At 30.6% G+C, this 141,856-nt stretch overlaps 13 protein-coding genes across 23 annotated transcripts; 6 read left to right on the top strand and 7 right to left on the bottom strand.

The window, feature by feature from the left end:
* Positions 1 to 896: 896 nt before the first annotated feature.
* Positions 897 to 3,614, top strand: LOC106759853 (chromatin modification-related protein EAF7). 6 transcript variants are annotated; one of them, XM_022780761.1, is made up of 3 exons: positions 897 to 1,068; positions 1,390 to 2,037; positions 2,122 to 3,614. In XM_022780761.1, the coding sequence occupies exons 2-3, from the start codon at positions 1,990 to 1,992 to the stop codon at positions 2,872 to 2,874; spliced, it is 801 nt and encodes a 266-aa protein (XP_022636482.1). In that variant the 5' UTR covers positions 897 to 1,068; positions 1,390 to 1,989; the 3' UTR covers positions 2,875 to 3,614. The 6 variants fall into 6 exon arrangements, with proteins under 6 accessions (XP_022636482.1, XP_014498698.1, XP_014498695.1 ...); XM_014643212.2 differs by having other exon boundaries at positions 898 to 1,068; positions 1,390 to 1,538; positions 1,956 to 3,612; XM_014643209.2 differs by having other exon boundaries at positions 898 to 1,068; positions 1,390 to 1,538; positions 1,693 to 3,612.
* Positions 3,615 to 4,298: 684 nt separating this feature from the next.
* Positions 4,299 to 7,314, bottom strand: LOC106761245 (ergosterol biosynthetic protein 28). Its single transcript, XM_014644776.2, has 3 exons — positions 7,092 to 7,314; positions 5,068 to 5,274; positions 4,299 to 4,646 (listed from the first exon to the last, which is right to left on the bottom strand). Exons 1-3 carry the CDS (start codon positions 7,204 to 7,206, stop codon positions 4,579 to 4,581), a joined length of 390 nt encoding a protein of 129 aa, XP_014500262.1. The 5' UTR covers positions 7,207 to 7,314; the 3' UTR covers positions 4,299 to 4,578.
* Positions 7,315 to 11,144: 3,830 nt separating this feature from the next.
* Positions 11,145 to 13,424, bottom strand: LOC106762766. Its single transcript, XM_014646824.2, has 2 exons — positions 12,465 to 13,424; positions 11,145 to 12,127 (listed from the first exon to the last, which is right to left on the bottom strand). The coding sequence occupies exons 1-2, from the start codon at positions 13,085 to 13,087 to the stop codon at positions 11,392 to 11,394; spliced, it is 1,359 nt and encodes a 452-aa protein (XP_014502310.1). The 5' UTR covers positions 13,088 to 13,424; the 3' UTR covers positions 11,145 to 11,391.
* Positions 13,425 to 20,022: 6,598 nt separating this feature from the next.
* Positions 20,023 to 20,313, top strand: LOC106760376 (50S ribosomal protein 6, chloroplastic). Its single transcript, XM_014643812.1, has one exon. The coding sequence runs from the start codon at positions 20,023 to 20,025 to the stop codon at positions 20,311 to 20,313; it is 291 nt and encodes a 96-aa protein (XP_014499298.1).
* Positions 20,314 to 25,511: 5,198 nt separating this feature from the next.
* Positions 25,512 to 31,276, bottom strand: LOC106762117 (inositol-tetrakisphosphate 1-kinase 3). 3 transcript variants are annotated; one of them, XM_014645838.2, is made up of 11 exons: positions 30,724 to 31,276; positions 30,127 to 30,208; positions 29,921 to 29,953; positions 27,966 to 28,086; positions 27,747 to 27,839; positions 27,394 to 27,513; positions 27,114 to 27,290; positions 26,570 to 26,625; positions 26,401 to 26,485; positions 25,914 to 26,043; positions 25,512 to 25,828 (listed from the first exon to the last, which is right to left on the bottom strand). In XM_014645838.2, the coding sequence occupies exons 1-10, from the start codon at positions 30,918 to 30,920 to the stop codon at positions 25,955 to 25,957; spliced, it is 1,053 nt and encodes a 350-aa protein (XP_014501324.1). In that variant the 5' UTR covers positions 30,921 to 31,276; the 3' UTR covers positions 25,512 to 25,828; positions 25,914 to 25,954. The 3 variants fall into 3 exon arrangements, with proteins under 3 accessions (XP_014501324.1, XP_014501323.1, XP_014501325.1); XM_014645837.2 differs by having other exon boundaries at positions 25,512 to 26,043; positions 30,724 to 31,274; XM_014645839.2 differs by lacking the exon at positions 30,724 to 31,276 and adding an exon at positions 29,600 to 29,715 and having other exon boundaries at positions 25,512 to 26,043.
* A 13,313-nt stretch (positions 31,277 to 44,589) lies between these two features.
* LOC106762486 (KH domain-containing protein HEN4) lies at positions 44,590 to 49,233 on the top strand. 3 transcript variants are annotated; one of them, XM_014646429.2, is made up of 8 exons: positions 44,590 to 44,743; positions 44,927 to 45,633; positions 45,962 to 46,390; positions 46,477 to 46,731; positions 47,030 to 47,335; positions 47,968 to 48,047; positions 48,164 to 48,272; positions 48,851 to 49,233. In XM_014646429.2, exons 2-8 carry the CDS (start codon positions 44,932 to 44,934, stop codon positions 48,992 to 48,994), a joined length of 2,025 nt encoding a protein of 674 aa, XP_014501915.1. In that variant the 5' UTR covers positions 44,590 to 44,743; positions 44,927 to 44,931; the 3' UTR covers positions 48,995 to 49,233. The 3 variants fall into 3 exon arrangements, with proteins under 3 accessions (XP_014501915.1, XP_014501916.1, XP_022636481.1); XM_014646430.2 differs by having other exon boundaries at positions 44,594 to 44,726; XM_022780760.1 differs by having other exon boundaries at positions 44,598 to 44,743; positions 44,899 to 45,633.
* A 4,676-nt stretch (positions 49,234 to 53,909) lies between these two features.
* LOC106762708 (amino acid permease 6) lies at positions 53,910 to 58,055 on the bottom strand. The gene is made up of 7 exons (XM_014646745.2): positions 57,794 to 58,055; positions 57,276 to 57,509; positions 56,952 to 57,045; positions 56,641 to 56,855; positions 56,372 to 56,520; positions 54,621 to 54,848; positions 53,910 to 54,487 (listed from the first exon to the last, which is right to left on the bottom strand). Exons 1-7 carry the CDS (start codon positions 57,897 to 57,899, stop codon positions 54,062 to 54,064), a joined length of 1,452 nt encoding a protein of 483 aa, XP_014502231.1. The 5' UTR covers positions 57,900 to 58,055; the 3' UTR covers positions 53,910 to 54,061.
* Positions 58,056 to 61,282: 3,227 nt separating this feature from the next.
* On the top strand, positions 61,283 to 71,174 carry LOC106760375 (cysteine proteinase RD21A). The gene is made up of 6 exons (XM_022780234.1): positions 61,283 to 61,367; positions 62,449 to 62,684; positions 62,794 to 62,934; positions 63,183 to 63,447; positions 70,915 to 70,994; positions 71,079 to 71,174. The coding sequence occupies exons 1-6, from the start codon at positions 61,283 to 61,285 to the stop codon at positions 71,172 to 71,174; spliced, it is 903 nt and encodes a 300-aa protein (XP_022635955.1).
* LOC106759841 (protein FAM135A) lies at positions 70,333 to 80,314 on the top strand. Of its 2 annotated transcripts, none has more exons than XM_014643191.2 (16): positions 70,333 to 70,806; positions 70,915 to 71,293; positions 71,410 to 71,495; positions 72,763 to 72,920; positions 73,323 to 73,387; positions 73,516 to 73,710; positions 73,869 to 73,923; positions 75,774 to 75,965; positions 76,067 to 76,200; positions 76,700 to 76,886; positions 77,012 to 77,071; positions 77,144 to 77,389; positions 78,743 to 79,001; positions 79,076 to 79,281; positions 79,472 to 79,519; positions 79,725 to 80,314. In XM_014643191.2, the coding sequence occupies exons 2-16, from the start codon at positions 71,190 to 71,192 to the stop codon at positions 80,013 to 80,015; spliced, it is 2,286 nt and encodes a 761-aa protein (XP_014498677.1). In that variant the 5' UTR covers positions 70,333 to 70,806; positions 70,915 to 71,189; the 3' UTR covers positions 80,016 to 80,314. The 2 variants fall into 2 exon arrangements, with proteins under 2 accessions (XP_014498677.1, XP_014498676.1); XM_014643190.2 differs by having other exon boundaries at positions 79,469 to 79,519.
* Positions 80,315 to 83,486: 3,172 nt separating this feature from the next.
* On the top strand, positions 83,487 to 87,466 carry LOC106759860 (xylulose kinase). The gene is made up of 11 exons (XM_014643222.2): positions 83,487 to 83,657; positions 83,753 to 84,407; positions 84,555 to 84,643; positions 84,953 to 85,017; positions 85,386 to 85,441; positions 85,636 to 85,756; positions 85,858 to 85,932; positions 86,292 to 86,345; positions 86,437 to 86,528; positions 86,611 to 86,785; positions 87,094 to 87,466. Exons 1-11 carry the CDS (start codon positions 83,599 to 83,601, stop codon positions 87,324 to 87,326), a joined length of 1,674 nt encoding a protein of 557 aa, XP_014498708.1. The 5' UTR covers positions 83,487 to 83,598; the 3' UTR covers positions 87,327 to 87,466.
* A 1,187-nt stretch (positions 87,467 to 88,653) lies between these two features.
* On the bottom strand, positions 88,654 to 90,468 carry LOC106762312 (tubulin alpha chain). Its single transcript, XM_014646147.2, has 3 exons — positions 90,262 to 90,468; positions 89,565 to 90,170; positions 88,654 to 89,480 (listed from the first exon to the last, which is right to left on the bottom strand). Exons 1-3 carry the CDS (start codon positions 90,352 to 90,354, stop codon positions 88,824 to 88,826), a joined length of 1,356 nt encoding a protein of 451 aa, XP_014501633.1. The 5' UTR covers positions 90,355 to 90,468; the 3' UTR covers positions 88,654 to 88,823.
* A 22,052-nt stretch (positions 90,469 to 112,520) lies between these two features.
* On the bottom strand, positions 112,521 to 116,489 carry LOC106762330 (receptor protein-tyrosine kinase CEPR1). The gene is made up of 2 exons (XM_014646192.2): positions 113,727 to 116,489; positions 112,521 to 113,222 (listed from the first exon to the last, which is right to left on the bottom strand). Exons 1-2 carry the CDS (start codon positions 116,239 to 116,241, stop codon positions 112,828 to 112,830), a joined length of 2,910 nt encoding a protein of 969 aa, XP_014501678.1. The 5' UTR covers positions 116,242 to 116,489; the 3' UTR covers positions 112,521 to 112,827.
* A 14,626-nt stretch (positions 116,490 to 131,115) lies between these two features.
* On the bottom strand, positions 131,116 to 134,579 carry LOC106762207 (receptor-like protein kinase HAIKU2). The gene is made up of 2 exons (XM_014645979.2): positions 131,863 to 134,579; positions 131,116 to 131,771 (listed from the first exon to the last, which is right to left on the bottom strand). The coding sequence occupies exons 1-2, from the start codon at positions 134,423 to 134,425 to the stop codon at positions 131,389 to 131,391; spliced, it is 2,946 nt and encodes a 981-aa protein (XP_014501465.1). The 5' UTR covers positions 134,426 to 134,579; the 3' UTR covers positions 131,116 to 131,388.
* Between the last annotated feature and the right edge of the window lie 7,277 nt (positions 134,580 to 141,856).

Raw genomic sequence — 141,856 nt, 5'->3', positions numbered from 1 at the left:
ATATATATATATATATATATATATATATATATATATATATATATATATATATATATATATATATATATATATATATATATATATAACTAAAAAAATTAAGAATAGTTATATAAAAATCAAGAAAATTATATTTACCTCTCCTCATATTCCGTCAAAGAATCCCACATGTCTTTTTTAAAAATAAACATTTATGTTTATTATGCTTTTAGTGAATAAAACTACAATTATATCTCCTGGAAATTAAAAAACAAAAACTCACTGTTTTTTAATAAAATGACATTATTTTTAATAAAATGACAGTAATAACATATATTTAAATATAAAAATAAGTTAACAAAGTAATATTACATTTCATGATTAAAATAATATTTTCTGAAAAATATAGTTTTCAATATTTTATAAGACCATCTATAATCGAACCCACAACACTACAACACTGGCTTTACTATAAAAAGAGTCAAAGGGAGAAACTAACTTCAATTAAAATGCAAGAAAAAGACTATTAATAGAGTACACCCTGACATTAAAAATGAAAAATCATTTTACCAACTTCCAATACCTAGGAAAAATTATTTTAACCACTTTTTTTTAAAGCTTTTTAACAATAAATAAATAATAATTTTTATTAGTCCGTTTCAAATATTATTTGAAAAATAAATTCAAACAAATTAATAAAATGATAACCTCGTGTTATTTAAAGTGGTTAAAAAAGATTACTAAAGAAAAAAATTCTGTAATAATTTTTTTTTTCACAACACATATAATAATTTATGATTAGATTGTTTCATATATTTTTTTAAAATAAATTTAAATATACTACAGTGATACGTATCATCATCCTATAATAAATACTCTTCTTCTTACCTTGGACAAAAGGATGTCACTGTGTATAGTATGCCCTTTTCCGCCACACAGGAAAACATGCACGTGCGTCACGCATGGCTAGTCTAGCCCGTGACCACCATATGTTATTCACGAGGGTTCGTCGTCTTCTTTCTCTCTCTCATTGTGAACTTTCATCAAACACAGTGAGAGAGATTGCAGAGATATGGATATGCTCTCACACTGGTATCACATACCCTTCATCCTCTTTCCTCCATTTACTTATTACTACCAGCTTTAATTACTTGCAAGTTGCACTCAACTTCAAACATCATCTCTTGTGGCATTCACTTTTTCCTCTAGGCATGTGTATTAACTCTCTCTTGCATCATTCTGTTTCTTTTTCTTTAATGAATATTATACATTACTACTTGACCACAAAGTTTGGAATTCAACTGTGTATACTGACCTATCTCACTTTTTTAATACTGCTTTATCAGCTTAAATGTTGGTTGAATTAGAAAACTTTCATGTGTAGTGAACTTTTTCATTTTTTGTATATATCAGAGTCCACTACATGGAGTAAGGATAAAGAATGGAAGTATGAAATTTTGGATGTGATTTCTATTTTCAAAACTCTGCAAGTAAACAAAGCTATTCAGACAGACAGCTATTAGAGTGCAAGGGACAAAATAGAGGGAGGAATTGAAAGAGAGGTTCAACATTATAAAAAAGAGATGATGGGAGAACATCTCCTGATTATATATATAGTTTGGATTTTAGAATACTTGTTTTGGAATTTCAAAATTTAGTAGAATTTGATTGTTGGTGAGTAGTGGAGTACTGATTTGACTTAAGTTGATTATGCAGAAAAAAAAAATGGTGAAAGAAGACTATCACTGATTCACTGTCATGTTGAGATAGAAACTTACTAATCAATTTGCCTTCAGTTGCTTTACAAGGCCTCAATATGAGAATATTATTTCTTTATGATGCAGAATGCTCAAACGTTTTTCTACAGTTAGGGCTTCTCTGTTTACTCTGTTGAAGACATTGGCTTATGCTTGCTTGGCTTTTTTATTTTATTTTTTTCTGATATGTTATTTTAGTCACACGAATGCTGCCTTGTACAGATTCTGCAAATACCTGATGTTTCATAAGTAAATCATGTTGAAGCAAGTATCCAATAGAAATCAGAGGACAAAAGGCTTCAAGGTAAAACAAAGTTTTAAAACATTTACTTTGATTGTTGTTGGCATATGGTTGCTTCACCAACTCAAACAGCACTCACATGAAAAGATGCCGTACGAGGAAACCTCTGCAAAAACATTTGAGACTCTGAAGGTTGGTTCCGAAACTAAAAGGCTTGGAAGAAAAGGGTTGCAACCACGGTCAAATGATAAACTGTTCGAATTGGAGGATACTGAAGAAAACGAACTTGAAAGGGATGATAGCATTGTTGGACATGATGGAGAAAGAACTGAAGAGGAAGAATCGGAGGAAGTAGAAGACCTTGTTGATGAACAAGACAAAGAGAAGGAAGAGCAAAATGAAGATGAAGATGGTGAAGAAATGGGAAAACAGATGGAAGATATGAGCTTATTAGAGGATGAAGGTCATGACGAAGGTGAAAATGATACACAATCAAAAAGTGAGAAATATAACAAAGAGAGTGGAGCATCTAGGGTTGTCATGAGAATGACAAAAAGTTTAGGTTCTGAATTTGAATTTGGAGGTTTGAGAAAAGTAAAAGAGGAACAGGTGGGGAATTCAAAAGGGATTGACACAGAAAAGCAGAAGAAGAAAATCATGGACTCAAGCAAAGTCATTGGCCACAGCACTGATTCATTTCCAAATGTCATAGCCTCAAAAGGAATAAATGATGTGCTTGATTTTGGTGCTGGATCAAAGATTCGTTACTTAAGGAATGATTTTGATAGTGCAACCTATAGAATGCCACGATTTAACATGGGTGCTCTTAGAAACTTTTTTTCCTTTGAAATGGGACAGCTGCATAAGAGGGAAAATAAAAGTCACTTAGAATTTGAATGAGGAGAAATTGGAGAAAAGCATTGTATCAAGTTATCAATAACAGCTGTAGAAATGAACTCAATAACGAGCTGAATAAGCAGATCCTTTCTGAGACACAACAAACCAAACACGTATCTGCTTTAAAATAATGTCTTGTACGCTGTTTTTCTTTTTAATTTATTCATACTTTCTGCTATTGTGAGTCTTGAGTCATATTATGCCTTGTGCCCAGTCAGTATTATAGTTCAAATATTCCACATAAAGTTAAAGTTTACATGTTCCACACACAGAAAAAACTAGTTGTAGTAACGAATTGCTTCATATGGATTTGATCTGATCATGTTTTTGGTCCTCCATTTTTTGAGCTAGTTTGGTTTGCTTGCAAAAGGAGTTGCCGACATTTTTGTAAGTCAGGCTGGACCCAATGTTTTTATCTGTAGTATCAGATGGTCCATTTCCTTCAAGATTGAATGCCCTCGTGATACATAACAACAAAAATGGCTAAGGGTACAAAAGCTGTGGGCTCACAATCCCTTCCCCTCTGTATTGGATTTATCTATGGATGTGGCAGAGCTTGTTAGTTTTGTCCTAGACAAATTCAGATATAATGAGTGAAAGTTCCTTTTCGAAAATAACACTGTACATAGCTGTGGCATTATTTCATCACAAGAGAGGAAATGATAGTACTACATGTTGATACTTCAGTTTTAACATCATTCTTCAGTGATATTCAATATTAATAGAACTGGGATTATTGAAATATTAAAGCGACAAATTTCAAAACAATACATTGCTAATATTTATTTTACAGTTTTTGAAGAGGCGTGTGATTAATAATAATAATAAGAAGAAGAAACGGAGATTAGGTAAGTGTTATTTACCTACGTATAGCAGTAGGAAGTTTTTTATATTATCATCTAGTTATTATATATAGTAAAATTATCCCTAGTGTAAAAATTATAAATCTAATAAAATAAATATATTCTAATAATCAAAAAATATTTTTATTTTTGCATCTTCCATCTTTTTCCTTCTTTGAACCATGTCTATTCGTAGCATCTTGTGACATTGTTTTAAAGAATTTGACACAATTTCGCCCAATAATTCTGATACTAACTTACTACTTACGGTAGTTCCTAAAGACAATTCTACCCAACTTTATTTCATGTGACACACGTTGTAGGGCTTGAGACAGCCTAGACAGAACGAAATAAATCTCAGCAATTTGGTAAAATCATTTCAGATACGACAATTCATAATTATTGTTTTTAAATTATATATAATGGTCTCAGATTCTTTGCGTATGAGTTTTGAACAATGAGTCAAGGCAAATTACCTTGTACTAATATCCAGATATGAAGTTTCGATCGCAAATTTGTCATGCTTCTAATTACAGACGCAATCCCTTCTGCAAAAGGTCATTAAACACGGAAAAGTAGAATTCATCTTCAAAATTCTAGACACCAGGGTTCTCATTTCTTAGTGCAAAACGGAGCAAAGGCGATAATTATTTGCATTTTATGAATAGGTTAACAAGGTAAGCACCGCACTCATGACTTCGTAAACCGCAATGGGTGGCCGAACTAGTTCGTATTAACATGAAATGTCGATAAATAAAATCTAAAAAACGGAAGAGATATCTAAAGCTGCGTGTCTCTTGTATTTTACACCGTCGAATACCACCAATCGTACTATTGCACTTTTGCCCCCATCTGTTTTTGCTTGCTAAGAGTGTTTCAAGTTGACTTTCGAGTGAGAATTCCATTGCAACAGCATCCATACTATCGATGTTCCTGTTAATAAACTAAAGATGTTATAATGTATTTCATCCGTAAATAATTGCCAACATTGGAGGAATAATAAGTCAAACCAAGGTCGTTTCAGAATAATAATGAACCGAAAGGTTAGAGGACATATAATGGGGTACGAGATTCTTTTCCTTACTTTTAAATATTTTGACTAGGGGAGAGAAAGAGAGTAGCAAATAATGCACACAACGAAAAGACAACTGAATTAGTCAAGCATATTAAGTATAAAGATGTAAAAAGAAAGCCTAAAAATTCTCGACACAGATAATTAAACACGGGACGCGTGATTATATAAAAATAATTTGCAGATGAAAAAACAATAAATAAATACAATTTTGATTAATATTAAAGACAAATAATGTAGCCCGTGTCAATTTTATATGGCACGAGAAAAAAAGTTGCATACCTGCAAATATGCCAACAGTAGTTAGATTTTTAATCTCCATTGTGCGATAAATTAGGTATTCTGTCAAGAAATGTCCCAATGCATAGATGAATGACAAGAAAGTAGCCAGGTAGAGAGGCTTATTTTCAAGGTTGAATGCGCAAATGTAGCAAAGGGTGCAGGTCAACAATGTCCAAGTTCCAAATGTGCGCCCATGAACTTCAGTCACTACAATAATGAATAAACTCGTCTATAAGTTTGAAATTCACATTATAATTATGTTTAAAACTATAATATATATACATACATATATATATATATATATATATATATATAAAGCTATAATGAATGTTGTCGAATTAATAAGTTGCAATTCATCACATGTGCAACAAAGCTTTATCATATAATTTCAAAAAGGTGAAAACAAAGCCTGTTCATACAGTCGAGGGCATTACTTACAGTAAAGACTCAACCAAACTTAAAAATGCGGGCCTAGTTTATTTTGATTAATTGGGAAATCATGTGATAAACATGCTCCATGGGAGAGGGTTAAGGCAGATAAAAGGATTCACAGCATTTTTTATGAGCTCATTTGTGCTAGGTATGTATCCAACTTGAAGCAATATATACTTAGTGGATGTTTGGTTTCATGTGGGATCAAGTCCAATGTGGATCTATAAACAAAAACTACTTTGAGTAGTTTACATTTTTTACATTTATAATGTGAATTTAAGATCCCAAACGCCATAACAAACACACTTACTTCTACATCACGAGTATCCTAAATGTGGTAAAAAAACGTGAATCCTAAATGGTAATCCAAACACACTCTTTAAATTCGAAATATTCAATTATTTTGTTTGAGCAAATTGGGAACAACTTATTATTCAGGAAAGGATATGTATAGCCTTGGGAAAATCATGTGAACAAATTTCAAAACCACATTGTCAAGATTCGTGATGTTCAAAAGCTGACTCTGGCTGGTTAAAACCAGGGCTCAAAGGTTGTGCAAGAAAACGAGATGCGACAAGAAGATAACAGCATTTCATGTATCAAAGAATTTTAAACATCTACGGACTACCTCAGAATTTTAAAACAATAAAAAATCTTGTTGAATTGCTTCTTCATCCACTCCAAAATTCTAAAACCATCCTTTACATTGATAGACAAGGGCCAATTTTTAATAATACACCATACTTTTGTAATATAATCCATTTTTAATGATGTATCATACTTTTGGTACAACCCAGTTAATTATTAGATGAAAATATATTGTCACAAAATTGTAAGAACTAAATGTGACCAGCTAAATAAAGCTAAATATCAAAATTATAATTCAGAACAGAATGTTTCATCTTCCTCTCTTTTCATAAAGAACCTCTCGCTCAATTTACGCACTTATGTGTGCCTTGCACAATCCCCAACTAGTTGTCAGCTACCTTCTTGGAAAACTAACCCAATTTTTAAAAAGTAGAAATCAAATGCATAATGCGCAGTAAAACAACAGCTAAACCAGGCAATTTCTTCAAGTAAACTAGTAATATAAAAACCAATAACGCCTCCTACATTGCGTGATGCATACACATAGTTACCATGGAAAAAAGGAATTCCAGAAATGAAAATGCAACCGATGTAGAGCCTATTCTGGAAACATTCTGATAGCTTGTGAAACGCAAAAGGGGGAACAACGACATTTCCTTGTGTAAGCTAGGAAAGATGAATAACAATATCCGGAGCATTGGGATCTAGAAGATCTCATTGCAATACATTGGATCTAACGCTTCGATTGTCCCTCTCAGAAAACTCATTAAATGTAATGACACAAGCACCGTTGCAGACGCTGAAACGGCGAGTACGCAAATGAAGTAGCAGAACTCACTACACACTCAACCGACAGTATCTACCATTGAAACGAGTGAAGATCTACTTATTACTACAACTGATTGATGCGAGTGAATGAATCAATGACCTAAATCTGTGTAACGAAATGCGAAAGCAACTTTGTGTGTTGGAGTAAGATGAGGAAAGAGAAGAGAGTTAGTTACTTGTGGTGTTGGAGAAGACGGCGAGTCGAAGAGCCCAAATGTCGAAGAAACCGAACCACACCGAGGCCAATCGAAGCGTGCCCACCGCTATCAGCCACCATCCCAACGCCTTCATTCTCTTCACTGCGCCTCTACAGTCTCCTCTGTCACTTCAACTTCACTTCCCTAAAACGATGCCGTCTCAAACAACCCAAACCCAAAAACTTGCAACCTAAGCGTGGTTGTGAATACGCAAACCACAGTTTTAATTACTGTTCAATTCTGCCTTTGAAAAGATTAAGATTTTAAAATTTTTATAGAAAAAATAAAGAATTAAATATGTTTTTAGTCTCTTGGACGATTTTGGTTTTAGTCTCTCTTTTAAATTAAGATACAATTTAGTTTTTTAACATTAAAAAAATCTGATTTTAATCTTTTTTTTTATCAAATTTTTTTAACTTTAATATTAAACAGCAAATAAAGTTAAAAAAATTTAGTAAAAAGAACTAAAACCAAAATTTACTAAAGTTAAAGAATTAAATTGTATCTTAAGTTAAAAGAGAAACTAAAACCAAAATCACTCCAAAATATAGAAACTAAAAACATATTTAATCCAAAAATAAATAACATTAAAACTTGCATACAGTTTGTGCAATTTATTCCATAGTAAGACCTGATTATTAATTTTTTTTTCCAATAGAAGTAATTATTCAAAAAGAATCTAATGTGACATACACTGTGGTAATCATAAATTTTTTTTCTTCTCAAGAAGTACTTGATCAAAATTTAAAAATGCATTATCCAAATAAATAAAAGGAAAATTCAATTATTTAAATAGTATTTTAAAATAATTGTAATTTGTGTAAAATATATATTATTGTTATGAATATGAATCGCTAGTTGTTCCAATTAATCACGATTGATATATCTTTTTGTTTTGTTTGGCAATAATAACAATTTGTAGAAGAACTTATCCATAAAAGTATTATTTTCTTGTTTTTTTCCTGTGTAAAATTATTATATGCTTTCACAAACCCGGATTTTATCGGAACATTCTGAGTTTATGAGCTGGACACACTTACAACAACCATGACCACGACTTGAAGAAAGGTCATCCTTATCCATAATGATATTTTTAAAAATTGTTTTCATAATGTCATATTTCAGAGAAAATAATAATAATAGTGATAATAAAAATAAATGCATTTTCTAAATCCCACTCATGACTCATTCATCTAAGTCAAATAACAGGGGGAAAAAATCCAAATTTGAAATAGAGAAAAAAAGGTTTCGTTAATGCTAAATTTAATTAATGATAACTCTTCGCGTAATGATAGTATTAATATAATAAGCTTTTTTTGTAAAATGTTTCTCTTAATAATCTTATTTAGGATAACAGGCTTCGTAATTACATGTTAAATCAATCATATATTAGAATATATATGAACAAGTACAAAAAATGTTTTTTTCCTTGGAGAAAAAAAACATATTATACTTCATGTTCTTTCACTTGCTTCCATTGGGGTTGTTGGAATGTTATAAGGACAATGCAGGTGGGTTCATGTAGAATATTGGATTCCTTATTTCCTTTTGAATTTGTCTTATGTCCTTAATTATCACGATAGAATATCCTTCTTTAAGAAAATTATTTTTATAATTCAATTTTAACGCAAATTTAAAGTTGAGTTCTCATTATTTTAATATATATATATAAATAAATTTTTTTTCTTAGGTATTTTAACGGCAAGTTAAAAATTAACTTTTAAAGAACACCCGAAATTTCAACCATGATAAATGAAATTCGGTTATATATAGGAAGTGGAGTAGTTTAACCACTTGTCACATTGAATGGTAGAAAGTTAAATTAGCACAGCAGAAGGCTAATTATGTGGATTAATATGATAATTAATTGACAGGAAATAAAGTGTCACTAACTGCGGAATTTTGGCAACTAATAAAGGTAGGCGATGTAGCCAAGAAACAAGTAACATGGCAGATTTAGTGCGGCGTGAAGAAAATATATTCATAATTCAAAATGGACCACCTGAGACAAAGAATAGCATAAGCAATTTTGTTTTTGATTAATTTGATCTTATAAATTAATTTTATAAGATTAAATAAAATTAAAAGTAATATTTATAAAAGTCACATATCCCATAATTACTCTGGATCAAACACTATTAACCATGGAGTTTTTGTGAGTTAGGCTACCGAAAAACAAATACATTTGTTTATATAAATAGTCAAATTAATTTGTTTAAGCTATCATTCAACTGTATAGTCCTCTCTAGATCCCTCTCATTCCGGTATATGTTCGATTCGTCCATGTACCCCTTCTACTACAAGTCTGTCAGAAGCCGTTCCTTATCCGTGTTCCCTGCATCATGCCTCCTCTTGCATCGACGATCACTCCCCGACCTCATGAGTGTCCGGGTGTCACAGTGTATTAAAATGAAAGAAAAATTATTAAATTTGTTAGGATGAATGAGGGTGTGTTGTGTGAAGTTGTTTAAGCATTACTCGAAATTCCTCTTGAGTTTCCAATAAAAGGGTGTTACATGACAGAGCAATTGTGGGGACCAAAATAACTGAAACCACACCCTACACCTGCCTTAGCTTCCAAGTCTTGTTCACACACTCTTCAACTTCATTATTCAGAGACTGTCATCACCAGTACACACCCACCACAACCTACCCTTTCTTTTATTAATAACATTTCTTCTTCTCTTTTTACCTTTCGTTATAACTTACATATCTATCTACTCTAAATTCATGCTGCTCCATTGGACCACCAAACTCTATACTTTCACCATTATTTATTATGAAATTGCGTAATGCTTACGTGCTTTGTTGGCAGCTCAAGAAAGAAGATTAGTGTTAATAATCTGAATACAAGAGGCAGAAACAGGAAGTCATATGATTATGTGCCTACTAATCTTATTTATTATTATAATTATAATTACCTCCCTTAAAGCACGCCCGCATCTGAATTTCAGCCTGCACGCTCTGCGCCCCTGCGTTACAGCTATCATCCACATTACTTAATTTCGCCTTCTAACAAATTTTAAATTCCATCTAATAACACCTTTCATTCAAATTCATTCCCACTTTCATTCTCTCCCAACACCTCTCTTCACTTATTATTATTATTATTATTAGGATAAACTGCTTTATCTTATCAATCTTATTCACTGTTTTTGTCTTTTTTATGTAGAGAAAAATATCTACGTGTTTCTCGGATTATTTTTATTTACTTTTTCTTTTTTTTATTATTCTTCTTATTATATCATATTAATCTAAAGTAGTCTAAACTTATAATTTATAAGAGAATTAGTGCTAAAACAATAATAAAGCAAGATTGAAATAAAAAATAATATATAAAATTACAATCAGTATTTCGTTAAAAATATTTCGGTTGTCTTGTCTCTCCTACAATGAATATCTGAAAGTTTTCATTAAAAATATACTCGTTTTTTAATGTATTAGATAGGGTGCAATATAAACCTATAATAAATATAAAAAAGACGTAATTTTAATCAACTTTAAAGTTATCGAAATCCCAATTTTACCCAAAAATTGCCGTAATTACAAACTTGTACGAACCGTAATAGACAAAGACATTGCTGAAAATAAATGACATTTTCTCAAGTTTTATAATAAGAAATATGGCTAAACATAAAAAAAATACCTAAAATGACACACAAAACATCAGAATTTGAATAGAAGAACTATCAAAATAACAATCAGTTACATTTTACGAATTACAAAATTATTAATTGACTTGGGCATTTACTCTTTTCATCCACTCCATCTATTTATTTAATCTCTCTGAAAAAATACAAAAAATAATGTTTATAAATAATATTTAACCTTGCAGATGAAAAATAAACAGAATTATGAAAACAAATCTAAAGAAGCTGGCAAAGAAGTAAAGTATGAACGAACTTATGTGATGAGTTGTCAGGTATCTATTTTAGTTATGTATTTTCAGAGACTGGAATTTACAGCTTAAAATAGAAGAAAATAATACAACATAAACACGATTGCGAAGCAGGTGAGAGTTCTGCTAAAAAATAAGATTAAGAAAAAAAAGCTTTTTCTTGATTTCCCATAATTGTTTAAAAAAAAAGACAGAAAATCAATGAAAAGCCACACGTGAATACACCGAGCCCACTCTAATACTTCCTTTCTCTCATCCCTCTGTACAGCCTGTAAATTGTTTGTTAGTAGTAAAATGCCTCACTCAAAATGAACAACCCCACTAAAAAATTTAAAAAAGGAAAGGGGCAAAACACCAAACGACAAAAAAAAAACGCCGGAATCACCCAACCAATTCCACCTGCTGGCACAACTCCTTCCTAAGCCGTTGAGAGAAAAGCCTGCAGGCATCAACGCTCAGATCCACAGCGGCGGCTAGCGCTACGAACGCCGCCGCATCCTCCGCGCAGTTCACGTGCGGCACGCTAACCTCCACCTTAGGCTTGCTGCATCTCCCCTCGCCCTCCACGCTCGCTGACATCACAAAACCTCTATACATACAGTATGGCCAGAGGCCGTATCCATAGTCCCCGCTGCTCCTCGGGCTGCACGCCGGGGATGTTGCACTCCCCGGCGTGGCCCGGCCGTTCGATCCGCCGTTGTTTCCTCCGCTGCGAGAACCCATATCAATGACAAACTTTCCTCCTTTGTAGGTGCTCAGCGTGGACTCCGCAAGCACTATGCCCGCGGCGCTCATGCCGCCGTTGGTGTCTGGTATGAGCTCGAAGCGGTAGCCGAGGCCGTCGGAGCCGCCGCGCTCACGCCACGCCTCGAGTCTCCCCCAGGGCTTCCAAGTACCATCGCTCGGGCGAAGAATGAGCCACGAACCGGGATTGGAGCAGCTGACCCGGTCCGAACCGGGCGAAGCTACGAAAGGCGTGACCATGGAAGCTGCCGCAACCGGTGAACCCGAAAGGTCGTGAACCGTAATGGACCATCCCTTGCGCTCCTTACCCGGACGCTCACTTCCGAACGAACTCAACCAGCTTCTAGAACCTCCCGGCTCTGACTGTAACGACCTGAACGAAAGAGAATAATAACCCCATCGTTAACACACTGCACATACAGCATGCCACACACTCACATTACTAAAACCGTTGCACTCATAGATATTCAATTCCTTAAAATTGAATCTTAAACTAAACCAATCCTAAACCAACTATCCAACCAAAGTTTGTGTATTTCAGATGCAGTCACATTGAAATTCCTAGAGGTAACAGTATTTTCAATTGAACTTGGCTTTTCAATTTTCCTTGCCAGCATACAGTGGATTACCTAACATTAGCAACTGACATAATTTAAACGCTACAAAATTCTAGGCTCTAAAGTAATGGCGTGGAAGTAAAGAAAACTAACCTGGAACGGTGATTTCGGTCGCCGGTGTTTCTGAAACTGAACTTGCAGGTGAAAACCGGTTGTGAGATGTTCCCCTGGATCTGAAAAACTTGGGGACTGCATTCAGGTTCGCCATCGAACTGGAAGACGAATCTGGGGTCGGGTTCGGCTTTTACATTCAAATGGAACTGCGCAGAAGAACCTTTGGCGTCTTTCCCTATCCTAATCCAGCCATTGTGGAACACGGTGGTCTTCGCTACGGTTCCCGAGAGATCCAAAGGCACGGACACTCTGCCGAGGAGTCTACCGGAGTTGACGCCACAGGTGGTACCTCTACGGCCGGTATAGATCGAGATTTTGAGACAGAGCTTGCCGGCGAAGATGGATTTTCCGGCAAGCTTGTCGAGATCAGACTTGCTGAGATGGAAGGTTGCAGCAATGGGGTGGACGTGGGAGTCAGGAAGGTTGTTCTCCGGAGGGATGAAGGGAACAACAGCGGACTGTAGAGGGAAACTTTTAAGCTTGATTTTGCAGAAACAGGGGGAAGAAGAAGGGTGAACGACAGAGCGAGCCGGTTTGGAAGCAACGGGGATTTTGAGGGCGAGGTTGCCGACGGTGAGCCTGACAAAAGGGCAAGGATCCATGGGGAGAAATTAGGGTTGGTGAGAATAAAAAAAGGTAATGCTAATGTGAAGGTGGTGGTGGTGGAAGAAAGATGAGATGAGTGAGAGTGTTATTCATGAGGAATGGAGGAATGGAGAAATAACAGAAAAGGGAGAAGAGTTGTTTTGTGTGTAGTGTAGTGTAGTGTGGTGAAATGAGTTAGTTGTTGAAGGGAGGTGACATAAAGGGCTTGAGAAAAAGAAGGAGGGTGGGATACAGCTGGGTACAGGGTGTCGTGACTCTAGTGGCTGGGGAACCCATGTTGACGGTATCTATTGCTCTTCTCTCTCTCTCTCTCTTCTCCGCTGCATTTTGCTGGGCTCCACCCTCTCTGATATCAGCATACCTCTTCTTACCAGTCACTGCCCATTGGATTTATCCATTATTTTATACTATTTTTTTATCTATTTTTTAATTCCTCAATTGCCCTTCACTTTCTTATTTCCTCTTGTTGCCTACTGCCTAGGGGTAAACCAGCTTGAGGCGCACCTGCCACACCACACGTGGACTTCCTCTACATTATGCCTCCCACACTGCACGTTACTGTGTTAAAGAATCCTATATATTTTTGCAAAATTTACTTTTTCTTTTATATTAAAAATACCTTATGTTTTTTTTAGAATTTTCAATTAGGTTTTAAGAATTAGGATTTCAATTTAATAATGAAGTCCAATTAAAAGAAATTTAAAAAAAAAAAAAATCTGATTCAACCCTTAGGAATATAGAAGGTGAAGTGACTGTCATGGTCTCATAGTGATGTGTCGAAAGCATTGCGTAGATTGACTTGTAAAATATTATATATAAAACATGAGACATGGTATATGCATCTTAAACATGGTCTACATGGCAAATAAAAAGCACTAGATTAAGATAAAGATGTTGCGCACAAGATGTGCAAAACATTTATTAGACGTGCAAAATATAGTTGATAAAGTTGTTAGTACAAAAGTAAAATTAGGTGTTTTTTTTTTAATTTAGACTTTAAAAAAATAGAGAGAATCACTAAATGAATTTGAAGGAAATAAAAGATAAACTCTTTTTAAGAAATTTAAAAATGAAAATAGATAGTTGAAAGTAAACTTTATGAAAGATTGGGAATAATTTTATGGATGTAAAAGATAAAAAAATATATATTAATAGATTAAGTGACACCTTTGTCTTTGTGGTTAAAATTGATAGAATATGGTATGTGATTGGCTAAAATTAATTTAAAATAAAATTTGGATGATTTTTTATAAAAAAAAATAAGTGTAATTAATTTAAAATAAAACATGATTGGTTAAAATAATTTTAAATAAATATTAAATTATAAAAACATTAGTACTATTATTAATTAATTATTTTTGTCATTATAACTTATATTAGTATTTTATATTAATGTTGTATTATTTTCTTCCTTAATATTATTTTTAAATATTTACATTTCGACATCATCATCATTATTATTATTATTATTATTAAATTATTTTCATTATTTATATTTTTGTTAGTATGGTTATTAGTTATATAAATAAAAGATGTTAAATTCTCCGACACAAAAATTCGGTAATCATATTCTTTGTTTCCTCCAATCACTTCACCTTGCTAGAGATAAAATATCATATCTTTAGTAAATACCTTCTTTCGTTTATCTACAGATTTCATAAAAGAAATATGTCATTTTCATTTATCCTCTTACAAATAGTAAATATCATGAAAGCAAAATAATCTTAAGAATAAATTTAAAAGACGAGTAAAAAGAGTAAGAGAATAAAATGTTAAGTTGTTTGAATTAAGATAAAGGGTAGAGTGAAAAAATCTATAAGTTTTTTTTAAATTTATGATTTACATATTAATAACAATAATCCATAAACCCTTAATATAAGTTGTTAAATATAGTGAAACATTTATACAATAATGTTTATGATTATTATTATTGATTATGGAGTAATTTTTGACCAATCATACATTGACACGTAATCAATGTTCAAATGTTGTCAAAAAAATGTTGTCTAAATATCATTATCCATTTTGAATATACATATAAGATTTTTTATTTATAATAAAAAAAATATAGAGTAAGTCCAAAATATAAGTATAAAATAATAACAAATTAACTAAAAATAAAATATAAATACAAAGTAGATAATGAATTTAACACAAGTGGTACTTAAATAGAAAAACATAACCTAAAGAATTAGTTATTGGAAATCATTAACAAATCAACCTCAATTGGTCTCTGATCTCACCTTTAAATGATGGTACTCATAGACGGAACCATGACCCATGTATATAACCTCTGACATCTACTTTTTCTAAGTTTCAATAATTATAATTTGACTAATTTAAGAAATTAAATTATTCTTAGTCTTCACTAATTTAAACCTTTTATGATATATGTGTCCTTAATCACACATTTAATTAATTAGATCACTCTATAATTCATCAATAATGATTTGTTATATACATATATATATATATATATATATATATATATAATCCAAAATTACTAATATAAAGTATTTGATTGATATAATAAAATAAAATATTATAACATTGATAAAATAAAACTGATTGTATCAATATATATGTGTGTATGTGTGTGTGACACACGTCATGTTTAATTTAAATATATTATGTTTATGTGTAACTTTTTTTCTTAAATCGCATTACTTATAAGAAGAAATTTGAATGTGAAGAAATTTATTCATTTTTCATATTTTTAATGAATTATCATTTCCTTTCTATTTGTGATTTTGTGACTTCAAATTCATATTTTAAAGGTTATTCATATTAAAGATGATAGTGTAGATAATAAGATGATTAGTTTGAAAATCTTTCATGAATAATATATTGGTGCAAATAAGGTCAAATAGAAAATGAACACTATGAAAGGGATTAGAGGACACAATTTCTCACAATTACATAATTGAGGACAAAATTGCTAAGAGAAGTCCTAATGAGAATAGAAATATGTCTTCCAAACTCCATGTTTTAATCTCATTCATTTACTCATTAAAAGTAGCTATAGTAAAATTAAGGAGGTTATTGTATAAAAAATAAGTCATTTTAGAGATTTGTAACAATATTTTATTTTTAAGAAGTGACTATATGAAAAAAATATATCTTCTTATTCGTTGTGAATTTGGTGGTAGCTCTCACTCCTTAAGTGGAGATATCCAAATATAATTTTTATAAGAATGCAAAAGAAAGTAACTTATATTCAAGAGGCAAATGATTCTCAATTTGAAATAATTACAAATATTAAGAAAAGTTACATCTGACTTGTGACATATATACCAAGAGATTTTATTTAAAAGTTTATAACTTTCTTCAATATATATGCCAATGACATGATAGAAGATATCATATTAAGACTTGTATTATCAAAGACAATGTGTATATGAAATCTTCATGAATGAATAGAACTTTATCTTACAAAGAATTTGATGTTGTATTTCTTTTTCCCCCTTTTAAAGGATGTACGTTAATTGACATGAATTTGACTCCTAGTTTAGTTTGTTGCATTTAAACACTTAGAATTTTCCTAAAGTTTCTAATCTTTTGTCATATCCTAAAAAAAATCCCAAAATAAATAAGCTTGCTTATATACTTTTGTAATTAAAATACAACTTCAAAATTAGTTAGTAATATGAATGACAAATAAGCTCCTTTCATAGGAGTTGTCTAACCTGTCACGATTTTACCAAGAAATCATTTCATTAACTAAATATGTGTAATAACTAGTTTTTTTTTTTTTTTTTTAAATTGAGATGAGGATAAAATCGATCATCTACATATTTTCTTGGTCTCCACCTATTCATATGTTTATCTTCATTCTCACATTTGTTCTGTTTCAAATTACTAAAATACTAATAGTTTATTAGGTAAGATATATTCAATGTTTTCCATAATTTTCGGTCTTGATTCATTTGAAAAACATTTATTTTTTCTTTGGATAATGATATTTAGACAACATTTTTTTCACAACATTTGAATATTGATTACGTGTCAGTCTGTGATGGGTCAAAAATTACTCCACAATAATGTTTATAATTATTATTATTGATTGTAGAGTAATTTTTGACCCATCACAGATTGACATGTAATCAATGTTCAAATGTTGTCAAAAAAAAAATGTTGTCTAAATATCATTATCCTTTTTCTTGTACCACACAATTTTTCATTCTCTCTTAGCTGTTGTTTGACTTCTTTAATATTTACAAAGATAACTTGTATTTTTAAGAAGTCACAACCTTGATGATACATTTTTCTTTCATTTGTGTGATTCGTACAAACGAATCTCATAAAACACAAACATCAATTTAATCAATTAATTTTTTTATATACACATTTGATTATTTGATTTTTTGTTTCAAGTATTTTTATGATAAATATTTTATTAATTATTTATTTCTTCACATAAAAATATTTACTATTTCAATTTGAAGTAATCAATCACATAACTATTTAAAATGTGTATCATTTCAACAAAAAAATCCTTAATAATATAATGTTTACTTTGTTGTGATTTTTATTTCTCTGTAAAAGAAGCTATTTGATTAATAATTAAAACAATAAAGTTCAATATAAGCATAACCATTATCCAATGAAGATGAATATGAGACATAAATGTTATTATTGTTAGGTATCACGATATGGATACATGTTTACTTCATAGATAAAAGATGAAATGCCCAGATCAATTTTTATGCATGTCTCATTAGTAGTTGGAAATGTTTGAATGGTAGTTACATATTTTTACTGAAACAATGAAAGTCTTTTTGAATAAGTGGTAGAAGAAATAAGATAAACTTTATGAACTAGTCGTACAAAGAATAAGGTCAACTTTATAAACTAGTGTAGATATTAAGAATGGTAAAAAAATCTGTAGATTTGAGTACCCGCGGCGGGTAGTTACTATCCGTAGATATTTATTATCCGCGGATAACGGATATTGGGTATTTTAATACCCGTTTCTAAATAGGTCGAATACGGGTAATATATTATCTGATCCTCGGGTATTCGTTATCTCAAAAAATAATAAAAATTAATAATTTTATATATTTTTTAATTAAATTTAATTAAAAATAAAATAAAATTATATTTTATTAGGTCAAATTTAATAAAAATTAAATTCTAATTTATATTTAATTTATATTATATTATATATATTTTTTTTGTAATTTTATTTAAATTTTATTTTAAAATGTATAAAATATTTTTTTTTTGCGAGTATCCGATAAGTAGCGAATAAAATTTTATCTGGCGAATCAGGTTGTGGATAGACACTATCCGTATCCGATCCAACCTATTGTCATCCCTAATAAACACCTTGAAGATTGACAATGATTCATTCTCATGTATAAAATGAAAATCCAAATGAAATAAACATATTCACTTAAGTAAAAATAATAATTAAAACAACAATAATAATAAAGAGAATATTAAATTTATACTTCTTTTAATATTAATGTGTATATATAAACTTTTAATTATGACCATTTTTTAAGGACTAATGAAGGTAGATTTAGATTTTGTAAACTCGATGAATGATAAATTAGATGAGAAGTAGGATATGACATTAAATAAGTGAAATTTTAGATTCACCTTTGGGTCTTGCAAGGGACAATAAAATTTAAAATAGTAAAACTTTATTAGCCTACACCGCCGGAATGCTTGTCTCCACTAGGCAAAGGAAAGGTTTATTTACAAGTATACGTATTGTGTATTGCCACAAGAAATTGCTCACACCTAAGTCCGAATTTGGATTTCAGCAGTAACAAAGGAGCGTCTTCGTGTTTTTGTTGCTATCTTCCCTATTAAATGAATTTTGTTTGCGTCCTTTTAAACATTCTTGATAACAGCTAAGCTACTGAATTAACGGACAACGGATATTAATCTTTGTTTAATTTAAAAAAAATATCATAAAATAGATAATCACGATAACTGTATCAGGATACAAACAAAATTTCAGATAAAATAAAATAAGGAATGAAAATATGAGTTTATATACTCATAGAATATTTTTAAAAACATTTTGAAGTAATACTAAAAACAAATTCATGTGAATTTATCGTAAAGTAGACAATATTTTATTAATGTGGAGATTTATGTCTGTCAAACCTTTCAGACTTTGAATCAAAAGAAAGCAAAATTAATCAAATAAATATATTTTATTTGTAATTTATTAATTTTTGAAAAAGTTTTACTTTGCGAGAAATGTTATTATTTTTATTTTATTTTATTATTTTCATCTTCTATAAGTTTTTTTTTTGGGAAAAGTTTGTCCAAACAAGTTTATACTTAAAATTTTGAAAGCGTTTTCTAAATGGATAAATTATGAGATAATACATAACCAATGGGCGAATAGGAAGAAAGAAGTAGAGAAAGTAAAATGAGATTTTTATTTCAGCAGCTTTTGGCATTATTTAATAATGCTAGCTAATAAGAAATGATTAAATTAATTGTTCATCTATAATTTCAGAGAGACCGCATTAATATTAGTTAACATTTTTAAAATCATTTTTCTCTTTTATATCAGTGGACAAAAGAAAACAAATTTAATTCATCATTCAATTTTAGAGATTAGATGGTTCGTGTTTATATACTGTTATCGAATTATGGATTAACTTCAGCAAAGGTGTCTGCAAAAAGGGAAGCCCAAAAGGTATAGAAAGAAAAGACTGGGCCCAGCACAGTGCGTTAAGAGGGAGGATGTTTCTTTCTGCACCCTATGAATTTTCTTTTTACACCCTTGGGTGGAGGAAGAAACTGTCGAAGAGGGAAAAAGCAAATATAACCTTTGGGCCTTGTACCTCCGAACCCAAAGTCCGAAGGGTAAATTGGGAAGTTTTGGAAAATATCTGAGAGGGATAAACCGGTAAGAGATGAGTGTTTGAGAAACAAGAGAAGAGAAAAGAGAGAAGAGAGAAGGATGTCGTCGTTGTCGAGCATGTTCGGGTGTGGAGTGGTGATGGCGCCACCACAAGCACTGGGAATTGGAAAGAGAAGTGACGGAGGATTGACGATAGTGTGTTCGTCTCGGCCGAAGAAGAAAGCGACGGCGCATCACATGAAGACTCGGCCACGGAAGACGCAGCCATGGGATATAAACCGCAAGCCAACTGTGTACGATCCTATGCCTCCTCTTCCTCCGGATTGGACTCTCGTTATTCCCGCCGACGCTTCTTCTGCTCCCGCTGCTCCTCCGCCTCCCTCTGCCTAGCCACTCACTCGGTACTGCGTCGTCGTTTTCATGTTTCTTTCTTTCTCTGTTTTCTTCAAGCCTCATACTCGCTACTCTTTAAACATTTTATCTTATATTTCGTGTTTAAATCTCAAATGAAACTTTTCATCTGTGCATTTGTTTTGGATGAATTCACTTTCTTAGGTACGGTGAGCACGCGTTATAGAGAATTCGATTAATTTGCGAACTAATGGTTAGGTTTTCTGAATGCGTTTAGTATACGTCAATTTTTAGACTAAAACTAGACTTAGGAACAATTTGCAACTTCCTTTACCTTTATATTTATGAATTCTTGTAGACAGATGTTCTTTCTGCACTACTTTTCTTCTTACAGTTTTCTTTTTCACATTTTTTTTCTCCCTTATTTCTTTTCTCCACTTAGCTATGCTGTCGCATGTATAGACATACTAGAGAAATTAAAGAAAGAGGAATAAGTGGGTCAATATCGAACACCTTCAACTCAAAACTAATTTATTAAGTTAGATTGAGACTCAAGGCAGTAGGAGAAATACTTGAATGTACAGTCTAACCAAGGGTCTGTGAAAATATTTGTAATAGAAAGTAGTTACTGCAGAAACAGAACAGAACAAAGTTGTTAATTACCACACACTTGTGTTAACCAGAATACTCCCCTTAATCCAAGTTCTCAAAAGGAAACAATTCGTATTTCATTTCTCAGTTTTACAAATTCAGACACTCAGACAGCATACTTCAGCTGCTTTTATATTGACTTAAGAAGTCGTATTCTTTGCAAGTGGGTATGTGCTGCTTTCCCATTCTTTCTCTTAACCACAGTATTTTCCATTCCTTCTGCTAACAGAGTGCTAATGTATGCAATTCTGATCTTAACTCTTTTGCTAACGTCAAATTCCCTCAGCCCCTCTCTATACTCCGTCTTATAGTTTTAACAACGAGTATTAAAATACCGAAATAGGAAGATCAATCACCACCAACAATACTGGATCCTAATCAGAATCATCATCTCGAGCCACATTTGTCTTTTGCTCACTGTTCTTGGTCTATTTCCCTTTTGCATGCTGACACTCAGAAGCAAAATGACCCGGCACAGTTGTAACAGTGTACTCATTTTTTCTTATTAAAACCGTCTTTCCCTGACTTTTACCATTTCCACCTCCTCTACTTGAGAACTCGGAGCTATCTTCTCTCTCTTTCCTTTATTCGAGTGCCAATTTCCCTTTGCTCTTGCTTGTACCGTTCTTTCCATCTTTCTTATGACCCATCTGTTTTCTCAGAAGTTTTAACTTGCACGTGTTTGGTCTATCTCTCGTGTGGGCTTTCTAAACACGAGTCTTTGCTCATCATGTGTCTCAAGTGATTGAATGTTTAGTGCTTGGGGAAAATATTATTTACAAGATATATTGTAAATTAAAGATTCTAACATTATTTTAAATTTAAACTGCTTTTACATTGTTGCTATATTGTATAGTAATCTATTTGTCTTAAGTGTTGTATGGTATATATTACCAAATTTAGTGGATTTTTATTTTCTTATACTACTGTTGATAACAATTTATTTAAATACGTTTTTATGGAAGTTGTAAAAATAATTATTTCCCGCTTTTAAATGATTGTATTAAATGTCTCACCTCATACAAAAGTTTGAAAGTCTGTTGATTTGTTTGCGTAATTTTGTAGGATCTTTAATGAACTATTTTATGATTTATCTGTCAAAGCTAATAAGAAGGGGAATAAATTACTGCGATAAGTTTAATAGTAGGATTAAGTTAAACACGGATACATAACATAACCATGACTAAGCTGAAGTTACTTTAATTTTATTTTAATCCAAAGGTTAATAATTTCATATGTTTAACCAAAAATACACTAAGACAAAAATTAAGAAAGGATACAGGTGTTGGAACGGCAATAAAGGGGGATTGCGAAGGGTTACGGTCTTATATCTTCAAATAAAAATTTGATATTTAATGTAAGTTAAAAAGAATCTTGCCACAGCCGTAGTTATTTCTTGTTTGATTTCTCTAAAAGAATTTTAGTAGAGTTTAGAAAGCTAAGTGCTCTGTTAATATCCTTTAAACAATTTTTTTTATTCCTAAATATCTTTTAAAGTATACCCGATATTTTAGAGAAGATTATTTTTTTTTTGTCAGTCCAAATTAAATGTATTGTTTACGAGAGAGTATTTTTCTCATGGTAAAAGGGGAAATTTTCACTTGGCTTATTTTACAAAGTCACACAAATACATTCTAAATCAAGTATATCATTAAAAAAAACAAGACATCAAAAGCTGAAACATAAATTAAGAATTAAATATATTTTAATATAAATATGCATGCATACTTATATAATAATATAATTATTATCATGAAAGTCGGGCTTTAGTATGTGTAATAATATATTAGGGGAAATTTTATTTTGAATCTGAAATTTGGTCCAATTAAACTTTGATTCCATGCACCACCTCAGTTTTCCATTAGGCTTTCTACCAATGGCCCAGCTTTCTTCTCCAGCATGAGTGCCACAAAATATGATTTTTAAAATACTTTTTTCTTCCCACCCCCATATTTTCGTTCCGCACTCCTATACTTTTGAAAATTGTTAACTTACTCCTCCTTATAATAAAAATAAGGTTTAATACCTATTTTGGTCCCTCTTTTGGGAGGGTTTGTTCAAAGTGGTCCTCCATTTTTTAAAAAGTTCACTTAAGTCTTAGCTTTTGCAAAAACTGTGCAAATAGGTCCTTTTTGGTAACGGCGTTGACTTTGTTAACGGCAGAGCTGCCAGGTGGCTAATATTTGATGATGTGACATTGTTATGTGTTTTAAAAAAATAAAAAATTGTGACATGTAAATTAAAATAGTTAGGGTTAAATTAAAAAATGACTTTGGGGTAATTTGGGATGGATTAAGTAAATTGATTTTACTCAGAAGTTACGATTGGGATTGCTGGACGATTTAGGGTTCATCGCGCACATTGAATCCAGTACTGTTGATCAGCGCTCTAGGGATTTTGCGGTCTTCCACCCTCTGAAATGGTTTTCTCTAGAGCACAATAGAATCACATTCTTCCCCCAACTCCAACTTCATCCTTCAATTAGCAAAAACCCCAAAGCCAGCTTTATTACAATCCAGATTCATTACAATCTAGCTGGGAGAGTCATGAAAAAAATAGAGAACTCACTTTCCACGTCCTAGGGAAGAACCTTGACCTGGATTCACCTCCATTATCGACCAGAACCCATTTTTTCTCCATCGCTCACTCTCAAAAGTAACTTAACGTTCTTGCACCGCAAGAACATTGGAAAGGGCCAACAGGGAGAACAGAAGGGGATCGAGAAGGAGAGGGAGAAGTCAGACACGGGAAGAGGAAACCAGGTGAAGTGCCAGACGAACAAAAGCTCTGAGAGAAAAAGAACCATTCCCCTATCATCAACGCATCTAGTAGGAAACCAACCCAATCAAAACAGAAAATAAAGGAATAGGAGGATCGATATAGGGAGGTGGTTTTTGAGCCGTGGTTGAGAGAGTGAAAACGAAAGTCACGCGGTTGGGAGTTGCCGGCAGCGTTTTCCGCTAGCAAGTGCAAACACGTCACGGAGGAGCGAAGGTGATTCCTCCTCGCACATAAAGATAAGACGGGAAAGGGAGATTTTGGCAGTGGCCGGTGACAAACCTGGTGGGGCTGGACGAGATCCCAACAGTATTAGTTGAAGGAGGCTGCCATTGAAACTTAAAGGATGCCTCCCGGCGTCGAAGCAGAAGAAGAAACCCTGGTGATGCATACAACTTTCATGCTTGAAAAGGAAAAAGGAAAAAGCATAAGAACCCAAAATCAGTTTGACTAATTACCTCAATTTCAATTTTAATTTTAACCCTAATTTTATTACATTTCCACGTCACAATTAATAATTATTTAAGACATAATAGCCAGCTGGCAGCTCTGCCGTTAGCTGAATTAACGCCGTTAGTAAAAAGAACTAACTTGCACAATTTTTGCAAAAAAATAGGACTTTAGTGAACTTTTTAAAAAAGGAGGACCACTTTGATCAAACTCGCCAAAAAGGGACCAAAATAAGTATTAAACTTAAGGCTTAATACTGCTTTTGGTCCCTAGTTTGGGAGGGTTTGTTTAATATGGTCCTATCTTTTTTTTTTTTCATAACAATTGATCCCACTTTTTGAAAAAACTGTACAATCGAGTCCTTTTTGTTCATAGTGGTCCCATATTCAAGTTTAAATTGTTTATTATAGTTCTTATTGTATACGATGATGACATGATTTTTAACATAACATTATATCAGGACTGTTAAAATAACATTTGGATAGGTGAATGCATGAAAGAACTTATTGACGTTGTAACCAGAACAGTTAGAAAATTGACGTTGTAACAAAAAAGGAGTCAATTGAACATTTTTTTTAAAAAGTGGGATCAATTGATATTAAAAAAAAAAGGTTGGACCATATTAAACAAAACCTCCCAAACTAGGGACCAAAAGCGGTATTAAGCCTAAACTTAAAAATAATTTAGGGTTTTCAAACCGTAGCATTTATTGCTGGAAGTTCATCTTGCACACAGGTGGTGTTAGTTCCATGATTACTATTTCGTAAGCAGGTTCGTGTGTGGTTGTGGCCGGCTGCAGTTTCGTCGCTTTCATACGTCTGCAAGATGCATTTGTACGTGTCGGATTTCCGGTAATCTTAGGGATCCGTAATGATGTGCCGGACTGTACAATCCGAATAAAAATCGCATTAGAGAACATGGTTTCCGACGAACACACCCACCCCACCCCAGACAACAGCCACTAATGCCAAATACAGTAACTGTACTTACCTCTCACTCGTGAATTTTTGTAATGTGTGATAAGTCAAACTACTAAAGAAGAAAATCATTTTATGAGATTAATTCACGAGAAGCCCCCCACCTCCCATATCTGTTTACAGTTCATTGAAAATGACATTAGTGAAAGAGATGCCCATTTTCTGAAAATTCCACCGAAAATTCTTTTTATTTCGAATATTTATGTATATGGAAGTAAAAATGAAAAAAATTAGAATAAAAGAGTAGAGTTGTCTGGATTGGGAAAAGAAGTGGAAAAGTGTGAAAAAAATATTTGATATAAATTCAAGTTATTACACATTTATTTATTATTACATCTAAAATTAAGTTCATTTTGATTATCCCAATGTGTTAAGTAGACATGAAAAAGAAGGGGCTCCTTTGTTGGATTGTAATAAAAATGAAGAACAAGATGCATTAATTTTGAAGTACAATTTGGTCTAGATTCCCTACTGTAAAGTAATTTTAGGCCTTCTATATATACAGCAAAGAACGGTCAGTACATTTGAAATCCGTCAACTTATCCAAACATGGTCATATCAACATCCACTGAGGTCCCGTCAAATTCATCATCCCTTCGCTCATCAAGCCACAACATTCCTTACTTTACCAGAAGTTGTTCTGTACAGCTCCATCTTCCCATTGTTATTTTCCCCTCAACTTCCATGGCACAGAAAAACTGCAAAAATTATTAATATTCTAACATACTTTCCTACAGCCATAAGCCTGAGCTTCAAACTGACTCGATAGACGAACGAGCTTACGTTGTGAGAGTACATAAATCAAAGGGCTAAAAGGATTTATTTTAGCCTGATCTTTTCTTGTACTTCCCTTGCCCCAGGCTCAACAGGAAATCAGTAAATATGTGTTCATACTCAGGCATTTTCCCATATCCTGCAACACCAAGTATTTAAACGCTGAATAATTTCAAAGGAAACGCACGTATTCTCACGTAGTTTAAGACTCGCTATTTCGTAAGAAAGCAGTGCACATACACGATAAGGAATAATGATTCAAAATGAACATAAAAAGAAATATCAGAATAAATTATTGTACATGACCTCTTTTGGCATTTTTCTTTTCAACACTTTTTCTATTACTAGGCGAAATCTCATTTGGGTATAATATCTGTTAATGGGTTATGATTTCATGGACATTACAAGGAACATTGAAAAAAAATCAGAAAATCGTGTTGATGTCATCTCTCAGATAAAGTAAACAGTAAGATCGAACGTATATATATGCTCTTACCAGGGAAGTAATTTATGTCGATGACGTAAAAGTGATCTCTTGTTCCATATTCACGGATAATATCCAGGTTGAATAGACGAAGACCCTAGAAAAAGAACAATGACAAAAAAACATTATTATAGTCCTTGTATAGGCAAGAAACCTTAAAAAAAAAGAATGGGCAAATTACCAATCGCCATCGAAGTTCCTTAGCTAATTTCTCTAGTAATGGCCTTGGAGGAAGCTCTGCAAGGACAGAAAATGACAAAATCAGAAGACTGGTATACAGTTTAGTCGTTAAGACTTTCAATATGCACGAGCGTATATATCTTTTTAGCTCTGGATGACTACACCCGTAAAACAAACACTTCCTTCATCCACGCACATGTAAATGTGCTGAGATTTCTAATTGACTTTGGATCGCCACCCTACCCATATTATAGGCCGGACAAAAGTTTTATTATAGTCAAACAGATTATGAAATAGAATTTTGTTTGAAATAGATAGCCATAAAATTATAGAGAGAATTATCGCACCAAACAAAAAATGTTTTTAAAGAACGGACATTATCAGTAGATGAGAACCAACCAGGAAGTGGTTTCTCTTACGTTTGTGTATGAATAAGACAAGGCCTGGTTTTTTCCCTTACAGAGAGGAGGGAGAATTGTGAAGACCTGTTTGTTTTTAAAAAGTAAAGCTCTATAGAAAGTTTTTATACAAGACATGATAATTACCAGCGACGGTAGGATCCAGATCTGCATCATCTGCAGAAGCTGCAGCACACGAAACCCTTGGAAAATTATATATCCCAGCATCTTTGGAGAGTTCCCACTTGCTAACATCAGGTAATGAAAACCGCCTTACTACCTTTATAGCATCACCAACTATATAAACCTTGAAGAGAACACCCCCTACACAAACAATGAAGTAGCATTTCTCGTTCACTTTCTCATAATGATTTGTAATTGAACATTTAAGGGTAAAAAATAGATACAATATATAAAAATTCCTTACCATGATTGACAAATTCCTGAAGAACAAGAGGAGGTTCAAGTTTTTGAAGGGAAAACTTCTCATAAGCAAGGGATAATTCATGTGACTTTGCACTTCCATCGGCAACTAGTGGCTTTGCAACTAAAATGATTTTGAAGTTGCAAACATAAGGAAAGTTCAAATTAAGGAATACAAAATTAAGTACTAGGATCAGACACAAAAATAGATGGGATTACCATGCCTATTTTCATAAGTTCTAATGACTTTGCCTCAAAAACACAACCCTCGTAACAATAAATGTCCATGCGTCCATGCTCTGAGAAATCGCATAACTGCAGCATCTAAAAGTAGTTGAAAAACCAACATATACATACCAAGGGGTAAAGTCAAGCCAGCTTGGTTGACCAACTCTGGAATAGCGCACGCCTCTCTCTTGATAACTAATTGCCGAGGAACACCCACGATGCCTGCATGATGATATTGGAAAACTCAATACCTACTAATAACTCAACATGGCTGAACATAGAGCATCACTGAATAGTAATTCCATATAGCCACAATTCATAATCAAGGTGGAGACAAAAAAAAAATACCATATGAATCACAAAGGTTCATATCTGCTACAGCCTGAAGCATATACTGACGGTTGCGTAAATGTTGTATGGCATCTGGAGGGTCCAAAACTGTAACCTCAGGATGTGACTGCCTATAATCCTGAAATATATCCAAAAGTATAAAAACTAAGAAAAACATCTACGTAAAATAGAAAACATCCGGAGGACACCAGTTCTATACATTTTGTAAAAATAAATACGTAGAATAGGCTGTGAATTAAAAAGCCAAACAGCAGTTCAACATTACTTTTCTCCTTAAGAATATGTGTTCATTCAAAAAGAAACAGTAGTTCAGTTCACAGTTTCTCGTCACAATAAACAAGGAACGCTAATGTTCCCCTCAGAATACACTACAACAAATTCAATTCAGAGAACATATAGGGAATCTTCATTCAAGTCTCGTTAATAGAAATGTGTAAGCTTAACGATAATCACGAAATAGCAAATTCAACAAATTAGGCAGAAGACTACATGATAATCTGCCTCAATTTCTGCAAGAATCCTTTACTCAGGCTATATAAAAAGAACTTGCATTCACATCTTTCCTTAAAGACACTACCAGACTATTATTTTGTTCTCTTTCATTTCTGGAGATCACTTTATTTCTGTGACGTTGAGCATCTACACTTCACACATGTCCAAAGCATAAAGAAATACCTCCTCTCAGAACGAAAAATGTTTATACTTTTAAAGCATGAACAATAACTTCATCATATAATTTTATTATAAAAATTTGAAAATTATACATTAAATACAGAAGACATCGTAAGAAGTATGAATATTGTAGGAATGCAACAGCTCATACAATAAATTTGTGTTCAAGGAAATAAAAACAGAGACTGGGTTTATTTGACATCTTACCCACTCTACATCATATAAAAGATTACAGGAGGAAAGTACCAGTAAGTCAGTTTCCCAAATACTCAGAAAGCTATGGGTGGAATTTTCAACATTGATGTTATTGTATCAAAATAGAAACATAACATCCAGAAAGTCAGGCTTCAGTAAAATGATATGATATCTAAATGCGACTAATCAGTAGATTTGAAAAGAAAATGCAAAACTCTTTCATTTATCAGTCGGTTATATAGGACTTTCCAATATTTTAGATATTATCTGAAAGTTCCATCTTAAAATATGAAGAGTTATTACAGTATAAAGTATAAGATTGTAGTTTTTTTCAATCAGATTCAAGACTTGCTATAAATTCGTACAATTACTTGTAGACTCGCGGACAATATTTTGGAGTTTACGGCAGACATTGTCAGACACAGGCTTATGCACAGTACAACCAACAAGCATTATCATATGCCGGGCTGCAATTACTGTTAATGAGACAGACATCACAATTTTAGTCCCCTGATCAGAAATCTTAGAGCCGTTAACCTTCAAATTTAGGTCATCATGACTCTTAAACCCCGTTTAGAAGCATAGAAAATACTAACACAGCAACGCTGAGAATTGCAATATAAGAAATTAAGAACGGAACTAATAATTTACTTTCTCTCTTTTAGCCAACTAGAAGTCCATCTTAGAGCATCCACAAAAAATGGAACCTAGTTAAACGGATTCAAAAAGGAAAAATCTGTTGAAATTTATTTGCTATGTAAAACCTGACAAAAACAGCTAGATGTCCATGAAAGTAGCGACACCCTCACTTGCAGGAACCTTGAGGCCTCGACCTCAACTACTGGTTCATGATTCATAAAGAGAGATGGGAAGAATCACTCTGCAAATTATGCCAGACAGCAAGTCAAAAAAGCTAGTCGTTGACCAGCCTTTCATCGTTTTCTTTTTACATCCCAGTTAGCATCAAATGTATAAAGAAACAACACAAGAAGCAAGCATAACTATTATGATTGGATTAATTAGCACAACAGAAAAAGAGCAAAAACACGCGCTGAAAAGGGGGTGGCTGGTGGGTGGGGACAAACCTCAAGAACCTGGCGCCACTCTTTCCCTGATAACTGCATTTTCCAAGAAACAAAATGGAAAAATCAGCCACGGTTAAACCGAACAGGTATCATTCGAGCATTGACATAAATACATTGAATCTTTTATGAGTAACCCAGTGGATAACAAGCAGTATAGAAATAATTTGAAAAGGACAACGAGGAAATTCACAGGAGGAAATCATAACCTTATGCAAGACAATATCAAAAGGACCTTGATCTGAAAGGGGCCTATTATGGTCAATAGCCACGAATAGTATTCCCTTGTTCCTGCACGAAAGTACGTACAAATTGAAATCAGTAACAAGCCGAGTACCACAACACGGTCATGTTTTGAAGGTAAAAGGACAACATTATTGAACCACAAAACAGGATTGACACAAGAAAACAAAAAAGGTACAAGTACGATCCATGTATTCAGAAATTGAGAGGAGGCTCTCAGAGAAGTTTTTCAGAAAGAACAACGATTGATGTAGTTTCCGTAAAAACAACAAAAATTGGCAAAATATCTTCCCATTTGCAACAGATTCTCCGAGGATCACATATTTTCGGTTCGCTTTCTCGCCAGCCTAACGAAAACGACGCGCGTTTGCAAGAACCTCATTAATTGAAAATTGAAAATAACCTTTCACGAAGAACTCTCTCGTTTGAATTCACATAAAGGCAGTTATCCGAGGAAGAAACGATTTATTCCAGTTAATAATTCGCTTTTTTTTAAACGCAATCAATTAAATCGCAACAAGACACGACGATGAATGAATTAACCGTTTTGGCTGTCTGTTTACCTAGCTAAACCTTCAAGCTTAGGCTGTAAAAAGCTCTTTATCTTTTTAGTAGTAAGAGCATAACCAACCACAACCAGTCTCTTGGGCGACGAAAACCCCGCATTGACCACCGGACACCATTGATTTTGGGCCAGGGTAACTTCATTCTCCACCACTTCCTCTTTCTCACCACCGTCGTCGTTCTCCCTCAACCTCATATTTTCACCGAAAACCTAACCCTATCTAAGCTTAATTTCGAAGAGAAGGAAGGAGAGAAAGAGAGAGAGAGAAGCGAAATCGGTATTTGTTGGAGTGGTTGGAAGAGGAGGGAAGCGAAAAAAAAGGGGGAAATGGTTGGTGGAGAAGAGAGATTTGGAATTCAAGAGGAAATGAATGAAACGAAGGTAACGAAAGAGTGGGAGTGAATGGAAAGAAAAGGGACCGCAGAAGGGGTATTTATAGAGAGATTGCCTTGTGTTATGCTGAGCTGTGGAAAACTGAAGATAGTACTCACGATGATGAATTCAATTTCCATCATTCCACGCGTTAGAATCACGCTGCGCTGTTTGGATTCATTGTTGCTTCGGGTTACGAGTGAGTGAGAATTTATGTTGCACTTTATCCCTAGTTTATAGTTTTTTTTTTTTTTTAATTTCTCTCTCCTTTCTTCTAATTTAATAGTTTAATTATGAGAATTTTAAATAACTCTGATTTTTTATTTTTTATTTTTAAAAACAACAGGAGAACTTCTTTCAAAGACTTCGCTTTATAATTTTATGTAATTCTTAATTTTATATATTTTCAATTTAACATTTATTCGAAATATTAAAAATGTGGTTCCGTTAAATATATAAGCATTCCCACGTTCCCATGCACCGACCACTTTAAAAATCAATCACATAAAGTAAAGCTATAGATTTTCTATTTATTTTAAAGCACTTAATATATAAATGAATAAAACAACGTGTTTAATAAGATTTTGTAGTGTTGTAAAATGTTATTGTATTGATTTTAAAATATTTCATATATGTAATAGCTAACAAAACAAACGAAAGCTTAATCAGGACCATATGTGATATGCTGTTTGTATTTTGCTGCCCAATCCGCAAAATTTAGCGTTAATAATATTTATATCGCAAAAAACCTACATCTAACAAAAGAAAATCATTAGAAATACCAAAAAGATTTTTAAAAAATATATATAAGTAACGGAATTAGAGAAATTGGTCTTACGTACTTTGACCAGATAAGCTACGCAACACAGACTTATCTGAACTAGATAGATGAGTCAGTTCATACAACTTAATTCCCGATGTTATCTCTAATTTAAAGTTGTATGTCATTCTTATATATCTTATTTAATGTATTGCATATTATTAAACAAATATTTAAAATAATTAGAAAATAAAATATACGTAAGTTTTTCTTTTATATTATTATATTGCATTCTCAAAGGCGGTGTAGCCAATTTAAATTTACGTATTATGAAAGAAAAATTCAAGTCATATCTATATTTATAAGTTTACGTATAATTTATGACTGGTATCCGTAAAATATTTATGTCGTCTACACTATTAAAATTAATTATTATATATTTTTGAGATATTATTTTGTTTAAAACTTCATCACGATTTTATATGTTTCAAATAGTAAAAAAAAAAGTATTTAATCTATGTTTGACTTTTATTTTTTAATAATATAAAACTATTAAATATAATAGAATGGTTTTAAATATAAAAATAAATTATTTTCCTAATTTGTGATCCGTTTCAATTTGGTCCTAATATATTCAATCCTTTTTTTTTCTATTTGTAACATTTTAAAATATTAACTTTTAATATTCGTAAACGGTACACGTAATCGAGTAGAGACAACAAGAGGAGCAAATTCATTTCAAACAAAAACGATATGTTAAAATAATTATGAGTTTTAAATATGGTGTGATTATATACTTAAAATATTTATTTATTGTGGATTTTAATTATATTAAAATAACATTTGTCTTCTTTATTGCATGTACAGTCAATAACCAAATACATAACATGCGTATATCTAGGTAGACCGTTATTTATATTGATGTGTTGTGTTATTAATGTCATTACTTAATAGTGACGTGCTATGTTTTTAATTATGGCATTTTAATAACAATTTTAGGTTAATATAATCAATATTAAAAAATATAACAATACATTACCAGTAGTGATAACAAAATATATAAAAAAAAATAGAAATTAGAAAAACAAGTGAAAAATAAAAGTGGATTATATAAATCAAATGATATTATATCTACTTAATCTAAAAACATGTTTTATTATGCCATTGTTTTACCATATATTATATGATGACATAAGGAAATTCAAAACTTAAATAAAGAAGGATTAGATAATTAATCGTAGAGTACAAGGGATCTGGAAGGAAGATGATCACTTTAAATTAGAAAAGCAAATCCTTTTTTTATTATTATTTTTATTAATACTTATATCTTACTTTTTCTTACCATTATTAATCACAATATTATTTCAAGTATTAAGATACTATATAACATTATGTATGTTCACTTGTTCTCTCCATATATATTCATTTTGACTAATTCATGCATACATATATTACACCATAAACATTGTAGTATTGAACTTAACATCGTTAGTTCTAAAATTTTTAATATATTTTAATCATAAAAAACACATTATTTTCATTCAAAACTATATAATAAAATGTTTAGTGATATCAAATAGTGATCAATTAATACTTAAAATGAATAAAAATTAACATAAAACAATACTAATATATTTGTTTCTTCACTGTAGAGGACTAGAATAAATAAATAATGCATACTCCTTTCAAGGAATCAATGAGCATGGATAGCACTAAGCACACTGGAATGTCAACTGTCAGAATATTTTTATAGTGCAGATGTTTTTCATATTACTATTCAATTACAAATTGCCATGAAATTAATGGATATTATTGTACAAATTTTTAACTAATGGATTATATAAAAATTGTTATACTACAAATAATAATAATAATAATAATAATAATAATAATAATAGATAAGAAAATAAACTCTCAGGTAAAAAAAAAATCAATTATAATTAGAAAAATATACACAAAACATGATTATTAGTGTATAGAAAAGAGTTTTCACAGTGATTATTTTGGAAATTGAATTTTAGTTTTATAACTTAAACATATATCTAAGAAGTAAAAAAAATAATTTTTTAGCTTTGGTTATCAACCAAAAGCATAAAAGTCCTTATTATACTCTGGTTCGTGAAACCATAAATAAATAATAATTTTTTTTTATTTTAAAGATATATGACATTGATTCTTGTACCATTAAAATTAAATAATATTTTTAATTATTAAACTTTAGTTATTTTAGAATCGAAACCAAACATTGCCTCATGTTTCAATTATGATTATAAATGAAGATTAACATATTTGTTTTTTTAATATACATTTTTTCTTCCTACATGTTTAATCTACATAAGAAACAACATATTATATACAAAAGTTATTTTTATAACAAATAAACATGTTTAATACTAATGCAATATATATCATAAAAGAAATATACATTAAACATAAAAAAAATACGTTAACATAGAGAATCGTAATAGTAGAGGAAGATTAACACTTTGTAAAAAATTTGTTAAAAATAACCTTAAACAACACTTTATGTTTAGATTATAACAAAAATCACAACTAAATCATTTTACTCAGATAAAATTAAAAAAACTAAAATTTAAAATATTTCCGTATATCTTTTGATCTCAGATATTTAAAGATCGAAGTAAAAAATGTATGGATTCAACTATAATCAAAGTCAAATTTTCTCGTTCAAATATAATAATAAAATTAAAAAAAAAAATTACGCATCTTTCAACCTTGATTATTAGAGAACAAAACATAATTTCAATTCTTATAACCGAAATCAGATTCTCTAGCTCACAAAAAATAATTAAAATAATAATGAAATTTTTAAAAAGTTTTATGTACCTTTCAACTTTGGTTAACATGAAATTAAAACAAACAAAAAATTGAATATGATTTCGGTTCCTTAAAAAAAATCTATAAATTCACAAAATTTATAAATTTTTCAGTATATCTTATTTTATTTTACTTACTTCAAAATCCAAACATATCACTGCGATTTAAAAAAAAAAAAATCAGAATTGCAATAATAATATATAATGGGAGAGTAGCCGTTTTTTCCATTCTCATACAAGATATTCCATTATTCTTTATCCAAATAAAGCAGGAGCATAAGCATATATTTATCCGTAACGGAATGTTCTGCACCAAAATTAGTTGATTTCAGAAAGTTAGTTAAATTGTGTATTCTTTGCTCTTTCAATTTATCTGTGCATGCATCAAATCACCTCAACAAAACGTGATAATAAGAATGAAGGAGAAACTTTAAAAATTATAGAATTGTCATTTTTATATTGAGAACTTAATTAATTATCTCTAATTAGTTTTTATTAGACCGTTTGCTATAAAATAAAATGGAGAAATATTGTCTGTTTTGGACCAAGTTTTTATAGGTTTATTTTTGATACTATTCTAAAAAATCTCTTACTATTAAAGGTATTTATTTGTATATAAACTCTTAATCAGTTCTTCTCTACTGGATATGGGACTTTGTTTACATTCTAACACTAATAAAATTTATATTATTTATTCCTTTTAAATTTATCTTTAAATAAAACCGATCTTCGGCAACGACTTGGAAAATATTATTACACATAAAATTTATTGTCAATTATTTTAGTCATAGTTTCTTTCATTGATTACAAAAGATTTGCAAAACTTCCACACGAATGGTACCACTAAAATAGATTTTTTTTTTTTAAATTCTTGATAGCACACAGTTTGGAACTAAGTGCATATTATAAAAATGAAACAAAAAAGATTTTTTTTCTTTTTTTATTTTATTTATGGACACACACAAAGTTATAGTGTTTTTCAATGTCCATCACGGTCGTAGAAAAATGACCCGGCATTCAAATTTTTGTTGTTTATTTAGTAGACGAATAAAAAATAACCTAAGTTGTGACATTATTATTTATTAATTTAACGAATAAAAGTGATTGGCAATTGCATAAAGCTGCCATAAAATCATAAGAGAAATGCTATTTTATGAGAAGAATCTGTTCTCAAAGCTCAAGCTCAAGGACTACGGCCATCTAAAACACGAGACTCGACGAACCATAACTTAAATATTAAAAAGGTAATTATTTTATAATATAAAGGATAAGCACTCATATTTAATAATTAATTATTTTTATATAAAAATTAGCATTATGCATCTTTTCAATGTTTGGTATATATCTTGTTTTAATTTAATGTGTCTATCCGAAAACACATAACAGAGACGAGTGTCTTGAGTTTGTAATTTTGTACAGTTGGCAGATCCTAGACAAATATTTTAAGCTACAAACTACGTATTATAATATAGAAATAAATTAAAAATAGAGAGAAAAACTGGGACAAAGATATACGCAAATATGGTACAAAGATTTGTTGAGCGAATCTGGTCTTGGGAGATGTTTGATTAATTTAAAATTGCGATTTGGTCCTCTCGTATTGGTGTCAAAAGAATAAATAAGGATTATTATGATATATTGAAAATAATTTAGATATTTTTTTAATAAAATTGTAAGAAAAATAAAACTTAAAACGTTCGAAGACTGACAAATTTATTCTGAAACATCCAATGAAATTTAATAACTAATTTATTTTGACATTAAGCCTAACTAACCTTCAATATTTGATATAGAATATTTTGATATTTTCGTGATATTTAAATTCAAATTCGTTGAAGATTAACCTCTTATACTAAAACAAAAAGTAATAGTAAAGGGAATCAAACATTAAATTTGAATATTGTATTACCAAATCACGTGGATCACAACATGTGATTGATTGATTTTAATAAATATTTGAAGTCTATATACATAGATACATATATACATATTCGTTTTATGTCGATAATATTTTACACCAATCAACTATTTTACATGAAAAATTAAAATATTATTTTGAGTTTAATATTTTGTAGTCAATAAAATTTTAACAAAATTAAAATTCAAAACTTTGAAAATTAATAAATATAATATTTTAATCCAATTATATTATTTTTTATATATATTAAACATATTTTTAACTAATATTTAACACTTTTGATACTTAAAAAATAATATAATTAAGTTAGAAAAATTATATTCATTTATTTTCAATGTTTAAACATTCAAATGTATTAAAGTTTTGCAAATACGAATTCTAATTCCATATTAAAATTCTTAAATAAATAAAAAAAAAAAAACATATCTGTAACTGGACCTTCGGACGGACCGGACAGACGATCTCCAAAATACAAGAAGTCGGACGGTAAGTTAGGTGAATCGTAAGAAATTAAGGTAAAATGGATTTAATTAAGGTAAGAAGAAATTAAGATTTGTTGGATTATGATTCGTTCTTAATTAAGATTTCTCTAATCTTGTTCTTGATATAGTAGGTTCATTTATTACGCATTTAATACTATACTTTGGTTCCCCAACAGATTTATTGACCGACTTTTGGCATTGGAGGACCTTTGGCAGATATCTTCCCGGACAGACTTGGACAAAGAGGGACGAACTAGACGATCAGTAAAGAGAAGAAATTGTGAAGAGATTAGATGACTCGACCTCACACTGGAATAATATTTAATTCTACTATTTTTAATTCTAAAATTGTAATATATTGTTTTTAATTCTTTAAATAATCGATACGTAATGTTTTCATTTCATATATATATTTATCCTTAAAATTCTAATATAATATTGGTTTGGTGATATATTTTGAGATGAGTTATATTTAGTTGGTGGGGAGTCTCCAAAACATAATTCCGTACTAGTTGTATGCATGAATAGAAAAATATGTTAAAGTAACGCCATATAGTTTTATATTTGAAAGTTATTTTAAGAAAAGTGATAATCTATGTGTATTTATTGTGCTTTATACGTTGGGATATGTGGATAAGCACGTTTAACATAATAGGACATATAATCAATAATTACTAAGAGGCTTAACAAATGAAATATTGAGAAAGTGGAAAAGTGGGCAGCTAGATGCATGAAAAGTATGAGTTGTTATTCATGTGAGTAAAGCTTAAGTATAAGTCCTTCCAAATCAAGGTAAATCAACAAGACATGAAAGAACTTTGTCCTTCTTTATGCAAACACTAATTCACTAATTAAAGAAAAAGCAAATTTCGCATTCCAAATTTTGTTCGCTTCTGTTTCCTGTGAGCCACTGAAATTAAAATAATTGTATTTGCTAATTTTTTTATGCTACCTTTCTTATAATGCTTTTCAAAAGGTATATTGGATAACCACACACGTCATGATTTATTGGAATCTGTAGGTTGAATTTATTTTACTTTAGATCAAAATTTATTTTATGTTTTTTAATAAATTTAGAGCAAACATATCCTGTAAGATTAAACTAATTAAATGAAATATTTTGGAAGCATTTTCACTTCAAAGGATGATAAGTTGTGTCGTGACTTGGTTTTTCTAAGCGAGCTTATGCTAACAAAATCAAAAGTTAGTAAATTCATTGACTTTTACTACTGAGCGTTACTCTGTGTCGTTGGATATAAATATTTAATTTCATCTAGAGGTGTTGGAAGAGTTTTTCTCTTTGAACGCCTCTATGGATTGCTAGGTGTCAAGCTCCTAGATAGCTAGCGTTGGGTGCGTCTTTGATTTTCGCTTGACGGTATTCTGCATCTTTTATGACTTGTTTTTCATGAGTATTTGAAGTTATTTGTTTTCTTAACGATGTATTTGGTTTGTAAAGTAGAACAAAAATATTAATGGAGAAATTGTAGGGCATTTTCAGGAAGATTGAATGTGTGTTTCACTAGGGTGTTTCTTGGAGTGAGTACTCTTTTATTTTGTGTGGTCATCTTCAAGTCTACTAATTATTTATACTCATTATACTAATATAGAAAATAATGATTATGTGGTGAGAGTGACAGGAGGTCCTGTCATAAGGATAACTCTAAAGTTTTTATGATCATGATAGAGACCAACCTTGGATATGTCAACTCGATAGAATAATAATATTTTTATCACTACAAATGCATGACTTTTTTTTTCCTACTACCTTACTCTATTGTGTGTTTTGTCATTGCTGTGTTGTCTTCTTCTTTTTGCAATAATTACTTTGTTGGTCTGAGTAAATGAAGATATATGTAAGAGCATATCTAATAGATGAGAAACCAATTGTCTAAATCATTAAGCGATATTAAATTATGTTAGATATATTTTTTAAATATAATCATGATATAATATCTTAAAATATATATGCATGCTTTATATTATTGTAATTTTATATGTTGGATTACTATAATAATATAAAATATACCTTCGTAATAATTGTAATGAAATGTTTTATTTTAATAATATTATGCTATTAAAATGGATCATACATCTTCTTCCATTTTACTTCTCATGAATATACCACAAACTATTACTTCTCATACATATACCACAAATTATTTAAAAGACGGTAGAGCTTTTAAAAAAAATTCTATAACTGATGCATAATGATAATTTATATTCAATATATTATAAGTATTTTTTTTTTTCACTTTAACTTTTTGCAATACAGAACTAAAATGCTTTTATTCGCTATTCATGCTATTTTTTTTTTCAATCAAATAATTTCATCACAATTTACTAGTATAAAAACAACGTATAACGTCATGCATTCAACGTCTAACCATTGAATAATCAATATTAAAAATGACAGGTAGCATTTTTGTAAATAAATACAATTATTATAAGTCATTTAGAATTGTAATTCGACGTCAATGTGTTATAAGACGTCGAATATTGAGAAGTCTGACGTCCTATTGGGTAAATTTTGCAAAAATGCTTGGTCCAAAGGTGAAAATGTATTTGTGTATAACGTCAAATGCCCTAGCGTTAGACATCAAAAGGTTATAAAACTTTGAATGCCCTAGCGTTAGATGTCAAAAGGTCAGTAAAAGTTCAATAAAACTTTAAGCGGAAGATTGAAAATTCATTCACTTTATCTTAGCGCGCGAGACCCTTTTCTCTGTTCAGTTTTTTCAAACGAAGTTTGATGACCATCATATGTAATCTTTCTTTCATTTGATACAAATGTATGTTAATTAATTACTTTAGGTATGATTTTTGTTTGTTTTGACCCATTATTTTCGTGTTCTTGTCCTTCATAGGCATAGTCTGCTTTCTCTCTCACTAGTGACAACACTTTATTTCGACGAACCCACCTTTTGAAAGTTAGTTTTCGTTTTCGTTTTAAAGAACTTATTTGTTGAACTTGTTTTTGTTGTTGTTTAGTTGAACTTTTTTGTTGTTTTTATTTCGTTGAATTTGTTTGATGTTATTGTTTGGTTGAACTTGTTTGATGTTTGTTATTATTATTTGGTTAAACTTGTTTGTTGTTTGTTGTTATTGATACTACACTACACGTTCATAATTCATGTTTTATAAAATACTAAAAATTGTAATTGGTTGTTTTTTTACTTTTCAGGTGTCGTAGAGTTGTAAAAAAAATCACAATTAATTAAAATATTGATTAACGTCGTATATTGACAAAATTTAACGTTAATTACCGTTAACTAACATAGGACATAAACAATGTCCAACATCAATTTACTTTATTGGGAATGTCGGATTGTTCTATATCCGATGTCAATTAATGTAAATTAACGTCAAATTTTTTAAATTTGACGACAATTTAACGTCTGTCAATATGGCATTAGTCTCGAATTCGACATGAAATACCAAAAAATACCGATGTTATATGATACTTTTGTACTAGTGATGGTTGATGTTTTATTATATATAAATAAAAAAGCGTATACAACTGTGTTTTTTATACTATTTTCTAATATCACGTATGATGTGTGAAAAATTATATTGGTTCATGATTTTGAAGTTAACTTGTAACCAAGCATGTGTTAAATTTGTAAAGAAAAAAGAAATTGAATTGAAGAAATCATATGTGAATCGGGTAAGAATACATTATTAGCCTCTAGTTAAACAAATAATCCCATTTAAAAAGTATGATGGAAATAATACAAGATATGCATAGTGGTTGTACAATCCAAGAATACCAATTCTAACATCTCTAATATTATTATGAAATCAATTTTTTCCCATCTGAAGATGTAGAAATACTGAATCAACCCAGATAGTTAATTCACACTTAACAAATCTAAATTAAAATAATTTGACTAATTTAAATAATTAACCTTCTTTAACGAGAGATATTTTGTTTGCAAAAAAATAAAAAATAAAAAATCTTCCAGCTCTAAAAAACTTTCAAAATATAGAATTTTCAAAACTTTAACTTATTCATTACAAAAGAAACTCTATAATATAGTATAAAGCTTCCAAACTACTAGACCTGACATGTCATTAAATATATTACTCTCAGCTTGTTTGAACCCAATGAGAAATTGGTAAAGTGATCTTAATTTTTTAAAAGCCTCATGCTTCACTAGTTTTAGGATATATAAGCCAAAAGGTTTAATGAGAAGACTGGTACAGTTTGATCTTGTATTGTATTGAAAAAGCCTTATGCTGAACTGAGTTTTATTAGATGGAAGAATTACGAAGTTTGACCTTAGAAAAGAAAAAACAAAAGTGGAAAACATGAAAGGATAATGATATTTTAACAATTATTTTTTAATAATTTTTTGACAATAAGATACGTATCACAATTTTATTGATCTGTTTAAATTTATTTTAAAAATATTTGAAACGAACCAATCATAAATTATCACGTATGTGTTATAAAAAAGGGTTTTTAAAGAGATTTTTTTTCAACCTCAAACACTGTAGCGAGTAGCATGTGAGGGAAATGGTGGTGGAAAGTTTCAACTTTTTGGAGTAAAATAGGAATGAATGATTAGATATAGTAGTGGGCATGACTGCTGCCACTGGGTCACCTTATTTTGTTCTATTCTTTTATGATTATCTCTTCACAGTAGAAAAGAAAGGATTAGGGTGAAGAATATTCATGCTCAGCTCAGAACACTATAACACAAGTCAACTGCAACTGTTGCAAGTACTCTATACTACATATATAATTGCCTTTTAATTCTGACTTTTTCGTTAATTCGGTGCAATGCACTCAGAACCACCAAGTTTCAGTGGCTGCAGCATCTTCAAAATACTACAATTTCATATTCGATCGTGTTTCCTGTGTAGTGCCCTCTCTCACATGCCATTATCCACCAACACTTCCTTACTTAATTACATAAACTTCATTGTACTATTCAGTATTTTGATTTTATTTACATGTTTGAACTTTGTAAGAGAAATTTCAATAATTTCAAAATAAATAAATATATAGTATTTAAATTATTTATATTTTTTTTTGTTTTTCAAATAATTTATTTGTATTGAGTAATTTAAAATATCTTATATTTTAAATTTTTTTAGATAAATAAATTTAATTTCCATTTTAAGACATATTTGATTATATTTTGAGTCTGAATCGAGTTAGTTTGACCTCGACTCATCTGAATTTTTTATTTATGGTTGATTTCAAAATATTCAACTTGGTCAACTATGTTTGACCGTATAGGTTGATTTGTCTCGACTTTCAACTAGGGTCGATTGATTTTAACCTTCAATCTAGGTTGATTTGGCTTGACCTTAAGTGTCAATCAATTCGGCTCGAACTTTGACACAATCCAACTCGGCTCAACCTTCATCCCAATTTGACACAGCTCGACTTTTAGCACGAACTGGACACGACCTTTAGCACATTCCGACTCGGCTCAACCTTTGACACTGATTAACCCGACTCAACCTTTGGCACCAGTCGACCTTCGGCCATGGTCGAATTGGCTCAATCTTTAACCTAAACTATCTCAGCTCGACCTTCGATCTATTATGTCTTTACTCGATTTTTGTCCCGAATTGATTCAGGTCGACCTTCAACTCGACTAACTTGTCTCGACATTTGATTAGATCAACTTGACTTCACCTTCAATTTGAAACTAAAATCTTTTAAGTAATGGTTATTTGAAACTAAAATAATTATTTTTAAAACTAAATCTAGTTATTTTTTAAATTAAAATAATTATTGTGTGTTTTATCCTTTGACATTAATTGTTATTTTTTTAATTAAAGTAATTATCTACAATAAAAAAACATATTGCATATAATGTATGTTTAAATCAATTACACTGCCACACAAGAAAGTTGTATCAATATGCATTTTTTATCTGAAATATAATTATACCATATGATGATAGTTTTGGACACACTGTTGATATAATTATGAATATAATGATGATTATCCGAGAGATCAAGTTGTATTTTATAGACAAAACGATCATTTTTAAACAACTATTAAGCTTGAAGATTAATTTATAGTAAAATCGTATCCAAAATTTATTCTGAAATATATAAATATAGATTTGAGGTGAAATACGTTCTTCAATTATTCTTTCACTTTAACCAAACATAGTAACCATGACAAAGAGAAACCCCAAGACATAGAAGACTTGGTAACAAATAACCTCAACCCCAAATAATCGAAACAATAATGAAACGAAGCAGCTGTGAAAAGGGATGATTTCTGATCCAACAGCTGCACATTATGAATCATGAATTTTGACCATCTCTATAGCAAAGCACTTTTGTAACCGCTTCAACATTTAAGTGAGATGCCAAATGCAACCAAACAATTAAAGGTAGAAGAAAGAAACAAAATCATGTTTTGTTTTGGTTTCAAAGATGTCCCCTTCTCGCTGTCATTTCTGATCAGAAGGTTGCACATAAATATCTACTTGGTCTCATTCTAGATTTGAAATCGAGTGTGTTATATTTTTATCGTTCGCACTTAATTGCATGTTTTTTTATAGATAGTATATATATTGTAACAATATATAAAAAAAATTCCATAAATCACAGTTAAGCACATGGTACAAGTTGTGAGAATTAACTCATTTTAATTTTATAAAATTAACTTATAAGAAGTGTTTGTATTTATTTATATATTTTAATTTTTTTAATTGATGTGATCTATATTAAGTATGAAACTAAATAATGATGATTTTATAACAGATAAAACGATAGATCAAAATAACAAATCTTTTTATAATAATAACACAACATATTTAACTAATAACAAATTTTATTAAAGTAAATTTGAAATGAATTTAATATATTCAGAAGAATTAAACTTTAAATCTAACCTATTACTGTAAAATCAGCTTGGAAAATAAAATATGTATATATTATTTTGTTCAAAAAGTAAGAAAGATATATAATATTTATATCATCTTCTCTTAATTTATGTCTATTTCAATTATAATTATGGATCCGAATTTAATTTTAATTTTTTTTAAATTGTAAGGAGAAGAGATTAGAAATAAGTAATAAGAATTTTAATATTAACGTGTAAACTACAAATATGAGAATAAACAAAAAAAAAAAAAGACAAATTAAAATCAATGACAGTTTCAAAATATCAGTTACTATTAAAAAGTTAGGTAATAAGATTAAATAGATTTTAATCCTATTTATTAAGATTTCATGTAATGAAAAATTATAAATATATATATATATATATATATATATATATATATATATTTTAAATAAGTATGAGCATTGGTCTAAATAAACTTACCTTCCACAAATACTCCGGATTTGATGCTTGATTTCCGATGAGACCAATAAACCCTTTGTTTATATCCTCACAAAACCAAACAAATAAAATTCAAAAACCAGTTGGGCCAAATGTAGCAACCAAAAGCGGGGGCCCAATTAGTGATTTTGGGCTCTTCGACTAGAAGAAGCCCGTTGGCACTTTTAACTTCACACGAGTTCACTGATTGCTTAGGTCACAGTGCAGAGGCAGAGGGAGAATTTTTTGGCGACACATTTCCGTCGTTTCCGTCGTTCATCATCGACGACGTCGCTCTTTTTGTTTCCGCGGGGTTTTGGAAGGCGTGGGACGTACGTAGATCGACACTGTAATTTTTCTTGTTCTTCTTCGTCTTTTATTTGCTTATGTTAACTCTATACCTCACAGACTCCTATGGTTGAATGATTTCATAGGATATGTTATTAGCACTTTGTTATTTGTAGAAACATGCTTGTATTATTGCATTAAACTGATGTAGAATAGTGTTGTCATTGTTTTGGACTTGTGCCAGTTCCAATGGCGTCTTCTAAGAGGCCAAATGTAGAGCCCAACGGGAAAGGGAAACGCCAAAAATCTTCCGGTGGTTTTTCGTCGTTGGATGTTTCTCCAGGGAGTGCGGTGTTCCGTTTGCTCTGTCCCGTTTCAAGAATTGGCAGTGTTATTGGAAAAGGTGGTGCCATCATTTCACAAATTCGCCAAGAAAGTGGTGTGAAGGTTAAGATTGAGGAAGCTATACCTGGGTGTGATGAAAGGGTTATCACCATCTCAGGTTCTGATAAAGGTTCAGAACCTGAAGAAGTTCATGCAGAGCAGGTAAGGGAGGTTAATAATGATGATGCTGGAATCGAGGGGAAAGGGGACGAGGAGGAGAGGGATGGTGGTGATGGTGATGATAATGAAGAAAAAGAAGATAAAAGTTCGGTTATCGTTCAAGATTCTCCCAGTGAAAAGGGGAATTCCGCCATTCGGAAGGCAATATCATTAGTTTTTGAGAGAATGGTCGAGGGAGTAGAGGAGATGAGTGAAGGGGATGAAGAAAGTAATAAATCTTCTACCCTTGTTTTTAGGTTACTTATTCTTACTACTCAAGTTGGATGCCTTCTGGGAAAGGGTGGTAGTGTGATTAAGAGAATGGCAGCTGAAAGTGGTGCACATATTCGGATCCTTCCTAAAGACAAACTTCCAGCGTGTGCATCAGGTTCTGATGAGATAGTTCAGGTAGATGTTTGTGTTCCATTATCCCTTTTCGGTTCAGGGTTGTTTAATTAAATCATAGTAGCATAGTTAGTTTTATTTGAGGTAGAAAATATAAGGCTGGAATTTTTGCTTTGTCAGATGTTATTTAGTTAACTCTCTGAACCATGAAATTAATTTGATTGATCCTTGCATGTATTCATTTTGAGTGGTACAAAATGAGGCTGATGTGCAGAAAAGGGGTTCTATAACTTCCATGTTGGTGCTTGTTTGTTATGATTACTCATTTTAGGACCTGTTCGTGCGAGTTACTTGTTACGACAGTATTTTTTATATGTATGGTATGATGTAGATCTCAGGAGGAGTAGATGTTGTCAGGAAAGCTCTTCAATCTGTTTCTCATCAACTATTGGAAAATCCACCACGGGATCATGAATTGTCCGCTAATTTTAACGGGTCTTCTCATTCATCTGGACAATTCGCACCTCACAGCCGTTCTTTTGGTGGTCAACCTTTTGGTGCTGCCCATGATATTTCTATTTTTCATTCTGCCCCTCCATTGATGTCCAAGTTTCATGAAGCTGCCATTCACGGTCGCACGAGACCTATGCAGGAAATGCTTACTTTTCGTTTATTGTGTCCTGTAGAAAGGGCAGGAAATGTAATTGGTAAAGGTGGAACAATCATAAAGACACTTCAGCAAGAGACAGTAAGTGAAATCAAGATTGTAGAAAGTCCTCCAGATTCAGAGGATTGTGTTATTGTTATATCTGGTCCAGCGGTATGGTTCTAGTTTCCATTTTCTCATCTTGGCTATTGTTACGGAGTTATGTTTGTTTTTCACTTAAGTTAGATTAATATTTGCAGCACCCAGATGATAGAGTATCCCCTGTGCAAGAAGCTGTATTTCGAGTGCAAACTAGAATAGCCAAGCCTATGCCCGATGCCAAAGAACATACGATGTTAGCAAGGTTTCTTGTTTCTTCCAATCAAATAGGTTGTCTCCTCGGCAAGGGTGGTTCCATCATAACTGAAATGAGGAAAAAATCAGGGGCCCATATCCGTATATTAGGAAAGGATAAGGTTCCAAAGTGTGCTTCAGAAGATGAAGAAGTAATTCAGGTGCAAATTATATCTTGTAATTATTTAAAGATTAAATCAAACTCCTCCTCCTTGCATTCATAATTTTATAACAGAATAGAATGCTTGAGATTTATTTGGGAAAACTAGAGTGGATATGGTCATACTGTGAATTCCTCTAGTTTTCAAAATGAGGAGTCAGATTAACTTGTTGATTGCATGGTAGTGTAGTTAATTTCATTAATTGGCACCATGAATGCTCGGTGGTCAGTTTTGGTTAGTTTAGACAGGTTTTACCTTCTAGTGTTATTTAATGTTTTTCCTGTATATTTTCTGACAGGTAAACGGAGAAATTGAGGCAGTGCATGATGCTCTCATGCAAATAACTACTAGATTAAAGCATCATTTCTTCCGTGATTCACATCCATCCGTCAATTATCCTTCAAATTCTCCATTTGTCGATCAACTTCCTCCATTCCCACCTTATTTAGGAAGACGGGGACTGTCACCTCCTGGGATGTATTCTGACCTTGGTCCTCCACCTTATGCGGGTTTTCCTCTTGATGACCGTCCTCCATTTTTGAATAACATACACAGACCAGGCATTCCTCCTCACATATCTGAAAGGAAGCCTTGGGGTCCCCAGGTATTGGAATCTAGTTCCTTTTTGTATCAGTTCTTGTTTAAACGCTACTGTATCTGTATGTCATTTAAATTACCATCTAACACTTGGGCTACATGTTGGTGTAGTTAAAGTAAAAAATTGAAATGGATAAGGGAGGGTGGGAGGAATGATCTTACAGGCTTGGTTGACTTCAAAATGAATTATGATTGTATGTAATTGTAATATATTTGATATATTTTTTTTCAACTGAAGGCATGTTTGCTTTTTAATTCTGAACTGTTTAGAGGTGCTTATTTTACAAAATATTTTCTTTCAGTTGTGACTTGCATAATTACTAAAGAGATACAAAGAAAATTGCAACATAGATCAATATCTGGCACGTTTTTTTTTTTTAATTCTGGGGCCTTTTGGCAGGCTGATATAAGCTTTGTTCAGATAAATACCAGTCAATAGAGGAGTAGAGGACTGGACTTTGGACTAATATCCAGTTGTCCAGGCCAAATTAGCTGGTCTGTATCTCCCAAATGGAACCTTCAGAAGGAATGACATACCACTCTTTAGCTTGGATTTCTGAGAACTGAGAAGCCATAATGTCTTAGAATCTCTCATTTATGCACTGATATGTCTACGTGTGTTGTTTTTTTAATTTCTAGGGGGTACTTGAAGGTGGCTCACGCATTGGCTTGCCAGACTTTCCAGGAGGTCCTCCTAGAAGAATTTCAGGGTTTGCAGGGTTTGTCTATTAGAATCACTGTCAATAAGCTTGTTTTCCTTATTATTTCTTCTGAAATTTCAATTTGTCTTCTATTCTCTGTATCTCTCAATACTGAGGTTATTTACCCCTTGCAGGGGTAGCCAACCAATTATCACAAGTACCACTGTTGAAGTTGTTGTTCCTCGAGCACTGGTGCCTGTGATATATGGGGAAGATGGTGAATGCCTGAAGCAAATACTTCAGGTGAACCCTTTGCATCTGATAATTACGGATGTTAATTTTGTAGATTTTATCTGATGGTTAGACCTAGTGGGATAAGTTTTTGTTGTATTTGGTTAGATGATTTTAGTGCTTTACAATTTAAATAAGCTGCTTGGCCATACATGCATCGACACCTGCACCAATAATTTATTATATACGTCTGTGTTTACTGTTGTCAAGGAGCTTTAATTTTTGGACCCTTAAGTTTGTTGTGTGTTGTCATGTGGCGGAAATCACTGAGTGATTTTGGCCCCTCTAGGTGTTTCTAGCAACTATGTCCATCTATTTTAAAATTAAGCGACCTTGGTCCTTTGGATGATTTACAATTTTAATACATTAAATTCCTTAATTATTTAAAATGAGAGAAATTGAACATTCAAGTTAAAGAAGTGCATCCTAATCTCTAACCCAATACAACATGACAGCAGTAAAAATGAACAATGAAAATATTGTTAACTCCTTAATTTTAACTAGAACATAATTTGTTGGATGGTGGGATTATGATGATATCATTATATAATTCCTTACGAATTTTGACATTTACTATGTGATCTACACAGATCTCTGATGCAAATATTACTATAACTGATCCAAAACCCGGAGCTGTGGAAACTAAAATTATAATATCTGGAACCCCTGAGCAAACTCATGCAGCCCAAAGTCTTATTCAGGCATTTGTCATGAGTGAGAGGGAGTCTGGTTGATGTCTCTATTTGGGTAATATACTAGTAGGTTTGTATCTTTAGTCCAGAAGTTGTAATTGAGCTTTTCTGCTTAGTTTTCTTCCTGTCTTAATTTTTAGTAGGCATGTGGTATAATTTGTGAAATATTATCCTATAGAAATATGACTATGCCTCCCTCTGTGTTTTTATGTTCATTTATTTGGTTTGATTTTTCCAATTATGAAGTTACAACCTATGTTTAATAGATTTCATAATGTCCATGTCCAAGCCTTCTAAATCTCACAGAAAACCTAGGTGAAGTGAATGAAGATAAGGGGTTTCAACGTCATTGGTTTAGCTTAAGCAAATTGGTCTTTACTCGTAATCTTGGACATGTAAGAATACTAATTATCCGTCGCTTCTCTGCATTTGGACACTGCCAAAAGAAAGATACAATCATTTGCTCTTCTCTACAATCACATACAATCATTTGCTCTTCTCTACAATCACTTTATCTGCTGTACAAGACACTAGCTCAACTATTACCATGATCTTAAGAGTTTAATGTCTTGTTTGGTTTGGATTAGAAGATGGGAAGTAGTGAGGTAGAAAAAATAAGTAAAAGTGAAGCTGTTTGTATTAGTTGGAAGATAGAGAAAATGAATGGAAAGAGGTAAATATTTTTGTTATCAATAATTTTTATTTTAATATATTGTTTAGTAATTAAGTATTATGTGATGATAATTAAAAACGTAAACAGTAATAAATTGATATAGTTAATTATGTAATGAAAATTTATGTTATTATTGACTTTGAATGGAAACTTTCTCGTCTTTGCATGAAATCGACTTCTAACATCGGCATTCCCTTTTTCCTTGCCTACATCTATCCTGAAATGGAAATGTAGTTGAAGCAACGAGAAAGGGAAATTGAAAAAATAATTAATGTTGAGGTTGTTTTATTTAAGAAACAAACAATTATGTTACCGTGAGCCTTCCTGTAATAGAAACCTGCCAAAAGGATCATGTTTTCTCAAAGTGTATTGTTTTTGCCATATCTCGTAATTGTTTATTTCTTTAGGGGGAGACACATTTTTCTTATCAGCTCGCCCAAAACTATCCTGCTAACAGTGGGATGAAAAAAACCCTAGTACTTCTAACAAATGGATGGCTGCCGAAAAATTACAAAAAAGAAAAAAGTTCGAATTTATTATTTGAAAAAATGAATTTAAATTATCAAATTGGGTTACGATATCCGAATATATTACTGATTTAATTCAAATAAAATAATAACATTAGCAAAGCACACTATCTTGACTTTTTAGGAAAGACAAGGTAAACCTAATAAAAATCAATCGTTTGTGGTTCTTGATTAGTTAGGTGGGAAGGACAGCATTACTTAGTCTAGTCCATAATTTTAGGCAGCTCTTTTTTTTTTTACAATTCTAATTTTACTCTGTTTTCATTGAGTTTCTGAATGAATTGTAGAAGTTGGAATGCAAAAACTATATTTCGAAATATAATGATTAGATTTTGAAATGAATAATCTAGAATTTAATTTGTTATATAAAATTTGTATTTTGAATTTTATATTTTGGATTGTAGAATGAGAATGTATTTTTCTCTTATAAAAGGTGAAGAGGTGGAAGAGAGGGATGCGAGCGGAGGAAGGAGTGTCAGTGGAGGTGGAAGAATGAAGGGTTTTGGTGGAGAAAGAAGGGACGCGGGTGAAGATCGGAGATGGAGGAGGAGCACCGGTGGAGATGGAAGAAGCAGTGCCGATGGAGGAAGAAGAATGAGGAGAGCTGTGCATTGGTGGAGGAGGAAGAAGATAAAGGTAAATACTTCATTTCACTATAATCTAACAATGCAAGTTAAAACCTAAGGAAGTGCAACAAGAAGCTTTCTTAATTTTGATGTTTAAATTTATGTTTAAAAAAATATTTGAAATAAACCAAGTTACGAGGTATGTGTTGTAAAAAAAGAATGGTTAAAAGATTTTTTTTTTTTCTAAAAGCAATTGTTCTATAATTTCAATGTTTGATTTTGTTTGTTTATCAGATATGTCTGTATTTAATTCCATACCCGTTACCAGGGATGTAGACATAACTTAAGGGATTAAATAATAATATTTTATAATGAATATAACCATATTTTTGGTTAAAAATTATTCTTTGTAAATAATACATTGATCTTAAAAGGGTAAAGATATGATGGAATTTTACATAAATCTTAAGGCAGCGTATTCAAATTTATTTTATTCAATCCTACGACAATTTTCTATACCACACCTGTATAGAGCATCAAAGTAAATCAGCATGACACTTCAGTACAATACAAGTTGACTTAATTGAGTTAATTCAATTTAAATTATTACAGATTAACTTTAATCATTTATTAAAAAGTAACCAAATTTTTTTTCAACAAACATTATTATTTATATTGTAATTGAAAAATAAAATATAAAAAATAATATTATTAAGGTTTAATGATAGTATTGGATTTTTTTAAATAGGTTTCTTTTTTAATTTTTTTCTCAATTTAATTCCTAAAAGTGAAAAATTAGTGTAATTTTGTCCAAATTGGGTTAAAATTAAGGTTAATTTATTTTGTCATGTCATCATCTTCAACTTTTCTCCAAACTAGAAACCTTAGACGGTCATGGTAGTCATCGAAAAACATCACCATTGGCCTTCATGCGCAATCACATAACCACACCATTGCAAAATCATGTTTGTCTTCCTTGCGCAATTGCAAAACCATGTGCTGCCACACAACCACCACCATCATCGTGAACCAGGTTCGTTTTCTCTTCATCCTCGCGCCATGAAGCAACCTAAAAACAAGCATCACGAGAGTTCTGCAACGAGTCTAATCCTGTAGAAATTTAGAAAAAATTCCAATTTAGGAACCCTAAAATTGTGCTACTATTGGGCGAGTTCTCTTCTCCTTTCTTGCATAAATCCCAAATTTCAAATTTGCAAAAACTCAGAAGCATCCAGAATGCAGAAGCACCCAAATCACAAAACTCCTTTTTATTCATCACACAAATGTGTAATTTTCTTCGCGCAGAAGCCTCAATCCTTCATCTTCTTCAAATGTGCATCACGAGTTGCTCCTTCGTCAGCTACCACGAGGTCCCTGTCACGCTTTCATCTCAAACCAAAACCTGCAAGGAAAGCCAAACACAGAACCAACCAAAAACTCCTTCGAATCACGCTGCGCCACCACTACACTTCCAAACCTAATCACGAACCTGTGAAATCGATCCCTTTCATCGTGAACTTCATCTTCTTCCCTGAGCATGAAGCTCGCAAAAAGAAACCAAACAATCGAAACAGAATTGCAAGAACCCTAGAATTGGTAGGGTTTCTAATTTGGAAAAAGGTTGAAGATAATAAATCTTAATTTTGCTTTCATGAATCTTAATTTCGTGATCCCTAAATTATATGACACTCTCTTATTTTTTTATTACACATTTTTCATGCAACCGTTCTTTGCCAGGTCAATTAATAATTCCACGTCACATAGACAACTTAATTTAAATTTAACATTTTAACCCAATTTAACAACAGAGATCCAATCATAATAATTTTGCACTTTTAGGGATCTAATTAAGAAGAAAAAAAAATAAGAAAATGACTTAAGAAAATCTAACATAAATAAAGATTATAAAAATGATTAAACCTATTATTAAATTGTTAATTTAAGTAATAAATAAACATTGTTATTGATGAATTGTGAGTGAACCTATTTTTAATCCGATTTTGTTTATCCTATTAAGTAAGTGAATTTCAGTTCTATCCATATTTTAAAAATTAAATCATTCTACACACAACCTGATTTAAACTGGTTCTAAATTCTTTTTGACACCCTTTCACCTATTTCTTGAATCCACCTTTTTCACCATTTTTTCGCTCACACCTTACCATGTAACATGAATACACCGTAATAAATTTTGTTTTACTGAATTCTTCTGTTTATGATATTGGAGGAAAAATAGTTGTTGGAAATGATTGACATGGAATATGAGTATGAATGTTGAGAATGGACTTTGTTTACCATGGATTGGTCTTGCCATCAGAAGGTTAATTAGATTGTTTTCCACTGACACGTGACTCACGGTTTGGGATAGTTTTCCACTGCAACTTCATCATTATACTTGTGCCATTACAGGATTTCTTGACCAGTTACTGAATATACGAATCTCTTCACTCCAGAATTTGTACTACATACGTTTAATGTAGATACAAGCCCAGTGCATACTCCACTGAATCAACTGGGTATATATTATGCATGTACTCAATGTAGATTATTGGACACAGATTTTTTTATATTCATTTGATACAGTACAATATTAAAATAGTCATAAAAGTATAAAATTTTATATTTTTTCAAGAGAGTAAAAAATAAGAAATAAGTAAATTCGACTCGTAAACTCAAATCGTAAATTTGTAAGAGTTTATTTCAGATAAAAAAAAATTATATAAATAATATCTTAATTCAGTTAAATCTACAAAATTATATAATTTTAAATAAATAAAATTTATAGATATATTGTTCATAAAAATAAATATGATAAAACATAAATAATTGGATTGTTGTTATTAATTTTGATGCATTTCACTAAATATATAATAAAAAAATAATTGTAGCAGTGTCATGGAAAAATAGGCAAGAGATAGTGACAATCAGGTCATGAAACTCTAAATCTAAACGATTTCATTTTTCTTAATTTTTCTCTTTTTAAGCTAGCAGAATCATTCCAAACTCGCGATTCTACACATTCCTACCAATTTCAGAATCGATTTTATCAAATTTACACAGAAAATGAGTTTACTTTCAAGTTAACTCGAAAGTCGATCATGTCTAAAAACGTAAACTTATACGGGTTTAAAATTTATGAGTTAACTCGAGAGTTTAATAAGGATAGTATCAATGAATATTTTTGTAAAGGATAATGTAAACTTTCAACACTTTGAAATTATTTGTGACATTTATACAGTGCAAATAGGTGTTATGTCTATTATTTCATCTATAAGCACTTGATAAAAATGCATTATCCCATTCACAAGCATAAATTTATTAAAACAAAAGTTACAGAGAACAACTATTGCTGGGCTTTAAAGGGCTGATATTTCTTGAGATCTTGAGCGAGGCCTTGAATGGAGCCAACAGCTGAAATAATGGAAACAATCAAGCAAAGCCAGCTCAATATCTTGAGCCATGTCCATGTGAAGGAAAACTTTTGCATCTTTGACTGCTTAATGTACATCTCTATGGGGAAGTAAACGGTCAATGGCCAGAAGGACACCGAACCAATCAGTCCTAGGAAGTCATTGAAGAATGGAAACAGCATAGCTAAGACAGCAGTGATGATAACATATGTTGTTCTCCATACCACCCTGAAAAAGTTCACACTGTAGCTTCCACACAATGGCAACTTCACTGTATACTCCCCATTAACAAATTGACTGTTGGGCCACCTTTCCTTACTCCAGTTCTCCACGAACCCAAATATTGGCTGACAGAAAACCTGACAAACAAGGCATAAATGAAACACCATTCATCAACAAAATAAGAATTTGGAAACTTTGGAGTTTTCTGTATACTGCACCATAGAAAATCTGGATTCACAATTACGAAATGTGTTTGATTGTAGTTGTTACCTGATATGCTCCAACCAAGTGCACGGCTATGCAGATGTTAGCAAAGTCTATGAGCCAAAAGGGCTCGTAGAAGCCGAACCCGGTGAGGAAATTTCCTGGTGCATCGTTTCCAAATGCTGCATAACCTAAGCAGCCACATAGTACATAGAACAAGGTTGTTGTCGTGATGCCAATCAAGCTTGATCTTTTCATGACCCTGTTCTCCGGAGGACTCGATTTCAGGGTATCCTGCAATTATATTTGATGGGGTGGAACCAAAATGTCATCTTAATTATAGGTAGAAACAAATCATAATAATTCTTCTTGGACTGTCTGCACATATTTACACATGTACACAGAAAACGTTGATGAACACTTAATATATAAATGATAGATTCATAGGATTTATAATGTGATAAGAAAAAGAAGATAAGATGAAAAAACAAGCGTCTGATAACTGTAGATGAAATCAAGGTAGATGTCAATTGCTATTTCCCAGAGTTATAACTAAGTAATGTTCACATAGATGAAATCCTATTGAAATGAATCTGGCAACGTTTTCTAGATTTTACAGTGTATTTCATTTCTCTTTTAGCAAAATAATTAACTTTTTCCAGATCTAGTCTTTACTTTTTGATGAACAGTATAAAGGATTTTTTCAGTGATGCACTAACTACAGGAAAGTGGTAAATGCTAACAAATAAACGCCCAGTAATGAACATCATGAGAAGAGAAAATAATTTGACTTGGCATCTTTCCCATGATAGAATAATGGCTTTTTAGTTAAAAGGACATTCATTATATCATATATGGTGCGATTTCCACTAAAAAATCTAGACAAAAAGATTGAGAATATTTAGTTTCGATTGGAATAGATTCTGCCACTTTAATGGATAGTTAACGAATCGTTTTTGACAAAAAACGTGCCAATGTTACATGTTAATAGTTAAGTATACACATATGTAAAATGCTTATTAATTTATATAAACAATGATAAACATACAAGTCTATTTAATACCCACGAATTAAATACTTAATTTTTTCTTCTTATAAAATAATATATCTTGAAAGTATCATATTTCAATTTTTTCTGTCATTTCTCCAATTATTTCGATAAGTATAAACTATTTTTTAATTTAGTTTACTGAGTTAATCAGTTCTAATTAAAAGGGATTTTAGTCAATAGCAAAACGTTTTTTTATTCATTGATATCGTTGATAATGACCAAGTGGTCAATATACCAACCAAGCCATTTGTCACCCCTGCCATACTTTCACGTTTTTTCTTGAATTATGCATGCATTCAATCATGACTCCTAAGAACAAATGAACAATAGTTATCTACACTGATAAGATAAGGAAGCATGGAAATTTATGCTTCCAAAATCTTTTCTATATTTAATGAAAAACTTCTTTTAACAACACTTTTTTTAACAACTTTTTGACAACGCTTTGTGATTGGTCCGTTTTAAATATTTTTTAAACATAAGTTCAAATAGACCAATAAAATGATGACACGTGTCCCGTTGTCAAAAAAGTTGTCAAAATATCCTTGTCCATATTTAATAGATCTACTTGTATAAAAAAATATAGTAGATATATAATTTATTCGTTAAGATTACTTATATTTACAAATATGGATGATTAAATCTCATTGGTTCATACATGCAAAACCAGACGCAATATATATATATATATATATATATATATATATATATATATATATATATATATATATATGTTTGATAAGAAGAGAATATGAGTTATAGTTACCTGTATCTCAATGAGAACATTAGAATAAGCGTAAGCAAAGGCAATGTCACCAATAGCTTGAAAGGTCCTCCACACCTTCTCTGATCCTGTAACATCCACACCAACTTGCACCCCAGTTAAGGTTGTCCGTACATGATGATTTCCGCCACCTTCACCATTCACCAAACATGATCATTGTAACAAATTAATGTAAAGTAACTCACTTTGTTTTTGTTTTTTAGCATCCTACTACCTAATACAAAACAAGTCATGATCGATTGCTACTTTACCGGCAACTTTGGCAACAGAGAGGCCGAGTCCAATGGAAGAATAAGCAAAAGACATGACTGCTGCAACAATAGACAGCCACCAGAGCTTGCTGAAATTCGGTATCTGACTAAGCACGATTTGGATGCACGCAAAGATAATCATGAAAGGGTTGTTTGACGTGAAGCACTTCGCATGGTGTCCATGTTTGTGTAAACAGTTTGATTTTTTCACCGCCCTGGTTAAACAAACATTAATCTTTTATCACACAGTCCAAAGTTTGGATATAATGTTAATTAATATACTATACTTTATACGGTATATATTTACTTACACCATACTTATTGAAGCTGTTATTGTGTATCCGATAGTTACACCGACCAGATTTATGTACTGAGCTAATCCACACAGTTGGAATTTTCTCCCACCTACAAAAACGGTAAACGAGAAATTATACCACAAGTTAAAGTTTCTGGTCGGTGCTACTTGCATTTAATGACCGGTTTTCTTTGTTCATTCAAAGTTGTGAGTTCAGATGTGAATAAATCAAGTAAATTAGTAAAGTTAGTGGGATCGGAGATCTAATTTCAAAAAAACACACCTGACAACTACCTATTGGATCGATTGCATGGATGTCATAAAGTTTGAATTTTTTTACCTAAGACGGATTTGACAACGTCGGAATAGGTGTAGTTTCTCTTGCCATGAACAGGGTCAGGTGTACGATAACAGTCTGCAAGAAGAGTTGATGTGAAGTATGTGATGAAAGAGAAGGCGAAGAGAACCGCAGGGCCAGCCACCCAACCCAATTGTGCAATCGCCCATGCAAGTGACAACACTCCAGATCCTATAACTGCGGTTATGATATGAGCACTCGCAGTTATCCATGTTCCTTCAAACAGAACCACAAAAAGATCAGAATCAAACCTTAGTTTCCACGTAATCCAATGCAAAACTCAGACAGAAACAAAAAAGTAAAAAACCCCACACTTTGACACTTAAAATAATGATATCACACAAGTCATTTTATGATTACATGGTCGTATAAAAACATTTTATACTGATACGAGGTATAGAATATTTTATGTATGACTGTGAGTATGTCATACGTATATGTGTGTGTCGGGTTTTGTGATAGTTATATATCTAGCTATAGATATGACGATGTGTGTGTACCAGTTCTCTTGACACGTCCATCATCGTCGAAGTCTTTGCCACCTTCACCAAAAGCTTCAGGGGTTTCTACGTACATGCTGTTTTTCTGAAACTGATCAGAATCCATGTTTTTGAGTGAGAGCAAGGAAAAGGGAAAAACAGAAAGAAGGGTATGTCTGTCTGTTGCTTCTGTGGTGATAGTTGGTGTGGTTTGGCAGTACTTATAAGACTTTGGATTAAGTACAGACAAAATAAAAATTAACTCACAATTAATTACATTAATTTGTATTTATTTATTACACATTTATTTGACAAAATAAAAATAAAAAAAATATGAAATAAATGTAAAATCTAGATAGGTGTCAAAATATCATCTGTAAAGAAAAGACATTAAGTATTGCATTGATTATAGTTAGAGAGAAAAGAATAAATATAATGGGTTAAATAGAGAAGTCAAAGAAGTGTGGTTAGTGGAAGTTGTGGCAGATGTAGTTAAACGATAGGAGAAGCATTTATGGAAAAGAAAAGTGAGAAGCTTTGGGAAAGAAAAAGGCCATGGAAGTTGATAAAGGTATTATAAAATCTAAAAGCTTTTGCGTTAATGGTGAGTTGGAGGTTCAGATGATAAGTGGTGCGAAAGGGTGGAATTTTAGACGCGTATTAGAACCATTGAAGGTGGCAAATCTCTGGCACATGTTGAAACCTTTGGTCCCCACACGTTTTTTCGTATTTTGTTTTGGATAAGGATAATTAGACAACATTTTTTTTTACAATATTTGAATATTATCTACGTGTCATTACATGATTGGTCTATAGTGATGTTTATGATTATTATAATGGATTGTAAAGTAATTTTAGACCAATCACATAATGACACGTAGATGATATTCAAATGTTGTCAAAAAAATATTGTTTAAGTATCATTATTCAATATTTTAACAACAATTTTTAATAATTTTTTGACAACAAAATATTTATCACCGTTTTATTTGTGTGTTTGAATTTATTTAAAAAAAATATTTAAAACGAACCAACCATAAGTACTGTATATACTTTGTTAAAAAATTGTTAAAAAAATAATTATTAAAGAAATTTTTCCTTTTGTTTTAGTCCATCCATTTAGAGAATTTTTTGATGGCAACCACTCATCGATGGTTTTCTCGAAAGTGGCAGAAGATCCCTCTGACTAATGCACCATGCATGGCCGATTCCTTCACCTTTTTGTTCTACTTCGTTTTTCTTTTGTTTTTTAATTAGGATAAAAATATCATAATACATTTCCACATTTGATACACAATAATAAAAATAAAATAATTATAAAAGTATAAATTTGTATATTTAAAAAATAAAAAATAATATTAAAAGAATGCAAAAAAAAAAATTAAGTGTATCATATAATTATTTATCTTTTTAACTTCTCTTATTTCAGTCTCCAAACTAAAATTTTGTTTGCCAATCAAACATATATATGTGCTCTGACCTAACTTCTACATTTTCCTGAATTAAATAATTATAGGGATATGATTAAATCATAGAACCTATACATCAGGCACATGCATCCCTTCAATTTCTGTCTCAACTGAACTCCTTTTAGCTAGATTTTATTTAAGGATACACTAATATGAATCTTTGTGAAGATTTTCGATAAACATGAATTATACTTTTATTCATAAACTGTTACAAAATACATCACCAATAAAACATGAAAATATAATTTCATATACGACATTGGTACTAATTATACTAATTAAATAAAACAATATAAATAAGTGCACCTCATAAGAATTTTTTGGCACTATTCTGAACTCATAACTTTGCATAAATAAATTAGGAATATTTTATTTTATTGTAAATTGTATAATAAAACAATATAAATTAATTGTAAATTTAATGAATCAATTATTACTAATCAATATAAGTTTATCTTTAGAATTGAATATACTTAAAAAAGCTATTTTGGAACAGTTTTTTTAACAACATAATAATACATTAGTTATCTATTATTATACTGACATACTTTAAATTCATAGAAAAGTGACCAACTTATTGAAAAATTGATATGTGTATTATATATTTTTTCTACATTAACGATTTTATCGTAAATTCACAATTTTTTTCTCATCAAATTCCATTATACAATATTTAGAAAATGAAATCTCATAATTGTCAAAAAGAAAAAAAACCTCAGTGTTGGCACTGATGGTCAAACATGAACTGGACAAAAGAAATGCAGAAAATTCCAGAAAGACATTGGAACTTGAAGCCGTTCTTGTGTATCAGTGTTTAGTGTGTTTGTCATTATGTACAGTAGTTGATTAAGATGCTGAATGAAACCTGCAAGATTTTCGGCACTAACTTTCTTAAAAGCATACGATATTTTAAGATACGTGTTTCTTTTTATTGATTTTATTTGAATTTATTTTAAAAAATATTTGAAATGAATTAATGACAACGTGTTATAAAAAGTTGTTAAAAAAAAAAATTAAATATGTTTTTGGTTTTTTAACTTTATGTGAAAATTTGAATTAGTCTCTTTTTAAAATTTTTTCTTAATTTAGTTTCCCAACTTTAGAAATGTATGAATTTAGTTCTTTTAACTAAATTTTATTAGATTTATTTGAGGTTTAGTATTTGAGTTGTTTGCACTATTTGACACATTTTTACTTCAGTGTTAACTAAAAAACGTTTAAAACAACAAATAAAGTTAACAAAATTTGGTTAAAAGGATTAAATTTATATATTTCTAAAGTTGGAAGACTAAATTAGACTAAAATTTTGAAAAGGAACTACTTTCAATTTTCACTAAAAATTAATTAAAAATTAAGGGACTAAAATCACATTTAAGCTTAAAAAAATGCTTCCTTCTTAAAATTCATTCTTATCCTTTCCACACTTGTACTCTATCTGTCCTTTTGAACAAACTCAAGTATTCCAATGTTAAGAAACTAAGGGTGTGTTCGTTTGGAAGGATTTGGAAGAGATGATTTGAATAGATTTGAGGATAATTTTTTTGTTGTTTTTTTGAGTGGATTTGTGGATAATTGAGGATAGATTTGAGAGTAAAGTTTGTGAGAATTAGTGTAAGATTTGATTGATGTGACAGATTTAAAAAATTAGTTTAATTCGTAAAAATTAAAGATTACCAAAATGTTCATAGTTATTAAAATAATATAAAATGTTATTTATTAATGTATATTTAATTGTAAATTTTTTTTATATATTATAAATTTTATTTTTTTCCCTTATATTTAAATATTAATTTAGTCTTTATATTTTTTTGAATTTTTTCACTTCAGTTTCAATATTATTTTTATTTAATTAAATTTTAATTTTCTTAAATTTAATTTTTTATTAATATTATTTAAATAATTAACCATAGAATAAGGAGGACTCAATGTATTTAATATATAATGTGAATTTTTAATTTTAAATCAAAAGGAAAAATAGGGTTGATGAGCCCATGGTAGGACTGCCTCTACTCTTCACCTTTTCTTTCAGTGCGAGACAGCTATGGAGCAGTACCAGGACGAGGAAGAGAGACGTGTGCAGAGAATGACTTACACGCACTTTAGAAGGGTACATATGTCATTTGTGAGTAAATCAACGCAAATCTCTTCTTAATAACGAGATGAAAAAAAGAAGCTTTATCTTGCAAATCTCCGCAAATTCCCACAATTCATCGCTTGCAAATCAGTAGAAAAGAACAACTTGTGTTATGTAATTCATCGTTCGCTTTCGTCTCTAAAATCTGTTCAAGTGAACACAGCATAAGTCTTCTTTTTTTTTTTCTTTTCAAGAGACTTGCAAGCACTGAACCAACATAAGGTTTTGGCCAGGACAATTAAATCACCTTAATAATCATTATTTTTTCACATTTTTTCTTTACACTTTTATCAAAACCTTTCTTTTGTCTTTTTCATCTCTCTTTCTCACACTATATTTTATAATCACAAATTATATAGATATATTTTTATTTTATATACATTTATTACGTGTATTTTTTTATCACATCATAAGTGTTATCAATTCTATTCTTTTTAAATATATATTAAATAGTAATAAATTCATGTATATAAATATATTTTTATAATTAAAGATTCCACCTGTTATATATAAATAATATAAACATATGATGGGTAAAAGAGTAGTGCAAAAAAATTAAAGTGAGCCAATTCATCCTAGTTTCAATGATATTAAAAATCATATTTTATGACGTACAAAAACAAACTATGACGTACATAGTTTTGTACGTTATAATTGGAGAAAATTGTTTTGAATTGATATAAACATAATTTTGAATTCATATATAGACCTATTATAACGTACAAAACTATGTACGTCATAGTTCGTTTTTGTATATGAATCTTACGCAGATTCGTCAGGACACATGACTACTTAAAACCTACCAATCACTTTTATAGTTCTTTGTTTCTGTGCACCATACCAATTTTTTTACCTTCTGTTGTCCAAGAATATTTAATATTCTCTACATTTTAACCTAAGTAAAAATGTCAAAATAATAATTTAAAGAAAGTTACTTTAGCTTAGGAGAGTCCTTCGGTGTTTGTAGTTGTATTTTGACAAATGAGTTTCTTGAGTGATCTTTGTCTTAATAACCTGTAATTTTTTAAGGTTAGTTTGAGATTTTTGTTTAATGACTATTTTCTTTAATGTAGGGAGCTGTTGGTCATTCTCAGCAATTGGTGCTGTGCAAGGAATTAATAAGATAGTGATTGGCGAACTGATTTCATTATCAGAACAAGAATTGGTGGGTTGTGATACAGGATATAACATGGGATGCAATGGAGGACTTATGGACTATGCATTTGAGTTCATCATCAACAATGGAGACATCGATTCCGAGGAGGATTACCCTTACCGTGCTGTTGATGGTATATGTGACCAGTATAGGGTTAGTAACTTGGACCTGATCTTTTAAGAAAATAATTGCTTCTAAAACATAGTTATCAATCAAATTCTTATGTTCCTTTGTTTTGTTTGTTTATTTTGCTAATGTGCAGAAAAATGTCAAAGTTGTTTCTATTGATTCTTATAAAGATGTTAATTCCTATGATGAGTCAGCATTGAAAAAGGCCGTTGCAAATCAGCCCGTGAGTGTTGCTATTGAAAGAGGAGGAAGGGAATTTCAACTTTGTTCATCTGTAAGTTTCCAATCTGATTTTATTCATGACCTGGGGAAAGAAGGTGTGCCTATTGCATAGAAAGAAGTAGAATGGAAAGATCCAAAGTCCAAAGTTTTGAGTCTAAGTGAAAAACATGTGGTTTATTTTTTGTTTTTGATTAGAACATAAAAACTTCCACTCTTTCCTTATTCAATTTTAAACTTTAAACAAAATTGGTTTTGCAATGTTGACATAATTTTTTAATCAGTATATTTCATATTTATCAGGGTGTCTTCTCTAGAAGATGTGGAACAACACTAGATCATGGTGTTGTGGTTGTTGAGTATGGTACAGAAAACGATCATGATTATTGGATTATGAGGAATTCATGGGGTGCTGATTGGGGAGAGGAAGGATACATCAGAATAGAAAGAAATCTGGGTAACAGCAGATCAGGAAAGTGTGGAATTGCGATCGAGCCATCTTATCCCGTTAAGAGTACTAGTACAAAAATCATATTTTATGACGTACAAAAACGAACTATGTACAAAAACGAACTATGACGTACATAGTTTTGTACGTTATAATTAGAGAAAATTGTTTCGAATTGATATTGAGTAAAATTATCTATGTTCACATTTAGTGTCATAATATGTTCAGATAAAGTAAATTTTTATTACTTATGTACGTTATAATTGGAGAAAATTGTTTCGAATTGATATTGAGTAAAATTATCTATGTTCACATTCAGTGTCATAATATGTTCAGATAAAGTAAATTTTTACTACGTCATAAAATATATAGACCTATTATAACGTATAAAACTATGTATGTCATAGTTCGTTTTTGTACGTCCTAAAATATATTTTTTACTAGTGGGCGCAGTTTCACCAATTTACTCATAGTTTCAAGGATCATTTGGTGCAATATCATTACTTTTTAAAAGAACAAATGGTTTGAAAATTGAAACTCATTTACATCATTTTTTTTCATTTTTAAACTTTAAAAAATAAATTAATATAATTTTTTAATAAAACATAGTCTTTTTTACGTGTCAATGTTATAAATTGATATTTAAATATAAACTTATCAAATAACATAAATAACTTAAATATTAATTTAAAACATTGTTTAATATATCAAAATATTGATATTACATCAATTTAATTTTAAATTTATATTAGTGAAAAATAAGGATACACTAATACAGTAAAAAAAAAATGACAGCAGTTATTTTTTTTTATTCTCTTTACATGCTTATCCTATAGAAAAAAATACCTCTCGCATGATCACTTTTTGGACAACTTTTTTTTTTAATTAAAGATATTAGATTTGTTAGTTCAAATCAATATAATATGTTTTTAAATATCATATATCAATATATATTAGATCAATTTTGAAACCAATATAATATACACACGAGAATTAATATAATGTATATGTTTTGCACTAGTTTTAACAAAAGTATATACAAATTAAAGATATAAAAAAGTTCAGTATTTTTACATTCAAGTTTGTAGAAACATATTTAAAATTTGTATTTTCATTTCATTTTTTAATTTTATTTTTCCTTTTATTTCTCTTTTATGGTATAAAAATATACAAAAACCACTGCATAAGGAGAGGTTCACTTAATCATTTAATATGGATTGATAAAATTATTATACATAATTTGTTATTTTTCATTATTTAAATAAGTTCAGTTTGTTATAACATGTTATATATATATATATATATATATATATATATATATATATATATATATATATAAGTAGCATATTTGATTTAATAATTTTTCTTATATTCTTTTTTTTTTCTTGCTTAATAGTAAATTTATTTCAATGTTTTTATGTCATTCATTATGCAAACCCTATTGTTTTCTAGGTAGTTCATAGCATTCCTTAATTATGTTATGGTTGATTAATTGCTTTTAAGTGTCTTCGTCATCACTCATCATCCCAGTCTCCTTAGGTGACGAAATGCTTCGGTCACCAAAACAAGTTATTGGTAAAGAGAAAGTGACAAGGAACAATTTGCAGTACGACAGATTTTTGACTCAAATGGTATATATATGCATGGATTTTTTGTTGGAACATGTTTATTGGAGAAAACAAATCTTCCTAGGTTTCCACCATAGGGGATATTTTAATACAGTATAGCAGAGTTACTGAAAAGGTTGTTCAGGGAAGAATGATTTTGATGAAGGTTAGTATGAGATCGGTTTTGTGACACAAACGATAATATCACCATCTTGAGTTTTATAAAGAAGAAGCGTCTCAAAGTTTAATTTCAATTTAGATAATCATATTTAGATAATATTTTTTATAATATTTGAACATTATTTACGTGTTATTTTATGATTGGTTTATGATTATATTTATAATTATTATTATTAATTGTAAAATAATTTTGAACTAATCATAAAATGATACGTAGATGATATTTAAATGTTGCAAAAAAATATTGTATAAGTATCATCATCTTTTAAATTTAGGCTCAATAAATCTTATAATGATTTACATAAATGATTTTAAACAAAAATGATGCATTGAAACTTAATTAACTATGTATTATTAAAAAAAAAATAGTTCTCACTAATTATTAAGTAATATGAAGTTATAAAAATAAAAATTTTCAAAATATCAACATGACCCTTTTGACTAAAAGTCACCACTGAACTGCCACTATCAGAAAGCCATAGGCATCAAAATATGTCTCCCTTTTCTTGTCTGTTGATACTCAGTTCGAACATGTAAAGATATTTTCAGATTTCTTTTACCAATAAAATTAAAATAATTATGTACGATAAAAACTTTATGAAAATAGTTTCCTTATGAACTTAAGAATATCTTTGAGAAAGTTTTCTCTGAAACAGTTAAACTGTTTCATTAAAAAGAATAATTTATTTATAAAAAAAAATACACTTTACTTCAATTAAAAAACTGCAATATGCAAATAAGAAAGACATAATTGAATGAGCATATCTCAAATTGTAACTTTTTCCTTAAGGAAGGAACATTTTGGATGGTGAAGAGAGTTGGTCCTATAATTATCAGAGGTTTTAAATATTCGGACTCATCCTCAGTTGTTTCTTAATCTTGTTTTGTCGAACATTTTCTTTTTTCAATTTTTATGACAAAGATTCTTTCTGGGCTAAGACCGACATATGAAAACGAATCTGATTCTGGAATTTATATATGTATTATAATGCAGAAACGTCTCCATTACACACCTTTTTATTCTTTTTCTTCGGTTTAAGAAAGCCAAACACTGCCAGATATTAATATTATAGCAAACTTTGTCTCTGTTCATTTTCTTTTGTACGTCAACACATGCACAAATGATACATTCATATAGATAAATAAATACTAATTTAAGTCTATTGAAAAAGTACATGCCAAAAATGCACCAAAATTAAAGTAGTGATTTAGACAAACTCCAAAATACTCTATTTTGTTTCTCTCCTTAAAAATACATTCATTTGACAATCCTTTTTAGTAATATTAAAAGATATTGTAAATCTAATTAAAATATTGTTATTTTTCCATATCAAATTAATGCAATTTTGTAATGTCAAAGTATCACCACCCATTAGTTTATGTTATTTGGAAAAGAAAGTGTTCAAATAAGCAACTTGCTCCATAAAGGTAGAAATCACAAAGTAATATAATATCTTGTGTTGTTGTTTTTTTTTCTTTATAAAGTGTAAAGATAAATTATAAGATCTTATACAAAAGCATATAATTTCTTCGAGAACATATTTGTATGAAAATTTTAATGAAGGACTTGCCGCTATTTTTAGTGACCAATTTAGTATTTATTTAATCAGTCTTGTTTCTCTTACCATCAATTGGATAAATTTATTGAGATTTATTATGAAACGGCATTAAATAATTGAAATTAAATTAGATTTATAGGACCAAAAAAGTATGCTAAGTTTATTATATTCATTGATGAAAAAGATTGTCCTTCTAAGGTTAAACTGTATTAGGAAAGTAATAAGTGTATTTGGTCAACTAAAGTGTTTATATTAAGTACGCGTGATCGTAATTCAAAAAATAAAATGAAAAAATCCATTAAAATATAATAGCTTACAAAGATATTCTTATTAGATAAGTATATAAATATGTTTGTTGATATAGAAACTTGAAGTTTAGAGATTTAATGTTTCTAAGCTTAAGCTTAAAATTTGATGCTTCCAAATATAATATGTTATGTTGAGATGATATAAGTGTTGAAGATATTAACATTGTGTTTAAACTGTATTTCTTTATCTTTGATTTTGCTTTAGTTACATATAATGAATTTGTTTTGGAGCTTTTTAGTATTTTTTAAAATGTTAAATTTTGTTTGCAATTGATTAAAAATTATTTATTATGTTAAAAATGTTCTTAGATTTGTTGGCTTTATAATGAAAAATATTTTAATCAAATAAAAATATAAATATTCAATTAAAAAGTCATTATATGACGTTTTTATTATTTTAATAAATTAAAATAACATTTTAATTTATTAGAATTGAATTTTAATTATAAAAAACTAGTGCACACACGCTTAAGGCTGTTGTGGTTGTGTATTTGTATGTATGTGTAATCGCATTTCTTAAATATTTATAATATATTATATTATGAGTTGATAATATTTATAACTTATTTATAATATATTATACTATGAGTGATAGTGTTTGTGTATTTGATTTTTAAATGTTTATAACATAATATATTATGAGTTAATAATATTTATAATTTGATGATAATATATTCATTCAAAATTTAAAGAAGTATAAGTAAAGATGATCAATGTAAAAATATTATCAACTCATGATATAATATATTATAGATATTTAAAAAATGAAAAATATTAAATTTTTTATATAAATATAAATATTAAGAATTGTATATAATATAAATATAAGTATTAAGAATTGTATATATGTATAGGTAAAATTAAAATATTTATATATGTATAGATAAAGATGAGAAATTCTTCTTCAAAACTCAATTACAAATAACAAGTTAATAAAATGATAAACTAAAATATAATTTTAATTTATTTTTATAATGTAAAATAATTACTGACTAATTTAATGTTAAGAATAAGACCTCAATAGTCAAATTAGTGGATAATATCTAGATGAAATAATATAAAAAAAAAAACATTAGGAGTAGTAACAAATATCTAAATGTTAAGTAAGACAAAAAAGAATAAAAATGAAACCTTGACAGTTTTATTATAAAAAATCCAAATTAAGGACTACTCTTAAAAATTTAATTAACAACAATTATATAAAGGAAAAATAAGAATATGAATTAATTAAACAAAAGAGAAAAATCTTTTTATATATAGTTTTAGATATAAAATAATCAATTAAAAATTCATTGTATGATGTTTTTATTATTTTAATAAATCAAAACAGCATATAAACAGAATATGTCATAGATTCGTGATTTTTTATTTTATATAATTTTTTTCTTTCTTTTCTTAATTTTAAAACAAATCGTGTTAAGTCAATATCATGTTATATGGTCATAGTAGCAGTGTTATGTGTCAGTGTCTTATATTCAATTTAGTCATTATATTTGTTATTTTGATTTTATGTAGTTCTAATTTTTTTTTAAAAGACTGAACAATTTTGTTTTCCTCTCAATTGAAACCAAATTTAATTTTTATATAAATGTTATAGAAAATGTTTTTATTTAAAATGACTAATTTTATTTCTTTCTAAAGTGAGATTAAATTTATTTTTTATATAAATATTATAGTAATATTTTTATTAAAATGAAACAATTTTGTTCTTTTCTAATTCAACACCAAATTTATTTTTTATTAAAATATTATACTAATATTTTACTAAAATTCACTATATTATTATAATATAATTATTATATTTATGTAATTTCATTAGGTTAAGAATAGAGTTAGAGTTAGTTTAAAATTAAAAGGAAAGTTCTTAATTACTTTTAAACCAACTTTAATCATATATTTGTACATGTAGTAAAATTCAACATCTAAAACTTATATTTTAATAATATAGTTAGATTTTATTCAAAAATAATTTCAAAAATATTTAATAAAATGTGAATTTTAAAAAATCAATACATCCTTTTTATAAAAATAAAACTTCGTCTCACTTTGAACAGAAATATTTTTTATTATTTTAAAAAAATATCAATATAATATTTATATAAAAGTTAAATTTGAATAAAATTATTTTATTTTAAAAAATATTTGAAACTGAATTAAATATAAGACCGTTGTTATATTACATTACCATTAATACATGATATATAACATATAATGATATAACACAGAGTGTGATGTGATGTTTGACTTGACATGTGAACAATTTTCTTTTAAAATTAAGAAAAATAAAATAAACAAAAACTACAAATTAACACATGATATTTTGTTTATATTATCAACTATTTAAACGTGTTAATATAAATGACTAAAATGAAAAAAAATAATTAAAATTGAGACTTTATTGACCATGGAAAAAAAAATAAAAAGGATCACAATGAAAAAACTCAATAGATATTAACATTAAAAACTATTAAAAATTTACACCAAGACACTAACTTATATTTAATGAATTACAACAAATTTTAATCCATTAAAACTAATAATTTTACTTAAGAGTTATTTCTATTAAGCTTTCAACAATCAATTTGTAAAAAATGTTGTAAATCATTTATAAAAACTGAGATAAACTCCATAAGTTAGAAAAAATTCTTCTTTGAGGTACTTTACTAAACCAATGGCTTTATAACCATATATTAAGTAAATCGTCTTGGGACCAACTTAACATCTTTTCTTCTCATCTTTTGATATAACTTGCTTATAATCTTGCTCCCTTTCTAATTGATTTGGTGTATTGAACTTAACTAGGATTGTCGTTTTCAAAATCTTGTTGTATATGTTGTATTTTCTTATTTTCTAGATATAGTTTATTGGTCAGTATGATTTGGAATGCATTTATCATCATATATTTCTGTGTATAAAGTGAAAGATGATTTTGTTGAAAAACCATAGGTTGATTGGTCTAAAACTAGTATTTGATTATTTTTCTTGAAGAATTTTGAATATTTCGAATTATATGTCACGTAAGTTTAATTTTATAATTATTTATCAAACATATACTTAAATTATTTCAACCATAAAATTTATTTTTTGGCTAATATTACCACCATTCGTAAATTAAAATTTTCAATTGGACTAGTTTTATTAAAGAAATGAAAAGTTAATTTTTGAAATGTTATGAATATTTTTGGAAAATTAAATTATGGAGAATTTACATATTATCTGATTTTTTTTAACTAAAAAATAAGTATGAAAATAAAAAACGGACATGTCAATGAATTCTTAAATAAATAACTTTAATTTGATTGCTTTTTATCGCTTATTAGGATTGTTCATGAGTTGGATTCAAACAACGTCCAAAGCCTTGTGAAAAATAGAAAGAGGTTATTTGTGTTTGTAATGACATTGCCAAATGAAGAACTCTCATTTCACATTTCACATTTCGCTACATTTTCATTTTCAAGGATCAAGAACCATCACAATTCCACACAGCCAACAAGAACGATGAACAATTGGAGATAGGATCAGTCAACCGTTCATTCCAATTTCATTCAAACCTCGTTTGTTAATAATTTGAGCCTTCCACACTGTGCGACAATTACGAACCCTAGAATACCATTTCCTTTATCTTTGTTTTCTATCCTTTTTCATTTCCGTTCATTGTTATGTCATTATCGAGAGGATACATAATAACATTGCTTTGTTAGCTATTGGCGCTGTTTCCTTTCATTTTTTCAGTTTCACGTCATAATCTTGAATTTTCTTTTCCTTAATCGTTAATTTGAGTCCGGGGAAAGAGTTGGATTAATCGTGAGAGAGGATTTTTTGACAGTAAGTTAGAAAGCCAAATGTTAATTTAAAATTATATTAATATGATCATATTACTTGTAAAATTTTAATCTTATTTCTGATTGTTCCATTATTTATTTTGCATTACAGGTTTAGTTTCACTGGCCTGCTCCTGTGTGTTCCGCATAATGTCCATATCAACGGATGAGTTTTATGGGTTAAGAATCAGGGTGTGCTTGAGATGTGTGAAGGTTTGAAAGGGGCAAAGGAATTTGCTAATGGCTGCTAATCATGATTGATAGTATTACCTACAGGGGAAAGATGTCTGTGTTGGTTATTGTGGTATATGGATGATGCATCAACCAGGGGAGGATGTTTTGTTGGTCTGTAACATTGAAGCTAGTCGGTAGAGTTCGCCTGATTTAATGCCACCCTCTGTGAAGGTCAAGTCGGAGGCTACGTTGGAGACTGTACAGGAGATTGCTGTCTATCTTCATAGGTTTCACAACCTTGACCTTTTTAAGCAGGGGTATATTGCGTATACATTCATATTACTTTTTTTTTTTACTTTTCTTATTTTCTGATTTCTAATTTTGTTTTTAAATTTCTAATCTGGTAAACCGATGCATGTGTTGTTTTGTATAGATGGTATCAGATTAAGATTACCGTGAGATGGGAGGACAGTGAAAACGTATGTTTCGGTATTCCAGCAAGTGTTGTTCAATATGAAGGTAACTCTACGAATATACTGCTTAGCCACCTGTTTTTATTATAATTTACTATTTATTTAACCCACTGTTGATTGGTATTATAGTTCGTTATAATTGTTTTACCTTTATTTATGGAAAAATTGCATTAGGATTCTTTAAACATGGACTTATTTGCAAACAGACCAAAATTATACAATCTTTAATCCAATTCCAAAATTATAGTAGCTTGTTACTAATTTGAAATTGAGTAATTAGGAACTTCAATCTCAAGTGATGGTCTCTCCCAGCCAATGTTAGTCCTCTATGAAGTAGAACGGAGGGGCAACGAGGCATGATCCTCACCGTTCATAATTAAATAATCTTTGTAAGAAACATCTAAAAAATAAAACTTTGTATGGTCATGTGTAAAATTCTTCGTAGTTTGCTCCTCTATCTATGACTGCTAACTAACAAGTTAATAGAAACTCTTCATATAATTATACATTAAGTGAATTGAATATGTAACAACAATTCATAGAATCATACGTATATAACAATAAGTCAGCATCTCCCTTAACTCCAAAAGAATCATACAAATATAAAAATAAGCAAATCATCAATGTTTCTCTTTACTTTTCTACATATGATTTGAAATACTTTTCTCTACCTTCTTTATTTCATTTGAAAGAATTTTGAATGACCACTTTTGCTCTATCTATCACTTCAGAAATGTAAATTGTTGTTGGTTTTTTCTCTTGATCAACCGTTCACAATTTGAAATGGAAGAAGAGATTAAAGCGTTGCATTTCTCCTTTAAGGTTCACGTTACCCTAAATTAACTCTAAGAGAATTACTCCTTATCTTTACTTTTCATTTTTCTCTTAATGTAGCAGTCATGCAAAGCCTTTTTATTAAGAAAAATGAAGAGTGAGGATGTTAGATTTATTCTTAGAGTAATCTCCTTAGACACACACACAAGAAGGAATCATGTTATTTGAAGAATAATTTTCAAAGAGTTACTCCTCATCCTCACCCTTTATTTCTTGTAATCTAATAATTTTAAGAAATAAATTAGATGTTATATTAAAAGAAAATGAAAAATGAAAAAATAAAAGTTGCTTTTGGAGTGATTTGATCCCTCCTTTATCTCTCTCTCTCTCTCTCTCTCTCTCTCTCTCTCTCTCTCTCTCTCTCTCTCTTGTGTGTGTGTGTGTAGTGTATAATAGAATTTTCTTCGAATGAAAACTATTGGATAAGCTTTTCTTATATGCAAGAGTGATACTGAGGTAGAAAACCTTTGGTTATGCAGTTCCTCCTGATCTGGATCCTAGCAGCATATATGGCGTATGGAGGATTGATGACACAGATAACAGTTTCTCAACGCAGTCTTTTCGAATAAAATATGCTAGGCAGGATGTTCATTTGTATTTGATGATCGTGTTCAACTTACGTCGTAATAATTTGGTGGTAATGATCAGTATCATTTCTTTTCTTTGCATGGGTAACAAAGGGAAAGAACACCTTCTAGGAATGATATTGTATCTTGAGTGCCAAGTATCTATTATTGAGGCTTTTAGGTTACTCAATGTTGGTTGGCATATCAATTCTGTAAAAATTAGTTTATACACATGTTATCGCATTGAGTAACCACATACACATGTATGTATTGATGTTGGCAACATGCGAGCCACAATATACAAAACTAGTTTGCATCTGTCTGAGAAGGGGACCTATAAAATCCCACCTCGAAGGTTACTCAAGCTTTCATGTGAAACAAAGTCACTTAGCTTTTACATAATACATAACTCTCTTTTCTCTAGTTCAATATCCTGATCAAATTGACCTGCTTTATGTCGCTCATATTTGCAGGATTTAGCTACAACTGCTGTTATTTTAAAATTTGAGCTTATATACGCTCCCGTGACTGAGCAAGGGTGAGTCATAAAAGTGGTATCTCCATTGGCCTAATGTGCCATATAGACACATGTGTGTTTCTATTTTTATTGATATCTACTAGTAGCAACTGACATGTTGATTGTTGATGGGAGTATGTCATCTACAGTGTCGAATTGGACCTCTCTCTGGATGCTTCCTCTGCTGCTATCCATGAATTCCGAATACCTCCTAAAGCTCTTGTAGGATTGCACTCGTATTGTCCTGTCCATTTTGACGCTTTACATGCGGTGCTTGTTGACGTAAGTGTACATGCCAGTATACTAAAAGTTGCCACTCATTCATTTCCATCAAAGCTACCCAGGTTTGTAAATGTTCTTATTTTTCAGTTTGAATCTGCTAGAATTTTCTTTTGGCATTAGCTGTCTGTTCAAAATTTTATTTTTGAGCACTTGTGATTGCTAATTTATTTTTATGCATCTTGGATTATATAGAGTAACCTGTTCATTTGATCCATCACAGCAATTCTGCCAACACTGAAGTCATTGCAGATAAAAGCAGCGAGGCCTCGAATAAAGTATGTTCTAAGACATTAGGTGCCTCTTTTATGATCAAGTTGACTTCATGCAAAATATTAATTGCAAACATTTTCTTGCATTATTTCATTTCTGAGCTCTTCCCTTGCTTTATTGCCTATATGAGAAGCATGGATATAGATATGAACACTATAATGGCGTGGAACTGGTAGATGACCATGATAATGTCTAAAATTATAGGACATATATGGATGATAAGAGATGACAATAGAGCGGGTTGGACACAAATAGTGTTTACTCGCTACTCGACTTATAACAAAAAAATCCACTACTTATCCCTTTCGTTATCTGTCATTCATCAACAGTTTACAAAATACTCGCGGATAATTTAAAACTCACATATATATATGTAGATATCCACAAATATTTAAAATAGGATATTTTATAAATTTTTAAAATAAAATCTATATAAAATTACAAAAAAATATAAAAAATAATATAAATTTAATTAAATATTAATAATTTTAATTAAATTTAACCTAATAAAATATAAATTAATTTTAATTAAATCTAACTTAATAAAATGTAAATTAAATTTTAATTTTAATTTTTTACGGGCAGTTATTATTCCATCTCATCTAGGTCTATCTCAAAGTGTATTGTGATTTTATGCTTTGGAACCTTGTTAATATGCTTGTTGAAGTCGTTCAACGAGCTTAGGATGAATTCATTTATTTCTACTGGTTAGACAGGAGTTAGTTATTTTTTTGTCGACTATCTCTTTCAACTAAAATACGATAAGTTTGTGATATATTTCAACTCCATTTGTATATAAGGGTGGCTATGTAAGAAACTAAAATACAATAACTTTGTGATTCTTAGAGTAGTTATCACATTTTTCTAAGTGAATTGCAAGTCCTATAATTGTCCATCAGACTCGTCCGGTTTATACAAAATTCTTTTCTCAGTCTCTTTTTGTGTTCTTTCTTCCTTCTATGTTCTATATTGTTACCTCTTGCGTTCTTTCTATTGTTTTCACCAATAACATGGTACTCAAGCTTTGATTCTTATCCTTGTACCACATCTTTGGAGTTAGTCTCCCGAATATCACCTTTTGTGTTCGTTATGATACCTGGATATTTCTTTGAGGAGGAGACATCTAAGAAGATGAAAAATACTATCAAGACCAAGAAGTTCTTAGACAATGTAGTCAAAATCACGATTTAAAACATGTAATGTTTTATTCATAATCCTTATTCTGAATTATACATTATGGAATCTTATTCATAATCCTTATTCTGAAATATATTTTTTCATAATGTTTAGAAAACATGTAATCCAGAAGCTTTTTAATTTATTTCGGATTGCATTTTTTCAAAAAGTGTAATGATTTGGAAAGATCATTTTCATAGTTACACTTAACGGGCAGGTGCTCAAATAAGATATATGAGAATGCAGGTAGCAATTGCCTAAAAGAAATAAACATTTAGCCCATGAAAAAAATGTTTTTCAGTTTATATACTCGAATACGAAGACTAGCTTCCCACACCAAAAATGAACTCTGGAATGATACAAGAAAGATGAACCAATTAAAAAGGAAATTACTTATCAGAGAGTCTTCCACCTTAGGAATGGCCAATCCCACCCAATACCTCTTTATCTATGCAAAGCTTCTCTGTTCTATCACTTTATTTGCTTTTAGACATTTTCTCTAACCGAATCTTCTACACACCTCTCCTCCACTTCTACTTGTTAAGGAAATTATCAAACATTATCATGTACTTCCACCACATATATCTTTCTCAAGCAAGGCATTAGTCCACTATCTGAATGTTTTAATCTTTTGACATTTTTCTTCCAATCATTAACTGAATGTTGTGTGGCTGACCAGGGCTCTGCCGTGCTTGTTAAAGTATTGTCAGCTTCTCGTGATATATTGCTTGAAGAACTACACAAAATTGGCAGAGCAATTAGTGAAGCTTTTGATTTTTCAGACTTTGAGTCAATAGTGAGTAATATGAAGCAAGAGAATCCATTAGCAAATGAAGTTGTAGGACAAGGCAAGCCACAAAATGGTCGTAAGGTTCTTGCTTTTATTTCACGCTACGGACTACAGAATAATACTTTTTTTGTATCTATATTGTTTTAAGGTTCTTCTTTTTTAGTTTTTGTCCTATTGTCCAGGGAGGAAATGAAGATCTAGATTTTCAGGATGTTGAAAAGCTTTGTTCCCTGTCCCAGAATGAGCTGATGGACTGTTTTCATTCGCTGGGAGATCAATTGTCCTATTTATGGAAAACATTTTTAAAGTTCCACAGGTTTGCCTCTTATCCTATATCATGAGATTCATAACAATTCAACAACGATGTCTGATTTTTTAAATTCTGCATTTGAATCTGATTGAAATATCCCTTTGTTTTCCCTTTTTCCAACTTCATTATTTGAACAACTTTGTTACTATTTAAATCATGGTTTACACTGTGACTAATAAATTCATTACTTTTTCTTACTGCCTTTCAACTACCATGAGTCTATATAATTTACTATGAACCGTATTATGAACCTTTGTTTCCTGCAATTGTGCACCACTTCTAGATTTGGTTTCAGAAGATAACTTTGCATCAATACTTGGAAAATTTAATCTACATTCAGGTTTCATACCCTGAAAGGTATAATATAGCAGGATATTAATCCAATTTACTGCATGAGAACTACAAGTTATGGCCTTTGCATTGGCTCTTACTCAAATGTGTTTTATGATTCATGAAACTTTATCTTACCTCGTTTAATAAGCTAATAATATTTACATTTTCCTAGGGATAACAAAACAAAGATTATGGGATTTTTACATGAGACATGGATTAGGGAGCGGAGAACTGAATGGTCAATATGGATGTTATATTCTAAGGTAGAAATGCCTCATCAGTATACAAACAGTAAGGGTGATGAGACTTCCCAGCGTGCCACCAAACGAGTGGCCAGTTTGTGGAAGTTACCTGATGATGTAAGTGCTTGCGTCTTCCTTCATATTTTGAGTATCATGCAATTTTGAAAACAGGAAACTTGTGAAAGTAAGCAATTTTCAATGCAATAGACTCAAGCATAAATTTGATCTCATAAATCATACAGCCTATTCAGATTGCAGCCACACGTGCAGAACTTCATCGAAAGAGCATTGAACAAATGCGGGTAATCTGTCAACTTGAATGTTTGATATTTACATATGGCCCATATAATGAAATATTGATCACTATTTTGCAGATTAACAACCGCTCAATTCAAGACATGCAGATATTTGGAGATCCTTTGCATACACCAATTGTGATTGTTGAACATGTGTTGAATGTACCGCGGCGTTTTCCAAGTGAAAATTCATTACTGAAACATATTGGGCATATGGATTGTGATGGCTTTCCACTTAACCTTTATGATTGTATAGGCAAGAAATCTGCACAGCAAAGTAATGATCGTGTGTTGAAGATTGTTGTCTTTGTGCATGGGTTTCAGGCATGTCTTGTAGATTTTATTGCAAACTATACCTTCTATTTTTAATGTAGGATTTGAGTTTGTTAGGTGTTTCTTTTTTTGGACGTTGGTGGCTTGAAAGTGATTAGGTTTATCCACCTATTTTAGAGTCTGTGGCAAGTCATATACTGTTGATCTCTTTGTAGCATTGTCAAAATGGATCATCCTCTAGTTCCTTTTACTTAAAACCTTAGCTTAAAATTCTTTAACAAGATATATTAGACCAGTACTATTAGTTTATTTCCACAATCTTTGGTCTTGAGTTCAAAGATTTTATGTTTAAGTTTAAACTAAGAAAATGAAAAACGAGGTTCTGCACCCTGTTCCTTAATCTTTTTCAGGAAGGCAATAGGAGTTGCCATGGATGAGCTTGGGTGTTGTCTTTGGTGCATTTGAGCATGAATTAGTTATTTATGGATGTGGTTTGGTGCTTTCTGTGTGTTCTTAGTTGATCTTTCCTCTTCTTAGTTTGATCTTGCTCATTCCTTTCGAGTTTGATAGAGAACTGTAACATCTGTCTTGATGATTCTGAAAGTAAAAGTAAAATTTACTTAGTGATGACGAACTCTCAGAAAAGTAACTATACCGTACGGTAACGTGTGTATTGAGTTTTAATAAACCCGAATAACCATACTTTAATACCCTTAACTGAAGGCTTTGTAACTCACTCTGCCTGTGCTCTTTGGCTAGATAAGCCAGTGTTCTCTGTCATATCTTTGTGTGTTTACTACTTGAGGGGCTGTATTAGATAACATTTTAAGAAATATGTTTTGATTCTCTTGGAATATCGTCTGTTTTCTTATTCTAGCAGGTTTTATTTTGTTGTTAGTGTGCTTGGGCTGGCTTTTCTGCTAGTATAGTTATTTCGATATAGATTAGAGTATTTGTTGATAAAGTAAGCTCTCTGCTCAACGTGATCAAGTTTATTAGATTTCTTGTATATAACATTGACTTTAAAGACCTAAAGTGCAGGATTAATTAAAAGGATGTATGACTCCTAAGTAAGCCTTTTCAATAATAAAGTGTTAAATAAATATGTGTTATGTAACCCTTACATTATCTCAAATTTCCAGAAAATAAAAAGATAGATTTTGTTGCCCAGTTGAGCTGACATAAACTGAGGTCAGATAGAACAATGCTATGCTTTTTATAAATGGTATAACTGAAAACATAGGATGCAGTATATCATAAACATAACATGTATATCACTTTCATTTGAGAGCTGCATCCATATATCGCAGAGCAATATTGGTTGACTAAATCCACGTTTTTTTCAAGTATGTGGTTAAAAAGTTGATTCAGACCTCTTATTGGTTGTCATTTAAAATGTTTTAGGGGCATCATCTAGATTTACGACTTGTCCGGAATCAGTGGCTTTTGATAGATCCCAAAGTAGAATTTCTGATGTCAGAGGCTAATGAAGATAAGACATTTGGAGACTTTAGAGAGATGGGAAATAGGCTAGCTAAGGAAGTTATTTTATTTCTTAAAATCAAAATGGACAGAGCATCAAGATTTGGGAGTTTGAAAGATATTAGGCTAAGTTTTGTTGGACATTCTATTGGTAATCTCATTATAAGATCAGCGCTAGCAGGTAGTTCATAATCGTAGAAGCAATGATATTCATCAGTATGACATTTGGTGCTAAGCTTTGTCCTGTATTTGCAGATAGCATTATGGAGCCATTTCTAAGTCACCTACATACATATGTTTCAGTATCTGGTCCACACTTGGGGTATCTTTATAGTTCAAACTCATTGTTTAATTCTGGGTTGTGGTTTTTGAAGAAGCTAAAAGGCACACAGTGCATTCATCAACTCACTTTCACGGATGATCCTGATATCCAAAATACATTTCTCTATAAACTGTGTCAGGTAGGCACTGTGTCCTGCGATGATTGGGATAAAGACATGAACTCATAGTCTTGTTTGCTTGAATAACTTATTGTGGGATGTATTCTTGAAAATAAAAGCTGCATGATTCATTTATATATTTTATGGAACTATTTATTTGATGAGGTTCTAATAGAAATCTTTCCTCCCGTCCCCCTCCTTTTTTCAGCAGAAAACCTTGGAACATTTTAGGAATATTATTCTGCTATCTTCTCCCCAGGTATTACCTTTTCTTCTTGTCTTGTCTCGCAATAAATTTTAGGAATTTTATCAACTGTCACTCTAATCAGAAATTGAGTTGTTATACATTAGCATTATCATTTATGAGTTTAATACAAGTCTGTAAAGTTGGTCTTTGTTTGTGGATCTTAAATCATTTTAACTAAATTTTCTTGGTTTGGTGTTAACTGATACGGCATTTTCAGGATGGTTACGTGCCTTACCATTCTGCTAGAATTGAATCATGCCAAGCTGCTTCACGAGACACTTCAAAGAAGAGTAAACTGTTCATGGAGATGTTGAATGCTTGCCTGGACCAAATCCGTGCCAACTCCATGCAACGCCGAGTCTTCATGCGTTGTGACGTGAACTTTGATCCATCTACTCAAGGCAAGAATCTGGACTCTATAATTGGTAGAGCTGCGCATATCGAGTTTCTGGATTCTGACATTTTTGCAAAGTTCATAATGTGGTCATTCCCAGATCTTTTTCGGTAGCAGTGTGCCCTGATTTTTGCCTTCTCTGCACTCACTTATAAAGCTTTCAGGCATAACCACTCACCCTTGTATTAGATTCAGTAACCAAGAGTTTATATTTTGCCCTCAAAATGTTTATTTGAAAAATAGCTGTATATCTTTAGGGGAGGGATGTAATTATTTGGTTCGGTAGATCATTAATAACTACAAGTTTTATTAAAGAATATTTTAAGAGAAATTAGAAAAATGCTTCCAAAGATTAAAATATATCCATTATTTGTATCTTATAGACAGTGCATTGTAAAAGATAAAATTAACATTCTGGGTTATATAAATTATATACTGAATTTGCAATCAACATTTTTAATTTTGATAAAAGGTTGTTTTTAATTATTTTAATGTTTCTTTAGAAATTATTAATATTCAATTTGGTCATATAATTAAAAGATGGTTAAGGGATGAATGGTTAAGAAGATTATATATGTGGAGAGAGAAAATAGTAATTTTAGATGACTAAGAAAAATTTGCCACTTGATAGATTTAAAATGATGATAATGAAAAGAGTCAGTTCATAATGTAGTAGAGGATTTATAGTATACATTTTAATGAAACTGTAAGAAAAATTGTGATGGCAGGTATAAAATTTACTTGTATAAATTTAAGTACAAAATTAGTTTGTACTAAATTCTAATTTATATGTACCAGATAAACGTAAATTTTTCAAAAATAATATTTTTTTTTTCAATTTAATAATCTCATATCATTTAATAACTGAGATTTAAACAGCTTAAATATTTCTTTCACATTTCATCATGCGAGGTGTCTTTTAAAACAAAATTGTGACAAAATTTCACACTCTAAAATGAACAATACTTTGAGAATGCAGTAATCAATCCTAATGATATAGACGGACTTGGGATCACAACCACCATGGAACCTATAACTAGAAAAGAAATTATTCTATAAGATGTCTTCTAAGAATAAAACTATAACAAAACTCCATGTTGCAAAGTAAATATTATCTTGAGAATATGGTAATCAACCCTAATGATATATTGGTGGGGATGAAGTTGCCCAAATTTTAAATAGTTAGAAATTGAATTAGTTTTGTTTGTGCCGTTACTATAGTAAGCAATTATTACTTTTTCCAACTTCATATTTTTCTTAATCCTTCCAATTTTTTACATGTTTATTTTGCCCTTTGTAATTTATGTCTAAAGTTTTTTTTAATTAAAATAAAACTTCATTATATGGTCCTCGTCACATTTGCACTTGAACGATTGTTTGTTTATAATTAAAGATTAAAATTTTATAGAGTTTGAGTTAGTTAACTACTTTGATAAGTATCACATATTTTTCTCTATTATATTTAGAACCATAAGAATGGTTAATAAATCAAATTTTTTGGTATGAGTATAGTTGAGATCAATGTTGTCAAAATATTGAGTAAAATCGCAAGATTGTATAATGATGCGAGTTTTGACCCCTTAAGCAAAATGACATCAATGTCGGATCGAAATATAATCAAATTAGAGCAATCTTCCAAGTTTGACTATTGTATTGGAGGATCGTTTAAGCGTCAATCCTCTATGGTGCGATGTTAGGTTCAAAGGAGTTGTGATGGGATTAGAGTCTCTTAACTCTCTTATGTATTATGAAAAAAACTTATCCACTTTATGTGATATTATAAAATGACTCGACTTAATCCAAAACCTAATATTTCTTTCTTATTCGTTCTTTTCCTATTGAAGAAAATAGTTATGGGTGATTCAAAAGATGCTAGAAAAATATCAAGTGAAAGACATACTAAAGAGTGATCAAGTATTTTCTAAAGAAGGAGTACTAAAACTACTGTCAAATCCATTTTTAGGAAAAGTAAGAGGGAGGATGTTTGTTAAGAAATTGTTTTATTTTTCTACAATAATGATATTCCATTCAATCTAACAAATAATGAAGAGTTTAGAAGGATGCTTGAGTTGGTAGCAAAATATAGGGATGGATTTAAACCACCATCCTACCATGAGATTATGGTGAAATATTTGAAGCAACAAATTGAAAAGATCAATCTAATTTTGGAAAAACATAAACTATTTTGAAAGAAAAATGGATGCATAATGATGATAGATAGATGGACTGATATGAAGAGAAGGACTATACTTAATTTTTTGGTTGATAGTCCAAAATTTTTAGAATGATGGATGAAGTTGTTGAGGAGGTTAGAGACGAGAATGTGATCCAAATTATAATTGATAATGCAAAAGAGACAAAAGTTATATTGGACACCTTTTGCAATCCACTGCATTGATTTGATGTTGGAGGATTTTGAGAAGAAATTTTCACTCCATCATAATACAATAACTAATGGTAAGAAAATCACAACCTACATTTATTTAAGAACAAGTCTTATTACCTAGTTGCTCAAATTTACTAAAGGGACATATTTAATAAGACCCACAACTTCTCATTCTGTGACTTCTTATTTAACTTTGATAAAGGGTCGTTGATTAGGGTTTATAGAAAATTTGATATTGAATAAGGAATTTTGGAAGGAAAATGAAACAAATTCAAGTTTGGATGCTTCATATGAATATATCTTAGTTGAAGTTGGAGAGAATGAAAATGGTGTTATTACGCATATGGATGATTTGGAGGGATAATGACGAAGGTTGGTCATGGAGGATTTGATATAAAAATTTTCTTTCATAATTTGAATTAAACATTAAACAATTTATTAAGTCAGAATTAAGAAACTATTTTAATTGTTATAAACTCGTTTTATGAATGATGTGTAAGTTGTTTTTATCATTTTATATTATTTTAAATTATGCATCTATTTATAAATAATTTTTTATCTATTCATAACACTTTTATTTTGAAATTTTTAGTGAAATAAATATTTATTATGTTTTTGTTCAGTTAAACTTTTTATATATTTTCAATTAAATATTTATTGTTTAATTTAAAATAACTAAATAACATGATTATCATTTTTTTCATTTTATTAATTTATTTATATAATAACCCATAAACTTTTATAATTAATATAAAATAATTTTTCATTAATATAAAAAGATATTTATCTTTTATTAATATTTTTATTAAAATTGTGTTAACAATTATATTATCATGTGATAATATTTTGGTAGCTTCCACGTCATTATTTACAACTAAATAATCATCATCATTACCATAATAACAGTCTTCTTTTACCGAACATGATTTTAGTTAAAATAGTAAAATCCACTTACCGTTTTACATTATCTATAAAATCCCTTAATATAAACAAGATAATAAGAAAATATAACCATTACATCATTAATTAACAGTTGTTCAATTAAAAAATATAAAACTTTTAATTAAAAAATAAAAACAAAAAACTCAAGTAAAAGACAACTTAAAATATAATTAAATTTTGTAGCAGATAAAACGTTTTTATGGTTTCAATTTATGGGATGTTACCAGTTTCATGTCTATCCAAATTTGTTATTATCCGATTCCAATCCAAAACTCAGTTTATAAATAATAATCACAATGTGGCCAACGATTCCCTCTTCCCATATCGATTTACAAATTCATCACTGTACTGAGATTTGTGAATCCTACAATGGCAGAATTATCTCTTCTTCGAGACTCCTACTTTCTCGGATTCGACAGTTCCACTCAGTAAGTCCAATTGCATCATTGTTTTCAATTTCAATTTCATGAGCAATAAATTAAATCTGGGAGAAATTAAATTTTCAATTTTTATTGTTTTGAAGGTCGTTAAAGGCCACAGTGTTGGACTCCAACCTCAAAATCGTAGCCTCAGAGCTTGTTCATTTTGATTCCGACTTGCCCCATTACAAAACCAGCGATGGGGTTTACAGAGACCCCTCTGGCAGTGGCCGAATTGTTTCACCCACCTTGATGTGGGTGGAGGCTCTTGACCTAATGCTTCAAAAGCTTTCAAAATCAAATTTTGATTTTGCCAAGGTTGCTGCTGTTTCTGGGAGTGGCCAACAGCATGGTAGCGTGTATTGGAAGAATGGTAGTTCTCAGATACTGTCAGCATTGGATCCTAAGAGGACATTGTTGGATCAGCTTGAACATGCTTTTACCATTAAGGAATCCCCAATTTGGATGGATTGTAGCACTACTGCAGAGCGTAGGGCTATAGAGAAGGCTTGTGGAGGGGCCTTGGAGTTGGCTCGTATAACGGGATCGCGTGGATATGAGAGATTTACTGGTCCCCAGATCAAGAAAATATTTGATACTCAACCAGAAGTTTATGACAGCACTGAAAGGATTTCGATTGTTAGCTCATTTATGGCGTCTCTTTTTGTTGGTGGTTATGCTGCCATTGATCATGCTGATGGTGCAGGCATGAATTTGATGGACATAAAGGAAAAAACATGGTCTAAAGTAGCACTTGAGGTTTTTTTTGCCATTTTTAAGTTTAACCTTATGTACTGATTGCTGAATTGGATTTCGATGTGCCTCCGAGAATGGGGGTTTAGTGACTGATTGATATTTTGAAGTTCTTGTTTGACCAACGTATGTGCATTCTAATGGTGGTTGCAGGCAACTGCCCCTGGTTTGGAGTCAAAACTTGGAGCCTTAGCCCCTGCTTATGCTGTTGCTGGAAATATTGCTTCCTATTTTGTACAGAGGTTTGTTAATTCGAAATTCACTGATCACATAATTCCGACCAATTGTTGCCTACTCTAATTACCTCCTCCATGGTGTGTCTTAGTTATATTTTTTTATAAATATGTTTCTGCATAATCTGCATTTCATCAATTTATACGATGCTATTTGAATGCTATCTATATGAAACAAGCATCAACAAATGTTATCCTCAACCCTTTGCTGGCCAAAATGGTCTGTTACGGACTTGTGGTTTCTTTACCTACTTATTTGTTGCACGAGATATGTCAAAATACTTAGATTGATGACTTATGTTTATCATTTTGTATTAGATATCACTTCAACAAGGATTGCTTGGTTGTTCAATGGTCAGGAGACAATCCCAACAGTTTGGCAGGTGCCTAATTTCTTCATTAACATATTCTATCATCTATCTATACTATTGTATATTTCTTATAGCACGATTAATGAGTCGTGAGTAAACTCATAAAGGATTAAAACACCACCTTCAACCAAAAACCTTACCTCGGCAAGTTTTTGGGTATTCTTCCTTATATATATTATTCAACTTTTTTATTCTTATTCAATGCATGACTTAAACTTACACTGTGATTCATAACATCCTATTTTTTCCTAAGAAACAAAAGGACAAAAAACGACCTTAATATAGTTTTATTTGCTGAGTGCCATCCATATTAGAAAATTTTTTCGTATTGTCTATATTTTCCCTGCTTATCTGACAAGTTAACCCCAATTTATCTGCAGGTTTGACCCTAAATATTCCTGGAGATCTCGCCATCAGCCTCGGCACTAGTGATACTGTAGGTTAAGATACATAGCGTTATAGGGTTACCTTGGAAATTATTGTAGCTTTATAAGTAGAAGAATAGTAACTGTTTTATGAATAAATATATCTCATTTCTTGCTCTCTATTCTAGTATTGAAGCTATATCTTTAAAAATGCCCATTAACACCTTTGCTTTTAGTGACAATTTCTTTCTGGCTTATCTCTCAGGTATTTATGATCACAGAAAATCCTAATCCAGGATTGGAGGGACATGTGTTCCCTAATCCAGTTGATGCAGAAGGTTACATGGTAATGTTGGTATACAAAAATGGGTCCCTTACCCGAGAAGGTACTGTTCTAGTTCTTTGTCTGAAACATGTATTGTTTACTTACAAACCCACACAAGTGTTTCTTGTAATTTCTAATTCTTGATTCTATTTCAAATGTCAGATGTGCGCAACCGTTGTGCAGAGAAATCATGGGATGTTTTCAATAAATTTCTGGAGCAAACACAACCTCTAAATGGTAGGTATCACGAACTCTTCCTATGTTATCCACTCTCTCTAACATTCAAGACCATTCACAGCACAGAATAACATGATTCCTAAATTAAACCATACAATTCAATTCATTTGATTATATCATTTACCACAAATATATAGGCAACATATGTACTACACATCATTTTAGGTATTCTTCAGGAATTGAACACATGACCACTAGCTCAACAAGGACTTTCACCAACTAAGTTGTACAACATTTGTGAAAACATAAGCTTTCTTATTAAAAAACATCTAGCAAGATCAGATCATCCTTTTATTACATTGGATTTTTCCCAAGGGTCTGACACTCTTTCCTTTCTTACAATGTTTTTTAATTAATAGGTGGAAAGTTAGGTTTCTACTACAAGGAGCATGAAATTATACCTCCTCTTCCAGGTGGCTGTTTAATTCTTGCACTGGTAAAATACTTTTACTGATAATAATGACTTTGCCAGAAGAAGTTGCTAACTAATTTTTATTGTCTTAGTTGGTTTCCACCGCTATGTCATAGAAAATTTCTCAGATTCGTTAGATGGACTCAAGGAACGGGAAGTGGAGGAGTTTGATCCTCCATCCGAGGTTAGGAAAACCATGACAGTTTCTTTAGGTAGTTAAAATCCTAATAAATATATTTTTATTTGATCAACAAGTTAAATTACAGGTACGTGCATTAATTGAGGGTCAATTTCTCTCAATGCGGGCTCATGCTGAAAGGTTTGGAATGCCTTCTCCTCCAAGGAGAATTATAGCCACTGGTGGAGCATCAGCAAATAAGTGCATCCTTAGCTCAATAGCTTCAATTTTTGGCTGTGATGTTTACACAGTTCAAAGACCAGGTTAGCAAAAATTCACAACTTTAGCACTATACACACTCTTGATGATGTGAAGGTTTGTGTGAATTCACAACTTATTGTAAAACCTTTTGGAGACCTCTGAATTTTCTATCGACCTATGATGTACCGATACTTTAATTTGTGTCATGTGTTCATATCTGACACATCTTTATATCCAATACTTGATAAAGTATATCATCTATAAAGTACTACTATTTTTCTGATTACAATAATAATAATTTATAAAGTAAACAAGGTTCTAATTTGAATTTGCATAACTGCAATTAACTAATTCTTGAACTTGGTCACAGATTCAGCTTCACTTGGAGCTGCATTGAGAGCTGCTCATGGCTTGCTCTGCCATAAGAAGGGCAGTTTTATACCCATATCAGAAATGTACATGGACAAAGTGGAAAAAACTTCTCTGAGCTCCAAACTTGCAGTGCATGCTGGAGATCAGGAGCTGGTTTCAAAGTATGCATCCATCATGAAAAAGAGAATTGAGATAGAGAACCATCTTGTCCAAAAGTTTGGACGCTCTTGAAACATCTAACTAGTTATTTTTTTTTATCATTTAAATGTTAGTTTGGAGTAATTTGTTAATTGAAAAGTTGAACTCATAGTCTCTTAATTTTATTTTTTTTCTAAATTTATCAAATTAATTTTATAATTTTCAAATGTTAATAGGAGAGTTGAACCAACCACCACTCCAATCTTTTAGTGTGATATTATTATTGGTATTATTTTTCTGTTTCCCTTAATAGAAAAAACGAAAGAAAGATGAAACATTAAATAACTTTTTACTATTTTATTATATCTGATTTTATTTAGTTTTCCACCCTGCAAATTATTCTATTGCATATGGTTCTTACACATCTCTCTCTGCATTAAAAAAAAAAAAAAAAGAATAATTTTCTTGGCAGCACCAACACACTTTTTTATTTATTCTTGATACACAAAAAGGAGTTACATGAAATTTGGTTGGTGTGCTCTTTGAAATGGGTGAACGGGGAATCTAAGTTTTATGCTGAGCATATATGTATGAGAAAGGCCAAGTAAAAGAGAGGATAGTGCATTTTAGCGAACATCTTGAGTGATTTATTTTTAATGTCACTCTACATTAAGCATAATAAATAATTTTAAATCTGCATAACCATGATTTTTTAATGAAAAATATTTGTTTATTCCATCTGTTCACTCTACACTCATTTGACAATTTTTTATAATAAAATAGTATATGATAAAAATAAATATAAATAGAATATTATAAAAGATAATAATTAATAAAATTGTATTTTAAGTATAAAAGAAAAGTTGGAGTGTGAATAAATCAGATGGTACGTGCGCTGAGTTAGAGACGAGTTTAAATAAATAAAAAAATTAAGAGGCAATTGCTCTCACTAGGTTAAATTATAAAATTGTGAGAACATATATGAGATTAATTTTTATTATTATTTAATAGAATATTAATTTTATACATAATTTTTGTTATATTTAAAAAAATATATACTGTTTTTGTTACATCTCTTGGTCAAATGCCTTGTTTCATTCCAAATCTTTTGCTAGATATTGGTTTAAAACCATTATATAATTGTGAGTGCTCAATTTCAATTATTAAAACACAATAAAGTCTCATTTTATTAAGCCACACAAAATATAAATAAAAAAACCACTTTATACATAATTTATATTACCTTTCATTATTAATTCCATATTCTTTTTATCTCATCAAATTAAATTTCAATAGTTTATTTCCATATTCTTTTTGTTTGAATACATTATATTTCATATAATTTTAATTATGAGTTGTCCATTAAAATTGATAATTTAATATTTTAAGTATTTTTGTTTTCAATTTGAGATCCCAAATAAATAAGGCTTTGCCACCTGAAGACACCTTGTCTTTCCTTAATTTTTGAAACATTACCAACTATTCATATTGATATTTGATAACAAGCAAACATTGAAAAATCTCAACACACAGAGAAAACGAAATAGTTAACATGAAACACATGATGATATCAGACAGATATTCCAGATTCTAATATTCCTCATCTCCGTCAACATCTTCTCCATCGCCAGACTCAGCGCCAACCTCCTCGTAATCTTTCTCAAGAGCAGCAAGGTCCTCACGAGCCTCTGAGAACTCACCCTCTTCCATACCTTCACCCACATACCAGTGGACGAATGCCCTCTTCGCATACATCAGATCAAACTTATGATCAATCCTTGAGAACACTTCAGCCACACTGGTTGAGTTAGAAATCATGCACACAGCCCGCTGGACCTTCGCAAGGTCACCTCCGGGAACAACAGTTGGAGGTTGGTAATTGATACCACACTTGAACCCAGTGGGGCACCAATCCACAAACTGGATGGTTCTCTTGGTCTTGATGGTCGCCACTGCAGCATTCACATCCTTCGGCACAACATCACCCCTGTACATCAAACAACACGCCATGTACTTCCCATGCCGAGGGTCACACTTGGCCATCATGGAGGATGGTTCAAAAGCACTGTTTGTAATCTCAGCAACGGAAAGTTGCTCATGGTATGCTTTCTCAGCAGAGATAACAGGGGCATAAGAAGAAAGCATGAAATGGATCCTCGGGTAAGGAACCAAGTTGGTTTGGAACTCAGTCACATCCACATTCAGTGCTCCATCAAACCTCAAAGAGGCAGTAAGGGATGAAATCACCTGCAAATTCAATTCCAATTCACATAAGGTTTAAAAAATTAATCAATCATATGTCACATCTGTTAGGATTAGGATTCATTATACCTGAGAAACGAGACGGTTGAGATTGGTGTAGGTAGGGCGCTCGATGTCCAGAGATCTCCTGCAAATGTCGTAGATTGCTTCGTTGTCGAGAAGGACGGCAACATCGGTGTGTTCCAGAAGAGAATGAGTTGAGAGAACACTGTTATATGGCTCCACCACGGAGGTCGAAACCTGAGGAGATGGATAAACGGTGAAACCGAGCTTCGACTTTTTCCCGTAGTCAACGGATAGACGCTCCAGGAGAAGCGATCCCAAGCCGGAACCGGTGCCGCCACCGACGGCGTTGAATACGAGGAAGCCCTGGAGACCGGTGCAGTTATCGGCGAGCTTACGGATCCTGTCGAGGCAGAGATCAACAATCTCCTTTCCGATGGTATAGTGGCCACGCGCGAAGTTGTTGGCGGCATCTTCCTTGCCGCTGATGAGCTGTTCTGGGTGGAAGAGCTGGCGGTAGGGCCCGGTTCGAACTTCGTCGATGACCGTGGGCTCAAGATCCACAAAGACTGCGCGTGGCACGTGTTTCCCAGCGCCGGTCTCGCTGAAGAATGTGTTGAAGGCGTCGTCTCCTCCGCCAACGGTCTTGTCACTGGGCATCTGTCCATCGGGCTGTCCACAAGAAAACAAGACAAACATTAAAGTCCAAGCCCAAACCCAAGCCCAGAATAGAACCCAAAACAAATGTCATTTAAAAACGTACCTGGATGCCATGCTCGAGGCAATAGAGTTCCCAACATGCGTTTCCGACCTGGATACCGGCCTGACCGATGTGGATTGAAATGCACTCTCTCATTTTCTCGGCGAAGAAGATGAAACCCTAAAGATTGGAAGGAAAAAAAAAAGTGAGAGGTTTGGGTTGGCGTTTATGAAGACGCCTTTTCCCGTTGGATTGTGAGGGGGTAAGGTTTGTTCTTGGGCTTATATAGGCGCAGACGTTGCCTAAATTTGAAATGTTCGGTTAGAAACTAACTACGGTTGGTTAACCCTGGTTCGACAACTGGGATTGGAACTGCTAACCGTTGCTTCATTTTGAATTTTGATTCATTTCATTGCATTACTCAAATTCCAAGAATGCCATTGCTTTGCTTGCTCGCAATCCAACCCCCACATAACACCCTCCTGCTTTATGATGTAAAAGACACCCAAACAGAAAAGCTAATATTAAAATAAGGTTAAAATATTAATTTAGTTTATACTTTTTTTGGATTAATAAATTCAGTTTTAATATTTTTTAATAATATTTTAATTTTTTTCAATTTTATTTAATTTAGCTTTTTTAACATCTTTTAAATAATAGTGTAAGTCAGTTTATGATTTTTTTTCAAAATTTTTTGAAAAGAATATTCACATGTCAAAATAGTATTATATGTAAGAGTATTAGTGTTATGTTAAGTTAAGTGAGAGATGTTTTTTCTTATATTTAATTTAGTTTTTATATTCGTTCAATTAAAATTTATTATTTTTTTTAAGTAAAAATTTTATCTATTTTTAAATTGAAACTAAATCTAATTTTTATATAAATGTTATATTAATATTTTTATTAAAATTAAAAAAAAAATATTTTTAATTTAGGATTAAAATTGGTGAGAACTTATTTAAAATATTAAGAGGTTGAAAATCATAAACTATATATATATAAAAATTAAATTTGATTTCCATTTAGAAAGGAAAAATGTTTTCATTCTTAAAAAAGTTGACACAAAATTAAACAAAAAAAATTAGATAAATTAAATATAAAACACTAGCAAGTGACACTAATCTTAACCAGTGATATTCACACTAACACATAATCATACTATTATTGTAAACTTAACATATTAATATTATTTTTGAAATTAAAAAGACCACAAACTAAACTAAAATATATGTAATATATATGTGATTTATTAGTTAATTATTTAACCCCATTTTTCACTACCTTTTTCTTTATTCTTTCTTAAATACAGAAGATCGCTTTTAATAAGACTATTTTACCCCTTAACACATTGTATCACATTTTTGTTATTGTTTATTGTAAAATAAAGTTATTATTTATCGTTATAACTTTTAAAATTATTATTTTCAAATTCCTTTTTAAGATTATGTCTAATTTATTGACTACTATATATCTTTATACTAACGGAAAGTATGACATTAAAGTCACCTTATTAATGAAAATAACATTAATTGTGTTTAAAAAGAGAGTTTAATTACAACACAAATATTAATTATCGATATTTTATTGTCCTTTAATTTTTTTCTATATTTGTTTTGTTTTTTTATATATGTCTACAAAAATAATTTTAATTTTGAGAAAAAATTTACCTTGAACTTTTATATAACTATATTGAGATTTAACCAGTCTCGGTTACTAATTATATTTTTAAAGATTTAATGAAAAATCTTTAAAATAGATAACAAATGACCATGTATTGTGTATAGTTATTTAAAATAAATTTTTTAGTATGTAAATTTCCTATTTAATTGGTATCAAGAAAATAAGTTCCACATTTAAGATTTTGTATAAAATTATTTGGTTAAATCCCTTCAAAAGTTCAAGGTTTTCTCAGTTTCATCCCCGTCTTATTTTTTTTGTCAATTTGATCCTTTTTAGTGAATAATCGACTCAATTGAATCATCGCCGTTAAATGAACTTAACTCCGTTAAATTTTTGCTAACTTGTGAGGGTGACGTGGTTATAATTTTAAACGTGGCTTACACAGACATCATACATGTTTTTTTTTTTCTTTTCTAAATGAAACATTTAAAAAAATTGAGGTTTTTATGAAAGATTTTAAAATTAAAGTTAATTGAAATTTGAATTGAGAAGAGAAAATCTGAAGCTTCAAATGGGGACGTCAATCATGGAAGCATTTATGTTTTGCTTCTACGTTCATCATCAAGCACGTTCTGCGTTCATCATCAAGCACAGATTCACCTGCAAACATAAACTAACCCAGAATCGCACCTCCGCCGCAACAACCAAAAATCACTATATCTTCATCATGAACCAAATGATAGCGAAGCTCCTCCCATGGCCGTCATCTCCTTCGCACAACTTGCATCAGAGGACCAGAGAAAAGCAAATTTGCGCAACAGCCCAAGAACCCCAAATCAAACCCTACGAAGAACCCTAAGTACAAATTTCATCTACCCCTCTTCTCCATCTCGCGCCACTCAAATCTGTGTAGCGTCATCCTAGAAGCCTCCACGTGCAGAGACAAAAGCTGCAGATCCTTCTCCAACTCATCTTTGCATTGAAAAGCTTTTTCACAACGAGTGTGAGAAAGAAAAGGCTTCAAATTTTCTCTTCCCAGTTTTAAATCCAATTAAAATTTCAATAAACCCTAATTGTTCAGAAAAACCCCAATTTTTTAAAGAAAGGGAAGATTGAGAAATAGATCATAAGGCACCAAAATCGGAGACTGGTCTGGTTAATAATTTCGAACAAGAGACGAAGTCGGCGATTGAGAAGCTTGGGAATGAACAATTGTTTATGGATAGTTCAAATTCGATGTAGAGTAAGTGATTTCGACGCAGAACACGTGAGGTGGTAGAGAGTGTTGGCTGCAAAACCAACGACAAGTGAACCGGTCGCAACGTAGCAAGTGATAAATATCGTTCTCTCCCAAGGGACTGGTGCAACACATGACAATTCTTCCTTTTATAACTCAGTTAGACATCAAAGTGCACAAAAACAACACAAGAAACTCTTTTTGGTATTTTATCAAACAGTTGGTGTGCAAGGAATTTAACATAGTGTATTTACAATTTGTCAAGACTAGAATTCATNCATTTCATTCTCATGCATTCACAAACATCTCAATTCCATCCAATAAGTATTCAATTTCAACTCTAGGTTCAATCATATTTCTCAATACATCAAGAACCAAAATTCATGCCATGGGTGATCAAGCCACAACAAGCATTAAGCATAGAAATCAAATACTAACAAGAATTGGAAAAGCATATATCATTAACATCACAAAATACATAAGAATTCCATGTTTTACAACTAATCTCAACAAATAGGAAAAGCCCTCCATGGAGGAGAACTTAGGGTTCACAAAATTGAAGAGATAAGGAAGAAATTGGAACCAAAGAGAAGATGTAAAGTCTTTCCCAAGGTTCTTGGCAGCTGCTCCATGCTCCATTTGCCCCTCCCCTTCGCATCTCCATTTCCAATTTGTGACCCATCTTCTTCCTCAACCCAAAAGGGGCAAAATCACCATTGAAGAAGCTTGAAGACCCAATGAGGAGTGGGAGAGCTTCCCAACACCCCCAAATAACCTCCAAGGGTCTCTCTCAATCTCTCTAGGTGAAGAATGAAGTGTAGGAGGAGAAGAAATCACAAAAAGTCGCGAGACCCATGTTTAAATAACCCATTTTGCCAAATCAGCGTCGTCACCGCTCAAGCGGTAGCCCAGCGGCAGCCTAGCGGTGGCATTCCAGAGAGCAACCGCTCAAGCGGTAGCCCAGCAACAGCATTCCAGTGAGCAGAGCGCTCAAGCTGTAGCCCGGCGGTAGCCCAGCGGCAACAATTTTGACAACATTCTAAAATTCAAGCTCTTGTGCGATTCCAAATGCATCCAACATGGGTATTTGCTTCAAATTAATCTTTTATTGTCCCAAAACATGTTCCCTTGAGTTCTTGCTTGTTTTCCTCCACTAGAATTGTTTTCTATTCATTTATTTCACACACTCAAACATAGAGATTAGAAGTAAAAACAAGCATATACTAAATAAAACACAAGAAAACTAGAAAACACACTAAACGTGAGGATAAAACAAGGTAAAAGCTATGAAGGAGTTGATTTTGCTACTAAAATGATGCTTAGATAATGTAAGAATTAGCATTATCAGAGAGAGGTGCAGAGCCACCTGAAATGGAATGACGCAAGAACCCTAATTTTAAAATATTTCAGAAACCCAATTTTTAAAATGTTATTTTTATAAAATTCCAAGTTTAAGCATTTCTTTTATAAATCCCCACGTATAAGGGTCTGCAATTCACCTTTCAAAAGTTGTCGAAGTCAACATCACATGTCATCAAAAAGTTAACACTGTTAAATCAATTTAACGGAAAAGATTCAATTGGATCAATTTTTCACTAAAAATGATCAAATTGACAAAAATGAAAAGACGAAGATGAAACTGATAAAACTTTACATAAATTGGGACCTTTGAAGGGGTTTAACTAAATTATTTTTTCATCAGTTATAAAAGCGTCTTAATATAAAATATTTTTTTATCACACATACATAATTTTTAAATATCAAAATATAAATAGCGTAATTTAAGTATTTTTTATTATTATAAAACAACAAAACAGTTTTCAATACGTGGCAAATATATTACTCGATTATTATTACTATTTGAAATGAGTTTCTTAATCTTTGTGCTCGAATTTGAATATAATTTTTCATCTAATACAATATGATAAATAAACCTATTTTTATATATAATATCTAAAGTTGTTATTGAGAATCTCTGCGTTAACTAAAGAAGATAAATATAGGTATGAGTAATAGTACTCAATGTTTTTTAATTTAAAATAAGAATGGTGATAAAATTTTATTTCACAAAAAGGGAATGAGATAATAAAACTTGTATCCACTTGTCACATCGTTATGTTATATTGTTATAAGTAATCATCTTTTTTAAAAGATTTTAGGTCATATTTTTATTAGAATTTTGTTTTAATTAACATAATTATATATTGAATTATCTTTCTTAAAAGTTTATACCTAATCATTTTTATTATAATTATGTTTTAATTAGGAGTAATTATGTATTGAAATTTTTAAGATCTAATAGAAAACAATTTAATTTATATTAAAATAATTTTTTTTTACATAATGATGCTAAATTAAATTTTAGTTTACATGAAATTTATCATATTTAGGTTTAATTTAACGAAATATAATCTAATAGTGGTCTTGATCTTGTTATATTGAATTTAATACAAAACTGATATAGTTAGATTCAATTCAACACAATCCTACTCTAACTTAACCTAATTTGAGTTGAATCTAATTAGACTCATTTTTAATTGGGCTAAGCTTGACCCAACCTAGCATTTTTAGGCCTAGTTTGACTTTAGCTTAGTTTTACCCAACTCGACCTTGCATAACCTTGCTCTAACTCAACATTTTATAATAAGAATCCAACTCGACCTAGGTCATACTCGACTTAACCTAACTTGTATTTGGGCACCACCTAAGCTTGGGTTGACGTGGATCATCCTTACTTGATGTGTACCCAAGTTGACAAATGTCGACTTGACTCAACTTGAATATAGGATGACTCAACTTGACCTGCGTTCGAGGCAATTCAACCTAACATAAACATAGACTAAGTTGATCTAATATATGTCTTGCCCAACTTGGCCATATTAGGACTTAACCCATCTCAATTTAACTTGTGTCTCACCTTACTCGACCTAACTTAGATTTGACTCAACCTAACATGTAATGACCCAAATTAGACTAACTTGGTTTAATACAAATTCAGGGCAATATAGTCTAATAAGGGCATGGGCTAATTTTACCCAAAATGTGATTCAACCTATACACTACTCAAAGTGGAACTTAGTCGACTTAACCCAATCTAAGCCCTTTGCTAACTTGATTTGTATACGAATTGACCTATACACCCAAATTTGACTCATACTAATCTTACATGACTTAATCAAACCTTGACTCAACCTAACCTATGTTTAACATGGCGCAATTTCATCTATGTCCAACTTAACATAATTTTGGACAATCTTAACTTGACTCAGGTTCAACTACCAAAATCAATCTAGATTTGACATAATGCTATCTAATTTAGGTTTGATCCAATTTGAGATAAGATCCAAATTGATCTAGTTTATCTTAAGTTTGGTTCTAATTAACCTAACTTAACTTTAATATGACTTGATCATCATATATTTAAGCCTTACATGACACAATCTTATAATTTGAGTGTAATATAATCTCATAATTTAGATATGATCTAATCTTATTTGAATCTAACTTGACTTAATCTTTTATAATTTTAGTTAATTTAGACTTATTTCTAAATTTTTAAAATCTAAAAACTTTATCTAAATCAAATATGACATGAAGTAAAATCTTATAAATTTGAATTTAAGATAAATTCATTAAAATGAATTTAAAGAGATATAACTTTAAGTAATTACAATTGGAGATGTTCTAAACCAATTAAAATATTAGGTTCAATAAAATTTACAGACACATTTAAAAAAAAAAAAAAACTAACTAAATTGACAGTATATAATCCTTTTACTTATCATTTTTTTTTTCGTTTGCAATTACGAAAGTGGGGTGTGACTTTTGTTTATCGCTTTATGCATATGAACACGAGTTGTTGTCTGCACTCCTAAGCTGACAAAAATTGTTTAACTAATACAAAATCATGTATGTATTTGTTAAACTAACAAACCATTACCTATGTATTATCATCAACTTAATAAAGCAACCACTTATTATAACTTTTATCATGTTTTGGTAAATTTGTTTGAAAAAAAGAGTTCAAATGAAAAATAAAACAATTTTCTCCTTATTTTTATTCCTTGTAAGAAAAAGTAAATGTTGTGATAAAATAGAAAGAATATTAACAAAATACGGATATATCTTTATGTATTTTGCTAGTATAAATCTTATTCTCCCATTTTTGTTTCCCATCTTTTTTTAAGTATTGTTTTTACCGTAATCGAACAGAAACCGTTTTCTACTTGCATAAGAATCAGTTATTTTTTTTAACACAAATAAACAAACCTAATATATATAACATTATTTCTCACAAGTTAATGATAACATTACATTGTTAAAATGTGAAATTCACCTTAACCAGATAAATTTCACTTACATTGAGTAATTAAGTTATTAACACTCATGATATTTTTAGTTGTATAAGTTTATTAATTTTAGTTCTCAATTTCTTAACCAATCTATTGAAACAAAGAAAACATATATTTTTTTCAATAATAAGTTAAGCTTTTATGAACAATTACGATAAACATTATCATTTAATAAAAAATAAATAAATTTGAAGATACCATTTATAAATAAAAGTATCTTTTTGTAAATTTATTTTGAGATTTGTAATGAAATATTGTTACATTATTGAATTATCCTTAACTTGTCTCTAAATCATGATTAGAACATTTAACGAGATTTCTCTAGTCATTTGTCTCTAAAGTAGACCCAATCTCTCTAAAAGCACTATCAACAATCTACATTTCACCACTTTAAACCTCCAAAAAAGTGCAACCATTACCATCTCTATCTCTATAACTTTCACGTTATTTCCACCTTTATGCTTTCATTTTATTACTTCTAACCTAGATTGAGAAGGAAGCTATCAGAGTATATTAGATACACCAAATGGGTTGGAGAACAAATTATCTGAACAGAAAAAAGATAACTTAGGAATGAGTAATATTGTTTACTAAATCCAATACCAATAAACATGTATGATTTAAATCACAAAAAATATATCAAATATTATCGATTTAGTGTTATCCGTAATAAAAGTAAATATTTTATTAAAAGCAAATTGATATGTCTTTAATCAATTTTATGTTCATCAATAATAGCTTAAAATTTAAATTTTGAAATAAACATAAATATTGTTTAAAAAATAAATTAGTACATCCAAATATGGTTGGGATTTTGAAACAAATTATAGTCTAAATATTTAACTATTTTGTACGATTAGGGAAAAAAATTATGATATGTTTTTTCTTCCTTTACCTTATTGTATTTTTTTTTGTTCTACATTTATAACATCATCCAGAATCCAAACCCTCATTTCTTTTACAACTATCCTGAAATATAATATTTTTATAAATTAATCTTCCAAAATATGATAAAGTGTAATAAGTTTCCAAATTAATGCATGCTAAATTAACACTAAAATTGACATAATTCAATTAAAATTTATTTCTTAATTATAAGATTGAAACGAATTCATCCAACACTGGTATTCCATATTATAATATGATTATTTCTAAATATAATTTTAATTATTATTACATAACTTACAATATAACAATTTTCTGAACTAGTGTACGTTAAATTTATGTTAACATTTAAAACATTCAATTTAAATATGTTTCCCACTTAAGTTTGAGGTAAATTTCATCAACGTTGATATTTTAGCTTCTAATACGATATTTTAAATATATCTTTAGTTTAAATTTTTTACTTTTGAATTTTCATTTAATCACGATTTTGGAATATTTCAATTCAGTTATAGATAGTCGTACACGGAAATAACGAAGTGATGTAAGTTGAGATGGAATGTTATATGCATAATTTGATTTTGAAAAATATTAATAAAGTAACACATTAGAAACATTCATTGACTATGATTTTGTTTATAATAATCTCTTAATATATATTAACATAATAATGTAATTAATTTTCAAAATAAGTATACGTATCCTCTTTACTTAACGGATTAAGTAATTATAAAAATACTCACCTATTTTATATTAGAAGTGAATTTTAGACCTAACTAAACTCACAAACTGGTGGTTTGCACCTTACTTGTATATTATAATTTGATCTTATCTCTAGTCAACGTGGACTTCCAACAATTTACAATCCAAAAAAATAAAATTTTCTTGTTTAAATATGAAGTTTTCATTTTTTAATTGTTAATTATGACCAATGTTTCTTTATTTTATTTTATTTACCAATTTATTTTGATATATATTGTCTAAAATAATTGAGGAGAAAATTTTACTTATATTTTCTTTCTTTTACAATATAAGATTTGAGTGAACAATTTGACCGTCCATTGTAATTATAAATGCTTAAATGATTGATAATACAAACTTTTAGGAATTATTTTATGTTTCGAATAATTTTAAAAAATATATTTTTTTTCTTTTTTACAGTTTTAAAAACGAAATCGGTGATTAACTGAAATATTCCTTATTAATCATTCTTTAATTAGTTTTTTAGTGGCTCTTTTTAACGGACTATGTTTAATATTTCTTTTTATTTATTTATTTAGTCTTAGTTGTCCTGGTTGGGTAAGGAGCACGGAGGATATGTATTTATATGGAAATTGATGGGTCCAGATTCTGGTCACATGCCATATCATCAACTGTTGGCGTGTCAACATTCACTAGATACTACATTTCTATTGCGGACCCAACTTTTTATCACTCATCAAATAAACAAAAACTACTTTCTCTTCTCATTTTTATTTTCTTGTAAAATTTAAAAAAAAATGTTCATTAATAATATCAAAGAATTGATGATAAAATCAGACACAAATGATATTCAAAGTGAAGGTAAATGGGTCTTGTTAACAATAAAATGGAACGTAAGCGACAGAACGCTTGAATAATGTATTGAAAACTTGTCAGATGTATTAACTTCAACCGTTTGATAAAAAATATTAAAGCGACAGCGCACTTTGTAGTTTGTTTGCTCCAACATCACATTCATAAGATTAAGATATTTTTCGTGCATCATAGCTGGGATTTCAAATTTCTTAAAAACAAAACCGATAAATTAATTTTCATTGCATGACAACTCTCTGTTTCTTTAAAAAGAATTGTAACGAAACTTAGCATCCATAATTATTGATCCTAGCAGTGCCCAGAGAAAAGGGCACTTGGCTCATATGACATTATTACCAATAATCGCCACACAACTATGTAGATAACATTGAGCTCATGTGGGTGCAGAAAATGAAAGCTTTTAAACTGGAACACTGTATTCTTCATGTGAGGTAAACATAAAAAGTTTTCTACTCTGACTTTTGAATCCAGAAGCTTTTACTGCATTAAATTCAAGCGTCACCCATTCTCCCCAAATTTGAATATTTCAAATGTGGCTTTATTTCCAAGGAATTTCAGCCTAGAAGGTGTTTATAAACCAAAATAGCGGACAACAAATATCAATACTTTTCCTAGATAAACAATACCGAATCATACAGAAAATTGCATGTACCAGATTTCCACAACAGGTAAAGAGAAATTGGATAAAGAAGACAGAGAAGTTTGTTATGCATATGATTGATTACCAAATGATGCATAGCATGACACTATGAAAGTCTTTCTGGTGAGAAAGTATATCTCTGCACCCAGAAGTGATATGCTCGTATTTTCATCTCCTCTTACTTTGAAGAGCTATGTCCAAAATCTCAGGGTCATAATCCAAACAGAATATATCAGCTCACAGACTATGTTTCTTACCATGGAATCAAATATGAGAAAATATCGAATGCAGCAACAGCCTAATATACAATTACTGCCTACTGAATCCTGCACTTAAAAGCATGTAGAAATTACAGTTATTTTGTGTGCTGAAGATTAAAGACAGTAAAAATCTTTAGAATACCAGAAAGAGTAGATGTAGAATTTTAAGATTATCATGGAAAACTGGAAATTGCTGCTTCCCTGACCCAACAGTCATACAACAACTGACCTTACATGAACAGATGAAATTAGGAAGGCTATCATGAGGAGACACAATGACTGAAGCACACAGTGAGTCAAGGACAAAGGAAATGTTATTCTATGGTTAGATTATGAAAATGGAAGTAAAAAAATTGAAGCAACGGGAAGGAATTTTATGATCACACGACCAAAACTCAACAAAATGTATCTAACAGTAGAAAACTTCATCTAACATATGGAGATGATGATGATGTGTGCAACTTAAATTTACATATGGAGAATCTCCATACTATCCTGCGGTGTTCAAACATTTGACAGGATGCAAATTAATTATCAGAACAGGAACTGATGTCAATTCCTGTCGTAGACATCATGTGTCGCTACACTAAAACAGATACAATACCATAGGATGCAAATAATTGCTTCAAGGACGAATGAGGTGAAACTATAGCGTATGATGTGACGAAACAAAAACTTATACAGGACTCAAGCTGATGCAATTGCACAGAAGAACTGCTGAGGAATGTGAAATTGGAACATAAGTGAATCAAAATGGTGAGTGGAAGTAATACTATTCAGTTCAATAAAAACATTTACAGCTAAAGAAAAGTTTATGTTTTTAACTTCTTTAGACAAAATACTGTAGCCCTGCGATTCTTCTTCCAGAGCTCTTGCATTGCACTTATCATGACGAGGTTATCGTGTTCACAAACAACGAACAATGGATTGCTCGGTTCATTGCAAATTCTAATCAGACAATGCACGCACTAGTCACATACAAAACAGGTCCCACTAGAGTCAAATCATGCGGCTACTGCTGCATCAGTTAAGAATAAAGGTTGGAACAGTGACCAAAGATTCAACTCCACCACATACCATCCTCCCTGACATTCTTGGACCACATTCGATCAAATCTTTTTGTTCTTACTCCCTCTTCCCCGTACACCATTTCACAGAACATCAACAAAAACAGTGACATCTCACTTGTTCAGAGCCAAACAAAAAATCGTTTCAACCTCACGGGATTCAATAAAATTTATGCCACCGGCAGAGAAAAACCACAAATGCAAGAACACTATTAGAACAATATCACAAATTGACAAACAAATAGAAAGAAAAACGAGCAATAGGCAAATTGAAAAACAATATAATCTATTAAAAAATGGAGGAAAAACATAGATACATCATCATAGTGATCATCGGAAATGAAAAGGAGGTTACATACAGAAGCGAAAGTCAACAAATGATGAAAAACCTCAAAACAGTGTCTCTCCTAGGCATTCTAATGTAGCTTAACCAAAACCCATGATCGATGACGATTCACATGCTCCTCTTTCTTCCTTTAAATCTCAGAGCACCAGAAAAAAAAAAACAAAAACATAAAAAAAGATCCCGAAAAGAGAGGGGGTGGGGGTGTTGTTGCCGTCGCAGCAGCTTTTGAAGAAAACCCAAAAAAAAAGAAGGAAAATTTATAAAATGGGAAGAAAATATATAGAGATAGTATTTATAAATTATATATAAAAATATGGTTTATGCCTGGCTCCATCCTGTCTGCCTTTTTGGACGCAATGGAAGAGAGAAGGGAGAGACTGAGACTGAGACTGAGACAGAGAGAGAGAAGAGAGAGCTACATTGTACTGGTTGTGTCCGTGTCTCATCTACGAAAGGAGGGAAACGAGGTTGGATTTACAAAGGGAGGGTGAGCAGGTACCTGTTTGAGAGAAAGGGCATAAGGGTCATTGCATGTTGGAGAAGGAGAAGAACAAGAACAGGAGCAAGAGAAGGTAAGCAGCGTGTTATTCTCCTCCATGACACCCATTGCAGCAAAAAACAGAATGAGAAGAATGGTAGCCAAGCCTTGCCGCTATCACACTGGGGTTTTGTTTCTTTGTCTCACTCTCTAAGGATTTAGAGAGAGAGAGAGAGAGAGAGAGAGAATAAAGGTTCCAAAATGGGGAAGTTTGATTGGTTGGGGTAGGAAGGTTATGCAGGCATTGAGCATTTTGGGTTTGGGGAAGGCCGGTGAAAGGCCATTTTCAACTTTCTCTTTGTTCCTCTTTCTGGTAATACTCACCCTTTTGTCTCTCCCATGCCACCACTCTACCCTATTTTTTCTCTCTCTCTTTCTCTGGGTGTGTCTGATTTTTGGTTTTAAATATAGAATAAATTTTTGGTCGTGTTGACAGTGGTTATGGTGGTGTCTTGTGACTAACCAGGTTTTAAATTAACCCATTTGCATATATTATTAAAAATAATAATAATAATTGAGAATAGCGTATGTTGAGGGGCACTTTGGGGCTGCACAGAAGAGAAGCAGTGGTAGTAGTACTACTATTACTCCGTGGCTGTTTGGCCATTTTGAATGTGAAAGCCTGAAATGACGTGAGATCAGTGTCACAGGAATTTTTGACTTGCTTCCCAAATCGTATCCATTCAGCTTTTATTGCATTCCCCCAACATTCATTTTATTATGCTTTTTCACCTTCACTTACCTCACCATTATTATCTTCTTTCTTTCTTTCTAATTCTATGTCTCTGCAAATGCTACTAAGTAAAAAATCCCATAAATAAATCTATTATTATTTTTATTTAATATTTTCAAATATTAAATGTCAATAAAAACAGGAAGCACACACAAAACCGGATTTGTATCGTATCATAGTTAACCAGTTTTGTTTTCTGAAACCAGCGCCTATTTAATTGCGATCCTTGAAAAACTAAACTTGCAAATGTATGACATAACATTAACCTTTTTCTAAGGATAAATAAATAAAAAGATGGACCGGGTTTAATTCAACCCCGTCGTTAATTTATTTGGGCCACGTGTACGTATGATTTTAAATGCCTAATTCAACTCAAAATTTATATCATATTTTTTGCAGATACAAAAAGTCATTTTATTTTATTTAATAAAAATAAAAATAAAAATAAAAATAACACCTGTGTGTAAGATGACAAGTTTGTCCATAGTATTCTTTACATTGTGGATGTTGTTGGTTAGTTATTGAAAAATCTGTGAAAAGATTGTGTTGTTTTGGGGCAGTGGATAGAAAATGCGAGTGAGAAAGTGAAAATCTGTTGGAGAGAAGTGAAAAGGCAGAGAAAGATGGTATTTTTGTTTGTTTGTTTTGAAAAATTGTGTTTATTTTGTTGGAGAGCTAAAGGTGGAAAAGCAAAAGGTGATGGTACATTTAAAGAAACGTTAGAAGGTAGATGTGTGTAATTAATTAAGAGTTAAAAAAACTAATAAATGTGTTGGTAACAACAAATCAAATAGCCGCCCTCTTATATTTATATATCACATCACTAATAAAAGCTTTTTTTTTCTTTAATTTTTTTTTTTTATCTTCAACGCTCTGTATGTTACATTACACCCCCACCACTAAACCATAACAACTATATAATAAATACTGCTCTAAAATTATTTCATTTTATTTTGTCAGATTGTACGTTTTAATGGAGTGATGGAATTAAATTCCACAGTTTAAAGTTACTTCTCTTTAATTCATATAATGTGTAATTTATGGTTGTTGATACATCTGATAACTAAGTTGTGTTATTCAACTATAATTTATTTAGCATTTGAATTTTATGTAATATGATGTTAGTGAGTGTTTTGCCATCATAAACATTGGCAATATGAATGGAAGCACCACCACATTAATAATAAGATTAGTATTCGTTTAATTATCATAAAACTGCAACTTGTAAGTAATTAGTATTAATCTCTTTGAATTTTAAATATGTTAAACATAGTAAATCGAGTGAGACCTCACTTTGTTTGCTAATAATAGTACTTTTATCCCTTACATATCAGCATAATTTGTACTTATGATCATAACAATATCTATTAGTATGACGACAAGATTGTTGTTGTTAGATGATTCTTCTTTCTTTTGGACATGAAGTTTTGTTCAAAGTTTTTGTTGCATATAACACAAAATACAACTTGGTTCATGTATAAAATATGATTTTATCTAAGTCAAACGTAATAATATAAATATAAATGTATTAAGAGATTTGATAATTGGTGAATAAAATGTCTGGACTATGTAACACAAGTTTTAGATTTTTGTGTTATTCTAATCATTAAACAATGTCGAACATTATCATGTTCACTTCTATGGACATATTGTTTCAACAAATGGGTCAGCAGCAAGGATGTTGTAAAAGATATAAAGGTGTTTATTGTTCGTGCCAGACGTTTTTATGAGTATGCCCCCACACATTATTCAGAATCTTTTACCTATTTAAAATTTTGTTTTAAGTAAGGATAATGATATTTAGACAATATTTTTTTGACAACATTTGAATATTTGTGATTGGTCAAAAATTACTCTACAATCAATAATAATAATCATAAACATTATTGTGGAGTAATTTTTTACCAATCAGGGTTTAACATGTAATCAATGTTCAAATATTGTCAAAAAAATGTTGTCTAAATATCGTTATATAGTAAGTAAATAGATTTTATTTTCTATTAACTTCAAATTAATTTTAACTAAATACATATTATTTTTATTAATTTTAATTATAAGGTCAAAATTATTTATCTATTACATCCATTATATCAGTCAAAAACTTTTCCAAAATTTATTTTTAAATTTCTTCACTATATATGACTAAATCGAAGCAATAACATATTTTTGTTTTTTATTCTTTTTTTGTTATATAACATGAAACATTTAAATTTAACATAGTTAATTAAACAATTCTCACCCATATATTTCTAACATAAAATAACTAACTTAATTTTTAAGACACTTATCGATCTAACATGTAAAAACAATTTAAATATGATAATATCAATAACGACGAGCCCACAACATTGCTATGAATTTGTGAGAAAGAGCAATGGACGTAAAAAATAAAATGATTGCTGTGAAGAAGGGAATAAAAGAACTCTCGTGATTTGGAAGAAAAGATAAATAAAAGTGAAATGCTACAAATTGGTAGAATAAACATATATACTACTTTCGGTGACGATTTCTATTACTCGTCATTGTTTTCACTCTTCAATGCTAAGAAATCATTATTTTCATCCCTTATATATTTACAATACCTATTCTGAGTTAATCTAAAAAAACGTTTGACGTCTCGTTGAATTTTGTAATTAGAAAAAACTAATGGAAAAAATAGTTGTTGATATTTTTATAAATAAATGTTGAATTTTCACATTGGAATTTATAATTTTCGATATCATATGATTATTAGTCATTGAAATTTCCAATTTTCGATATCATATTGGGTGAAAATGTTTGGTGGGACAGTGAAAATGTATTATGTATGACATCAAATGTCCTATTTTCAAACCTCAAAGAATTTTAATATATCATAATATCATTTTTCAAACGTTATATATTAGTGAACCGATTAAAAAGTTGGGCAGAAAAGTGAAAATTTATCACTTTATCTTTGTGCGAAATCTTTTTCTTTGTTTAAACTCTTATCGGACAAAGCTTTTGACAAACAACATGTGTAATATTTCATTTATTTTATACAAATGTACGTTGATTAAGTACTTTATACATGATTTTCTTTCGCTTTGATCGATTAGTTTCGTGCACGGACACTTTTTGGAGCATATGCGCGTTCTCATTTCTCTCTTACTACCGGCAGAAAACCCACTTTCAAGAATAACGTTAGTTTCATTTTGATGAAGTTTCATTTTCGTTTTTTAAGGGTTATAAATTGATTGAGGTTGTTGGTATTTTTGAACTTGTTTGATGTTCATACACTGTATACATCCAAACTTAGGATAAAAATGATAGTATGTTCAAAAGAACTCCAAATGACTTGAAAATTTGTTCAAAATACCAAAAAATCATGAGAAACCCTCACAAAAAAAATTAAATTAAAATTCAAAGCCTAAATATGTGAAATAATTTTCAAAGTTTGAAAAAGAACAAAATAAATTGACAAAAAATTAGAAAAAAAAAATATTTTTTTAAAATCTAGAAGGAAAAAACAACATAGTCAGTTGTCACGTGATTAAAATTTTTTTTACACCGCAAATCAATATATAATAATGTCAATCTACCGACCAGAACAAAAGTTATGCTCGTTTAACAATACATCTAGGATTAATCTTCACACAAACCCATAATAATTTTTAAACTTTAGACTAACCCAAAATAAGTGCTTCTAATGTTTTTTTTTTTCATGAAATAGGAGTTTTAAGGAGTGTCAAAAAAATTCAATAAAAAGTAATAACTCTAACTATCAAAATTAAAATTCACATGTAAATACACTACTCATTGCAACATTATTCACTACCACTATTGTAAATCCTTTTATATTTTCAATTATAAGTACTCGGACTTGGAGAACTAGTATATGATACATACTCTTATAGTCAATTAGTCAAACCAAATGACGAACAAACTAATACACCCTTAGGTCTATCATCCAAATTGATTGGTGACATAACTAGTACACCTTGAAACTGATAATTTAGATTGATTGACAACATTAACTAATTGTAAAATAAATATCATATTAACACTTAGTCAATAATAACCATAAATCAACTAACTAATGTTAATTAAAATATAATTTAATAATAAAAAAAAACAAAAATGTAAAAACTCATAACAACTATTATAAATGAAAATTTCAAATATAATTATTCACGTACATACATTACAACATTTAATACTTTTCTAATTATATCATATTTAACTTGCGTTAATATACCTTTCACGTATACTTCTCGAAAAGTATAAATGATTAACAAACATAAAACTTGAACCAATTGAAGTTAGATACGTCTCATAAGTATTTCATAACCAATAAAATGGAAATAACCCGCAAAAACAACTATGAAAAAACAATTTTCTTTTCATATTTATAACTCTTATCATTATATACTATACATTATAAATATCGAGAAAAACTTTAGCACTAACTATGTATGAGTATACTATTTTCTAATATATATATATATATATATATATATATACTGATAAATTCAATGGTGGAGATTTTGGCTAACACTTATAAGTTTAAATTTCAGTGCCGTGATTATATATATATTAATAACTTACTAATACAAATGACATGTAAAAGATAATATGCGTCTTATGGGTAAGAGGATACCTGTGACCAGAAAAATAAAATTATAATAGACAATGAATGAATTTAATTTTAATTGATTCAACAGTGTGAATTATCATAATTTTTTATTATTGAAATTCGAATGCTTTCTATGAAATAATAAATGACGAGGTTACTTCATCGTGTCCTTTACAATTATATTTTCCAAAATGAAAGATATTAAAACATTAAAATAATAATAAATTGATTAAAGACTATAATTAAAGGACTAATAATAAATTTTAATTATTAATTTTTAATCATAATACCTTTAATTATTTTCTTATAAATATTTACTAACATCTGTCTCATTATTGTACCATAGACATATTAACAAGAATTTTAAATGTATATTTTTTATTAAAGGTTGTCGGTAGCATCTTTTTGCTGTGTATATTATGCATGTTGTGGACCAGAAGTGAAAAGATGGAACGTGAAAACTTATTTAAAGTGCTTACAGCGACTTAAATAAAGAATCAATAATGTTGTCTAAGAAAACGGCATTTTATTCATCTACTACTTCTTCTCTATTACATTTTTTTTCAGTTTTATATTATTTCATTTAAAAAATAATAATTTTGCTTCACTTTGCAATAACTTTTAATAAATTTTCAATTAACAAGATCATTTATGTTTTTCAACCAACTGTTAATTGTCATGTGAAACATTTTCTCCAAATTCTGATACGTTTTCTCCCTTTTAATTTCTTAAAAAGTGTCCTTAGACATTAGCTAACATTTGCATGATATCTGTGTTTTTTTTTATTGCTCAAACCACAATAATTTGAAATATATGTTTTTTTAATGCTCAAACCACTATTAATATTAAATAGAGGTTTTTTAATTTAATGGAGGAAGTATTTAATTTCCGATTAGCTGAATTTTTTAATATTAATTTTGAAATTATCTGATAAGTTTGATGACAATAAAAGAGTATGCAGTATAGAAAAATAAAAATAAAAATATATTTTTAAATAAGTGATTTTATCTATTAAATTTTGTATCTCATTTTCCGTCAAGAAACGAATTTGTTTATTCATAATCAAATAGTAATCAATTTGAATAAAATGAATCGTTGTATTGTATGATCTTAGGGTTAAGTTTTGTTTGAAAAAGGGATGTATTTAATTACCATGGTGCACTGTTTGTAGCAAAAGCTATACTTATAATTTAAGTAACAAATTATCCAGAATGTTCTTGTGGTTACGTTTTATAAATCATTTTTTTTTAAATTAAAGTGCTGTTGAAAATATGCTTTACGTTGTACGCGGTTTTTTTATTTTTTATTTAATTCAATACAGTTTTAGAAAAAAAATTTAAAAAACCACAAATTTAGACCAAAAATTAAATGTGTATACTTTTATTAAATGATAATCGAAGATTGAGATTAAAAAAAAAACTAATTAATTAATCTCACTTAAAAATTAAAAACACTACAGTTTGACATGTGGAGATAAATAGAAAACAACTAATGTGCAAACTTTTATTTTATTTCTCGGTTTAGCATAAAACCAAAAGGGAAAAAGAGTTAGAATATTTTAAATTATTTTTTGGAAGATGCTAATAAATACAATGGCAACCTTGATAGGGAAAAAGGGATCTTGTCTAAAATTTTCATATAATATCGTGATAAGGTTTCTCTTCATTGTCATTCTCAATTATTTTTTAGTTGGACTTATTTCATTAAAGTTAAATAAAATTATTAAAAGCAATGAAGCATTTTAATTGCTAGTATGATCCGTTAATTTAAAATTTGATATTATAAGGAAACTAATAATAAATAGAAAAATTTATAAAGAAATTGTGTAAAATTATTTATAATCTTTTCTATCGTAACAAGATGCAACATATTTGACAAATATGAAAAAAAAAATCATTAAGTTATGGGTTAAATATGTTTTTAGTCCCTGATTTTGGTTGTAGTCCCTCTTTCAAACTAAGATACAATTTAGTCTTTCAACTTTAAAAAACTCTGGTTTTAGTCCTTTTTACCAAATTTTTTAACTTTATTTGCCGTTTCAAACACGTTTTTCAGTTAACATTGAAGCAAAAATGTATCAAACAATGTAAACAATCAAAATGTTATAATGAAACGTACTTAGAAACAACAAATAAAGTTAAAAAAAATTAGTAAAAAGGACTAAAACCAGAGTTTTCTAAAGTTGAAGGACTAAATTATACCTTAGTTTGAAAGTGGAACTAAAACCAAAATCGTCCCAAAATATAGGGACCGAAAACATATTTAATCTTTAATTTATTCGTCTAAACTGATGTTAAATTACCGAATTTAACAACTAAAAGTTATCTATATGTAATAAAATCCTTTATTTTGGAATTTATAAATGATTTTTTCAATAAAGGAGTTTAAAAGAAGCCTAAAACTGGTTTAATCATACACTGAAAAAGATATTACAAATGAATTAATCAATAATATGTTTAAAAATTCTTAAAATATTAATTTTTCAATTATCGCGACAACGATAATCTTGACTGGGTCCTAAACTTGTAAACCTGGACTGGGCCGTAACAGCTGGGCTATTAATATCTAGTTATGTTAGCCCAAAGACTGCATGGTTGATAGAGTTGTAAAACTATGTTACCAACAAACCTAAAAGAAGCAGCTTTTCCCCTCTTCGTTCTCATAGTGGCAATTGGAAGAAAAATTGCCTGCCATTGCGAATGAAGGAACCCTAACCTAATAATAGGGGCAGAAAATTCGATGCATGATTTTTGGTGGTAATAGAGACCAAACGTTCGAGTGTTTGACCTTTAGTAGCACGGGACAGGACAATAGTTGACAAGTGACAGAAACTGTTCTATTTGATTAAAAAACACAAACCTTTGGATCAACATAATTTTGAGAATTTTTCAACTGAGACAGAAAGATACAGGGAAATTATTTTAGACCCATTTTAAACGCTGGTGAGACGTGGGTGCGCCACTAGTTTTTTCTACTGAGATAAGAAGAGGTGTGCAGAGTTAGCATATACAAATTCTGAAGTGCCTAACTTGGCAATGTTCCCAATGATGTCAACAATGACAAATTGATCAATCACCCATTGAAACATGAAATTATTTTGAGCAAAGGCCATATATTAGACTTGCTCTGTTTACTAGGATTTTAGACCCCGGTGGGGTAGACTCATTATGTTAACAGATAATGTAATGTTTTTGTGTTGTTGGTCGGGTTGACAATTATTGTCTTTATAGTGCATCATTTTGGTTTGTCTGGTAACGCACAGTTAGCAATTGGTCATGAGTTTGGCATTTTACAATGTGGCATTTGAGTTAAATTCATACTTAAGAATTCCTTGTACGAAACAGGTATGTTGTGTTCTTGCAAACATGAATTGCTTTTGATTGAGTGACTGTTTAATTCAGTGAAAGTCAGGTTTTCCACCCTTTTGGGACTGTTGATGAGAAGAGTAGATATTTGGAATATATATATACAGACTTCTGACTTTTATGAGGGGTTATAGTCCATAAATCAATAGAATATGCAGTGATAATTAAATCTGGTGCAGGGTATCAGAGTGTCTCATCTGAACTCCTTTGGTTCCTATTGTACTTAAGGAGAGAACATACCTGTCCTCAATTTAGCTTCCTCTCACAGCCAAGCATGCTTTGGAAGTTGATGCCTTCTGTCTTTTTTGTTTAAGAAAACTATTCTTACCGAACCTTCTAACTTTTATGCTTTATGGCCTCTCCACCAAGCCTAAAGAAATGTTGCGTTTGTGAATCTCATTCTTCTAAGGCGACCCCGCCATCCACTCATAAAGCACATGAATGTACAGAAACTCAGATATATCATATAATTGTACGCACACGTGTGATTCACTCTGCATACATTTTTTGCTCACAAGGTAACAAGCATGTGCCACTGATATTATGCTGCCTGTAGTTTTTTTGCCTTTGTACACAATGATAACATTTCCTTAAATATGGCTGATCTTGTTGTATCAACATCTACTTCAAATATGGTTATGATTTTGATTGGTTTTTCCATGGCTCATTTCTGATGTTTAGACATGGTTGATTGATCTATTCCTCATGGCCTCATTCTAACAAAACGATAATCTCTACTTGAAAAGGATTCAAGAGGAAAAAGGAAAAGCTTAATGGTGCTTCATTCTTCTCTTTCACTGGCTAAAATGGAAACAAGATGCTCTCATCAATCAATCATTCCATTCATCTTTATTTTCCAGTGGATAGCTTTGGCAGAGGGGCCCTCCACATACAAATAATGCCACAATATTGTATTCAGAATCTGGAACCCATTTTGATTTTTTTTTATGTAAAATATAAAAAGGGAGCTCTTTGCGAATCACGACCTTCCACTCCTCACAATCACAACATATATGCTGCTTTTTTTGGAGCCATCTTGCATCGCTCAAAATAAAAGTGTTGATACAGGAGAAAAAAAACCCAAACTCCACAAAGCAACTTGGCAAATGCTTTCCAAAGTGGGGCTGTATGAAATATATATAGATACTGTACATTACCTTAAAGCTTGGATAGAAATCTAGCTTCAAATTTTTACAAAATGTCAAAACTCAAAGACAGTAAAAGGGAGCAGCTACAGAGAGAAGATTCATAGTCAAAGATAGAATCTACAAACTACTTGCCTAGAAGAAAAAAAAAAAAAAGATTATACTAATTTGATCTCTCGTCTACAGTGAATCTCTTAGTTTCATTTCATCTATAGAGAGACTGCTTATGTTTAGCTGTCACATGCTCCCTCTTACCCTTTAAGTTACTTAAATTATAATTCATATGGTTTCTTTACTACGGTGACATTTGAAACATCTTTGGTTGACAACTTGCAAGAATCGGAGCCGCGTGGCTCTGCTTCAATCAGAAGCTGAACAACCTCTTTCATGGTTGGTCTACTTGTTGGGGCTTTGTAGGTGCAGCGAATGGCAATCCGCAACACTTTGATCATGTCATCCTTGAATGAACATGATAACCTCGGATCAAAAACTTCACTTGGTCTTGCCCCCTCCTTGCCTTCTACTTTGTTGGAAACCCAGAAAACAATGTTTCTGTTCTCTCCAAACTCTGCCTCCACGGGCTTCTTCCCAGTTAACAGCTCCATCAAAATCACCCCAAAACTGTAGACGTCGCACTTGGTGGTGGCCCTTGATGAATATGCAAATTCTGTGACAGCCATAAAAACATGCACAAAATAATATTCAGCGTTGGGAACACCAAAAAGATGACAGAGAAGTTAGCACATGACTATTGTCCAACCCCCACGTACCACCTATGTTTTTTTTGGTACAAAGTAGTATTTATATTTAACATTCATATCTGCACCTCAATTATTTACATGGTAAAAAGGCATCATTCAGAGATCAGTACCATGAGAATATCCAAGCAGCACGCTAATAGTCAATGTATTCTTAATCATTTACCAAGGAGTTTAATTTTTATGCACTGCAAAAGTTGTTACTTAGTTGACTGATCAGAAATCATATTAGGATCAACTTTTGTGGTAGCTATTGTAATACTCGACAAATTTATCGTATTGAATGATTTCTGTTGTATAAAAACTTCTTTTGTATATACTATTTGCTCTATCATTCAAGGAAAACATATGATGGTAGTTTGCACAAATGAATTTAAATGATGAGTATAAATAACTTTTGTGGGAGAAACTACCTGGGGCTAAGTAACCATATGTTCCTGCAATGACAGTTGTCGTGGAATCCTTCACTCCTCTTGCTTGCAAAACCTTGGCAATCCCAAAGTCTGCAACCCTGGGCTGGTAATCAACATCCAACAGGATATTAGTTGACTTGATGTCTCGATGGATAATAGGAAGAAGCAAATCATGGTGAAGGTATGATAAACCCTGTGCAATTCCCAGTGCAATTCTATAACGAGTAGGCCAATCCAAAAGGGTCCAACCCTTGTGCAGGGAATCCCAAAGATTACCATTTGGCATGTATTCATAAACCAATAAACTGCAGTCGAAACTGGAGAAGCAGCAGTATAGTTTCACTATGTTCTTGTGTCTTATGCTTCCTAAGGTCTCCACCTCTGCCTTCAATGCCTTGTCCACAAACAACCGATCCTCTGGAGTTGAATCCTTGGACTTGCGACTCCACAGCCTCTTCACTGCGACAATATCACCACTTTTCAACTCAATCTTGTACACTGTCCCAGACCCTCCATGCCCCATTATGTTCTTGTCCACCAAGGACTCAACGATCTCCCTTTGGTCGAAAGAGATCTTGTGGAAGCTCTTAACGTCATAAGAGAAAACCGATGAAGACAGTGTCTCCTCATGTTCCACTGCAGCGGTGTCTTTGCTGCACCTACGTTTGAGAAACAAGACAGACCCAATAAAGATCAAAACCACTGACACCCCAGCTATCCAGATGGTGTTGATCCTCTTGCTCTTGTAGGCACTTGCACATATGGGGAAGTTTCGATCCGATGAATTGGCATACACAGGTAGCACACACAAACCAGGATTCCCTGCGAAACTTTCCACCAAGCCTCCTTTGATCAGTTTGGGAGGAATTGGACCCGAAAGCATATTGTGCGAGAAGTTAATAGAGTTTGGAAGCAGCACAGAGAGGCTTTCAGGGATGCTCCCAGTTAAAAGATTGTTGGACAGATCAAGAAGGTTGAGAAACTTCAATGAAGAGAGTGAACCAGGGATGGAAGAATTCAGCTTGTTCCCTTGCAACATAAGCAAATTGAGCCTTCTGAGGTTGCCTATTTCGGAAGGGATTGGACCAGATAGAAGGTTGTAACTGAAATCTATTTTGACCAGACTAATGGCTCGAGATATTGTGGGAGTTATGACACCTGAAATTTTGTTCCTCTGAAGGAACAGTTCAGACAGGTTTCTAGAATTCCCGTTAATCTCAGGAATTGGACCATTCAAGTTATTGTTACTAACATCAATGATTGAAACGTGTGGTAAACCAAGGAGTCCCGCGGGAATGGAACCCTCCAAACGGTTGTTATTCACTCTAAACCTCAACAGCATCATGCAGTTCGAATAACTCTGTGGTATCTCTCCAGAAAACATGTTATCCAGAACAAGAAAGTACTCTAGCGTACCACCCTTGCAAACCTCGGTTGGCAACGGACCAGAAAATTTATTCTCCGACAAGTCAAAAACTAACATTTCAGAGAACTGTCCCAGTTTCTTGGGAACCTGTCCTACAAGGAAGTTGTCGTACAGAGACAACATTCTTAAAGCTGTTGAGTTTTCAATCGCACCTGGGATTTCACCTGTGAGGCTGTTGTTGTAGAGCTGCAAGACTTGAAGCTTGGGAAGCCTACAAACCGACTCAGGGATGCTCCCGGTAAACTTGTTCACTGACATATCCAAATCCACGAGCTCCGTGAGGTTCCCCAACTCCTCTGGAATGTTCCCAACGAGATGGTAGTTATAGTAAAGCTCAAGCTGTTGAAGGTTCTTCAGCTGACCAAGCTCTTTCGGAATTTGTCCCGTGAGGTAATTCCCACTCAGCTCAAGATCGATGAGGGAAGTTATGTTCCCTATGGACGCAGGGATTTGACCATGCACCATGCACGTCGTGAGAACCATGGACTTGAGGTGTTTCAACCTGTCAATATCTGCAGGTAACTGCCACAGGTTGAAGCCTTGGTTTTCATTGAAGTTTAACACCTCGAGGTTGGTGAGGTTGAACACTGACATGGGGAACTGGCCTGTGAAGTCGTTGTAGGACAAATCGAGAATCCTTAGAGATTTCAAGGAAGAGAAATCTGGGAGCGTGCCGGTCTGGGACATGTGGTTCATGTTAAGCTCTTCCAACTGGGAACAGTTGAGGATGGTGTCTACGTTGAACTTGAACCTGGTGTGGCCGAGGCGGAGAACACGTAACTGTGGGAGGTAAGAGCACGTATCTGCGGGGAACTTTCCAGTAAGTGATGACCAACCTGAAAGGTCGAGGCCGATAACGTCACCTTTGGTGTTACAGGTAACTCCGGTGAAGCTGCACACGGGTTTTCCAGCATCCCAATTCATGGGGTACTTCCCGGGGAGGGAGAGTTTCATGAGAAAGAAAAACTGTGACTGGTTCTTGGTGGTGCTACTCGTGATGATAACCTGGGAGAGTGACAGGGTGGCGGTGGTGGTGGTGGAAACGATTAGTATAGTAGAGAAGAGGGTGATGAAAGGATGGTGGTTCATTTTGAGAGAAGAAAAAAATACAAGTGATTGTGAATGGTTGCAGGGGAAGAAGAAGGGTGTAAGAGATGTATATAAGATATGGAATGGTTGAGTGGATCACTTAGGGAAGCAGTGACAAGCCTTGATGATGAAAAAGCAGGTTCTTGCTCAAGTACTACTGCTGGGAGAAGTGAACGTCTTTGGTAAAGAGGCTTTACGTTTATACTCCACTATCACTCCCTCATCACAGAATAACATCAGTGCATATGTACTTTATACTCTCCCAGCACACCTGTTACAACTACTCCTTATATATTCATTCATACATTATACACTTGCTTCATAATTCTACAAATAAATGAAACAGAATCAATGGATATCTCCAACGTAATGGACTCTAACCATGATTAAGTGTATTTAACTTCAAGTAATTTAGAGATGGATAACCTTTTGGAAAGTTTTCACGATAAATGTGAATGAGGACAAAGCACGTTGAAAAGTCTCGTGTTGATATGTTAGGGTAGTCAATATTCACTGTAAATTGTCGGACGTTATAAGATATCTAGAAAGTGATTTTTAAGTCTAATTCAACATTATAAAACTAGTTTATAAAATGAGATTTACGTCAAAACACTTAAAGGATATTTTGATGTAGTTTTTGCAAGGATAAGTGATGAGAGGGATAAAGAGTTTTTGTTAAATGTTGTAGTGATAATGGTGTGATCTTTTTAAAAAATGCATACGCCTTTGACAATGATATTTTAAGAAAAGAAGGCATTCTCTTTTTGTGTTGTGGTATACAGTTTGGTAGTATACAGCATGTAGAATGAAATGCATCTGATACTAACGATCGTATATATGTATGATTGATTAACCTTTCTTTTTGGAAGAAAATAATAATTTTGTTGAGAGAGAGAGAGGGTGTGATCCATATCTTTGTTATGGATTCCAATCCTAGCCAATTACAGAGATATATCCCACTTCAATAAGAAAAGCAAAGATGGAAGCGAACAAATGCATTTTTAGTGCTCATCATCTAACTTATAATTTCCTTTTTCCTGTTGCTTTAAACAGGTTAGAACAAGTTCTCATCATTAAAAATATATTGACGCAACCAAAACTTTTTGTAATTATTTACTCCTAGTATAACGACCATAACAAAATAAGAGCATTTGTCAATTTAAAATATTAATATATTTTATACTGATATATTTTTATATTATAATTTTCCTTGCTCTTGTGAGTGTGTCTCCCAGTATTGATATATATCATGCCCTAGCTTTTTATTTTTGAACAGCTGTGGTTGACCGTGGAGGACACAAGTTGTAAACTTTATAATCACTTCAACAGTAACCTTTTCATTGGTGTAGATTGAGAAGGAAAATAAAAAATGAACATAGATAAGTGAAAATTTTATTAAGAGTTTTATTCATATAATAATAAAAGAAATTGTAAATTGATAGATTTATAATCAAAGTGCATACATACAGACAACCTACTTAAAGTGACCAAATTTGTGTAAAATAATCTTAGGTTGACTTTTGTTGTCTTATATATAATATTCCTTTTTCATATTAGTGTTATAACATGCGAGTTTCACCTAGGGGTTATGGATTGATTTTTAAAATTCAATTTAAAATCAATCTAGATATAACAAAATCTAAATTCATTTTAATTATATTATATTGGTTTATATCTTTTTAATTTAATTTAAATTTAATTATTATTTTTTTATTAAATTCACTTTGTCAATGTTAAATTCTATTAGATATGGTTAAGATATATTATTAGATATGGTTACTTGTAATATAATGTGTTTATTTTTAAATGTAACCAACTTATACATATCTGTATTGTTTTTATTTATAAATGTATAATTCTATGTGATCAACACATGTTAGGATTTATCACATGTTTTTTTCTCTTTTATGTTAACAAATCTAACATAAGATAATTAATCTAATTAAGTTGACTTAGGATTAATCTAACTTGACATGGTTTCAAACCAATGTAGACTTGACGTGTCGACCGAATATGGGTTCAAATTGACTTGGAGTAACCTGTTATAATATGTTTTGATCTCACTCAAATATAACTCAATTAACTACACTCGACATAATTTAGGTTCAAATAGACTTAATTAACTTAAATAGATGCAAACCAAAGTTTGACTTCAACACTAAGAATGACAATGGTGGACGGGTCATGTTGACAAGTCTCCATGCCTGTAAGAAAAAGAAAAATATAGAGATGGAGAACAATGAGAGTGATGAGGAACAAAATGAAAAGGATAAAAAAAAATAAGAATGAAGAAAAAGAGAGAAATATGATGAAAAGGGTTGGTTTATGAGAAGAATATGAAATTTTTTGGAAAAATTATTGATAAAGAATACTAGGATACCTTAGAATTACTTATATTTAGTTATCCTCTTTGGCATAGTGGTTCTTTTGAATTCTTGAAAAATCATATTTCTTCAAACACTAATTCTTTGTTAGTTATATTGTTTTGATTATTTAAGTGATACAAAGAATTATATCATTTTATTTTGAGTTTTGAAGTTATAAGTGAATTTATCTTCTCTTGCATAATTAAGATTGACTAAGAAGTCATTTGGTATTGTGTTATTTTGACAGTTTACCTAAGTTTTTTTTTTAAGTTTTTAGTTTTATCTTTCATAAGAACATGAAAAAGTTTAAATTTTAGGATAATTTGATAATTGGCATCATCATGTTTTTTATTTTGTTTATTTTTATATTTTATTGGTATTTTTTTTATTTTTAAATGAATAAGAATTTATTTAATAATTTAGAAAATATAAGTATTTGGTTTATAATTTTTTAAATAAGTAGAAATTACTTAAGGTTAAAGAATATATCAACAAAATCACTTATCAACATAATTGGTTACTTCGAGTACAAAATCAATTAAAAATTTCAGGTCTAGCCTAGTGAGTTGTGAGTAAAATTCAATTCTTGGATGAAGATTATTCTGGAGGTTGGAGACATTATTCATTATTCTTTTTTTAGTGTTGAGAATGTATAAAAGTAACCAATTCCCTTATTCATAGGATTAGACTTAATGTATCTCAAGTATTTATGATTTTTGTTATTCAATTTTTTTTTCATGATTCTTGTGTTCTACTATCGTTCTTAATTGCATGATAATTTATTGAGTGCATATTTGTGAGTATCTTAATTATTGGACATGATGTTAGAACTTATACTAGAATAAAACAACTAGTAGATTCAACTTTAGACATGAAGGTATGATCATTGGTCATTCTAAAACATGTGAACTTAATATTTAATCAAATTTTTATAAAAATATATAAGACATTAGGGATTAATAAGTTTAGGCTTGTCTCTAAGACATTGGGATTTGTTAAATAGTGGTTTGAATGTTAGAGTAGGAATTAGAGATATCTTGTTTAATATTTTCATATTGGTTTGGTGTACATAAAATCTAACTCGATTGAAGTCTTTATCGCATACGAAATGTCATCAATTTGATTGCATTATTAGATCTTAAAATTATTCTCATAAAAAATAATTCTTTTCGTCATTTAAAGTTTACTTTAAACGTGAGTTTTTGTGAAAAAATAATATATGAACTTATCTTATTATTAATTGTATAATTTAGCACCCTTATCAATATCGATAAAAAATATCTATGTCTAAATTTTAATTATTATTAATTTAATATTTTTTCTATGTGTAATTTAATTTAAATAATATACTTTATATCAATGTATAAAAAAAGATATTTCATTATTATTTAGTTATAAGAGATAAAGAGACATTTGAAATATTTTTAAACTTAATTTTTTTTTTAATTTTCTCAACTTTATTTTTGTAATATTTTCAAAATTAATGGATGCTTTGGTTGTTGGGTATTTATGTAACTCCATTTATAATGTGGCATTTGGAATTATTTTAGATGTCCTTGTATTTATTTATTTATAATAAGGATCTAAATGTAATTTTGGTTTAAGAGACTCCTTCATCTTGCATAATTATATTGTTCATCTTTTGGGATTCCTCTTTCACATACCAAACTTCATTTGCAACATCTTCATGGTTATTTGAAGGACCAAGAGAGTTGTTGTCTTTTGATGATGATGATGATCAAAGCAAAGGATTGTACTACATCCACTTATTATTTCTTGTGTCATTGAATTCATATGGTAAACTCCACTTACTGTATATTACATATTCTAACTGTATAACTTAAATATTTTTTGAAACACTAGATTCTATTCCCACGTCTTATTTGGTATTACAGAAGAAATGAGAAGGTGCATGACAATAATAAAGTCTCATAAAACAGAGAAAGAGTATCCCCTACGATCAATTTTTCTTATTCTTTCAAGATTCCATGTTATCTTTTGTTAAAATATTCCTTCACTTTTTCAAATTTTACACTCATTGAGAAATGTAAAATCTGATAGGTTAGTTTAGTTGTATGTATAACCGTTTACATCAAAAGGGTGGGGACAATATTCTATGTTCAATCAAAGATACAAAAACAGGGGACCATGCCTGGTTTTTTAAGTATAATGGGTACAAGCGTTATTATTAAAATGAATTTTAAGTCTAACTCAACTCCATAAAATTAACGTGTAAAATGAGGTTTGTATTTATTTATATATACTTAATTGATCTTATTGGACTTCCAACAAAGGTTGTTATGGCATCGACTCAAACTCAACTATAAAAAACTTGTTCTCTGATACCAATCTGGTTAAAATCTGAGCAAGTGTTTCTGTTTTTCTTTCTGGTTAAAGTCTCACCATTTCTGAAGAATTAGATCCTTGCTCCATGTTACAAGTGACCCGATTGCGGGAAATACAAGGCCAAGAAGTACTATTAAATTAGTCATTCATTTTCCTTTATTAAATTAGTATCCTCTTGTATTCATAATTACAAATATAATAAATTGTTAAATCAGGTTCAGCCCGACTTTTTTTTTGAAAGAATATAAGTGTTAGTTTAAATCCTATATAAATAAAAATATAAAATTGAATAACATAAAATATAAATTTTATTTGTTTTATAATTTTAAATTCAAGATGGTGTTATTCTCTTATTTATTTGATTTTATTCATGTTTTATTATTATTATTATGTTTACTGAATGAACCTTTTTCGTTAATATATCTATTACTTTAGTTCAATGTTAAATTTTTACATTATTTCAAAAATGTAAAACTATAATAAGAGTTTTGATTATAAAGTTGAAGTTATAAGTTTTTTAAGTCTTGTGTATTTAACTCTCAATATGTATGTATGTATGATCATTTGTCTTTTGCTTATTTCGTTTAGAGTTGTTAAAATAGGTCAGAACTCACGGGTCAATTTGGTTTACCACAAGTTCAACACGGGTTAGGTTTAAAAAAATTGTATTTTTTTTATGCAGATCATATTTCAACCCGACTCATATAAATCTGGCCATGCGGGTTGAACCCGTGGTAAGCCGGGTTGGCCCACCAATCCACCTACCTAATTTTATTTTATTAAAATTTAATTTAATTTTATAAAAAAATATTTATTATTTTTTCTTGTTTGAAATAATTATTTAAGTTGCATATTTTTAAAATTAATTAAACACCCATGAAAGTGAAATTTGATTAGAATTAAATTATAGAAAGTTTATAATTTTTTTTATTTAAAAAATTGTACTTAAGTGACCAGTATCTACCAACCAGTGGTGGGTTGGGCCGAGTACGAATTTTTCTAACTCGCTAATAAATGAGTCGGGTTGGGTTGACTCACTAAGTGACCAACCCGTGATGGATCGAGCTGGATTACCAATTTTGACAGCTCTAATTTGGTTGACCTAAAAAGTTATCTGAAAAAAATACTTTGATGAAAAAATTAGTAAAAATTTGACAAATTCAACAATAAATATATAATAGACCTGATTTAATTATGGTCTAACTGATAATGTTGTATTTTGACTTAAATTAATTATCATTAATTTTAATTGTTGTGTAAAGATAACTATTTAATTTACATGATTCCACCGATTAATCTCTGAACTAAACCGTCTAAATTGACCAAACAAAAATAGATTACAAGAAGAATAAGTTATTTTGATTGACAATGAGGTATTTTTAGTCCCTCTTATTTTTGTCAAATACAAATAATTATATACTTTTAAGAATAACACACGTGGGCTTTTCAAACAACCATACTGTAATCGGATTGACTTGAGTGGAGCATTGGATTTAGTATACACAAAAATAGAAAAATAGAAAAGAAAAAAATGATATAGTTGAGTGGAATTATCATTATTTTTAAGACTCTAGAATGACTAAAAAAAAGAATTAGACAGAATCCTAGTTATAGTATGATTGGTTGGTAAATCAAAATCAAAATAAAATTCAAACCCTATCTTTAATGTTTGGTTGTAAGGAGGTTTATCACTAAACAAAATAATTTGAGAGAATTGTAAGCTGGAAAATCCAATTTGATTTGAAATGGGAAATCTGAAAAAGAAAAAAAAAAGTCCAACTTTTTGCGTCGACGTGCTAGCAAACATGCAGACTCGTGAAACAACTCTACTTTTTTGTTCCTATGTCTTTGACTTCTCACTCCAAACCTCTCTTTTAGGTTATTTCATTTCTTAATTGTTCTACTTCCTAAAACGTATATTTCCTTTTTTTAAGATAACAATATTTTGAAATTTAAATTTTTATTTTTATTTGACATTATTTTTTATTTATTTTTTCTTTACAAATACAAAAGTTAGTTTTTTTATAATTATTTTATTCATTTTGTAAGGGTTTACCTACGAAACACACACGAGAAGAATAAGGTGTTGACAGAGAAGGAAGAAGTTGAAAACGTAGTGGGCCCTTATTGAAAGCCCAAATTGGGCTGATGAGCCCATGTAGCATGAGTGGGAATCTGTGTGTCCATTATGATATGAGTGGTGAATGATAGAAGTGCAAAGATGCGCCACTCTTGAAAAGTTTTAGTGCGTTGATTTGGCAAAACGTGACATTCCAAACTATTGTTTTCTCTTTAAGACAAAATTATAAAAAGCTGTTCCTTCGAATGTCTTAAAACATTTCAAAGAATTTAATGTACTACTAACAACCACTTAACACCACACATGTTTTTATGCTGCGAAAGCCCGCGTCCAAACACATTATTCTAAATCTTCCAAAACGATTGTCCTCTATTATAACAATAAATATTTTTCTATATTATATTATACATATTTTCTACCTTAACTTACTTTTTTTCTTTTTTGGATTTGGATTTGTCGGTTTTCTTTCTTATATAGTCAAAATTAGATAGTAGATATATGTTAAATCGCGTTAGTTTTTTATTATTAGTTATTATGATTAAAATTTAAATGTCTAATAAATACAATTACTTATCTTTTTATTTTATTTCTATATTTATTGATTTTGAAGTGAATTTTTGATTAGGATTGCTTTAATTGAAGTGTAATTGTAATTTGATATCTTCTAAGTATGTTTTTATCTTATTAATCAAACTTTTTAGTTTATCATCATTATATTCGATCTTTTTGTTGACCTATTTACTATTTGTTCTTGAAGTTGATATTTTATGGTTAATCGGTAAACATAAATCGAATTATACACATAATACAAATATATATGGAGTAAGATATAATTATATATGAGAGAAATTTTCAATTATATATGGATTGAATTAACGAATTATGAACCAATTTAGGTGATAATTAAGAATCAGGCTGATGATAAACTTGTAAGCTATATGCTTCTGTTTGACAGAATATATTTTTTGAGATAGGAGTATAATGGTAATCATTGTCAGAAAATTCCTACATGGTTGTGTGAGTAAGTGTGTTAGTGCATATTTTGAATACATATTTTATATATATTTGTGTGTTGATTCATGAATATATACTATTGTCGAGCTTAAAAAAGTAATTTTTCCAAACAAGCGTGGAAAAAACAGTGATGGAATACATGCTCTGTGGTTTGGTTTCTATCCTTTGTTGTCGTAATGTCTTGTCAAATTATTTCGTTCCACGTATATCGCTAAAATGCTTAAAGATGATTTATAAAGTAAGTAGGAAAACTTTGTTCACCGATAAAAAAATTTAAACGAGTAAAAGTGGCATTATTCATTGCATGAATATAAAAATGCTTTTTTTTTTATCCTGATCCGGTGAAGTTTACTTGAAGGAAAAAAAAAGTTAATGGTATTTTCAAATCTTCATTTACGCTTATAAATAAATGTCTATTGCCATGTAATGTGTATTTTATAAGAGTTTTTGCGCCTTAAAATGACCTTAGAAAATCAGTTCAATAGAATTAGTTCAATAGATAAGAGCGAATAGAGTAACGAATAAGTTTTAGTTATGATGGCTATGTTTTGTTATTTAACTTTAAAATGGAATCGTTTTTATTTTGCTATTTCAAATTTGGTGTGACAAAAAGTGAAAATTTGTGTTCTTGAAATACAATTTCGGAGTAACAATTTTTTATTGGAATTAGATGTACAAAATGGAATTTGTGTATTCTGGATCTATCTGAGTATTTGTGGATAATGATTGGTTCGTTTGCCAGTTCAATTGGACGTCGTTGTTTTTTTGGTTTAAACCCTTTTTTGTCTCTAAGTTAAGTTATGATGTTCAGTTTAGTCCTCACTTTTAAAAATGTCAATCTTTAGTCCCTAAGATATGAAAAATGTATCAAATCAGTCCTGATGACAGCACTTAATGAACAATAAATCACAAGTTTTCATACTTAGGTATCCAACATTTTGTGATTTGTTAACGGAAGGTGTTATGAAAAATAAATCATTTAATGAAAAACTTATGATTTGTTAATGAATAAGACTGATTTGATACATTTTTCATATCATAGGAACTAAAGATTGACATTTTTTAAAACGGAGACTAAACTGAACATCAGAACTTTAAGGACAAAAAAAGGATTTAAACCTTATTTTTTTTATGTTGAAATCGGTTTAGGGTTTAAATTTGACGTTTTCTTTTAGGGTTTAAAATTGAGGAGTGCAGGGAGCAATTCTCTTCGAACAGCTAGGTCAATTAGTTTGTGGGCTCGAGAGTGTGATGAAAATTCAGAAAAAATAAATTAATGGCCTTGGAGTTGTAAGAATAGTTATTTAGTCCAACAAAAATAATAGACAAACTCATGATTTTGTTCCTCCATTCTCCCTGGCTTCTTATGGCACCCTTAATTTGAAAATAAAATTGTAATATTTTTAATTAAAAAAGAAAAGGGTTTAGACTTTTAGAAAGTGTGAATAGAAAACTTTTCAAATTGTATGATGTAGAAAATAAAATCATATTTTCATAATACAATCTCTATGGTTAGATGTTCCACCACTCTTCACGTCATCCTGATCCAGATTTTTCTTCCATGGTTGCCAGATTATATAATCTGGATGTATTTTTTATTTTGAATTGGATAATCATTAAATCTTGTTTAAAAAAAAAATATGATTTCCATATGTATTTTTTACTTCTAAAAACTACTTTCAGATTAAATATTTAAAAAAAAATAACAAAAATAAAACCTTTTTATAAGGGAGTGCAAGAAGAAACCACTCGCAGCTTAATCCAAAGCTTTTGTTTATGGGTTGAGTTTGATGAACAATGAAACAATATCTTAAATATAAGATTAGACAATAGTTATGGTTAGTTGGAACTCTAGTAGAAAAGCAATTCAATCACCAATTAAGTTTGTTTCCGGTCAATTACAACATGTTTTGAATTATTTTATTATAAAATTAATGTTTTTTTTTTTTTTTCATTTTGGTACACGTTGTTTCTCAACACATTAGAAATGTTATTCTTAACATCAACACCATTTTTTCTGGTTAAATTAAATATGATATTTTTAGTTAATTATTTGTAGTTGATGAAAGTTAAAAAGATTTTCAATTGATATCGATCAAATTCTAGATTAATATTTCCTTTTTATTAATATTAATTAGAGTTTTCTTAGCTAATATTGATAGGATTGTTGTTTATTGATATGAATTAAGATTTATTTTATCGGTATCAATTATAATTTTTTTGAGCTAATTCAAAGTTTTTTAGTTAATGATACCAAATGATTTTTTATTTTTATTGTTGAGATTATATGTAGCTCAATAAAATTTAGGGTTTTTTTATTAATTGGTATTTGTCAAGATGTTTATCAAGGTCCACATGACTTTTTTCATTGAAAAGTAATCATATATTTATCATTTGAAGTTTGTACGAGTTATTTTCTTTTTTGTTGATTTTTATAAGGTTGAAGCAATAATTTTTGTATTTATATTATTTATTTATTTGTTTGTTTTTTAATTATGTTAAGTCTTTCTAACAATCTTTACATAATAGTTAAAATAAAATAAAACCTATCATCTTTTAAAATAAAATATTTTAATGTGGTTAAATATGTTTTTAGTCCCAATATTCTGGGACGATTTTGGTTTTAGTCCCTCTTTCTTCAATTTTAGAAAACTCTGGTTTTAGTCATTTTTACTAAATTTTTTTAACTTTATTTGTTGTTTCAAGCACGTTTCATTATAGCATTTGGATTGTTTACACTGTTTGACACATTTTTGCTTAAATGTTAACTGAGAAACGCGTTTCAAATAGCAAATAAAGTTAAAATAATTTGGTAAAAAAAGCTAAAACCAGAGTTTTCTAAAGTTGAAGGACTAAATTGTACCTTAGTTTGAAAGATGGATTAAAACCAAAACCGCCCCAAAGTATAGGGACTAAAAACATATTTAACCCTATTTTAATGTAAAGAAAGTTTGAACCTAGTATTTATAAATTTTATTTAAGAAAATAAAAAGGATTAATTATCTTAAGCTACATAACTTATAATCGGGTTTTAATAAATAACACATGCAATAAGGATGTTTATTTTAGGTTTTAATGCGTGGTTGTATATCAGGGCTTTTTAGGTATATCTTGTACATGTATATCACTTATAGATTTGTTCATGTCTCATGGAAGTTCCACCATCACACTTATTAGATAAACTCTCAATAAATACTGTGACTCACATCCCTATAATAATTGTTATTGGATTATTAGAAGGTATTTTAAAAACAAGCATAATAATGTATATATCCAAACCTTATTATTTTCAAATTTTATAGTACACCTGGTTATAAAAATGAGATATAACATATGTTGATATATTTTATTTAACAACAACTTTATTGTTACTCATTGAGTTTCATTCTATTGAATTGTCATTCATGTGGAAATAGATATTTATTATTGCAATTAATTTATTGATTTTAGTCTTATTTCTCTCAACAAATCAAGTATTTGTTTATGAAGTGGCAAAGTGGAGATAAATAATATTATTAATAATTAAAACTATCATTAACCACCTATTTTCTACTATGATGTTTGAGATGTTTATACATCGATATTAAATTGATTTTATGAAATTGATTTAAACTTTAAAGTCTATTTTTAACACAACAGTTTAAAGTAAAAACAATTTGAATTTAACGTTATTTAAATTTTGTTATAATTATCAAATTTTTTGCAAAGCGAAAATATTTGCTAAATAGTGTAAATGTACAGTGTTGAATACTTCTAATTACTTAAAAAACAAGCATTGAATAATTTGACGAGTTCCGTATGATAATATTTGACATTGTAATGTTTCTAATAGAATTGGTTATCACTTGCCTAATATGACAATATTAAAGGAAGAAAAAAATAATTGTATATTGTGTGGAGAAAATTTCAACTGGTTGGTGTTGAAAAATGAACAAGAAAGCAATTCCCTTGTTCAGTAATACAAATCGTAAAGGTAGGTTTACATGTTTTGTTTTCTTGATGAGAAAAAATAAAGAAAAATAAAAGAAATTAGTATTTTCTAAACGCAATCCTCTCTCGTAATAGATATTGAGACAACTTTATAATCATGCAATCATTTAATTTTATTTATTTTTTATTTTTAAAAGTAACTATTTTTTCTTCATTTTCATGTCAACTCTATAACGATGAAGGAGTGTTGTGAGGGTAGAAATAGTAATTATGGGAATGGAGGAAGCATTTATATCATTATTTACCGGTGGGCCTGCCCAAAATGATTCCCGGACCAATAATACTTTCTAAATTGCTAGGGGAATTTCTTCCTGCACTCTCATGTTGCCTTCCAACACTTCATACTTTTTAAAATTCCAATTATACCCCTGTTTAAATTATTGTTCTAGGTTCTACCATCCATAGATATTTTTTATTACACAATTTGTAATACAAATTTACAAATATCAGGATTTTAAATAATCTTTTTAATGAAAGGTACTTTAGTAATTTCACTAGAGTTGGGGTGCAGCAATAACAAGAAATCATGGGTACAAAAAGAAATGCCCCAAAACTAGTATCCATCCATTCACACTGTCTACTTTAGGTCTTGTTTACTTTAGTAGATTTGGGAGAGAGAGTAATTGAGAGGATTTGAAGGTAATTTTTTGTTGTTGCTTATCTGAATAGATTTGAAGGAAAGTGAGAGTAGATTTGGAAGTAAAATCTGTGAGAATTAGTGTAGGATTTAATTTATGTGACAGATTAAAAAAATTTACTTCCAAATTCACTCTCAGTTACTTCTAAATCTATTCAAATAAATAACAACAAAAATTATCATCAAATCTCTTAATTATTCTCTCTCAAATCCACTCAAGTGAACAATACCTTAATTTTATGAATGTTTTCAAATTGATTATTTATTAAAAAGCATGTCAACTTAATTGGTCAGTTAAGAAGGTGTATATAATTAGAAGAAGAATAAAAAATTATAAAAAGAGTTAACTAAAATTCGGGAACAAGCTGGCAGTGTAAAGAAAAAATCTGATAACAAAATGTAATAAACAAAGGCATAAATTTGGGTGGAAAACAAAGTTTCTCTAGAAGAAACATGCGTGACGAACAAAATGATTTACTAATCACATGACGTATCCATAATGATAAACTAATCAGATTTTCAAATATCCAAACCAATAATGAAATGATAATTAAGAAAAGAGAAAAAAAAAATCAGCAGTACTGTGATGCTCAAATTGATTTGACAGAAAAAGAAAAAAATTTAAAAAAAAAGGAAGAAATAATTGTTGGAATTTAGTATGATTTTATTTTCTATTATATAATTCCAAAGAGTAATCAGTATATCATTCAATTGATTTTCCTTTAATTTTCCATACATTTTTATTATATGTTATGGAGTAGTTATTGTCTAGAGGGAAAAAAAAGTTATAGGGCTGTAGTAGCTATAGCTATTTCACATTAAAGAAGTAACTATTTAAAATAAAAGTGCTTTTCAAATACCAAATTTGTTTAACTTATACGTCTAGTGGACCAAACAACATAGACCATAAAAAACATGTCATATCTTAATTAAATACCTCGACAACATTTTTTTGACAACATTTGAACATCATCATACGTGTCATTGTGTGATTGGTTTATGGTGGTGTCATTGTGTCATTTGGATCGATCACACAATGACACGTATAATTGATGTTCAAATGTTGTCAAAAAATGTTGTCTATATATCATTACCCAAGCCTTCTTTATTACAAACATATATGGGATACCAATTAGGTATAGACTTGGACTTAAGATTGTTTTTTCACTAATTTGATGTTTTTATTGAATTTTTTTTTTGCAGACATTTACACACTTCATTCCCAAATAACCTTAAAGCATGAGAAAATACAACAAAATCATCACCAATGAACATTCAACCTACATAGAACCATTTCACAACAACCATTTCAGTTTAATTAAAACATCACTATCATCATTTTAATACAAATTACCAACACACGGTTCAAAAAATTATTTTAATTCCTCGTCACAATCCATTCATGAAACAAAAATAAATTTATATAATTAAACTGTTTTCTCTTACTTTTAAAAAGGAATTATCACACGAGACAATCATGATCGATAAGTTTAATTATACAAATACAGCTCAAATTAATAATCTAAAACCACTTTCATGATCATAAAAAAAAAATTAGTAATTCAAATTGAGCTATCTATGTGTGCTCTCAAATATTTCATACAACCTATAATAACACAGGTTCAAGAAAAAGAAAAAAAAAATCTACTATAATCATAAATATGATAAGATAGATATGATGTTTTCAATTCCAAAAGTCCTAAAATGAATTCAAATATTCAAAGAGGTTGATGATACTAAAATCTGGAAAATGACAAAAAAAAAATAATTATAGAGAGATTAATTATTTTTATAAAGGAACTCTTTTAATTAAAAATTATATTTATAGTTTACTTTTTTTAATGATAAAATATTCAAATATTATAATATTATTTATAAAATCATTTAAATTTTTGAACAATTTTCTAGATTTTAATAAGTATATTAAACCCATATTTTTATAAAACAAGAATTTCGTGGGGTAATAAAAATTTATATTCACATGAATTTCAGTCGTAAAAATATTAATTAAGACACAAATATATGCTTTTTATATCATATTAAAACATTATCGAAAGTATTGAGATGAATATGCTAATTATAATTTTTATGTTCTCTCACTTTCTATTATTTAATTTATGAAAATAATACATTATAAAGAGTTTACTACTCTACCATTAATGAAAAGAATACATTTAATATAATGGCCACATCTAAAATTCACGCAGTACAGGTAGATTGTGAAGGAATGAAAGCAATATGGGTTTATTTAGATTTGATGTATCTTACTGGAAAAAAGGTCAGCAGACAGCGACAACTTATACAACATTCATCATCCATTATCAGATGCATGAACATACACTACTATTTTCTGAATCACCTTCATGCAAGCAAATTAGCCTTCTGACATCTCACAATCATCTTTTATTATTCAGTTTTCGTTTTATTTAGGCCAAGGAATATGAACTTGTAGCAGCAATCATCTTATAAATGATAGGGATATTTTAATATTTATGATACACGGGATCGGACATAACCAATTATTTGAAACTACCAGTTCCATCAATCAGTAATTAAGGAAGAAGAAGTTTGCTTCTTCATTTTCTTTATTGGGAGAAACAGTGCTAGATGGAGACCCTTTACTACACTAGCTAGTCTTCCACTTCAAAATACAGTGTTCCTTTTTTCAAGGTTCATTCTTTGGTTCCCCTTGATCATCATGCAGAATCAATACATTATTTCTTCTCATTCACTCCTATTTTCTTTTCACCACCGTCTTTGCTGATAACAATCCCAACCAGTTTACAAGGCTCAGCATCCTCAAGTTTTTGAACCACAGCTCTCATGGTGGGTCTTAAAGCTGGAAGAGTTCCAGTGCACAGAACAGCGGTTCTCAAAACCTTGCAAGCTTCCTCTTTATATATTTCTGGAATCCTCGAATCCACGGCGCTCCTAAGACCCTCTTTGCTCCGTGCCATGTTATGGACCCAACTCACCAAATCCTTATTCTCCCCAAATTCTGCTTCATTTGGCCTTTTTCCTGTTACCAGCTCCATCAACACCACTCCAAAACTGTACACGTCACTCTTCTCGTTTACTTTGTATGTATAACCATATTCTGCACCAATTCCAACAACATCAGGACATTAATAATAATAATAATTAATTAATTAACGACAGTCAAATAATCAGTATCCGAAATTATATACCAGGAGCAATGTAACCGTGGGTTCCGGCGATGACACGAGAGGAAGAATCCTTTCCAACGTTGGCCTGAATAACCTTGGCAAGCCCAAAATCCGCAATTCTAGGTTTCAGAAACTCATCCAACAAGATGTTACTAGACTTGACATCTCTGTGAATCACGGGCCGTTCGCATCCGTGATGCAAATACTCCAATCCTTTGGCTGCCCCAACAGCGATTTCGTACCTCGTTTCCCAATCAAGCTCCATCTTTCTACTTGTGTGAAGCCGATCCCACAAGCTTCCATTGGGTAAATACTCGTACACCAACAAGCTCGAATCTTCACTCGTTATGCTGCAATAAAGCTTCACCACATTCACGTGCCTTATGGAGCTCAAAGCCTGAACCTCTGCATCGAACTCCTTAGACTTCCCACCCTGCTTATTCCCAAGCATGGGAGTGCTGCTCCACGACTTTTTCCGCGCGGGTACATCGGTGTTCCAAATATGCTTCACCGCCAGTTCTTTTCCGTTGGAAAGCGTGACTCTGTAAACGTTTCCTGAACCTCCTTTTCCTATCAGATTCTCCTGCTTGATGGAATCTAGAATCTCCCCCTCCGAGAAACTTAACACGTGGAACGATTTCACGTCCCAGGATTCTTCCTTCAAGGAACGTTCTCCGAATCTTTCTCCATCCTCCTTCCTCCTCTTCAGCTGCAAGTAAACGCCCAAACACGAAAGCAGTAATATCGACGCTATCGCGAAGCAAATTACGAGATCACGCATGTCCTTGGACATGCCAGAGGAAGAAGAGCAACGGGGGAAGGAGTTGATGGCGTCGACGCTGCACAAACCAGGGTTTCCCGAGAGGCTTCCGTTGTAAGCTTCGAGGGTTAGAGCCTGAGGAATTGGACCCGTTAACCGGTTGTACGATAGATCAAAGAGGCTTAACCTGAGGAACGCTAAACCCCCAGGAATTTCACCAGAGAGATCGTTATCTGAAAGATTCAGAGAATTCAGCGCGGGGAAAGAACCCAACGAGTTGGGGATTTCTCCAGAGAGTAAATTCCTCGATAGGTCAATGTCGTTGAGGGATTTGCAGGAACCGAGAGATTCCGGTATCGAACCTGATAACCTATTGCTCTGCAAATGAAGACTACCTAGTTCTTTAAGCTCCCCGATTCCTTCTGGAATCTTCCCCGAAATCTGATTCTCGCTCAGGTCCACAGTCACCAACGACGTTGCTTTGGAGATTTCTTCGGGTATTTCACCGGACAACCGATTTTGCCTAGCTAATATTGAACCTAATGTTTTGGCGTTTCTGATATCCGAAGCAAGCGAACCTTCGAACTGATTCAGCTCAATATCGATAATTTCGGCGTTGGGCAATCCCCAAATCGCCGGTGGCACAGTACCAGAGAGCGAGTTATTGCTGACTCTGAATCGCTTCATACTCCAACAGTCTCCATAGGTCGCCGGAATCTCACCGGAGAGATTGTTCTGAAGCACGAGCAGTGCGGTCATCTTCCCCTTTTTACACATCTCCGGCGGAATAGTCCCCGACAAGAAATTCTCTGACACGTCGATGAATTCAAACTCAGCCCAGGAACCAACCTTCTGAGGAATAGGACCTGTCAATTTGTTCCTATACAGAGACAGGGCCTTGAGGCCTTTGAATTCGCCTATTTCATCAGGAATCTCCCCTGACAAATTGTTCTCAAAAAATTGCAGCGAAACCAGATTGGTCAAGTACTTCAATTCAGAAAGATCCCCTTCGAGTCTATTCATGGAGCCGTCCAAATACTTTAGCCCCGTGAGGTTTCTCAACCCGGTTGGAATCTTCCCCGTGAAGGAATTGTTGAAAAACTCAAGCTGCCAGAGTTTCCGGAGGTTCACAATCTCCGCGGGAAATTCGCCGGTGATGTAATTGTCGGAGAATTCCAAATCCGTGAGCTCCGTGAGGTTGCCAAGTCCCACCGGAAGTTTCCCTCCGAGGGTGCAGTTGGACAGGTAGAGCCAATTCAGCTTCTTGAGACTCACAACCTCTTTTGGAAACGGCGTGAAATCGAAAGGGTTATCTCCGACACTTAACTGCAACAGACCCGTCATGTTTAACAGCGACTGCCACGGAAAAGTGCCAGAAAATCCACTTTTGTTTAAAAACAAATACTCCAACTGATTAAGAGGAGATATGTCGGGGAAGGGACCAGAGAAAAGGTTGTTTCCCAAATCCAAGTAGCGCAAGGTGACACATTTTCTAATGTCCTCTGAAACATTGCCATACAAGCCGTTGTAGCCGAACGCGAGTTTCTGGAGTGATGGAAGGTTGCAGAGAGAGTCAAAGGGAAGAACCCCAGTCAGATTTTGGTTGGAGAGGTTGATTTCGGTGACCGAACGGAGGGTGTTGCAAGTTACTCCGTTGAAACTGCAAACGGAGATGGTGTCATTCCATGAGTCAAAGAGTTTTGAAAAGTTTGAACTCTTGAGAGAGGATTTTAGGTTGAGAAGGATTTGACGCTGGTCTTGCTGTTGGGCGGTGAGTAGAGAGAAGAGTGAGAGAAGAAGAAGGATGCGAAAGGCGGCGGACATGTTTGGAAAGTGTGAAAGATGAGTCTCGGAGTTTCAATTTCAACTAAAACGCGTTAAGTACTTACATTGAAGGCGCTCATTGGTGTGTCTATCCATGAAGTCACGGTAAAGCAATTAATCAAAACGACGTCGTTGGAACATGGCTTAGTTTACTACAAGGTTGTTCTATTTCGTATTTCTGTTACAACGGTCGTTTCTCATCTCGTTCTTGTTTTTTTAGTTTTTACCGCTTATTTCTTATTACTCCTTTTTTTTTCCTAATAATAATTATATTAAAACACACTTTTATATTTATTTGACATAAAATATAAAAATAAAATAATTATAAAAATGTAATATTTTATATTTAAATAAAAATAAAAATAATATCAAATGAGTATAAAAAATTTAAATGGGTCAAAAAAAATCACTTTTCCCCTTTTAAAACACTCGCTACTTCTCTCGTACCAGCCTGTGAAAGTGTCGTTGACAGATGTGAGGAGGAAACTGAAAGCAGCCACTGTCAATGTATGTACAACCATTGACTTAGGTTGGAATAAACACAATAATTGGATAAAAAAAAAAAAAAAAAAAAACACCAAGATATTACAATCAGTACAGAAAACAGATATAATCCGTTGAGATGAGAACAAAAGAAAAGTTACCTTTCTGTCGAGATAAAGTGTAAGTAAAACTAGTAACTTCAGCAGAAAAATTAAAAACTAATCACTTTGTCATATTGTTATTAAATAATTTTTACTTTTACTGATGAAAAATATATACACTTTTACGACCATTTATCTACTAATTACAATGTATCCATCATCGTAAATTATAGGGTTTAGATTAGTTTAGATTTTAAGACAGTGGTTTACGATAAGCTTACATTTTATTTCTTATGCATCGTGATTACGATCTAATTTTCACAGTTTCAATACGTTTCGTGAGTAATTTGAATTCATTAGGATAAAGGCACTTTGTTTTAATTAGTTTCATTTATTACATTAATTATTAATTATTTAAAAACCAAAAGAAACTTTATACTTTTTATGCTATCTGTATGTTGTAACACCGACATCATAAATCTTGTTTATATATATATATATATATATATAAAGATATTTGATTTATTGATTAAGTAAGATAACGATCAGTAATAGATTAGTACTTAAGAAATGATATATTATACGATTATTATCCAATTGAATGAAGTCCCGTTTTATAATGAGTATAGATATTTCACTAACATCAAATTATGATATTGTGAACAATTTTTTTTCCTAGTTCAATTATTTTTGTACTAATCAATGGAAACATTTAACTAAAAATAATACCTGTACCGGGGAGGGCGTCCGGCGTTAAGTACCGTAACGTAGAAGGACGTCCGGCAAGTACTCTGAAAGGACCATGATGATATTCTTCTGGAATTACTTATAGAAAGACGTCCGGCATTAAGTGTCATAGTGTAGAGGGACGTCCGGAAATACGGCAACATGAAAGGATCACGATATCCTCCAAAGAAGTGCGTCCGGTTAGACCAGACGGTCCCCAACGCAGACAAGCGATTATATATCGGTTATTGACAACTAATGGCTGGATCATTATTGGAACAACATTAACGAACTAATTACGATTAGAAATAGTTGGGCCAAGGTTGGGTCGTAATTAAGAAAAGTTAATTATCGGCCCATCACAAAAACTATAAATAGAGGTTAAAGGTAACAGTAGGTAGGGACATTTATTGTGCATAATAACTTTCTCTTTCTATCTCTACTAGAGGAATTGGGAACTGACTTGAGCGTCGGAGTTGTACCCGGCCAGTCGAGACGAACCGAAGGAGGCGAGATCAAGGACGGACGGAAGAAGGATGATCAAATCCAGTAATTGTAAAGGAAGACCCGTTAATCCGAAACAATACCTAAGATTAAATATTGGATTAACACATAGGTAAACTACCGTGTGTCAATATTACATGTATAACTAAGTTTTATATGGAAAGAAAGTTTCAGTAAAAAATATGTATACTTAATATTTTCTATATTAAAGTCATTAACAATATTATCTATATTTTTCGGATGATTTTAGAGCAAGATAGTTAAAATCGATATTGATCTTAAAAATATCAAGAAATTATATATTATAAAGTCTTAATACGAATAGTAATTTTACTTTTTAACATATATATATATATATATATATATATATATATATATATATATATTATACCTTAATTAAGTTTTACATTGATTAAAACTCACAAGATGAAGGGTATAATAGAAAACACTTTTAATTTTTAATTGGATTTGCATTTTATTTTAATTGAAACCTCGTTATAAATATTAAGTTAAAAAAATGAACTTTAATTACATTAATTTTTAATTAGATAGAGCATTGATTGATAATACACATAACAAAAATAAATTTTTAATTACTAATTTTTAATTAGATCTATATTTTATTTAAACTTAATCTGTTCATTAAAAAAAAGGTGAGTACGCAAATAGTAATTTGAATTACTTTTTTTTTTCTCAAAATATATCTATTTAAAAAATAGTATATATTAGTTTTAGTTCTTAAACTTATTCATCTATTAATCTACCATTAAGAATTTGGTTATCAAGGATCGAATTTTCAACGATAAACATTATTATCATATTTCTTTTTCTCTTCGTTTTTAATTTAAAAAAATAAAAATCAGTTGAAATTTAATTTTCGAAGATTCAAATTTCAGTCTGATTTTTTTTTAATTTATTTGTGAAATTTGAGAGAAACAAAAAAAGGAAATGTTGTGTTAACATTCAGAAAGATCCCTAGATCGAAAAGGTGGTCGACAACTGGTTTCAGTTATGCTCTTGCATGGACGAAGATGGAGAAAAAGTATTATTTTCCTTGAGAGGGGAAGGTGAAGATGATGGGTGACCGAACACATCAACATTTTTTCAAAATTAATTTAAATTTATTCAATTATTTTCTATTTATTAATTTTATCTATTACATCCATGAAATAATTCATCAAACTTTTACAAACTTCATTTTTAAATGTATTAATTTTCATCTCAAAATCTCTTAAAATAAACAACACATATCTTACTTTTAAATTTATTCAATTTCAAATCTATTTTTAGAATTCAACAACACAAATAAATTGAAATTAATTTTTTAATACTTCCATGCCTAATCAATTAATGTCTCCGGTGAATAAATAAAAGTAATTATAATTTTTATATGTTAAATTATTTGATTATAATTAACATTTAAAACTTAATTTATATGTATTGATACTTTAAATTATAATATTGATTTATATTTCCATCATCCAAATTAAATAATAAAATAAATTATTTTTTGTCTTGAACAAAAAGTATTATTGGTTAACTTTCCATATGAAATGCTAATTTGTTTAGTTCATTAAGATATATCAAAGCAAATTAAGATAAATTTATATATGAAAATTAACTTATTTTTTTAATCATGGTATTAGTTAAGATATAAGCTTTTTTAAGTGAATTGGGTTGAATTGAATGTTAAGTAAATAACTTGTAAATTTATTTATTTAATATAAATGATAAAAAATTACAATCATTTTTTAGTTATTATTTACTATTCATAAAAAATAATAAATATTTCTTATTTTAATCATAAATACAATATCAAAATTTAAATTTTGTAAGATATTTGACACAAATATATGATTATTTGACACACCTAAATTTTTTATATTCATTTGACATTACCTTTAAATATTTTTTACTCTCTTTTTTCTTAAAAAACTACAAAACTTTATATTTTTTTTAACCATTTTATTCTTGTATTATGTGTCAAAAAGTTTGTTATGATATAATTATTTTTTGACACATGATGTCTGACATTAAGTTCAGACAAATTTATGCATGTAAAATAAACTAATCGTTTAATTATGATAAAAGTGAATATGTAAAATAAACTAATTGTTTAATCACGATAAAAGTGAAGATGTAGACTTTTTAACATAAATTGAGTTTAGTCTTCATCATATACTCTCTGTAAAATTATCTATTTATTTAAAATTTTTGTGTGAGAAATTAAAAAATCCCATACTTTCTCTCATGTTTCTTTGTGAAACCCTAAATCATATCATAAAAGAATACAACTTCTATAAAAAAAATATCAAACATATATATATATATATATATATATATATATATATATATATATATATATTAATCATAAAAACAATCTCAAAACTTTTAAAATTTATAACATTGTTACAAGTACGACATTAGGTTTAAATAAATTTATATATGTGAAATAACATTTTTTTAATTATGATACAAGTAAATATGTAAATTTCTTAATATGGATTGAGTTCAGTCTTGATTAAATAATCTGTAAAATTATCTATTTATTTAAATTTTTGTATGAGAAATTAAAAAATCACTCTTTTTGTAAAATTCTAAATCACATAATAAAAAATTCGATTTCTATAAAAAACAAATATATATATATATATATATATATATATATATATGTATATATATATATAATAATATAATATAATATGAATAACAAATTTATAAACGAAAAATTGCAAACTAGACATATATATTCTACAAAAATGTAGAAAAACAATAAAAAGAAACAAAGGCATATATTTAAAATATGATGTTTGTAAAAGAAAATTTGTATTTTTAAAATGTGGTTGTAGTTTCCTTAATTTAAAATCACATTTGAAACGGTGAGTGTGCTGTGTATTTGATGTCATTAATTATAATTTATCTATATAAATGAATTTAACAGAAATATTTACTAATTTTGTTAAAGAAAAAAGACCTACCATCTTAAAATGTTTGGTTGTTTTAAAGACAAGTACTGAATTGCAAATGCTGAATTGTTGTTTAGCACAAGAGGGAAGAACCAAATTAAATGATGGGAACGAAAATTAGAAATCCTTACAAGCTTTCCATTCAACTACACTACGTTTTCCACCCATTCTTATTCAAACATTTAACGTTATAGCGAAAGAAGAAAATGAAATATGAAGGCAAATGTGTATTACAACTAATCGATTATTTTGTCCTTAATAGAGGTTCTATTTTGGATTAAATACCATTACGACAAAAATGTATCCATACTTAAAATAAAAATAAAACAAAAAAATAATAGCAGATTGTATTGGTAAGAAGAGAGTGAGAGCACGCGACACTTGGAAGAGTGTAGCCGCCGAAACTGACTTTTGTTTTTTTATTATTGTTTTTGTTTTCAAGTTCGGTAGAAAGTGACAAAATAGTAATTTAGAGAAGAGAAGATAAGTACCAACTGACAAAACACTTGCCTTCTAGAATACAATGACGCTCAAAAGTCACCGTTTCATACAGATCTTAGTAGGGGTGGGCAAAGTACGCTGCACTATACTATACTATGAAAATTTGTAGGTAACTATAAAACAGTTTGCTTAAATTGATCTGAACTAAAAAATAATTCAAGCAAATTGAACTGAACTAGTATTAAGCTCACTTCCAGTACAGTAGTAAACTGATTTTTTGTTTACTTACAAAACACTGCAATGAACTAGTTTCACTTTCTTCCCAAACTATAAAATACTGTTGCAGTTTATAAATATTTGTCCCACGGGACTGGGAAGCTTCTCACAACTTTTGAAAAATATAATGACTAATTCTTGAAATAAACTAAGACCCTACAAGAACTGGAAAACAAATAACCAAAAATGATACTTTTTGATCTGGAAGAGGAACTGTTTGTCTGCAAGAATCAACTTCATCATTCACAGGCTTTTCCTCTGTACTCATTTCTTTTACTGGATTAAGGAAAAATGGACCAAGTTTTTATACTATATAGCATTCAAGAAAAGTTGAAATGAAAGAATTTTTTTTCTATATTACTATATTACTTGTCAGGAGAAGAATTTGTATATACTATATTACTTAAGAAAAAAACCAGCAAGACTTTTTATGAGTCATTTGGCAGAAACTGATTAAATAAAAAAACAAAGGGTGAAGCTTTCATAGAAGTTCTTTAGAAAAGGTGATTCTCTCAGTTCATAGAAGTTTTTTATATATGTGTGTGTGAATGACGCTGTCAAAAGCCAATACAGTGATAGAAAAATTCGTGAACTGTAGTGATAGAAAAAAAGATGTTGATGGAAACGGATAAAGAGACTCGCGTGGTTAACTAGTTAACTGCTTTAAGTTTCAGTTAACTACCTTAAGTTTCAGTTCTTTTAACCTGAACTATAAAATGATTGAATTAGTTTTTAGTAAAAACAGTTCAGTTTTTTTAAGTACAAAGTTAACTTTAGTTTAAGTTCAGTTTGATGAACTATGCCCACCCCTAGATCTTAGAGAAAAATATAATGTGGTCATTGCTGTTTAATTAAGCTTCATTGTTAAGAAAAGTATTTGGTACTAATAATATTAATTATTGGTGTTTCGGTGGGATTGGTTTGAGGGTCGATTGACCTTTCTTCTCTTTGGGTAGTTTTAATCTTTTTTGAGAATACAATCCTCCGATGGATGGTCGACCTGCAAAAGACATTCCGACGCTCAAGTCAGATATGTGTATAAAGATGTCTATATTTTATTTAGAATAGCTCCAGGTTATTTTGGCCAAACGTTAATAGTATATTTATAAGGAAGTCAAACACATTGATTAATTATTAAACCACAATCAAATTCAATAATACTTGCTAATTGTTGATTAATATCAGATTCTTGGGTAACCTGTGAATCACTCATAAATAACATATATTTACATTTAATATGACCATTAAACATATTAATTGATCATTAATTATTTTTATCTTTTCTGATTTGTGTTTATTTAATGTCGGTTGCCTGTTTTGACTCTGAATCCTTCTTAATCGGTTAGTCACTTTTACAATTGGTATTACGTGTGTTGAAATAATCAGATGCCCTTTTCTTTCCTGGTGGAAAGTATATAACTGTTTTTTTAGTTTAATTCGTTATATTAATCATATGTTTTGAATGTATGGATAAATATGTCTTGCACAAATATGGATGTATGATTATGAATAAGTTCCATTGTGACAATTTGAATTTGATTTGTGAAGGTAATGGATGAAATCGTCACTAATGACGAATTGTGCAGTGTGAATGCAGTGTTATGTTCTGTTACACATAATACTCTGCAACACCTTTATCTCAGCGTTTGATAAAAAATTGAGGTCGGGACGAAAAAATTTAGGGAAACTTATCATTTTATTATGTATTAATTTATAGCTTACAGTGTAATCAAGTAATTATAGCATTTCATTGATCTCGATGTATAAGATCAAGAATTATTTTTGTCGATCTTGTAATGAGACGATCATAAATAATATTTAAGTAATTTTAATTTTTAAAAATTTCTATAGACAATAGATTCCATTCCGTGCATTATTAGTAATATTTTTATAAGTCTTTTATTTAAAAAAGACTTATAAATTGAAATTGTATA

Source organism: Vigna radiata, chromosome 5 (genome assembly GCF_000741045.1).
Source record: "Vigna radiata var. radiata cultivar VC1973A chromosome 5, Vradiata_ver6, whole genome shotgun sequence".
Classification (NCBI taxonomy): domain Eukaryota; kingdom Viridiplantae; phylum Streptophyta; class Magnoliopsida; order Fabales; family Fabaceae; genus Vigna; species Vigna radiata.
This window is presented reverse-complemented; position numbering and strand designations above follow the sequence as displayed.

Coding starts and splice junctions, on each gene's coding strand:
- LOC106762117 (XM_014645838.2), bottom strand. CDS start 30,920: ATGAGGTTGAGGGAGAACGACGACGGTGGTGAGAAAGAGGAAGTGGTG. Junction 27,291..27,393: donor TCAGGAATTTGTCAATCATG/GTAAGGAATTTT, acceptor TTGTTTGTGTAG/GGGGTGTTCTCTTCAAGGTT. Junction 26,626..27,113: donor TCTGGATCCTACCGTCGCTG/GTAATTATCATG, acceptor CTGTCCTTGCAG/AGCTTCCTCCAAGGCCATTA.
- LOC106762312 (XM_014646147.2), bottom strand. CDS start 90,354: ATGAGAGAGTGCATTTCAATCCACATCGGTCAGGCCGGTATCCAGGTC. Junction 90,171..90,261: donor GCCTCGAGCATGGCATCCAG/GTACGTTTTTAA, acceptor TCTTGTGGACAG/CCCGATGGACAGATGCCCAG. Junction 89,481..89,564: donor TCAACCGTCTCGTTTCTCAG/GTATAATGAATC, acceptor TTGAATTTGCAG/GTGATTTCATCCCTTACTGC.
- LOC106762330 (XM_014646192.2), bottom strand. CDS start 116,241: ATGAACCACCATCCTTTCATCACCCTCTTCTCTACTATACTAATCGTT. Junction 113,223..113,726: donor ATATGGTTACTTAGCCCCAG/GTAGTTTCTCCC, acceptor TGGCTGTCACAG/AATTTGCATATTCATCAAGG.
- LOC106760375 (XM_022780234.1), top strand. CDS start 61,283: ATGGAGCAGTACCAGGACGAGGAAGAGAGACGTGTGCAGAGAATGACT. Junction 62,685..62,793: donor GTATATGTGACCAGTATAGG/GTTAGTAACTTG, acceptor GCTAATGTGCAG/AAAAATGTCAAAGTTGTTTC. Junction 62,935..63,182: donor AATTTCAACTTTGTTCATCT/GTAAGTTTCCAA, acceptor CATATTTATCAG/GGTGTCTTCTCTAGAAGATG.
- LOC106760376 (XM_014643812.1), top strand. CDS start 20,023: ATGTCGTCGTTGTCGAGCATGTTCGGGTGTGGAGTGGTGATGGCGCCA.
- LOC106759853 (XM_014643211.2), top strand. CDS start 1,990: ATGTTGAAGCAAGTATCCAATAGAAATCAGAGGACAAAAGGCTTCAAG.
- LOC106762486 (XM_014646429.2), top strand. CDS start 44,932: ATGGCGTCTTCTAAGAGGCCAAATGTAGAGCCCAACGGGAAAGGGAAA. Junction 45,634..45,961: donor GTTCTGATGAGATAGTTCAG/GTAGATGTTTGT, acceptor GGTATGATGTAG/ATCTCAGGAGGAGTAGATGT. Junction 47,336..47,967: donor GGAAGCCTTGGGGTCCCCAG/GTATTGGAATCT, acceptor TTTAATTTCTAG/GGGGTACTTGAAGGTGGCTC.
- LOC106762207 (XM_014645979.2), bottom strand. CDS start 134,425: ATGTCCGCCGCCTTTCGCATCCTTCTTCTTCTCTCACTCTTCTCTCTA. Junction 131,772..131,862: donor CCACGGTTACATTGCTCCTG/GTATATAATTTC, acceptor GAATTGGTGCAG/AATATGGTTATACATACAAA.
- LOC106761245 (XM_014644776.2), bottom strand. CDS start 7,206: ATGAAGGCGTTGGGATGGTGGCTGATAGCGGTGGGCACGCTTCGATTG. Junction 5,275..7,091: donor CGTCTTCTCCAACACCACAA/GTAACTAACTCT, acceptor TCATTATTGTAG/TGACTGAAGTTCATGGGCGC. Junction 4,647..5,067: donor TACTGTTGGCATATTTGCAG/GTATGCAACTTT, acceptor GTTTATTAACAG/GAACATCGATAGTATGGATG.
- LOC106759860 (XM_014643222.2), top strand. CDS start 83,599: ATGGCAGAATTATCTCTTCTTCGAGACTCCTACTTTCTCGGATTCGAC. Junction 85,757..85,857: donor TGGGTCCCTTACCCGAGAAG/GTACTGTTCTAG, acceptor TTCAAATGTCAG/ATGTGCGCAACCGTTGTGCA. Junction 86,786..87,093: donor TTACACAGTTCAAAGACCAG/GTTAGCAAAAAT, acceptor ACTTGGTCACAG/ATTCAGCTTCACTTGGAGCT.
- LOC106762766 (XM_014646824.2), bottom strand. CDS start 13,087: ATGGATCCTTGCCCTTTTGTCAGGCTCACCGTCGGCAACCTCGCCCTC. Junction 12,128..12,464: donor GACCGAAATCACCGTTCCAG/GTTAGTTTTCTT, acceptor TCTTTCGTTCAG/GTCGTTACAGTCAGAGCCGG.
- LOC106759841 (XM_014643190.2), top strand. CDS start 71,190: ATGCCACCCTCTGTGAAGGTCAAGTCGGAGGCTACGTTGGAGACTGTA. Junction 73,711..73,868: donor TTTCCATCAAAGCTACCCAG/GTTTGTAAATGT, acceptor GATCCATCACAG/CAATTCTGCCAACACTGAAG. Junction 79,282..79,468: donor TTCTCTATAAACTGTGTCAG/GTAGGCACTGTG, acceptor TCCTTTTTTCAG/CAGAAAACCTTGGAACATTT.
- LOC106762708 (XM_014646745.2), bottom strand. CDS start 57,899: ATGGATTCTGATCAGTTTCAGAAAAACAGCATGTACGTAGAAACCCCT. Junction 57,510..57,793: donor TGGACGTGTCAAGAGAACTG/GTACACACACAT, acceptor TTCTGTTTGAAG/GAACATGGATAACTGCGAGT. Junction 54,488..54,620: donor ACTTGGTTGGAGCATATCAG/GTAACAACTACA, acceptor CTTGTTTGTCAG/GTTTTCTGTCAGCCAATATT.